A 144179-nucleotide genomic window follows, 5' to 3' on the forward strand; every position below is an offset into this window, starting at 1 on the left:
AGGGTTAGGATGCCCCCCACAGAACCAAATCAGCATATCATTGTTCCCATGATCATTTTGGAGATGGAGTCAGTTCCATTCTGGGGCGGGGGGCAGGGGTGACAAGGACAGACAAGAGCGCAACTTTGGAGTCAAGCAGAACTTACTGGAATTTGGGTCACAGCTAGATGACCCAGGGGCAATAATTCAGTCTGAGTCTTAGATTTCTTATGTGTAAAATGGGAACGATAATAGCTACTGTTTATAGAGTTACTTGTGAACAGTAAATGGAGTCCTGCATATGCAGTGTCTGAGAATAAGGCTGACAAATGGAAGGTTATCATAAGTGGTGCCTCTTATTGGGATGGAAGCCTGACAACCTGGGCTTTTATCTGATGGGCCCCAGACCAGCCTTCTTATCATCTTGCTGACCTCTCCTTCTCTGTGGTCGATGACAACCTTTTTCTATCTCATAGAACAGTGGCCCTCAAAATTTGTTTTTCATAAGAATCCTCTGGAGTGCTAGTTAAGGACACACCTTCCCAGGTCCCATTCCTCGGATTTTCTGTTTCAGTAGGTGGGGTGGGATCCAAGAGTCTGAGTTTGTTTGTTTGTTTTTTTTATAAACATATAATATATTTTTATTCCCAGGAGTACAGGTCTGTGAATCACCAGGTTTACACACTTCACAGCACTCACCATAGCACATACCCTCCCCAATGTCCATAACCCCACCCCCCTTCTCCCAACCCCCCTCCCCCCAGCAACCCTCAATTTGTTTTGTGAGATTAAGAGTCACTTATGGTTTGTCTCCCTCCCAATCCCATCTTGTTTCATTTATTCTTCTCCTATCCCCTTAACCCCCCATGTTGCATCTCCACTTCCTCATATCAGGGAGATCATATGATAGTTGTCTTTCTCCGATTGACTTATTTCGCTAAGCATGATACCCTCTAGTTCCATCCACGTCATTGCAAATGGCAAGATTTCATTTCTTTTGATGGCTGCATAGTATTCCATTGTGTATATATACCACATCTTCTTTATCCATTCGTCTGTTGATGGACATCTAGGTTCTTTCCATAGTTTGGCTATTGTAGACATTGCTGCTATAAACATTCGGGTCCACGTGCCCCTTCGGATCACTGCGTTTGTATCTTTAGGGTAAATACCCAGTAGTGCAATTGCTGGGTCATAGGGTAGTTCTATTTTCAACATTTTGAGGAACCTCCATGCTGTTTTCCAGAGTGGTTGCACCAGCTTGTATTCCCACCAACAGTGTAGGAGGGTTCCCCTTTCTCCGCATCCTCACCAGCATCTGTCATTTCCTGACTTATTAATTTTAGCCATTCTGACTGGTGTGAGGTGATATCTCATTGTGGTTTTGATTTGTATTTCCCTGATGCCAAGTGATGTGGAGTACTTTTTCATGTGTCTGTTGGCCATCTGGATGTCTTCTTTGCAGAAATGTCTGTTCATGTCTTCTGCCCATTTCTTGATTGGATTATTTGTTCTTTGGGTGTTGAGTTTGCTGAGTTCTTTATAGATTTTGGACACTAGTCCTTTATCTGATATGTCATTTGCAAATATCTTCTCCCATTCTGTCAGTTGTCTTTTGGTTTTGTTAACTGTTTCCTTTGCTGTGCAAAAGCTTTTGATCTTGATAAAATCCCAATAGTTCATTTTTGCCCTTGCTTCCCTTGCCTTTGGCGATGTTCCTGGGAAGATGTTGCTGCGGCTGAGGTCGAAGAGGTTGCTGCCTGTGTTCTCTTCAAGGATTTTGATGGATTCCTTTCTCACATTGTGGTCCTTCATCCATTTTGAGTCTATTTTCGTGTGTGGTGTAAGGAAATGGCCCAATTTCATTTCCCTGCATGTGGCTGTCCAATTTTCCCAACACCATTTATTGAAGAGGCTGTCTTTTTTCCATTGGACATTCTTTCCTGCTTTGTCAAAGTTTAGTTGACCATAGAGTTGAGGGTCTATTTCTGGGCTCTCTATTCTGTTCCACTGATCTATGTGTCTGTTTTTGTGCCAGTACCATACTGTCTTGATGATGACAGCTTTGTAATAGAGCTTGAAGTCCGGAATTGTGATGCCACCAACTTTGGCTTTCTTTTTCAATATTCCTTTGGCTATTCGAGGTCTTTTCTGGTTCCATATAAATTTTAGGATTATTTGTTCCATTTCTTTGAAAAAAAAAAGGGTGGGATTTTGATAGGGATTGCATTAAATGTGTAGATTGCTTTAGGTAGCATAGACATTTTCACAATATTTATTCTTCCAATCCATGAGCATGGAACATTTTTCCATTTCTTTGCGTCTTCCTCAGTTTCTTTCATGAGTACTTTATAGTTTTCTGTGTATAGATTCTTAGTCTCTTTGGTTAGGTTTATTCCTAGGTATCTTATAGTTTTGGGTGCAATTGTAAATGGGATTGACTCCTTAATTTCTCTTTCTTCTGTCTTGTTGTTGGAGTAGAGAAATTCAACTGATTTCTGTGCATTGATTTTATATCCTGACACTTTACTGAATTCCTGTACAAGTTCTAGAGGAGTCTTAATTTATTATCAGACACCCATCCCCACCTTCCCAACCAGGCAATTCTGACTTTGGGAAACTCTGCTCTGGGATTTTTAGAAGGCTGACAAAGCCTGGTTGACTTAAAAGCAAGATATTTTCCTAAAGACTAAAATAGAAATGCATACTCCCTCAAACTCCTTTGGATGTACAATTTGCATAGTCATAGCAACTTTTCTTCAAGGGCAAATGAGATACAAATCAATCCTTATTTTGATCCATAAAAAATGGGTTGGGGAGAGATAGAGGAGGCTGAATGCCATAGGGAAATTAACACCAGCCCACAAGACACCTGGGTTCTGGCTTTGCTCTGTAATTCACTAGATGTGTAGCTTTGGCATAGCCCTTTAGCATCTCTAGATGTGTTCCCTCTCCTGTAAAATAAAGTGGTGATCCTTGCCCTGTCTGCATCTCAGGGATGCTGTGGGCTTTGGTGATATGAACAAGCTTTGAAAAGGACAAGCTCCTCAAAGAGGATGGAAGACAAAGAGTTCTAATATTGACTGGGCTGAGAGGAGAGGTTAATTATCTCCTGTAGCAGTTGGTATCTAACCAAGAAAACAGAAAGGAGCTCAAGTGTTGGCAACAGAGGGACTCTGATGCAGGCAATGGGTCACACCAGTGTTGGAAGCTCTGTGAAGCTGAACAGCATGGCAAGGTAACTGAAAGGTTAACCGAAGCAGAAAGTCACTAGTATAGAGAGAGAAGGGGAGGAGGTGGTGTTACCAGAGTCCCTGATGGGCTTGTCTGGAGGGAGCTGGAGTCTAGGAGGAAAGGAAGTGGCTGCTGGAGGCATGCCCAGGGCAGAGAGTGAGGGAAGAAATACCCTGGCTTCCTCCCTCCGGTCTCTTACTGGCACCCTCACTGGCTGCCTCTGGGCTGAAGCTGGCTGGCAGGGGAGCTTGGAGCCCCAGAAAAGCCTTCAGCCTCAAGCATCAGACAAAGAGGAGGCAGAGAGTGGAAAGGGAGGGAGCCTCCGAGGGAAAAGGGGTAGGGAATGGATCTGAGGGCAAACGGGCCAGAACAAGCATATCTTCTGATCTTTTGCCTGGACATAGGTCTACCCACAGATCTTCGTGAGTGGAATTTGTCCCGGAGCTAAAAAAGCTCCCACTCTCCATCCTGTGCCTCAGACTCACTTAATGACGAAATTCAGAAATTAAAAAGTCTCAAAGGCAAAGATTCAAAGATTACCTCCACAAAGACCAAGATTCATGAGAAAAGACGTGGCACGGAATCAAGTTTTTATTTGAACCTTCAGTCAATATTAGTTTTCCTTGTCCACAGAGGCAGGGAAGTAAGTGTGCGTAGGGAATTCGGCCAACATTTGTCTGAACCCTACCCAGTTCAACAGCAGTCAAATAATGAATCAGATATTCTGGGTCTTGTAGTTTCGGTATCAGCCATGCATGTGTTGCCTTTTTTAAGCCATTAGAATCGTATTCTCTCCATTGGGTTGGGAAATGGTCTCTAGATATACTTAGCATTCTTTTGGTGAAGACATGCTGGGAGGGTACAGGGACCACGGAGGGATGGAAGGAGCCGGAAGTGCTCATTCCCAGAGAGTTCTGCTTAAGGGAGTGCTATCGAATATAGAGGCTGCTGTATACAGAGGTAGGGCCGTGCGGTCCCTTGGAAAACTGCTTACTTATGGGACAACACGGCCATCGAGGGAGAGAATCACAGAAGCGAGGACAAATGGAGCCATCCTCCAGTTTGGCTCTCTTGTACACGAGAGGACTGGGTTCTATGGAGGAGAAATGCATCCCCCTGCCCCCCTCACCCAGTCCCCCCTCCACTGATCCTGCTGATCCAGGCAATCAGGACGCTTTGCCTAGTAAATGATGAGTAAGCAGGGGCCACATGTGGCCCATAGAGTTTTGTAATCCAGCTTGAGGTGGAACCTCAAGATGAAGGATCAGATACAATGTGACTCGAAGACCACATGTGTTGGTGTCAGGTGCTGCCCTCACAAGCCCCCCCTCCATCCCCCTCCCCACACTGCCTTAGACACCTTCCCAGACCCAAGACTCAGACTCTGAGGGTGGGGACAGAAATTCTGCGCTTTAAACAAGCTTCCCAAGTGATTCTTATACCTATTAACAAGAGAAGGAAAGGTGCTGAATGGAAAAAAAGTGAATAAAACAACAAATGGGGAAGCTGTGGATTTATTTATCAATGTAGGTATCTGTTCTCCTACTGAAGTCCTTTCCCCAGTTGTTCATTTTACTAACAGTGACATGATGACTCTCTTGGTACTGTCACCTTGAGAGCAGGCGCTGAAGCGTCCTGGGGCTTATACCTGGATGTGGGTTCACGACTTCGTGGGCTCTCTGCTCAGTGGCAAGTCTGCTTCTCCCTCTCCCTCTGCCTCTGTGCTCTCTCTCTCTCTCCTTCTCTCAAATAAATAAATAAAATCTTTTGAAAAAAGATCATAAGTTGTACAGACACTTGTATTTTCTTTCTCAATTTCGTTTGTGCAAAAAGAGCCACGCCCCCTGGAGGAGACAGTGGTAGTTGCTTACTGAAAGCGCGGGTGGGGGCAACGCTTAGAAAGGTCTGCCTCTACCTGGGAAATGATGGATCACATCTGCAAGTCAAAGCAATCTACCCAATCCAACTTTCCTCTGCTCTGATTTCCATGGATTTCTCTGCTGCTGCCATCTGGTTCTCTTCTGTGGGTTCTTCCTGCTGTCTGAAAAGAGGGACTTTGTGACCCAGAGTTGCCTCACTTCCAATCTTGGATTCTCCCAGGAGTTATTGGTAGTTGCCGCTGAAAGCCATTCTAAGAGATGTGGGGAAGGCACAAGGAGATGGAGAGCCTTCTGCTGATGGTGTCATCAAAAGCAAAGGAACCAGGCTGCACCCCACAGATCTCTCCTGGTTGCCTTCCCCGATGTATCAGTCATAGTTCTGAAATCATCTGTCCCATCCCTTTGCCCTCCCCTTCCCTCCTGGCTTCCCCAAGACTAGTGCTCATGAGTTTATGTCTTCCATCTCTTTTATAAGGCGACCTGTTCCCTTTCCCAAACCAGCCACCAAAGTCAGAGTCATCACCCTCACAGGAAAAACCAGATAGATGTGGTATCACCTCTTATCATGCAGGGACGTCATGTGGAACTAGTTTCTATTGAGCCTGCTCGCTTGGATTTCCCACTCCTGTCTTGGAATGACCACGGGGGAAGGGCAGTTTCCAAATATAAGCTCTCTTTCTCTTGCCATTTGTCCAACTTTACTAGCCCTCCTTTAATTACGTGCTTCCCCCTGGACCAGGCAAGAGCCTAAGACCATGATGGGATAAGCAGAAGGGACATGGGCTGTGGGATGAGAAGTGGGAAGCTCCACAGAAGGGTACCCCAGGGCAGGAAGTTGGGGGAGAGAGCTGAGAACCCTTAGGTCTCTATGGGTGGGTTGTAGCATGATCAAGAAGAATCTGTTGCCATTAGTCATCCTTATGGAAATGCTCTCCACTGGGGTCCTCTGTCCTAAGAAATGGTGATTAAGAGAACCAAGGCTCTGTGTGGTTGCTTGTCTAATTTAATCACTTTGTAGATCTTTACTGAGTTCCTACTGTGTGGTCTTTGTCATGCTGGATAGCTTGGGAGGATGGAAATAATACAGAGAAAACCTGTCTTCATGTCTGTAGTCACTTCACACAGAGCAGGAACTTAAGGAAGGAAAAGGACAAGAAAGCTTTGATCTTTGCAGAGAGAAATGTCTAAAAGAGAAAGTGCTATGGGGAGGGGTCAGAGCCGTGTCCCTTAATGGCAGGAGAGGGGGCTGGATGGTCAGCAGGCCATCAGAGGAAACACAGCATCTGGGGATGGAAGCTTCTTGATCACAGATTTTGCCTCTACTTGAAGTTTTTGTCTAGACCTGAGAAATGAAGTAGGTAGAGCACCAAACGCAGTACATGGCACATAGTAGGTGCTCAATAAAATCTTGTCTCCCTCTTCTCCTTATTGTTTCTCTTTTCTTTCCTCTCTTTTATTTTTATTCTTTTCCCTTCCTCCATTCCTTCTTGGATCCAGTTGGATTCCACCCCTTCCTCCCTTTTTAGTATTAGTTAGAGTAGGGTGGGCAAACTTCTTCTGTAAAGGCCTGGGCAACAAATACTTTAGGCTTTGCAGCCTATGCAGTCTGTCACCACCATAGACACACCCTCGAGAACACATCAGTGGGTGATTGTGGCTTTGTTCCAATATGACCTCAGTCATGGACAATGCAATGTGCATTCCATATATATTTCATGTGTTCCTAAATATTATTATTCTTTTGGGTTTTTTTCTCCCATAAGAAAACAAAACATAAACATAAAAAAATTCTCAGCTTGCAGGTTGTCCAAAAACAGACCGTAGATTTAATTTGCCTCAAAGGCTGTCATTTGCTGATTTCTGATTTAGAGCCATAGCTGTTAAATTTGGGGGTTTACAACCAACTGCTCTGAGAACTTGAGGACAGCTTCATGTCCATTTGGTCAGTCTACACACGTTTTGAATACTAGGTGCTCTGCCAGCCACTGGAGTTACAGCAGTGACAGTCACAGGGTCCTGTCTTTGGGGAGCTTATATTCTACACCCTCAACAAACAAGCGAAGCAAGACCTAGTCTGTGCTCTGGAGACATGGCGGGGAGCTGTGGGGAACTGGGGGTGGGGTGGGGATGAGGCTGACTCGGTGAGAGCAGTTAGGACACGCCTCTCTGAAGGTGAGATTTTGGCCCTGAACCTGAACTCTGAGAAGGGGCTGCCATCAGAAGAGCTGGAGGAGAGCTGGAGGCAGAGAGAGGGAACTGCAAGGGCGCAGGCCAGGGGTCCGGGCAGAGAGGGAGCTGGTGGGGCCTGAGCATCGTGATCCCGGGGTTCACAGGCGGGGTCCCCTTACGTCAGGGGAAGGGTTTGCCCCCGCTTGCAATAAAAACGATGGAGCAAACAGGAAGTGAGTAAAGGGTTTTAGGATGAGATGTGATAAGTTCTGATTCACATCCCTTGGGCTGAGTATAGAAGCCCTTTCCTAGAAAAATGTGCTTACACGTGTACTCCCAATCATTCTGCTTACTGTGTGTGTTAGGGCCTCCTAGATCTCCCTGAAAGTCCCTTTACAGGGGTACAACCTCAACTCAAAGGTCCTGGCATTAAAGAAAGGGAAAGGCAGAGGCGGGACCCACATTCTGGAAAGCAAATGGTCTTTGTGTCTTCTGGAAAGTTCTGGACAGTGCTCATCCAAATCAGCCTGGTCTCCCTGGTGGGTCATCTGAGCTGGGGCTGGCTAAAAAGGAGGGGAAAGTGGTATGCTCCAACCTTTGGGGATGTCTGAGAACATATCTCCTTTCTGATAGAAGCCCCACAGTCAAGGTTTATACTGAAAGCTCCAGGGGGTGGGCAAAGGCAAGGATGGCGGATGGTGAGAGAAAGTCAGGTCGCTCTTTCCTGGGTCCTGGTTGTCATCCACCTTTCCCCCAAACACACACACGCACGCGCGCACACACACACACACACACACACACACACACAGCACCTGCAGACATACCTCCCACGTGCCCTTCCCAGCAACCCCTATTAGTGCAGCACCAAACCTCTTGGCTTTGCCCCAGTGGGCCCGTGACCCAGGGGCTGCACCTCTGGGTCCTCCCTGTCTCTCACAGGGAGAGCTAGGCCCTGAGTCAGGCTCCCTTGCTCCAATCCGGTGGCCACCTGTGCTCCCGGGGAGCTCTGGAGGCTGGGAAACCTTCAAACAGCAGTTAATCACTAACTAGCTGGAGATAAGAGAGAATGAAACAATGGAGAAATGCCCAATCCAGAGCTGAGCGCTTCCCTGCCTGCACACGCTGGGACCTGGCCTCCCCGAGGAGCGGGGATCGAACCAAGGTGCTTCACGGGGGAGAAGTGGCAGGCCAGGCCTGCGGGTCTGAGAGCGGCCGCTGCCCCTCCCTCACTGGACCCTCTCCCTTCAGCCAAGCCTCAGTCAGCCCCGAGGACAAAGGTGGGCAGGGAGCCAGGGAGGGCTCTCTTTATCTTGAAGTTCAGGGTCTGGAATTCAGATTGGCCCATTTATGATGCCAGTCTCGCACAGGACACAGAGATCCAAGATCAATCAGACAGGGTCCCTGCCCTCGTTGGGGTCACGGTGAGAAATGGGGAAGAAAGGAACAGACACGAAAAGAAGGACTTCCAGCCGTCCACCTGCTAAAATAGCACAGTGGATGCCAGGCGGGGATCTAGGAGGGCAGGGTCAGCCCGAGCTGGGGAGGTCATATCCCGTCATTAATGCGGGTGCCGCTCGCCGGCATGCTCCTTGGCACTTCCTGTATGTTATCTCGAATCCCACAGCCTCTCTGCACGGGAGGAACTAGCCCCACTTGAATGACGAGGAACTTGGTGACTTGCCCAAGGACACACAGCTGGCAAATGCTAGAGCCTGATTCAAACTCAGGGCTTCCCTATCTCAAAACCACATCACTTTCCTTCCAACTGCCCCTTCCCTGTGGCTGACGTGGAAAATGTTCTTAGTGGAGTGTTTCTCCTTCAGCCAAAGACTTGGATTCCAGGGGAAAACAAAAGTCCACACTTTCACTCAGGCTGCTGACAGCCAGTCGTGCCTCTGTGGGCATGATGTGGATTGGAGGTGACTTGCTGGGGGACAGGAAAGCTGGGCGGGGGTGTGTGTGCCAGGACTAGAGATAAAGAATCCCCCAGCCAGAGAAAAAGGAACCAACCTCTGGGTACCTGGTCCCCAGTTTTTCCCAAGCCCTTGCTGACCCGACGACCCCGAGGACTCTGAATTTATGCCTTCTGAGAACACCCCTGATAAGCATACCCGCCTTCTTTTTGACGCTATCAGCAGGGTTCTACAGAGCTATCGCATAGATCTTTATTACCTTCTGGCTCTTCAGGATCTTGGAGATAAAAATGTTCTGCCTCCTGAAAGCTCTGAGAGGCTTTTAGCGAAAACAGATGGAAAGGACAGCCAGCTGGGACCTCAGCCCTCCAAGGGGGAGCTCTGCTCTCTGCCCGCTGGGGCACTGTCCTCTGCTCAACTCACACCAGCCACAGCCACAGGGGGTGAAGGGGGAGGGGCACGTGGTGCCCTGGGCTGCCGGACCATTCCGTGGGCGATGCTGGCTTATCCTTCTTGGCCCAAGACTCGCTGGATGTCGGAGGAGAATGTGTTGACTCGTCTGGGGTGGGTGTCCAGGACAGAAAGCAGGGCGATGGCCTTATGATGAGAAAGGCTCTCCTCTACTTTCTGATGACAGTCCATGGTTTCTGATGCCTTATATGTGCCAGGCACGGAGCAAAGTGATTAACACGTGCTAACTCATCACCTCCCGCCTCCAGTGACTCTGCAAAGCAGGCACTAGTACCACGTCTCGCCCCTTTATAGGCAAGAAAACCAAGGCACAGTAAGTAGCTCAAGGCTACACGGCTGGTGAGAAGAGTTGGGCTTTGAGTCCAGGCCATCTGGCTATATGATGTTCAGGTTACGTCCGGGGCTGGCCGTGTTGTCATCACCCAGAAGCCCGCCGGGATTGCAGAAGCCCAGCCCGCTAGCTCTCCCGGAGTCAGCAGCTGCCTTTCTTGCATGTTTGGCAGGTGAGTCCCGTACATGCTGCCGCTGGTGAAGCGTGGCCCCACCACATCCCACACTTTTCTCCCTGTAGTAGATTTGGTTCCCCAGTCGTTCATTCATTCACCCAGTGAGTAGTTGCTGAGCTCTGGACGTTGTGCCAGGCGACTGATGGCGTCTGAGAACCAAATGTCCTTGCGGAGCTGTTGCTCGTGCCTCTTGTGTACACAGTGTGTGTGGGGGTCGGGCGGGGGGGCGTGCATGCCGGGGCTCGGATCCACATCTGGCACCCCCGTGTGCTGGCTGGTGGTGAGACCAAGGCTGAGTCATTTCACCTTCTGGGTTCCAGGTTGTACAAAACGAGGCAGCGGAACCAGAAGGCTCCCAACCTTGTACTGAATTCCCGATGCACAGGGCAGGCTAGCCAGCAGGCCATGTGCTGCAGGAGGGAGGGAATGAAGGAAGGAGGTGCTGATCCCCAGCCCATGCTGTTTGTCTGTTTGTCCCCCAGTTTCCAAGTGAAGAAAAAAGTACTTCAGTGTAAGAGACCCAGGAGGGCCTCCTCTGTCGGTGAAGAGGCAGGCTGCCCCAAGCCTCCCATCCATGACATGGGGTCCCAGGTGTCCCCCTCAATGCTCCTCGATCGCTTGGTGTATTTCTCTCCATGAGATGCTGCCTCACGTCTGTGGGTCACTGGGTAACGTTGGGCACACATCACTGTGGGCAGAGAAGTGAGGAGGGACAGAGAATCCCAGCCTCTGGCTTTAGGGACCTCACAGCGGGAAGGGAAGGAGCAGAGGAGTCTGGACCGCAGCAATGGTTGGGGCTCTCCCCCTACCTCCTTCCCACACTTCTTCCTCTTCTGCCCTTGTCCTCTCGGCAGACCGCTGTGACTCCCTTTTGGTTACCAAGATAAAAACCCAACCCTGTGTTAATACTGGCCCGTACTGGGGCACCTGGGGGGCTCAGTCAGTTAAGCATCTGCGTCCTGGGATCGAGCCCCCCATCAGGCTCCCTGCTGAGCAGGGAGTCTGCTTCTCTCTCTGCCTCTGCCTCTCCCACCCCACCGTTGTGCGCTCTTTTACTCACTCTTTCTCGCTCTCAAATAAATAAATAAATAAATAAAATCTTTAAAAAAAAAATACTGGCCAGTATTTCGGTAGCTCCTACTTGAAGCCAGTCACTGAGCAATGCACTTTTCATATGTTACCTCGTGGAATCCTTCAAACAATCCAAGGACGCACAGGATCCCCTGCTACCCCCGTTTCACAGCCCAGACGCTGCGGTTCAGAGTGGTTGAGCGGCTTGCTTGAGGCCGCTCAGCCACTGCCTTGTGCTGCCTGCAGGATTTGAGAAGAGCTTTGCTCCACTCCAAAGCCCTCATCGTAAACCTCTCCACTTACTAACTTGTTAAGATAACTGTGGGTCCTTCCGCAGCCACACCACCCAGCTGAAAGGCCAACTCTGGGAAGAGCACAGAATGCTGCTTGCCAGGCCCCGCCCTTGGGTGACTCTGACTTGGGGAGTCTGTGTGGGGCCCTAAGGTGCCTTCATGGTGCGGTCACGCTCCGCAGGTGCTGCTGATACGGAGCCCGCGCGGGACCCATCCCCCCGCACCCCTTCCCCTGGGAAAAAGCCGGGTTCCCCGGAGGCTGGCCTCAGTTCTTCTGCCCGCCGAGTAGGAGAAGCGCCCTTGGCTTCTAAGAACGAAGGCCGATTACCTTCCAGAAGCTTCCTGCGAGTGACCCTCGTCCTCAGTGAAAGTGTGGAGATTGAGATAAGGGAGATAAATTGCCGGCGTCGCTGGCGGTGGCGGGAAGGACAGGGTGTTTGCTGTCGGGCTCCAGGCCCGGCTCCCGTGGCCTCTCTCCCGGAGACTGCGTGGCGCGAGCCGGCGGTGGCGGCAGGGTTGGCGGGGGACCGCGATGGCAGGTGCAGCATTCATGAGGGCCCCAAGCCGTGAACCTCGGAGCTCTCGCGATACCGGGTCCTCAAAGTCCAGGAGCCTGGGGCCAGGAGCGCATGTGGCTCTTGGGAAGCGGCAGGGCTCCTGGCCACGCGCGTGGCACTGTCTGCTTCCAGCCTCCCCGATGCCCAGGGCTCTGCCCCGGTCACTGACCACCTGTCCTGGCCGCTTCTCAGGTGCTTCTTCAAAAATGATGTACTGATCAGAGAATTTACCTTTATTTAAAAAGTGACCGTATCACCACCTTTCATGGAAAATTAGCATCACTTGTCCCCCACACGCGTTAACTGTTAATAAGCGGGATGAGAACCCACAGATGGAATTAACTTCTCACGGGTTCCTGCAGCTGCTCCCTTTTCCTTGAAAGGGGTATCAGCAGGCTGAGGCCTCCTTCAAAGTCTGGAAAGGATTGAGAGACAATTGGAGAGGGCACACCTTTCTCACCAGGTAATTCAATATTGTTGAATTCCAGGCCCATGTGTCATCTAAAATCATGTCATTTATGGCTACTTATAAAAACCACAGCACCAGAATATAAGCTCCAGGAGAACTGGGTTTCTTTGTCTTTCTTCATTTTTCTTTCTTCTTCTCCTTTTTCTCCTCCTCCTCTCCCTCCTTCTTTCCTTTCTCCTCCTCCTCCTCTTCCTTCTTCTTCCTCCTTCTCCTCCTCCTCCTCTTCTTCTTCCCATTCTTCTCCCCCTCCTTCTCCTCCTCCCCTCCTCCTCCTTTTTCTTCTCTCCTCCCCATTCTCCTCCTCCTCCTCTCCCCCTCCTCCCTTTTCCTCCTTTCTCTCCTCCTCCTCCTTCTTCTCCTTCTTCTTCCTCTCCTATCCTTCTTAATCGGTTTTAGTCACTGCTCTAGTCCTAGAGTCTGGAACAGTGCCTAGAACATAGTCAGTGTATTTACTCACGTATTTACTGTATTTACTGAAAACCCATGTATTTACTGAAAACTTGGACTGCGGGCCATGGGGGCTGGATGGTCCCATCCCCCACTTCTTCCTGGATGGAGAAGCAGCATGTCAAAATGTGGACGATGTCAGACTGGCAAGTAAATGTCCTGGTTCCTTGATCCTAGCCCAGCCACCTGTTTAGGACTGGGAACTCTGGGAAACCAACCCAAAGCCTGCCACGGCCTGAGCTTCTTCCTAGTCCTAGGCTGCACGCACCATCCTGGTTTTGTGGGGACCCTATGAGATCATGGATGGAAGAGGACTTCAGGTGCCATAAAGCCCTGTGCGTGGGGGAAGGGCTGAGGTGTTCATAAATGGTGGGGGAGATAGCTGATAGTGACACTGATGACTTTGTGTCCCTAGGACCTGACTCTAGAACATTTTCTTTGCCTTCTTAAGGAGAACCCACTTGCTTCCCTTTCCCTGGCATTGGGCCATCCTGTTAACATCACAGATATAGTCAGACCTCACACAGTTGAGACCATGTTGGTTCCATGGTCCAATGACTACTGGGAGGTTGTGACACCATTTTCCCTGTGAATGCTTATTTTTAGTGGAGCTATTATTATACTGCTAATAATAATAATAATAATAATGATAATAAACTCCTATTAATAATATAAGGAGGCTCCCATCTGTCTGTGATTGAACCGGTCTTGCCTGGAGGCAGGGGAATGGACTCTTGACCTCCTGAGCCTGGTCACAGCCATCAGGTTCTATTACCACCTTGTAAACATGAGGGTGTTCTATTTTTACCCCCAAAGAATTGTGGTTGGAACCTACCAGAAATTTCTCACAACGCACCTCCCGACAGTTGCTGCCCTTTATAATAGACCTTGTCATTCAAGACTTAATTTAATACCTCCTAGACAATGGCAGAGAGGAGCTGGCCATACGCATCAAGGCAGCAGGATCTGGGTGATGCCTGCCAGGGCTGCCAAGGCCAAGTTCCACTGCTAAAGACAGGTACCTGTCATCTACCATGGGGTGACAGCCATACCATGCCATTCTTCATTCGTTAATTATATAGTTAGGGATCCTTATAACACATCAGCCACACGGTGCTAGTCCAGCTAGGGAGAGCAAATAAGCCATTACAAATGCAGTGTGGCAAGTGCTTGAGAGACAAAGACTCAGGGAGAATGGGGGTAACCACTCAGTAAGTGGGGTGGGGGGGATGTTGGCAGGGGAGGCCTATCTGGAACTCTCCCCAGAGGAAGGCAAAATCTGAAGCACGCAGAGCAGTTAGCCAGCAGAAGGGGGAGTCGAAATGCTCTGGGCAGATGGTACAGCTTATGGAATAGTCTGGGAAGGAGGGAAGATGGAGCAGGGGAGAGCAGGGAAGGGAGGCCTGCCTGTTGAGGGTACTGAGTGACGTCAATGCACAGAATGCTGGGGGAAAATACCTGGAGATGTGGCTTAGAAGGGGATGGCAGATCACAAGAGGTCTTACGAATTATACTGGGGAGGATGGACTTTATTCCAAAGGGCATGGGGCTACTGAAGCATGTGAAACAAGTAGGTGCTCGTTATAGAAAGGCCTCTGAGATCTCCTCTCCTACGGTCGCTCCGAGGACAAACCCCTGTGGGTGTCTTGAGCAGCAGTTCATGTGGCATACCTAGGATGGCAGTGGTCCCGCCACCACACTGGGGTTTAGGCCTGCCTCCATTCAGCTTCGAGCAAGGTGGGGATAAATGACTCATCCCCAAACAACGGAGCTGTCCTGGGATGGAGGCACCTGTTAGGGGTGTGCTTACCTGGTTTGCTGATGGAATTATTAAACAGGAATTATTAAACAGGATAATTAAACAGGATGCCAAGCATCTTGTCCTTCTCAAACCTTTTTAATCTCTCCCCTACTGCTTTTCCCCTCCCCCACCCCCAACACCATCCCCCTCAGCTTTGTTAGCAATGCCAAGGTACTCTGGTTTTCACCCTGTGCTAGAGAAGATGGGAGGCCAGCATCATCTGATTTGGGCCAGGAAAGGAGTATTGCAGGTCTCGGCTGGGAGGGCTGGGAAGGTGCCACTGTTGGAGGAGGACAACCTGGGCTTCTCGCCCTGGCTTTACTCACCACCAGCTGTTTCCCACACTGCCGAACCTCTTCTCTAGAAGCCTGTCTAGGAAAGATGGGGATAATCAGATGGGGATAGTGTGAGATTCAAAGGAGATTTTGTTCGTGAAAGTGCTTGGTAAACTGCAAAGCACTGAGGAAGTGTTTATTTGGGGATGATTATGCATTCTTTGCTAGAAGAATCTACCAGAGGGATGGCGGGGAGAAAAGCTGAGATCCATTGTGTTGGGATATTTTTGTCATGTAAACATAAATACACCTGTCACAAAATCCAAACAAAGACAAATGTGAACTTTTCCCCAATCCCACCCCCCCAGCAGCCACTGTTCCTGCATTTGTCACATATTCACCCAATGATAAAAATACTTGTGTTTAAACAAAAAGAAAGCATCATATTTTAAGCTCTATGCTCAGGCTTTGTTTTTGCACTGTTTCATGTCATAGCATATAGCTCTGTCTTCCTAACAGGACTTCATGGTGTAAAGGGACTGTAGTTTATTGAAGTATCCTACCGAGGAGCACTAATGTTATTTTCGATTTTTCATCATATATTTCTGTGGCCTTATGTATATATCTCTATGGGAGAACTTCTAAGTAATGGGATTGCTGAGTCCAAGGATGTAAGCATTATAATTTTGATAGATTCCCCCAAAGTTTTCTCTATAAAGATTGCACAAAAATACCCTCCCTCAGTGTTCCTGCCTCCCCCTGCTCGAAACCAACGCTGGGTGCTGCCTGTTCTGTTGGGGGTTTTAAAGCAATGAAACCTTCCTGCTCCCTGCACTGGTCCTGTGGGCCACTGGCCAGCAGTATTCCTAGCTCCTCTGCTGGAGTGTTATATGACAGCTGTGGACAAGTGCCATGGGACAATGGGTCACCCAATAAAATGGTAGGCACCAGGCCTGAGCTTATCTGGAAGGCTTGCTTTTAGGGCTAAATGGAGTATCTCCATTTCCAAACAGAAAGTCTAGAAGCAAAAGTTAATCTACTTGAAGTACTTAGCACTTAGTACCTGGTCAGGATGGTTTCTATTATTCTAGAAAGTTCTGACTTACGGATCTCCGTTGTGCTCAGTGGGATGGTAGTTAGAAGAGGAAGATGTGGAGGCTGAGGTGTTAATTTTTGCAAAGTGTCACTTTGTCAGGCTGTGCTGGTCACGTGTCCTGGTCACATCCAGGCCTGGGGTGTCACAAAATGCAAAACACCGGGTAACCAAATTGCATTTCCATGGAAAGAGCCCATGACCTCTGGGAGTGAGCACTCACAGTGAGGGGAGGGGCAGGAGAGTGGTGGCAGGGGGAGAACGGGGAGTCTTTAGCCTGTGAAACCTAAAACAAGGGGCCACTGGAAATTTCCAGGACTGGATTACCGACAGCACAGGCCCCACGGCTGGCATGTCTGGGATAACCAGAGACTCAGCAACCCAAGACCCGGGTTGATGACCAGTTCAACTGGCTCCATTTTAAAACTCGCCCAACTCGGGCAGGGAGTCAAGCCCAGTGGTCTATGGGGAGACAGTGACCAATGGAAGTTGTGGAAGATGGATGGCTAAGTACCAGGAACAAGGAGGCAGAATTCAGCATTATAGGAATAATGCAGAAAATAACTGACAAAGTAGCTCTTTACATAGGTTATCTAATGTAATCCCCTTAGTGACCCAACACAGTTAGTACTGTTACAGTCCGCATCTAACAAATGAGGAGGCGGAAGCTCAGAGAGGTCAAGTCACGTGGTCAGAATCACACAGCTGCAAATAGCAGCTACGGAACCAAACTCATGTCTGTCAGACTTAACAACCAAAATGCCTGGTAGAGCCTTTATTTCAGCGTGGCGGGGCTCACCTGGTGGGGTGGGGGATGCTGTCCCAGATTGCCCGATATGATAGCGGCAGGTTTTCATTTTCTATTTTGAAAAAGGATCTATTTCTGCCCGGTTGTAGGGCCGTACAAAGAACCACGACTTCCATTTTTCAACCACATTGCTGGCTTTTGTGTATTTGACAATTCTGTCACACTCCCAACAGTGTGATCCCAGCCATCCTCCCATACTTTCTGAGAATATTGGGTGAAGTTGTGTGTGTGTGTGTGGGGGGTGGTTGGCATTGGATTCTTTGGCACCAACTTCCAGGGGAAGAGAGGCAAGAGGGTTGTGTGGTGCGCTGGTCAGGATGGGGGAGGATTTACTTTTAAAATTCCAGTGGGGTCTCCAGTGGCCAGGTGGAGCCCTTGGCCTTCACGGTGCCTCTCCTGACTGTAATTAGCTAATTAGCTCTGCCACAGGCTGCTGCCTGGCCTTCCTCTGCAGTGAGGAGCTCATCCCTGAGATGCACGTCCCTTGGGATTCCTGTCACTCCCGGGCTCAGACGTACCTACCGGGACTGAGGAGTCCGTCCCTTGCTGTCACTGGGGAGGGCGATGCAGTTGGGAAAGAGTGAGGTGCTCCCACGGCAAGGGTGCTCCAGTGGTGAACCCCTCTCTTCTCTCTCGGCACTTGTCAGGAGGCGGGGCTGAGAACCTGGGGAAGGAGGACGCGACCACAGGGGGCCTGTGAGTGAGGCATGTTCACATGGGTCACCTCATGGAAAGCCATGGGGTACATTCTATAAGAGATAGGATGGGGGGTAAGGAGGGAAAGTGGGAGAGAGGGGAGGGGTCTTGGATGGCCTGGCTTTCAGACCCAGGCTCGTTCATTTACTCCATGTTTGACTTTGGCTCCATTTCCTCAATTCTCTGAGTCTCGATTTCCTCAACTGTAAATAACGATTAAAACAGTGACTGCCTCAAAGCGTTTTTGGGAGGAGTCGAGGTTGAGATGCCAGTATCGTGCTTCACATAGTGTGATTTCTCCATGAGGGATGATGTTATGGCTGATAATCCACGGGCAAAGTTCACACCCACTCTGCAGATGGGAAAACTGAGACTCAAGTTGTCCCAGGTGGCATAGCTATTAAGTGGTAGAGTTAGGATGAAAACTGTCTGTTTCTGGAGTGCCTGGGTGGCGCAGTGGGTTAAGGGCCTGACTCTTGGTTTTGGCTCAGGTCATGATCTCTGGGTCCTGAGATCCCACCCTGGGTCAGGCTCCACGCTCAGCAGGGAATCTGCTTCTCCCCCTCTCCCTCTGCTATTCCCCATGCTCTCACATGCTCTCTCTCTCTCTTTCTTTCAAATAAATGAATAAATCTTTCAGGGGAAAAAAAAAAAACAAAAAACAACAACCAAAAAAACCCCATCTGTTTCTAAGTCAGGAAACCTTTCCCCTGTGATGGACAGTCTTCAGGAATGCGTCTCCGTATTAGACTATTGAGGACTGAAAAACAACCCATTCAATCTGGCTTTCATTGGCGTGAGTTGGTCCTATGTTCTCTCCTCAGTCTGAAGCCAGGAGCAGCGTAATGAGATTATGGAAATATTTATTCAGGGTTTTGGGAAGCCCAGCAGGGTTTAGGGTAAGCCATCCCCCAGCAAGCAAGGGCTCACCTGCTAACTCCCCTTCTCTCCAAGGCTGATGAGATTGCTCGGTGCCCTGTTTCCTTCTCTGTGCTGGTGGAGAACAGCTGTCCACTCCTGCCGAGGCACAGCAAGAGGATGCTTCCTATATACGAGCAGGAGGCGGCAAGGGATCTAGGTTCCAAGGTCTGACAGGCTTGGTTTCTGTCTGTCCTTTCCAGCAGTGTGACTTTGGGCCAGCTACTAAATATCTCTCAGCTCCAGCTTCCTCATTCTTAACATAGGGGATTATAACGCTACCTTGAGGGGCTGTGTGAGGATTAAGTGAGAAATCGCATGGAAATAAAGTATTTCGTATCTGGCACATAATAAATGCTTAAGAAAAAGAATAAGGCAGTGCCGAGTGGATTGTGGGTTTGGTTTACAGTGCTTTGCCAGCAAGTCTCTTGTTTCCTGCTCAATCAGGGACCCTGGTGAGATGCTATCTGTTTTGGCCACAAGGTCCCTGGCACACCGGCTCATAGGTCCTTCGATTGAACTGCAGCGATCCCTTTTTACATAGCTTCCAGTCCACCTGCAAAGGTACTGACAGCAGCACTTTATGTGCATGGTGGCTCCCCAGACCTCTTACATCACCTCTTTAATCCCTGTGGCAGTTCTGGGGGTGGTATCTCCATTTGCAGCTGAGAAAATAGGGACTCAGAGATGGCGAGTAACTGCCCAAGGTCACACAGCCGTTAGAGAAGAGCAGAAAGTCTGTGTGACATTCAGCTAGGCTTTCCTGGGCTCACAGAGTTTCCTGCTAAACCTGGGGGAAGTCTGGGATGAGTGGGTTACTCTACCTGCAGCCTCCCTGCTGAGGCTTAGCCGTGGTTCTGGAAAAGAGATGGGGGTGAGACAGGACAAGAGGGAGATGCAGGGAGAGAACAGGAGGAGCAACTTTGCACTGTTTCTGGAAAGATGTCCAGGGCTTTTCCTGCTCCTGATAGGATTCTTGTGGGGGAGGTCCTCCTTTTCAGCAGTTGCTAAAGAACTTTGCACAGAGAGGCTCAAGACCCCCATAGGGTCATCAATTCAACTATCTTTGGTGTGTCACATGCCCCAGGATGTTGGGAGGATCTAAGGAGATACACAGAGGGAACAGTTTCTAAACCACCACACATCCACAGGGTGTGGGGGTTATATCACTGCTTCTAGACCCCTGAGCCCCAGGTCTGGAGTTTCAACCTCTGGGAACGGCCAATTCAAAGTCCCACTGCTCAAGAGGGAGTCAGGTCCAGTCTTTCTGGGGATAGGACAGTGAAAACCCTGTCTGTCTGTGTAAGGCAGGCTGGCTGGGGGAGGGGAAAAGCAGAACCTCCAAGTGGCCCTGCAGAACAGAATAGGGAACGTGCTGACATCTTGCTTCATCAGATTCTACATTCTGTGATGGCAGGAGCTGTACCTTTTTTCCCCCTCCTATGGCTGCGTCCCCATTGCCAGCCCAGAACCTGGCACATGGAAGAACCTCAATAAACTTTAGCTCACTGTTGGCTGTTGAGTGGTCCCAAGTACAGCTCTTCTTTGATGCATGGTGGGATTACATCCTGATAAACCCATGTAAATTGAAAAATGATGAAGTCCGTAATGCGCTTCGTAAGCCTGACCTACCAAACCTCCTAACTTAGCCTAGCCCAACTAAAATGTTCTCAGAACACTTACATTAGCCCACGTCGGGTAATATCCTCTAACACGAAGCCTATTTTATAATAAAGTGTGGAATATTTCATGTAATCTCTTGACTACCGTACTGGGAGTGAGAGAATTGTTGGGTGGGCACACGAGTGTTTTGGGTGTATTGGTTGTGGACTCCTGGGGTCATGGTGCTGATGGGGTGGCTGCCCAACCCAGCATCGGGAGACAGGATTGGACCACGTATCATTAACCAGGGAAAAGATCCGAATTCAGAATCTGAAGTATGGTTTTATTGAATGTGGATTATTTTGCCCCACCACAACGTTTAAAAATTATTTGACCCAACCATGGTAAGTTGGGGCCATCTGTACAAACGAACTGTTCTGGGTGATTTCAACCTCGATGAAGCAGTTGTAGGAGACCGAAGGGAGGAAATGGGATGCGTCCCACCGGGTGAAGATGGGGACAGGATGGTGCAAGGGGTGGGACATGCCAGAAGCTGATGAGCTCGTGACGCATGCACAGGAGTTGTGGGAGGCCACCGCGCCTGGGAGGCGCCCAGTGAGGTGCAGCTGGGGGCCAGCGGACTTCAGGCACCGGTGGGGACCAAGTAGGGGAGGGCAGGTAAGTGGCTTGCCCTCAGGGAGTTAGGACTGTGCATCTTGAAGCCACTGTTTTTCCAATTTCCATCTTATATTTTCTGAACACTATTTTTGCCATGTCTGTGTACTTCCCTATTTATTCACTTTATAATTTTCACATTGACTTACATGGACTCCCTTTTATGCTTAACTAAATTTGACTTCACGTCAAAAACACAGAACTGTTAAAAAATAAAAATTATGACTTGCACTGAAAGTCGTCTCTTGCTTACTAGCCTCTGTAAGGTAGACTTCTCTCTGAGGAACACCTCCAGGGAGTGGAGAGGTGGCAAAGGTTGCTGACTGAGGGAAGGATCTAGTGGCTTTCTGAGAAGGCGGCAGACATGAAGAATGGGAGCGTGGGCATGAAACTCTGGTACAGTTGTGACAAAAATGGTAAGAAATATTACCAGGGTGAGTTTGTGGGGGCATTTCCCAGTCTGTCTGCGGGCATCAGGATAAAACATGCAGCTGTCTCTTTCCTTCTTGGTCTCGCTACACCCTTTTTCCTAGCAGCTCAGCTCTATGACCTAACGCTGGCTGCCGGGAGCTCTGGAGAGTGGCGCCTGCAGTTAGGGGAATGGCGCACTCTCAGTGAGGCCGTGGGCCGTGCAGTGATCCGTGGTGGGTCTGGAAGCCTCTTGACTATATCTACACTGGCATAGTGTTGCGACTTCCTTAGACTTGTCTTACCTGGTTGTTCAAAGAATCTTACCCCCAGCCAAGGCTTGCAGAGCATTGACCCATCCCTTAACCAGCCTATTTTCCCTAGCTGTGCGTTCAGCTTCCATGTTAAGGTGACCTGCCAAGCTGGAAAGAAAAGAGATCAGCAAAAATCAGACATTTGCCAAGGGTAACCCCCTCCACCTCAACCCCACACAATTGTGAGATCTGGGGTTGGAGTCCCTGAGGCTTTCTGCTCTGGTGGCTTTGGCAACGTGGAGACCCACAAACTGGTCAGTTTGAGGACGGTGAGCCTTGGGCAGACCTTGAAGTCTTTTGGAAAAAGTCCATCCACACCGAATTTGCTGTTGCTGGAGAACCTCCCCAGGAAGATGACTGTGACTTTCTCACACAGTCACCTTGTCAGGAGTTTTTCCTGCCCCTCACCCGCTGTGTCCCCTTCTTTCTAGCATAACAGAACTCGATGGCTTCCATGTTTTCCGCTGTAAGGAAGTGGATAGACAGTGGCTGGTCCCTTTTAAAGTAGGGCTGCCCCCCCGCCCACTGACAGAGAAGTTTTCAGATGAACCAACAGTACGGATTTTGGGTCAAGTTTGTAGAGAAGGAGTTCCTCATTTCACTTTTACTGTACACCCACCTACACAATATTTTTTGGTTCTCAGAATTTCAGAGCCATTAACCTCAAACCTTAAATCGAGATTCTCATAAAACTTTCCTGGGGCGCTGTCATAAAAGAAACTAGGTCTCAAAATATGACTGTGTGGTACACTGTCCTTGTCCAGGAAGATAGACTGAGTAATTTCAAACCCTGGACTCACATGTAGTTGCTAAGAATGGGGGTGAGGGAGAGATAGGGGAGAAAAATCATAGACATGCCATGATACACGAGGGAAAATTTCATCTGGACTTCCCCCAAATATGGGATAATTATTCAGAAATAATTCTGAGGACTTCTTTCTTGACATTCCACCAGTGTGCAGGTGCACATGTTTTGAATGGACTGAATGGATAATTTATTTATGCAAATGAGTTTTTTGCACAGTCCCAATGGATGTGTTTGTCAACTCTCAGATACTGTTTCCAGGAGGTGTCTAGATGCATTCTTTCCAGAGGCATGAGCAGACCCAGAATTCCTAATTTCTTTTTTTTTTTAAAGATTTAATTTATTTATTTGACTGACAGTAGATCACAAGCAGGCAGAGAGGCAGGCAGAGAGAGAGAGGAAAGGAAGCAGGCTCCCCACCGAGCAGAGAGCCCAATGTGGAGCTCGATTCCAGGACCCTAGGATCATGACCTGAGCCAAAGGCAGGGGCTTTAACCCACTGAGCCACCCAGGCTCCCCTCCTAATTTCTATCTGGAATGCATTTAGGGGCAAAATCTGATTAGCATTTAATATTACCTTGACCCACTCTCAACTGCTTATGGAGAATGGGGATGGAAGAAAACTAGGAATTGATAGCAATTCGCACCCTCAACTAGATTCCACTCAAGCTTCATATTTAATGGCTTGATCATTGCACTGACTCTTTGATCTACACCTCTGCCATTTCTGGACCAAGATGCCTACAGGCTTCTCACTGTGGTATTTAGCCTGCCTAGTGCTATTAAGTCTGGTGGGTGGCACAGTGACCTTTGTGTCAAAAGAGTCTCATGATTTCCCAGGCGAGACCAAGTCACAGCTTTTCCAATGGGTTTCCCCTCTACTCTTACTCTGAGCATTTAGCTTTTTTACGTATTTGGTACTTTAGGGCAGGGGCTGAGAACTTTCATAATAGGATCCAGACCTGTTTGTTTATTTCATACTTCTCTCATTTCAACTTTACCATCTCCTTCTTCTAAAAAACATTCACATTTCCAATTGCCTTCCAGAATGGAGCTTGGTTTTCCCTGCCTCAGTAAGGCATTATAGTCCAAATTTCAACAAGCTGTTAAGCTTCTCTTTTTTGGTAGAGGGTTGTGGTTTGGAGATCTCATTTTGGAATGACACTGACTGTGGTCTGAGCTCTAGCCATTAGCTTTACTGTGTGACCTTGGTCAAATTACTTCTCAGCCTTATGAGGCTTAATTTCCTCATCTGCGAAGTAAGAATGGTAATAACACCTTTCTGATGGAATTTTATGAGGATTCAATGAGCAGATGCAAATTAAATTCTCGGTCTAGTGACCAGGACATGGTTAAAACTTCATAAATGTGAGTAGTTATTATCACTCTCTGTTCTTATGACTTTTCCATCTTCAACCCCCTTTTCCTCTTTTGTCTTTTGAAACATGGAGAATTAGTTTGCTGACCATTGTACACAGCCTCATGTATCATTAAGGGGATCACTAAAGACTGAAGGTTCCTACTTAGAGGAGACAGTACACATTTCCTGAGAGCCCACTGAGTCCTAGGCACTCTGCTAATGCTTTACACAATTTCTCACTTAATTCCCTACAGCTCCCCCAGAAGTCAAGATTCCCAAAGAACAGCTAGGGAAACTGAGACTTAAAGTTTAAGTAGATGTGACAAGGTTGTCCTGACTCCAAAATCCATTTCCTCTCTATCACACCAGGCTGCTCCCGAGAAAGCTGAGCCATGTTGTTTTTTTAGGGTGAGAGAATAGGTTCCGAGCACCCCTAGCCTTCCAAAATGATGGGTTCTCCCAAATCATTAGGCATCTAGGCGGTGATTTTACACATTTTCTCCTTGGGTCTGAGAGTCCGCGGTCTCTCATAGTCCTTGGGTAAAAGAGACCAAGCAGGGAGACCCTCACCCAAGGTCCATTAAAATGTCCTTTTAGATGGTAGGAACCCAGTCTTCTGATTTATCATGAATGGAATAATACGGGAGCTCACAAAATATAAATAGATCATAATGAACAAAAAATTGCTTATTGTCTCTGCTGTCACCCAGCCCCGCAGGTGTCACTCTGGTGGGCGTGGAGAGAGAGCCTCTGAAGTTGTGAAGGTGATTCTGAGGCTCCGTCGGCTTAGAGCAAGGAACAGAGTCAGAAGGACCATCTTGCAGAGAGCTGTGTGCTGCCAGGGGAAGCCAGGAAGGGCAATAGATTAGGGGAGAGGCCAGCTGTGTCCCCCCCAATCCACACACAGCAGCATGTCTTCATTCCATTTTCTGTCTGGGGGCTCCATGAGAGTGGTACATGGGTTCTTATGCTAAAACAATATAAAACATCGGCTATAATTATAAGAAGTCCCCCCAAACAAAAAAGAAGAAAATACTGGCTGCAAGCAGGTTGCCTGGAAGTGGCCAACTTTTGCCTCGTCTCCCCACCTGCTCTGAGAATGAGAAATATGCCTTCTCGGAGTCGCTGACGGGCGTACTGTTTCAACACTCAAAGCTGTTGGGTTGGAGAAGTGCTTATCTCAGCAGTGAAGTTGGCACTGAGCGTAGAGCTGTTTGCGAGGAAAAATAAGGTAAGAAAGAGCACGATACCTCGCAGGTGAAGGAACAGAGCAGGGTGATTTAAGTCAGGCAAGAATGGGTATGTTGAGAATAATTAAATATGAAGGGGGAGTTCTGAAAACTCTAGTCTGTGCATGGTTGAGACTGGCGATTTACTCCGGGGCCCAAAGGGGAGCTATGTGTGTGTGTGTGTGTGTGTGTGTGCATACATGCCTGTGGGAAATGGGTCATCCTTTCCAGATGGGGTAAGCCACCCTGTCCCTCTCTAGCACTAGGGTTGTCCCCCACCTCAGAGGCTCAGTGGTATGTGCCATTGGTGGAAGATTTGCTCAGCTTGTAGGCACAGAAGTGATGGCAAAAGGCATGATCAGAGAGGTGCCATGCAAATCTGTTAGGACAATTGTCAGTGTCAGACCTCCTAGACAGAACCTTCGGAGCCCATGAAACTTCTCCTTGGGGCATTCAAAGATTCCTGGGAATCTAATCTAAGTCAAAATGTAAGGATTTGGGGAACATGGCTTTTAGAGGGGAGTAGGCTAAGAGGCAAGACGTTATTTATGAATCCTAGTTCTTTATTTGACTCTAGCCAGCATAATTGGTGATCATGTTCTGCTCTATGTAACCTTCCTTCCACCATAGACAAGAACTTCTCATTGCTGTCTGTCCTACAGTGATGTTCTCGTGTGGCTCTCACTACACAGTTGTCAGGTTCTGCCCTGGAGGTAACTCCATGTCACGAAGAGGGGATGATAGACAGAAATATACACAAACACACACTTGCCTTCAAAAATAAATATAGGGCCTCTAGTTAAAAGGTGCTTTGTAAAGTAAGCAAGCATCCTCTTTCTCGCAAAGCAAGCATGGAACTCTCATTAACCTTGTAACCACAGTCTGTGTTGGTATTAAGATTCAGACCCCTTAGGGCTTTATACTTGGCTTGGAGAGATTCTTTATCTTGGCCTTGATTTAGGAAGTAAGGTCTCCTGGGGTTCTTTGGTTCTATGTCTACTAGAAAAGGGGAGTATCCTAGTAGACAACCCAACTGAACTCAGGGTCCCGGACTATTGCCTACTGCCTGGTCTGGTGTGCTCTACCTTCCTTTTCTTCTGTGGGAACCAGCATCAGGACCTGATTCAAGTGTCTTTGTGCAGAACTGGGACAGGGAGGTGGGGTCTTGGGTCTGCAGGGAAGACCAGGAAGAGTAACTGGGTTTGTAGAGCTGGTTCCCGATCCCAGTATTATCTGGATCTTGACCTGAGAGCAACCTGCATTTTCTTCCTCTCTCTTAAGACTTCCCATCTGTAAAGCTCAGGCATTTGGCTCTGTCTCAGCACTCTGTTCACATTCCTGTGTCTTCTTCAATCTCTCCCTGCACCCCCTCCCTGGTCCTGGGAGCACAGAATGAAAGGCATCTGTGTCAGGATTGGAGGTCTGACATGATAACGAGAACCTTGCCTGATTCCTCCTCAAGAAGGTTATGACTTTTAGAAAACAAAGGACGTATCTGTGTAAAGGCTCCGGTGCACTTGATGTTTTTGTGGTTACACTTGTAAATTTCATATGCAGGAGAAACTGCTTGATGTATTTTAAGACTCTTGCAACAGAAGGTCTCAGCCCTAAATCCAACTTGTAGCATTCTCAGTGAAAAATCAGGACTTCCACCCATTTTTTCTCTATCAATCTGTCTATTGATCTATCATCTATCAGTCAATCATCTAATTTGATGCAAGTGCTTTCTTGTTGAAATTGACCATAGGTAGGGTGAAAGACCTTATACTCTGAAGAAATTTCTCTATGGATTTAACATGCCAAAAAAAAAAAATCCAGGTTGAGTGTTTTTTGGGTGGGGGTAGAGGGAGAGGAAGTATTGTTTTGTCCTTCTTCTAGGAGGTTCAGCTAAGATCCAGGTAAAGAAAAGAACCAATACTTGACAAGAACCCAGTACTAGATACATCGCTAGGTACTTTATATACATGAAGACACCACAAATAGAATAGCTGGTGAGTATGAGGTAACATCTTTCCATCCCCTTCCACTGCCACCATCTCCAAATGGCTCTTCTGGGGACTGCCTTATGGGAGTAGTCCTTTGATGGAAAATACAGGAGAAGAGTGAATAAAGGAATGCAGATGTACTCGGAACTCTTCAGCTAGGAGTGAAAGGGACTGTAAATTTTAAGTGGTTGGACCTGGACCAGTGAGCCACACCATTTTTGGGATTGTCTTTAAAGTGTACCCTCTTGACCACACAGCCCCTCGCTGCCACCTGCCCCACCGTGGTCTCAGGTTTATCTCAAGCAAAATCGTAAAGAAGGCCAAGTTCACTTCCTGGAGTCACACTGGCACTAATAACAGCCCACAGCACCCTGCCCCCAACACACACACACACACACACACACACACACACCCTCACACACATGTGCACGCGTGTGCACACACGCACACACAAGCGCACGCGCAAGTACTCCCCCGTGGGTGGAGGTGCTCCTTGAGATTACTCCTGATTCATCTCTCAAGCTAAACATCACCAGTCTGTTCCCTCAGGGCTCTGCTCTCAGATCTGGAGCTGATAGACTAATTGGGGCTAATGTGATAATGCGCAGTAATGACATTTACTGTTTTTATCAGACATTTGCATTTTAACAGGGCCCTTGGGAAACACACAGGTGGACAACAGGGGAGGGTGGCGATGTTTGGTGGAGGCTAGGAGGCAAAGGGGTTTTTCAGGGCTGCCTAAATTGCACTCCCCAAACCTTCCAAACCTCCGAGACCTGCCTGAGTTCCAAGACCCTCCCCAATGCACCCCTGCTCTCGCACCAAGTTTTTCACACATTCCCAAATCTCTGCATTCAGATTACATAAAGTAGGAACACAGGCAAGGAGGGAACGTTGCTTCCCCTCACCATTTCACCTGAAGCACAAACACTTCTTGTTCTATGCAGTCTTTGCCCACATACACGCTTTCTTTTTTATACAAGGAACTTCTTGGTTTTGATCACAAAATCTTTGTTTCTTTGCCAAAACTCAATTTCCCTTTTCTTTCCCACAAAGGGGAGTTCTGATGAGTTAAAGAAGTCTGCACGGACCTTTGGCTCATGTCAGGCCAGTGTCCAGGAAGGCCCAAGAGAGAAAGTTAATGGTTAGGGGGTGGTATTTTTCCTCACCAGCAGCCGTCACTCACCTACGTGGCGGGAATGCATTTGTGACCCAGTGAAGCAGGCCCTTGGCCCAGGGGAATGGGGGTTGCCAGGGCACTTGAAATTCATGGATCCGCTCCAGGATACCCCCTTGTAGAGACTAGGACTGTATAGTTCTTATCTACACTGTTTTCTTTTCTTTAAAGATTTTTTTTAAATTTATTAATTTGATAGACAGAGATCACCAGTAGGCAGAGAGGCAGGCAGAGAGAGAGCGGGGGGGTGGGGGGAAATAGGTTCCCCACTGAGCAGAGAGCCCGATGCAGGGCTCGATCCCAGGACCCTGGGATCATGACCTGAGCCAAAGGCAGAGGCTTTAACCCACTGAGCCACCCAGGTGCCCCATTGTCCACACTATATTGTTTTATTTCCAGTTTCAGCTCTTTTTCTCTCTAGTTCCTTCCTACAGGGAGTGTCAACGTAAAAAAAACCATGTAAGTGTCAAGAAGGGATAAAGAAGTTGGGTGATCCTCCAACTGGATCGTCAGCCCTTGAGGGTTGACTGTTCTGCCTGAACAGCTCAGAATGGGCCCTCCCTCTCAGGACTCTTCCTTCAGATTTCCCAAAGCTCTTATCTGGAGCTGGGGTCGGGGGGAGAGTGACTTTTCCAAGTCCATCGACGTTGCCAAGTGTCTCTGTCAAAGACGCCATCATGGCGCCTGGGGAGAGCCCCATCAGACCCTGGTACCTGCACGGCCAGGGCGCGGGTCTTAATACCAAAGCAGAGTCGACTAAATACAGATTAGTACACGAGACAGGTGTTTAAGAGGGTCCCCACTCCCCAGTACCATCATATCCTCCATGTTTGAACCTCTGCTTAGTTCGCTTCTACGTGTCTTGGGGGAGATGGTGTCTTTGGGGGGCTAGCACGGCGCTTTTCACCCGAAACAGTCTCTAAGCTGAAAAGAACAGTCACCACCAAATCAATTCCTCATCCATTAACAGGTCGTCTCTCTGTTCTTGAGACACAGGCATAACCTGGTTAGACCTGTTTTGTTTGAACACTAACGTGTGAGTTGGCCAAATGCAAATGAGCCAATGTTTGTAATCCTTTATTTTATTTTTTTAAAGAGCCCGGCAGCCAATCAGAAGAGGGGGAAGTGACTTAGGGAATTCCCGGTTGGTGGCTTATTGCTTAACATCCTACAAAATGATTTAAAATTATTGTCATATGCATTTATCTTCACTCTGATGAGGGCTCAGACGTGATAACACCCGTGGTTCCCTGTCCCCGTGGGAGCTGGCGTGCGGGCTGCCTGCTGCCTCCCCTCCATTAGCCACAGCTATTGGATTTCCCACCCAGAATCTTTAGGTAAATGAGGTAAGTCTTTTATTTTTAAACCTTCTTTGGAACCTGGAATTCAAACACCTGAGTGGAAAGGGCAGCCTGCCTTGAATCAGATGAAAATAAAACAGGCTCCCGGAGGCAGCTGGCAGGAAGTGCAGCTCACCTCACCTGTGCTTACCTCACTGGGGCCGGTTAGAGTCTTATTTTGGGAGGCAGCTGGGCTTCTTCGGATATTATGTGTGAATTTGCTGCATTGAGTCTGGACTTCCAACCACCACGAATTTAAAGAGTTCCCTGGTTTCCCTTTCTCTGCGTGGCAAAGCCATGTCCCTGGGTTGAGTTCTGAAACAAACAGGGATAGATGACCGTGAGATAACTCAGTGAAACACGGGGTTGGCTGAATAGCCATTGGGGCTCAGAGCACACGTTCTCACTTTCTAGAGACGTCTGTCTTCTCTTGGTAGTTTTCCTGACTCATCGGTCAGAGAGAAAGGCAGGTTTGTCTTTGGTGTAATCTGTTGTTGGAAAATGGCTGGAAACGGGTGGTGGCATATGCACTCACACGGGAAAAAGTGGTCAGGCAGCCCAAGGAGGCGAGGACCCTGGGGAGAGCTGAACACTTAAAAATGGCTCTTTCCAGAAAAAATGGCAAAGGATTTTGCCACATTGCAAGGGGACAGACTAACCCTTCGTTTGTGCCATCATGGGCTACTAAGACCGGACAGGCAGACGTGAGTCAGCAGCACCAAATGCCTTCCAAGACAGGGACTCTTTTCATTTGTTTGACCACCAAAGAGAAACGTCGTTGGTCTCAATGTGGGTAGGACTGGGAACAGTGTGGACTTACATTGGGAGTAAATAACAACATCGAGTCAGGAAAGTAACATTTTCACTGCCTGCCTTTGAGTGTTGTGGAAGGATGTGTCTTTCTAAGATGAACTGGGAGACCCCGTGCATCTATGTTCATAGGTGTCTCTGCTAGTCATCTGCGCTGACCTTAGTCACAGGGAGAAAGTGGGGGATTTTGGATTGAGAACTTTTCCATGGAGGACTAATTCAGGAATTGGTTCTGCAGGCATGGGTGTGAAGATGTCTTCAGATAGAGACTTTCAGTGTGTAAAAGGGTAGACAAGGACCACAGGTGGCCATGCGTTCATGCCATGGAGGTCAAGGGACGTGTTGATGTCCAATAGGGAAGATGAAGTCATTAGGAAGCACTTCATGGGTAAGACGTCCCACCAGAAAAAGGCTCTTCAGAGATTTCAAGAGTAATTTTAACAGCTGTATTTGAAGTTGACAGAAGGTTTCACTTGTCCTCTTTTGGAGATCAAGCATTCTGAGACTATGAAATAAGTCATCCATTCTGTGTTCTTATAATCCAGCGTGGCGTAGGACCTGTCATTTCTACACCAACTGCTGATGACTGGTGTGGATGGATGTGAAAAACCATGGGAACCTGAAATGAGGGTCCCTGGGAAGTCTGTGATCACAATGGAAAAAATAACAAATATAATGGAGACAATCCTTCTTCGCGTTTCGAAGTATTTTATAGAAGTGTTTTAAAAGAAAATAACTTGGAGGGCATGACTGCTGTAGGTTCTCTTGCATTGCTGTTCAGGATGGCGGCATTAGGCCCCTTCTAGAATGACTGTGGGCAGAGCAAGGAATTTGATTCAGGCCTTGTATGTACGGAAGATCACAAATTCAATTCTATTTTGTCCTTTCGTGTTAGAAAGCATCTGTTTGTTAAATTCAAAAACAACAAGTTTTTGATCGTTTTTCTCCATTTTTTAATATATTGTGAGCTCCCCCAAATGGAAATGTCTTGGATCTTTCTGGACCTCTGAGAAGCCCTACATTCACACTTAATGGTTCCATGCCCTTTTGGCTCCCATTAAATTACCTCTTTCAATATCTTTTTGACCCTTGAGACGTTGAGACAAAAAGGAAATTGAGAGGTTAAAATATTTACTCAACTGTATTCAATTAGCTAATTGGAAAGTGGAAGAAACTCAGATTGGGTTAGAATGTGAGTGCTTTGGGCCAAAGTTCACTTCTAGAAAGTAGAATTTAGCTTTCTGGACTCTTGTAATGTTTTATGTTCTCCTCATTCTCCCCCTGCTCCACAAATTAGGGAATTTTAGCCCTGGGCTGTATGCTTTAGACCGCCTCTGCTCAACGCCAAAGCATCAGGCACAGGCAGAAAAGGTTAAACAAATCATTTGGAAGCCCTCCACTCTGTTCCCCTTTCTCCAGGTGGAGGCCTCTCTACCCCCCTTTCCAACAGATGTGATTTTCAGAGAACCCTGGACGGTGGGGTGGGGTGGATACCAAGAAAGTCACGGCAGAGCCGGCTAACACATTTGAGGAGTAACGCCACGGTTGTAGGAAACCAAATGTGAACTTGGAACTTGATATCAGTGACACCTTTTGGTGGCTGTTTCAGCCCATTTCCCTAGTTTGAGATCTCTTTCTGGTAAAACTGAAGTGATAGTCATTTCTGCTTGGGTGGGGCTCTGGTCGGGAGGCATGGAGTCCACTGTGGGCTCTGTGTTTAGAGAGTGCGCGTTGCCACCCTGGTTTGTTACCGGGTAACTGATGCCGCGTCGAGGCTTTCAGCTTGAGTAAACTGAGTCTGTGGTAGGGAGTTGCCCTCTGAAGACAGAGGGAGGATGGCAAGCACAATCTTGCCAGTGTTGTCTTAAACCTGTTGCCGAACGATGGAAGAGATGAGGACGATAATAAATTTTATTTAGTGTTTTCTTGTCTTATTTTTAGTAATATGATTTTAAATAACATGATCTGTTTTAAGATGCAGGTGACTGGGCTCTCGCTAGACATAAGTGACTATCGTGTTTGTTTCAGTTTGATGGGGTTTTGAAAGACCAAGTTACTGGGGTGTGCAGGGAACAAATAATGCAGTGGAGATATTGGCTCCCACAGCAGCTAATATTAGGGTAAGGCATATGTTTAAGCCAAATGGCATTGATGTCAGGAAGCTGAGAGGTGCTAGAGTAGAAATTTCCATGGATCCCTTAGAGTTATTTGATAAAAAATGTATCGGGCTGCAGAGGGGAAGAAAAAAAAAATTCTTCAAGAATCTTCCCCCAGAGAATTTCAGACTTACATTTTGGAATGATGGGAGTGGCAGTCAGGAGACCTGGTTTTCTAGTCCTGGCAAAGCCGGGTGCCCCGGGCGGCACACCCCACCTCTCTGGGCTTTAGTTCCTTCCTCCAGACAAAGGCATTTGAACCTGATTATTTTTAAGATCTGTTTCCACCTTCAGATTCTGATGCTGGGAGAAGGCAGGTAAGCCTAGCAGTCAGCAGGTGTTGCTTGAGTCTGCGGCAGCTGAGAAGGGCTGGGGGATACCCTGGTAAGGATGACACAGGCAAGAAGGTCAGCGGGAGCCCTTCCTTAGGTCTTCTGAACTTGGCTGAAGGGATATCCCCGGGGGGAGGTACGATGCCCAGATTCCTGGAGTCTTCATTAAGGGTGTCAGCGTCTGCTCGCGTGACAACGTCTCATCTCTATCAGTGTGCCTCGGGCATCCGAGGTGGGTGGGGGTGTGCAAGTGGACCAAAGCACGTGGCCACGGGGTGCTCTGATGCTGTCTTCTGTAGGACACCAGAGTAGCCCGCTGAAAACATTCGGGCACCCAGAGGAGCCCACTCCGTTTGCAGGGTGCTGATCAGCTTGCTTGACTGGCTGCCCAGCGATTATCGGCCAGAGATGGACTCCCATCTCCTAGAGGAGAACCGAGACGCAAGCCGAAGGAGAGCATGGCCTGCTCGGCTGCTGGACAGCCCCCCTGGAAACTTGGTGTTCTCAGAGGTCCTCAGCCTGAATCTGGAGTAACCAGACCTTGCAACAGGGTCAGACAGAGTGGCCCATTTAAGGAGGCTCCAGGGGGGTTAATTGGTCTTGTTTTGAAAGAGACACCCTGTAAAATACTCCTTTGAAAATTCATTTCGCTAGCACCTAACCACACTCTGTCTTCGGTTTGTTTTGTGGGCTGGGCGCTTTGTTCTGGTTCATTGGATGCACATTATCTCTCCGCTTCCTATCTTCCTGCACACCCTGACCCTTAGAGCCTCCTTCTCTGTCTTTCTTAGAAGCATCTTCATCATTATTTAGAGTATCTACCTATTTATTTAAAACATGTTTTCTGAGGAAAACAAAGCCAAAAAATAAAAAGGAACCTAAATGCTTATCATAGTATTTTTAGACACCTCCTCATTAACCCCATTATTTTACCATAGCTGCTTATTTTTACTTTCGTCTGACCTCATCTAGATGCCCACTTTTTTTTTGAAGTTGTTGTGATTGTGCTGACCATAAAATTACATCTTTTGTCACTTCCCCCTCACTCTGTGTCATGGACACACCACAAACAATCTTGAGGGCTGGGTCTCATTGGGTCATCTGTGGATAAGAGAAATTTCTGCCAGCCTGCCTGCCCTTTCTCAACTTGATACAAACTTCTTCTAAGAGCCTATTGGGTCTTTCATGGAATACAGAGAGGGCTTTCTATGTTTGGTATATGACAATGGAGCTTGGAGAATATGATTATCTTGTAGAGATTATTTTGCGATCCCTCTCAGGAACCTTTGAAAATACTTCCTCAGGAGGACCAACAATAGATTCTGGTAGATGAGTTTAGTGAGGTCTGGAAGGTGAAGGCTATTCTTGGTGCAGTCTTCATGATGACCACTCAAGATTTGTTCTGTCTTTGCAGGGGGCTTCAGACTGGGCCCCAAGTTTAGCCAAATGTCCCAGCTCACCTTTCACCTGTCTTAACTCCACCAGCTGGAAGGCTGTGGGTGGAACGACGTTGACGAACAGTAGTAGACTTTGGCCGCTTGTGTATCTGAACCGGGCAGGAGGCTATGAGATTTTGGTTGCCTGGAAGCAGCTGGAATGTATTACAGAGAATACCAGGTCTAGAGTCAGAGTACCTGGGTTCAGTTTTGACTCTGCCACTGAGTAGCTGAGTGAGTTTGGGTGAGTTATGTAAGCTCTAGATTATAAATTTCCTCATCTGGAAAATGAGGTTAATGGCATCTGCCCATGGCTGTTGTCAGGATTAAATTATTACAGAAAAATCTGAAAACACCCGGACAAATGCTTGTGAGTAAATAATTAGTAATCTGTAGAGTGGAAATTGAGGAAAAGTCCTCAATATGGGCGTTCTCAGAGGACCTCGTTTGGGTCAGACTGGATGTAGAATTCTGGGATTCTGTTTTTCAAGGCGATGGATGTAGGTTCTGCACTGTGACCTTGGGAAAGAAATGCGGTAAGGTTTTCACCGGGGAAGACAGGCAGCAGGGACATGGGATGAACCATCTTAATGGGGGACCTCCGGATTGAGTTTGTCTTGAGCTGGCTGCAAACCACAGCCTGGGGGAGTACCAGGGAAGACCTGATGTGGGCACCCAGCATGTTCCTGTCTGTGTGTTTGATGCCTGGCATGTAAGGGGCTTCCAGAAGAAACCGATTCCCCTCCAGGCAGTTCACTTGACTAATCACAACATCATATACCATTGCCCACCCTGAAAATTCTTGATCGGGTCTCCAGATGAAAATTCTTGATCGGGTCTCCAGATCGGGTCTCCAGACTACTACCCTCGGGGTTCTAGAGGCTTTGGAAAAAAATCGCCAAGACCCATGGGGTCTGCCTCTTGGCAAATTGTTCAAATGACACTTATAGTGTCTGATAGTGTGTTTTAGTCATGGGGACGTGGTTTCTAGCAGTTGAACAAACAGTCCTTGCGGTTAATAAAAGAGCCAGATTCTAACCTAGGATCCAAGAGGCTCCTCGTGTCCATAGAAAAAATTCAGGGAGTTGGTGAACTTGGATGTGTAAGAGAATGATGTTTTTATTCTTAATAATCTAACTAAAATTTAACATTTTCTCTCAGTATAAATATAGGCAAAATCTAGGATAGCATTAGCTGTGACTGACTGTCCCCAAGAGAGATTAACAGACATTTTCGTATCACATTATGCCTGTTGACTATGTCTCAAAATATCAATGTTCATCACTACTTTGATTTCCTGGACGTTATTTGACCTGCACTAGATATTCTTGTTTAATGCGTTAATAAAGAAGCACCTATATTATTATGATTTCACACATTAATTTTAAGAAGTACACTCATAATCGTATTTCAATATAAACTTCCTTTCTAATCTTGTTATTTTAATTTGTCATTTAAAAGCATTATTTTGGGAAGGGGTCCATAGGTCTCAGCAGACTGCAAAATGGATCCATGTATATAAATAAAAGTCGAGGAACCCGGGGTGCCTGGGTGCTTCAGTGGGTTAAAGCCTCTGCCTTCAGCTCAGGTCCTGATCTCAGGGTCCTGGGATCGAGCCCCACATCAGGCTCTCTGCTCAGCAGGGCCCCTGCTTCCCCCTCTCTCTCTGCCTCCCTCTCTGCCTACTTGTGATCTCTCTCTGTCAAATAAATAAATAAAATCTTTAAAAAAAAAGTCAAGAAACCCTTAATTTATATCATTCTCTTGCATGGGGCCATTGACATGATTTGTGAATGATGTCAGCTAATAGATGGTCTCTGTTAAAACAAGGGTATATGTTCTTCCCACTCATTGTTTTTGCCTATGGGTGGCTCTGGAGTTGTGGAGGGATCTTGGCATAATGGAGATAATGATTAATAATAATTAATAATGATAGTAATAATAGTAATAACAGCTAGCATTTGCTGGGTGCCTGCTGTAAGCCAGGTGTTATTACAGGCATGTTCAATGTCATACTTTGTTTAATACTACCAACTACTTCAGGAGGTCATTTGTGGGGCAAAGACAAAAGATTCCCCCCTGCTCCCCATGGTGACAGAGTGTTGCTGCAGGTAAAGGGAAGGGATGGGACTGACCCCCTGGACAGGGTCAGTGTTCTGGATATAAAACCCATGCGGTAACACAGGGCTCCATGCTTAGAAAGGTCTTGGGCATGGTTTATTTTTTATTTTTATTTTTTTTAAAGATTTTATTTATTTGACAGACAGAGATCACAAGTAGGCAGAGAGGCAGGCAGAGAGAGAGGAGGAGGAAGCAGGCTCCCTGCTGAGCAGAGAGCCCCATGTGGTGCTCGATCCCAGGACCCCAGGATCATGACCAGAGCTGAAGACAGAGGCCTTCACCCACTGAGCCACCCAGGCGCCCCTTGGGCATGGTTTAATGCTCTGCTATTGCGGTCTTGAAATTCTTAAAAAAAAGCTTTTGAATGCGGGATACCGAGCCCTGTGAATTACGAAGCTTGGTCCATTCCTGCATATGATGAAGTTGTTGTAACGTATGACAGCTCCTGATACTGGGAAGCTGGGAATCTGCTTGGAGATCCCCCTTACTCATCTAGCTGACCTTTGGTGGAAAGCTGAAGGATGCTGTAGTTTCTGAGTTGGTGAATTTTGTGATTTTTTTTTTTTTTTAATATAAAGATTTCTTTCCTCCAAAGCAACTGGAGGAAAGGCTGAATAACCAGCTGGAATGTACCTGGTTCCTTGGAAAGTCTTACCTTCCTATGGGTTTTTTCATTTCTTATTCTCCAGGGTGTTTACTACATACTCAGGGAGCTAGGAGAAGCAGAGCAAAGCGTGTTACTGGAAGGGAAAATGAGACCGGGTGTGATGAGAATCTATCATTCTTGTTAAGAGGGTGATGTGCATGAACTTGGCCTTCTTGGCTATTGTCACTTAACGATGATCTGTGCAGAAAGAAGACCCTATTTCTAAAGAGGAGCTCCTCTAATCTATGAGGAAATTCAGAGAGTAGTTGCTTCTCAAGTTCAAAGATGATCATGGAATAAGCCTTGTGAGGTTCCGTCTGCATTCTATAGCTGTGTTTTTACAAACTGTTCCAGGGTCATGGACATGGTGGAAGAAGGATGGGGGGAGCTTTCCTAGATCTGTTGGTCAGAGTGATGGAATTCAGGCTCCCAAATGACACTTGCACAGTCTGTCTGTCCCCAGTGTGATGTCTACAACACGACACAGCAGGTCTGTCATCAGGATCCCTGTGTGACGGCTCAGATGTCCAGAGCTCTTCTAAAGGAGCCATAACTTCCCCTTCACTTCTCAACAGTTTTTTTTTTTCCTTGTTATTATTACTGCTCTTTTATCATGGCTAATAAGTCTGAGGTGGCTTCAAGCAGCCAAGCCCAGCCCCTGAGTCAATCTGGGGCTTTCAACAAGAAGTCAGACTAAAGTTTTCACAGGTGGGTTGGCGTGGCCATGATCTGCTCTTTCTATAACGCTGGGACAGTTGGACACCTAAAGGATGTTGTATTGTTGGGCACAAGAAGGAGAGGTGTGCTTCCTACTCACATTTAGGGAAAAAAAACGATGGGAGCCATTCTAAAAGGATCTCAGTTCGCAAAACAGAAGTGTGAGGTTCTAAAAGACATCCTCTTCCACTTTAGAAATACAAGGATCCATTTTCAGTGACAGAGAACGATGTTGCATTTCCTGTCATTTCCACCCTCCCCAACTCCCCAGGACATTCATTGTAATATATCCAGTCCATTTACTAGCTCTGTGTCCCTGGCTAAGTCACTTAACCTCTTGGGCCTCATCTGTAAAATGGGGGTAATATGAGTACTCGTGTCCGGGAGTATGGCAAGGATTCAATGAGATCATTCATGTAAAGCGTAGCTCTATCAGTTCCTAGCACACTGGGGACGCTCCAAGAATAGAAACTATCATCGCTGTCGTAGTTTTGGTTGTTATTTTGCCGTTAGTCTGTGAGGTGCCATGTAGCTGCTATTGATGTTTCTTTGGCTGGAACATCTTGATTTTTTCTTGGAAAGAAACTTCAATCTCGAAATGGTCAAATCCATTGTTCCAGGCCCTCCCAGCCCCTCCCTGGCTCCAGTCCCCACCTCTTACCTCTCTCCACCCTTCCCGCATTCCTGCACAGTTGGTCTTGTTTATTTTTCAGTCAACGGAGGGTGTCGTTAAATCTCTTATTTTTCTGGCTGCCCGGTTTGGTTCTGAGGCTCTCCACTCCCTGCCCTGCTCACTACAAGAATGCCGGGGACTGCCCAGCCAGCCATATCCCTCCTCTGTCGGAACACCCTGTTCTTCACGCTTCTTGAGAAGCGGTGTTTCGGAGGCCTCCCCCGGCTGCCATGACTCCCCCATTAAGCCAGTGGTCTGGTGGTAATGAAGACCCGACGGCTGAGAGAAAGCCGGGGAAGGTGGCAATCTAGGGGAACATCGCACATTGCCCATGTCCTGCGCTTTCTTCTCAGGGATTACAAAGAGATGTCAGGGGGCTTTCTCCGACTGTGTGTCTGTTGAAGGCTGTGTGATGATACCATTGCTTAATTAGTGTTGTTGTGATCTGCATTGGAGTGATTTGTTTAGCACTTTGTGGCCCTTTTTGGCTTGAGCTCATCATGTGATATTGACAAACCAATGAGAAAGGGAGTGCGGTGATGCTTGAGTTAACGCAGAAATCACACCCCGAACCCAGACGTCTCAGGTCCTTTCTACCTGGGACGTGGGATCTCAAGTCACTTAGCAGGACATGAGCGAGTCTACACATCCCACCTTCAAGGTAGGTATGGCTAGCTAGCCTCGTTTCACCGATGGAAAAACTGGTCCAGGGACCAGAGGTTTTCAAATTATGCCTGCTGCCCAGGGCTGGACGTAGGAAGTCTGTGGGAGAGGCCGGACTGAGACTCAGCACAGCATGCTGAGTCTCTGCTCTAGGTTACCTGTAGACCACACCTACTCCCTGGGCCGTGTTGACTTTCGGAAGTCAACCATGGGGAAGGGTGTGGTTTGGGTTTTGATCACATCCCAGCAGTCCCTTCTCTGCCCCTGTTGATCTGATTCATGAGCTTAACCTGGGCTGACTGGAGCCTGGCCATGTCATTCTGCAGATCTCGGACACCCCTCAGTGTCCTCACAGGACCAGCCAATGGAAAAGTACAGGGTCTTCTGGCTTCCTGGCCCTGCCAGCTCTGGCGGGTCAATTCGATACCTCCTTTTCTTCTGAGGGAGTGGGAAGGTAGCATCCAAACTGAAGGCACAGGTTTTTCTTCGGTTTTTATAGGAAAAACAAATTGGCATGAATGCTTAGCCGAACCAGCTCAGGCTGTTTGGGCAGATGCCTTTCTTTGCTTTTTTCTGTTTATTTTCCAACAAATCAATGCTTAACTGCACTGTTATTGGAACAGAGCAACAGGTGCAAAAAAATAACTCTACTGCCAACTCAAATGAGAAGGTAGGGCTTATACCCTCTGGGAAGTATTCAGAAGATAACAGAAGACCCTGCCAGCAACTGAATTAACAGCTCTGTTTACGGTGGGTTTTGTGTTAACAACCTGCTCCCTACCCTCCCGCACATAAACACACCATTGTCTCAGGGAGAGACAATCAGCCACCCAGACAACTAACTACTTTATCCTGCCCCGAGTGGAGACTGGTTTTGGCTGAGGCTGCTTTGTGAAACTCGGGGGCATGATCCTGGCCGCCAACTCGACAGCTCAGTAAGGGTTTCCTGTGAAGGCAAGGCCCTGGGGTTACCGGACAGAAGAGGACCTGCTTTTCGACATAGTCGCAGTTCTTTCCAAGGTTGGTTGCTTCCAGATGCCAACAGGTGGCCTGGCTCCCCTCCAGGCAAGCTTCACTCTGTCCGCAGCAGGAGGTGGGGAATGAGCTCAGAAGACTTTGGAAAGAGCCACCATTGTTTGAGAAGCAGTATCTTTGCTGAATTAGTCCCATCAGGGCAAGACAGCTCTGTGTTTTGTTCATCGTTGAGTCCACTGCCCCTAGCAGACTGCCCAGCATCTGGTAGACATTGAATAAATATATAGTAACTGGAGGGGATGAATGAATATTTATATTAGCAAGACAAGCATGTCTCCTTGACCCTTTCTCTCCACTGAAGGCTAAGACATCGATTTTCTGGGGTATGAGGCCTGCAATCCAGGGGGGCTAAGTCATCTTTTGAAGGTCTAAAATGGGGGTGGGATTGGGTAAGGGGTGTCTCGGCCAGGTATGAGATTCTCTGGATGGAAGTGATGGTCGTAGAAATCATTGGCAAATGCTGTGTTTTTAGGCCAGGTTTACTTGCTCAGCGATCAGAGTCTCATACTTGTGAGTAACCGAGCGCTGATGAATTTCACAGTTTGGTGGTACTGAGCCCCAGGAGCTGATCTATTTCAAGTTGGCGAATAATACATCGACGGAGTCTCCACAGCTGGTTTGGAGCTCCCATTCTCTGGATGGGATGTGTTGTCTCTGGCTTTACATGGATTTCCATTCATAGGTGTTTCCCTCAAGGATACTATCTCCTGGAGTCGTTTATCTTCTTGTGAACATCGAGGGAAGGCGAGGAGGTGAGGTTCTCAACCATGAGAATGCTTGAGGATTGGTTAAGGAAGGTTCTAAAAAATGAAGATTCTGGTTCAGAGGTTTGGGGTAGGACCCCAGGAAACCTGACGTTTTGCCCCTCCTCAGGTGATGATGATGGGTGGTGGTGGTCTATAGATCAAACCTTGAGAAGCCCTGTATGGCCTCTTCAGCCTGGATGGAAATAAAGCATCCTGGGAATCTTGGATGCTCCTGTCTCCGTATCTGTGCCTTTCCAAAGACCTACAGAGACCTACGGGTGTATAAGAAGCAAGGCCTCTTTTTCTTCTCCTATTCAGTTTCCTCTCTATTTTATGATTACTTGGTTTTAGACTAGAGAAGGGGGATTAGCAGGGAGACAGTGATGTGGAGAAAATGGTGAACTCATTATTGCATTGACAAACGGAGGTCCAGAATGGCCCTGCTGGTCGCAGTCTGGTTCCTGCTTCACCTGTCAATGAAGAGGGACAGTGGGGCTCTTCCTGGTGTCACTGTAGGGGAATAAGCCATGCCCATGCTAAGAAAGAGGGCAAGAATAAAATCTCTGAGGCTTTCTCTCATAGGTTGGAATACATTTACATCTCCTAACGTGACTCCACTACAAAGTTTTCTTTAGATTTCAATCCAACGTGGATGTAAGAGAGATTTCTTAAAGATCCATGAGGTAGGGATCAATGATGTGTAGAGATGGTCTTCAGAGGGCCCAGCACTCCCAGAATATATGCAAAGCAAGGTACGGATGAGTGTAGATGAGAGCCCCATGTCAAAAGGTTCTATGACCTTTTAGAGTCAAGCTTGCTTCGTTCTTCTTAGTTTGCCACATCTGAAAGGGACTGATAAAGGCCCTGAAAGTCATGTAAGACGATCTTGTCTTTGGATCGACTTTGGTGCCTGCCCTCTGTCAGTATCTGCATCTCGTCTGGGTCTGGCACCAAGAATGATAACGATCGGCATAACATGTATATTTCCAGATGGCTTACCGTCAGGAAAGTGTATCTATCATGGATCAACACTTGGCTTCCCGACACGACATATCACTCACGAAAACGCTTGAAAGCCCAGGAATAATACTTCAGATGTTGCCCCTGGGAACATGAAATGTCTATTTCAAAACACATTATGAGGGTATGAAATTACTTGTGATGTAATCCCGAGAGGATCAAATGCATTCCCTAAGTTTGATTCACATCTTGATTCATTTGGAAAGCATGAATTATTGCCTGTCTTAATCCAGTTAAATTTCACATGTTTGTGGATTTTCTTTTCTCCTCTTTGTGAGTAGTTCTTTTGAAATGATAGTCATATTGAAACAGGAAGTCAGCAAGCTGTTGCAATATCCTTAGGGCAAATGCTGTGAATTCACCTGCTGGTAACTTTGATTAAGGTCTGAGAATGGTCTGTATATCGCTGTCATCACAAAAGTAATTATTTAAAATGCCTAATTGCTCCTCTGGCTTGAGGAGTAAAAATACCCACAAGATAGCCAATTCTGTGGCAGTTTGGGGATGATGTGGTTGAATGAATAAAGGAGTCAGGAGGAAGGCAGACCGTGACTTTGACTCACAGTCCTCTGGGCCTGGTGACAGGGAATGCAGGCCAAGCCTTGCTTAAGATCTACTCTGTGACCCTGATTGCTCCCAGTGTATTTTCACCTTCACATCAAACACCAGGCTTTCTGTCCTGAGGTCTGATTCAGCTGAAGAAAATAATTATGGGTAGTTTATTTCCAAAATATAAAATAAAAATAACTTTGAGTCATAGGAAAAGTATTTATATTATGTATGTATGCATGGCATATGTGTTCATATATATGTGTGTACATATACTGTATATATGCAGAGATCTATTCTAATGGCTAAAGGAGTATCACGGCCTAGCTTTTAAGCCATGAACGCATTCCTACCTGCTCATATCATGAAGTGGCGAAATGAAGGCGACTTTCTATTCTTTCATTCTGAAGCCTCGCTCGGATACATTGCCAAGAGAGATGGCTACAGGTTGATCTGACAAAGAGGGAAGAGGGGCTCAACCGGGGTCCCAGCATAATTGAATGAGCCAGAGAGTTTTATAATTTTGGAGAAGCTTGGTAAAGGTGTGAGGCCCCAGATGGCCCAGGGAGAAGGCTGTGACTATATATGGACAGCAGGTGGGGGTGAGGATGTGTTGAAGGCGACTTTGTGCTCTGGCAAAGGAGCCCCTTCTCAGCAGAAAGTGGCTCATTTCTCACGGTTTGTTGCTAGACAGTCCGAGTTTGAAATCTCTTCTAGTTCTAATTCTTGCTAAGCTGTGTGACCTTGAACAAGTTACCTGACCTCTCTGAGCCTTAGATAGGCCATCTGTTGAATGATATCAGACCTTACAGAGCTATTGTGGGTATTGACTGAGATAATGCGCGCAAAACTCAGCACAGAGCTCACACATCTTAAATGTTCAATAAACCCCAGCTTCTATAGTATATTATTACATATGTATGTGTGTATGTACGTGTGTATTTTTATAGCTTAAAGCGTCCAGTCCTCCACATACAGAGCAAAAGGCAAACCTCCCTCCCGACCCAAGCTGGTTGTGTTTGTCTCTGCTGGCAGGTTCTCTCTGTATATTTAAGAAGAGAGAGCGGCCGAGCAGTCCCTGGCCTTGTCAGGGGCCCTGAGATGGGCAGAACCTTCTAGGTTCTGGGGTGAATGGCTCCAGCAACCTGCCAGAGTCCCAGGGGTGCCATCTTCCCACTGCTTTTCTGTCCCTGTGAGCTGGAATCCCAGCTTTGCAGTGACAGAGCGCTCCTTGTGCTAAGGGAGCCTGGAGGACAGAGAAGCTCTCTGGCCACTCTCTGCCAGGAACCCCCATTTTAGACATGCTGTCCTTTGCACCTGCAAACCAGGTGAAAGTCCGATGCGGAGGCCAGAACACAGAGCCTGTGGGGCTGTGCTCTCCCACGGTTTCTGGCAGTCCCAAGCATGGTGTGTCTGCTGGGAGGAAGGGGAGCAGGAGGGAGGGCTGTTAGTCCCTGAGCAAGGACCATGCCCAGAGGACCATAGCATGGCTTCTGTGAGCCGGGGCCAAGAGGGGCGGTTCACAGCTGAGCCTAACAGCATTTCCACACAGAGGCCCCAGACGAGGGGTGGGGAAGCAGGAGGTCCAACATAGACTTGACTGTGCCAGCTAAAGCTAGAATTGCAAAACATTGTGTAGATCGTAGAAGTTCCAGGCCTTGCTTGAAAAAACTTGGCTGTCAATTTCATCCTTGGAAATTCAATAAAATCCTAGTAATAACACAATAAATAAATAATAATAATAATAATTACAAAAACCAGCTAACATTCCCCAAGTCCTTACTATGTGTTGAACACTTCTCCGAGGATTTTATAGGCATAATCTCATTTTGTCTTTCAACAACCCTTTTCATATCATCTCCAGTTTATAAATGAGAAAATTAGGGCCCAGAGAAACTGAATAACTTGTCCAAACTTGCCCTTTTAGCAAATTGGCAAAGCCAGGATGTGAATTGTGTTTGTCTGACCCCAGAGCCTGGCGCTCCCAACAATTGCACTCTCCAGTCTCTGAAGGGTCTACCCTGACCCCAAGACTATCCTTGAAGCCAACCAATACACTTTAAAGAGAGACTCTCGGGCAGAACTTCTAATAGCTGATGCGTGGGGGGCACTTGTCACGCACAAGCTAATATGTGAGAACTTTACAAACATTTTCACTTTCCCACACATCAGCTCCATGTCCCCCCACTTTTTGTCATATAGGGAAACTGAAGCTTTAGAGAAAATAGTACTTCTTGGAGGTGAACACAACCTGCCAAGGTTCAGAATCAAGATTTCAACCCCAGGCACCTGGGTGGCTCAGTCGTTAAGGGTCTGCCTTCGGCTCAGGTCATGATCGGGGGTCCTGGGATTGAGCCCTGCATCAGGCCTGCTGCTCAGCGGGAAACCTGCTTCTCCCGCTCATTCCCCCTGCTTGTGTTTCCTCTTTCGTGTGTCTCTCTCTGTCAAATAAATAAATAGAATCTTAAAAAAAAAAAAAAAAGATTTCAAGCCTTACGATTGAAGGCATGAGCTCTTCCTCTTAACGAGCCATTCTTGAGATGTGGAGCAACGCGAGGCGAGGTCTGGAGCTCCGCACACCTTGACTATATAAGGGACATTCAGTCTCTGTGGCTAGGCTCCACCATCTCCCATTTGCGTCCCTGAGCAGTAGCCAAAGTGTGAGACTTTTTTTTTTAAATTTTTTTTTTTTAAGATTTTATTTATTTATTTGACAGAGAGAGAGAGAGTACGAGAGCACATCTGGGGGAGCAGCAGGCAGAGGAAGAAGGAGAAATAGGCCCGCTGAGCGGGGTTGCCTGACATGGGGCTCTATCCCAGGACTCTGGGATCATGACCTGAGCTGAAAGCAGACGCTTAACGACTGAGCCACCCAGGTGCCCCCAAAGTGTGAGACTCTTAAACTTCCGGGCCAGGCCAGGTGCTGGGTCACCCCGTCAACCCTTTGGCTCCCCCACTTTCCCCACCCCCACACCCACCCCATCCTCTGCGTTGGGGTCAAGCTGGTATTAGATGGGAACTCAGGCTTTGATGGAAGCCTGGAGGAGGACTGGCCATGAGGATGGTGGCTTGTCTCTCCGTGTGAGTGATGCAGATGTGGTCCAAGTCCTTATCGATTAGGGCACTGTGGGGATTGTGTTTAACCTGCAGCTTTCCATGAATAAAGTGGTGGGGGAGCAGAAAGTGGCCTGTCTCTCCCCCCAGAACATGGGCTGTGGCTGCCCCAGCACACGGCAGCGCTGTCTCTCTGCAAAAATGCCTTTGGGATTGGCCAAACTCTAGCGGCTCATCATTTGTAGGGGAGTTGATGCCCAAGGTCAAATAGGTCCTGACTGGAAGCCCGGCGTGAGGTAGGCATCAGTGCAGTGTGCGTGCCTCCCCCTTTTTAAACGAAGAGCAGGCTTCTGTCTCCAAAAGTGTTGGTCTTAGAAACTGCAGTGCAGATTGGGGCGTCTGGCTGGCTCGGTTGGAAGAGCATGTGGTTCTCAATCTCCAGGTTGTGAGCTTGAACCCCGTGTTGGGTATAGAAATTACTTTAAAATAATTTAAAAAAATCTTTAAAAAGAAAGAAAGAGGGGAGGGAAGGAAGGAAGGAAGGAAGGAAGGAAGGAAAGAAAAAGAAAGAAAGAAAGAAAGAAAGAAAGAAAGAAAGAAAGAAAGAAAGAAAGAAAGAGAAAAGGAAGGAAAGAAGAGAGGGAGGGAGGGAGAAAGAAAGGAAATGCAGTGCAGAGGGCGAGGTCCTGGCTGAGTGTGGAACTCGGGACCATCGCTGGGGGCGCAGAGTCAAATACCATTCTCCCTGATGCCTCTTGTGAAGGGAGGGAGGGGTAAGAGAATGCAGATGGAAAAAACCTCTGGATAATCCACATTTCATTTCACTTTGGGTTTGAAAGAAGTTTCTGCTCTATTCCCAGAACGCACAGCACCTAGGAAGAGACAAAGGTGGCCCGGATGCCCCTGCATTTTCTTCACCACCACTTACCAAGCAATTACTCTTTATTTGTACCAAGCACTGCATGGGGCGGGGGCTTTAAAGCCCCTTATCTTTTTTAATCCTCTAGCAAACCTCTGCTGTAGGTCCTAATGCCAGGCTGGCCTCCCAGGAGAGGCTACAGCAGTTCAGAAAAGTTAGGGGACAGCCCAAGGTCACCACACCAGCATGATCAAAGCCTGCTGCCACCACAGGCTCCCTTTTAACCAGTGTTCTCAGGGTTGGGGGTGAGTGATTTGGCCCCAGGGGACGTTTTGTGGGGAGGGGCCTGGCGGGGGTTGTGTCTGGCTTGCAGTGGCTAGAGTCTGGGGAGACAGCTACCATCCTGCATGGACAGCCATGGAGCCCTCGCAGCCCAGGATGTCAGTTTCACAGACGCTGAAAAAGTCGGCTTCTCACCCTGAGCACGAGGCGGGGTCATTGCCAGAATTCCCCCTTGAGATAGAGATGAGGAGACGAGGGTTCTTTTCTCTGCTTGCTTTTGATTCAAAAGGTGGAATCGTTCTTATTGAGGCTCCGAATTTACTTCTTCCAGTCTTGGGAACAAGCTAAATGTGGTGGAGAAACACCTTCAGAATTGATGTTTAAAGAAAGGAAAAGAAACTAATTTTTGCTGGAGGACACATGTGCCGTACTGGACTAGCCCTCTTTCAAACCAGTAGGTTATTCATCCTTCAAAACAGGACATCGACCTTCCCCTCCATGCCCCGTTGAAGGCCAGAGAAGAAACTCAGTTTGGAAAGGTTATCTTGTTCAAGGTCATGTGGTGTATGGATGGGACGTCTGCTCTCTACTTGTATCTAAGTGATGCTTTTTTCTTCAAGAAACAATAAAATCTACTCTGATGGTAAACTGGGAAGCTTACAGAGGAGCATTAAAAAATCCCCCTACTTTGTAATTAAAAGGATCGCTTTTTATACCCCATAAAGTAATCCCTACGTGTCATAGAAAGTGTACTTTAGTATATGGGAGTGTGGGTGAGCTGGTTATAATCATGCTTTTTTACAATTCTCCAGGGACATTTATTATCTATTATCTCATTTGATCTCCTCAAGACACTTGGGAGGCTGTCGGTGGGGGGCAAATGTCCTCATTTTCCACCTGAGGGACTGGGCCTCAGAGGGAGTAGGACTTGGGGAGAGGCTCTGAGGGATGCTAGCCCTGGGCCTCCTGGGCCCACCCCAGGGCAGTCGCCAGGCAGCGCCATGACGGCTGACCTCCTTTTCTCAGGAGCCTGGGTGAGCTCAAGTGAACTCTGACTCAGTAAGGGTTAAGATACATAAAACTCTTTTATGAGTAGTAACCATTTACTGTGCCCTGTAAAAAAAAAAAAAAAAGGCCCTTCACTGAGCTGGCTGCTTTCCCTGGCGGGGTGGGGGGTGGGACGTGGCGGGGCGGCGAGCATGGGGGCAGGTAGGGGAGGGGAGCAGAAGGGCGCAGTGCTCTTGCACATAGGCCAGCCTCTTGGGGGGGGGGGGGGGGGCAGTGTTGGGGCTGCTGGGGCCTCCTGGTCCTAAAGGCTTTTCTGTGGGTTGAGAGTAGTTCCAGATGCCTTCAGGAGATGGCAGAGAGAAAAGATCACCTGCCCCAAGGGAAGGGGCTTGTGGGCGTTTGGTCACAAGTGGAGAAGTGGCCCGTGCTGTCCTGCGACATTTATTGAATTCCTTGTTCTAACCTGCTAAGCTTTCCACACGCACGACCTCGTTTGATTCTCTCAGTTTTGAGTCTGGGGTTGTTCTCATTTTATGCCTGGGGAAAGGGAGGATTGGAAACTTTTGGGGGCTATACAGGCTTGGGACTGGCTTGACCTCATGCATGGCAAGTGGGGGATGTAGGATCTGAGCCCACCTCTCCCCAGATCCAAAGTTGGGGTGCTTAGCCCTCATATCAGCCTGCCTTCTAGATGTGGAGGGCGGGGGGGAATGGAAACCCTGAACTGGCTGAGGAGTAGCTCGGGCTTGGCCCAGGGCCGGGCCTGCTCCCACTGAACGGCCGCTTGGAAACGGCCCTGTAGAAAACCCTTCCGAAAGCGTTTCAGGGAAGGCTTCCCCACCCCCAACCCCAGGCCTAAGGGCCGGTCCTTTCTCTCCGCAGATGGGCAGGGCTCTGAGCTTCAGCTTTTTCAGGGTTAAACAGTAACCTTTCTACTGCTTGTGGTTGAACAAACGCCCAAGGAACAAGCCCAGCCTTGAGCAAACAGGACACCGGGCCATGCCCCTCCCCTCCCCCAGCCACCTCTCTGGGGAACCTGCAGGTTTTCTTTTGCCCTGGAGTCCCCCCATCGGATTGCTTAGCTGAGGGCAAGTGTTCTAGAAAGCTGGATGGGAAAAAGCAGAGGAAGGTTTGACTTGGGTTGGTCTCCCTTCTCCGGGATTGAGAAGCAAAGAGGCTTCCGGAACGGGCACAGAAGAATCGAAGTAGTCACCTTCTTTACATTTTTGTGCGGGGAAACTGAGGCCCGCGATTGTTTCTGGTTTGAGTTACCAGAGGGGGAGCAAGTCTGCTTCTCATCACACCGGCCATATAGCTGTGCCTTACTTCGTGCTGAGCACTCCAGGCATAGAAACCCACTTAACTTCCAGCCAAAGCACACAGTAGGTATGGCGACTTGCAGTCTGAATGGGAGGAAACGGGTTCAGAGAGGGTAGTGACTTGTCTGGGTTAGTACTAAGCAGCTGGTAAGGGGTAGAGCTTGGAATCAAGCTCTTTCTGGCTTTGAAGCTCACATAGATGATGCCACCACCCAGAACCCGGCTCTGCCCTCTTCCCAGCCTGTGGTCTGCTGGGGTCCTATCTTTCCTTCTCTACCTGCTACTTAGGCAGAATTCAGGCCTAATTACTTGCCAAACAACCATGACACTGTTAATAATCATCACAAATGTCCTGTTTGGACTAGCTTGACTCCCAGTCACTGCTCTGTCCCTGGTCCCTGGAACAGTACCCAACCAGTTATAAGGCAGGTAAATATTTGTTGAATAAATCAATACACGAATGAATTTTTATGCCTGTGCCAGACCCCTCTTCCCCTCTCTGAAGCCCTACCTAGAATCAGAGAAGTAAGAGCTAAGTTAGAGGGAGGGGTTTGGGGGGCTGGAACTGCCCTGTTTGATCAATTTCAACCCTGGGGACATTGGTGAGACCCAAGGATGCAAGGTTTCCCCAAAACAGGCAGAAAAATTTCCATGAGCTGCTGCGATAAGGTTACCTCCTCTCCCTGCCCCAACAGCTTAGAAAGAGCAGGTTATCTTTACAGGCCATGAGGGACGCTTGGTCGCCTTCTGGAAACAGGCAACTCTTCTTCTGAGTGATTGAACACATTTCTAGGGCTTGAGTCTGAAAGGATGAGGGTGGCTGGCCTCAGGGAAGGGAACAATATACACTCTGAGGACAGAGGTGACTGTTTCTAAAGTGTAACATTTTTACGTCGTTTCAAAAAAATCCAAACGGCCCCATGTGAGAAAGGCTCTTCCTCCATGCCCTTTCCTGCAAAAACGAGATGAGAAAGTCACGTCCAGGTGAGCTTCAAAGCCTCTGGTATTCTCCAGGGCTCTAAAAAGAGAGAGAAAGCTTGTCAGAACTTTCACCAGGAAGGAAGGACAGGGGCAGTGTCTTGTTGGAGAAACCGACTGATCCCTGATGTTATCATGGAGACCAATACTGGAGGCGCTCTAGGGACACAGGACTCAAGTCCTCAGAGATGTGGCTGTGGCCGCTGTCTGCACTAAGGAATCTTAGTGTCTACGTGTCTGAGTGCAGAGCTGCTCCACTGTGGGGACTTGTGAACGTCGGATTTCAGATCCCACCTCCCGCACAGGTGCCCGGGGTTGGCCGCTACAGGCTTGGATTTTTATTGATTGTAATTCCACTTCACACAAAATCTCTTTGGCATTTTCACTTTTGTAAAAAGGAAAAAAAAAAAACAAAAAAAACCCAGCTCCGTGGCTGCTGGCCAGACTCGCCCTGTGAGCAGCTATTGCCTTTTCCTCTGCTTCATTCCTGATCAGAGATTATTCATTTATGAAAAGGGGCTGTAAAAACTTGCCTCATGCATATGAAAGTTGAACCTGGAAATTTTTAATTGCCGGGGAGTTTTGCTTTTACTGAAAGCGCTGTGGTAACACGCTTTGGAGGCAATGGATGGAAGGACAAATTCTTTTTTTTTTGTTCTTCCTGGGTTAACTCTATGATCTGTGCTCTCAGACGACGTTAGTCCAGGAGGCCCTGACTGAGCGCCCTGTTTGGTCCCCTTACAGATCATGATTCTGGAAGGAAGTGGTGTGATGAATCTCAACCCCAGCAACAACCTCCTCCACCAGCAGCCAGCCTGGACAGATGGCTACCCCACGTGCAATGGTAAGGGGACCTCATGGGTGTCAGTGTCACGCCCCCCAGGGGCTTTCCCCTCCTCTGTTCTCATTAGGCTTCATTTCCCAACTTCATGTTTGAAAAATACAGATTTTATTCAGCAGGGGTGTGGGGATGCGGGGAAATGGAGAACACATCATGCTGGAGGTCCCCAAGGGCTGCTGGGGCTCCAGATAGAAGCCCGTTGAAGATTTTCCATCGTTTCTTCCCAGTATCCGAGGCAGCCTGGCAGAGAAGGTGCTAGAAGATATGCCAGAAGGGAAGGCCACCTGTTGATGTTTTTAACAGTATTTGGCTGGGATATCAAGATAGGATATCGAGAAAGAGGTGTGTGTGGGGGAAGGTGTGTATGTGTGTGCACACATGTGCACGCACGTGCGTGTTTGCATTCATGTGTGCGTGTGCACCTGTGTGCGTGTGTGTTGTGCAGAAGCATGGAACTTAGGGACGACAGGGTCACAGCATCTTATCCTTTTTGCTTCATCTTCCAGTGGCCTCCCTGTGTAAAGGGAGAGATTTGTTAGGAGACCATGTGCCTCCCTTAAGTGCTTTCATTTAGAGCCCTGAGCCTCTATTAAGCTTCGGGGGCTTAAGGGTTTGGGGATCAAGCCGTGGCTTACTATGGACGGGAGCAGAATTCAGACGTTGCCGAATCTGGCCCCAACCCCTGCCGTGAAGGCCTTAGGTCTTGCAGACTCCGGTGCCTCAGGCTGCCCTGGGTTTAAGGAGCTCCAGGCCCTCTCCTGCCCCATACTTGCTGCTGATCTCCTCGAAGGAGGTCCTGCTGCTCCTGCTTCTCCTGAGGAAAGAAGAGGACCTGCCGCTGAGTGGAGTCTGTAAAGCAGGAGGCGGAGGATAATGGAAGGGTTGTATTCTCCAGCGGAACCCCAGTCAAACAGGGCTGGGAAGCGTGGTCAGGGGACCTTCCCTTACTTGGTCACTTAGCCACAAAACTGCTGTCCTTTCTGGGCAGTGAACTTTGCTGTGGCAGGCCTCAGCTTCTTTGTGAGGCTCTCAAAGGAGGGTTCCCAGTTGGGTAGGAAGTTTCTTCAGACTGGAAAGCCTTTGGCGTTCCCAGTCTGGGCCCTGGATCATGGCAGCATTCCTCCTGCATGCTTTGGAGAAAGCTGGGGCAGTGTGCTTTTCAGGGAGTAGTATTTGGGTTCCACTTGTATGTTTTAACTTCCAGAGGCCCCAAAGAAGGCCCAGCTCCCAATCATGATTGATGCTGTGAGGGAGGTAAGTTGATCAACAGACAAGAGCTGAACTCAGAGGCATTTCACAGCTTTTCCTAAAACTTTGGGAATGTAAAGAGCCCCCCGGCAGCTAGAAGAATCCCCTGGTCGATTTGAGACAAAATCCTCTGGTTCTCCCAGGTTCTAACAGGATATGATATCGGGAACTGTTCTTTAGTCTGGATCATGTGAAGTTGGAAGAGGAAATAGAGAAGCTTATTGTCGGGTTATTGAGAGTTATTGTCTCTTGTTTGCAGACTCAGAGCTGTACTGTCATAGTCATGTAATTATTTTGGAAAAAAAGATCAGAGCCTCAGGGAGCCGTAAAACCACATCCCATCCTTAAACAGCTCTTTTTTGTGAGACACCCCACAACTGGAGGGACATGGAAGTATTCAGTCTGAGTTCCGTGTGTTTCTATATTTGGGAATATTTCTGTAGGATTTCTATAAGGATTGTTTCGATCCTTGTCCCTGTTCCCCACCACAACTGGCTTCCCCTCCAGGCCCCAGGCAGAGGGTTTTAGGGCTGCTTTTGTCTGGCCATGATGTATGAGGAGTGAAGACATACTGTGAGTAGTAAGCGTGACCCATGGCACTCATCTTTGTCCCTGAATGACCTCCATCTCCTGCCGTTAGTGCTCCTGAGGTCTGGAAGCAGGGCATGGATTCAGAGGGGATGAATACAAGTGGGACTAGGTTGGACACATTCCCCCTTCAGCCTCTCTGGGGGTGCCGAGGGCTAGGGAATGGCCATTATGAGACTCAAACCTTTGGAGCTCTTTAGCTCCTTGGCACTCAAACCGTATTCATGAGCCATCATCTTCATCGTCATCATCACCATCATCGTCATTGTATGGAAGCTTGCTAGGAATGCAGAAACTCAGGCTTCACTCCAGATCTATGGAATTTGAATCTGCATTGGAACAACATTCCCTGGTGATTGACAATCACATTAGACTTTGAGAAGTACTGATCTAACGTGCCTTTGAAGAAAAAAAAAGTAGGGACAGTTTTCTTGCCCTCTGTTTTCCGCTGTTGGTCTATCCTTAAGTTCAGTTCCCCACTTCAGCTCAGTGGGCTCCCAGTAGTGTCTTCCCCTCATCCCTGCCTCTCATCATTCCTGGATGAGAATTCCTCCCTGTGACCTCTGTTTTCTAGGGGTCGGTAAGATCTCAGGTCCGTTACCATGTGCGCAGAGGATGGCTCTCTCTTCTCCATCCCCTCCCAGCACTTTGGGCTAACTTTGTGATGTTCTTTGAAGGGAGCACGGGGAAATCCCTTATGTAGAAGTTTAGCCCATCTCCAGTTCAGCAATATCGATTAGCTTGGACGAACTTAACTTCTTCACTGGTATTTAATTTAATCAGGTTGTGAATGCACCTGGAACTCTTCTAGATTTCTACATTATCTCTTCTTTGGCAAAAAATTCCACGAAGAAATATACAGAGAGCACCTATGATGATGGCATAGTCTCTGAGGTGGTTTTTGTAGGAGAGGCAAAGATGACTGAGTCCATGACCTTGACTTTACAATTTACAAAGGAGAATAAGCCAGAACCTAGAGATGCGTAAAGCAAAGCAGAACATGACAAAAGCCATTAGGAGAAATATCAAGAACATCTGTTGGAGATTCAGGGGCCATCAAGCCCTGAATAATAATTTTTTGGGGGGGGATGGTCTGTGATGGGTTTTTGGGATGGCCGGACTCTGCAAGCTGGGTAAGTATTCAACAGGGAATGACTGGCAGAATATAAACCAGGCTGAAAGAACCAGAGAAAAAGGGCAGAAGTGATGGGTCACTTGGAGGAGAATTACGGAAGAGCCTCGATGCCTGGCTTGGCCATTTTTTGCCCAATTTCAGTGAGTAACGGGAAGCTCCTGAAGGCAGCAGAGTAGGGAAGTGACATCACAGCGGCTGTAATAACCGGTGTGGACTGGGGTAGATCAGCACAGTTAGCCGGCGGCTAAGCAGGACCACTCTGGGGAGGAGCAAAGGCATCATGGAGAAAAAGAATCTTACTCTCAGGCCTCGTTTTTGGTTGAAAATGGTCTGAATTTGGGGTTGTGTGTGTGTGTGTGTAAGAGACAGTTAAAAATGGGAGTGAGAAAAGAGAGGAAGGGAACTGTGTGGGTGTGGACGATAGGTAATAGGTTGGTGAAACTGTAGCGATGTGTTAGCCTTCTCTGTACTTTGTGGGATGCCCTCCTAATCTCGGGACATTTCAGGTCTGTGTCCTCCTGAAGTGCCCAGGGCTAAGTACTCTGCTAGGGAGGATGGGAAGAGTTAGGGAGGCACATTCCAGACAGCCTCCTCTCTAGAGCCCGTCTCATGCTCCAACACCCCCACTGCCATTGTGCCTACACTTGGCAGCCGAGCGGTGCCTCCCCATGTCCGAGATTATGTCCCGGAAGAACCACCGGTCACTCACGGGACCGCCCCCTGTTTTACAGTTGCCAGTGGGTTTTTTGGAGGCCAGTGGCATGAAATCCATCCTCAGTACTGGACCAAGTACCAGGTGTGGGAGTGGCTCCAGCACCTCCTGGACACCAACCAGCTGGACGCCACCTGCATCCCTTTCCAGGAGTTCGACGTCAACGGCGAGCACCTGTGCAGCATGAGCCTGCAGGAGTTCACGCGGGCGGCAGGGGCGGCGGGCCAGCTTCTCTACGGCAACCTGCAGCACCTCAAGTGGAATGGTGATTACCTCTCTCTACCCCGCTAGACATCCAAGGCTGGGGTGGGGGTGTGTGTGTCTCACCTCCAAATCATTGTCTCCCGAGGGAGGGAAGGAGAGAGGATGTGAGAGAACAGGTGCAATCTGAGGTTCCAGGTGTCCAAACCCACAGGAACTCAAGGTCATTGCTTTTCTCCTGGTTAATTTTTAAGGAGACAAGGCTAGTTGGGCATTCACAGAACACTTGCTCTCAGAAAACCTTTTCTTGGGGCACCTGGGTGGCTCAGTGTGTTAAGTCTCTGCCTTCGGCTCAGGTCATGGTCTCAGGTCACGATCTCAGATCATGGTCTCGGGGTCCTGGGATCGAACCCCGCATTGGGCTCTCTGCTCAGCAGGGAACCTGCTTCCTTCTCTCTCTCTGCCTGCCTCTCTGCCTACTTGTGATCTCTCTCTGTCAAATAAATAAATAAAATCTTTAAAAAAAAGAAAACCTTTTCTTCTTCTGCCCCCTGCCCCACCTCTACAAACAGGTTTGGATAGCCTAGTTTCCAGTCACTTGCTTGTTGAGATCATCATGGGTGCTTTTTCTTTTCTTTAAACTTCTAGACCAAGGTTCTTAAGATGGGACTTACATGTGGTAAGAAGTGATGGAGGATTAATTAGGTCTGTGTTTGTTTTGGGGAGAAGAAGGCTCTCAATATTTCAGCAGATTCTTAAAGAGTTCAAAACTCAAGAAGAGAGAGAGAAGAGAGGGAGGGAAAAGATTAGAACCAGTGGTCTTGACACGTGTGGGATGTTTCTGCAGATTTCTGGAATTAGTGCTGCCCTAGAGCCCCCTGTGTGTCTCTCTGGAGGCCCCACCTAGAGCAGAGGCAGCCTAGCGCCTCAAACGCTGTCTGTCCGTGGTAGTTTCTTCACACACGTTCTATCCTGGCTTCTAAGTCACGACAGGGAAAACAACCAGTCTTGCAGAATGTCTTTGACACTGACATAAGGTTCTCCTGACAATGCTGGTAAAAAAAAAAAAGTAAGTTCTTCTGGGAGCTTCGAGCATCTTGGAAGACAGTAATATTATACAGGAGTAGTGAGCCGGCCTGTCCATATCAGAACAGGCACGTCTGAGCAGAACCTACGTTTGGGCAGGTAGCTGGAACTTTGGGAAGCGTGAGGTCCAGGACTATGAACCAGATTCGGACCCTGACAGCTGCATCAACACTAAGGAGGACCCAGGGTCTGGCCGTGAAGCTGGCAGCTGGGGAAGCCATTTTGGATGACCTCATTCATCTCCCAGGCACTCCCTTCTTCCCATCCACCTCACAGAGATGGTTGCTCATTTTTCTTTTACTAGAACCAAACCAAACAAGGTTCTATAAATAACCCCCAGGAGTCTTCAGAAGGAGCAGACTTACACTTGAAGATGTAAATATACCTACCTCCTTACCTTCAATTAGATCCACTCCTTCAAAGCTTTGCCCTGATTGAAGCCAGGGGCAGAGGCTTAGGAGGCAGAGAGCAAAAGGGCGGTGGCCGTCTTTGACCTTCCCTCTTTGCCCTTGCATAACTTCTTTGTCCCCACTTCATGCTGTCGGTGCCTCTGACTGTCTAATGACCAGATTTCTCTCCTTTGTTTCATTGTTCGCCTTTTTGTAGACATTCTATTAGCTTATATTCATTGAGTGTTAATACTGGACACTCTAAGTGAATTGATTCATTTAATAACCTTATGAAAAAATAAATATTGTACCCATTTTACAGATGGGAAACATGAAGGTCAGAAAGGTTAAAGTTATGACCTCTGCTCCTGAGATATTTGTAAAAACCTGGCTGGGGAGGAAAAAACATGCTAAACTCATTCACATGTGTGGTGTATATATGCTTTTATATTTGATATATAAATATAAAAATATAAATATAAAATATATATCTATCTATATCTATATCTATATATATCTCCAAGAGAGGAGTTGCAAGGCATAAAAGAGGAGTATTGCTTCATTTATCCAGATATATTTCATAGATTGGATCTAATCAAAATGGGTTTGATTACGTTTAAGATCGAAGAAGAATCAAGTTGATGAAAATGATTCTTCCTGGATTTTTGCTCTCTTCTTGTATCTATATTAGTAGGAGAAAGCACCTTGGAGGCCTTTACTGGCTTTATCTGGTTTAATCCCCTCCATTTTCAGACGAGCTAACCAAGAGCCAGAAAGGCCAAGTGCCTGTGACTATCAGTGGGAAAACTGGCCTTCTGATTTCTTAAGTTCTATTTCCACCATCCTGGGATGGCTTCCCTCGACATGGTCAAATAATTGCATCGGATGTAGATGCCCCAGTTCCTGCTTTTCGGGGCCAGGGACTCCAGGCTCCAGTTTATAAATGCTGAGAGGGAAGCCCGCTGACCTAAGCACACAGAGGTGGATAGGCGGCAGGACTGGCAGAAACCCTTCCAAGAGGCCAGCTTTGTCCTTGTTGGACCTTTTGCAGCTGGTTTTAGTTCTGGCTTCATATTGTCCGGCTCTGACTTTCCCCATCTGTCCTCCACAGGCCAGTGCAGCAGCGACCTGTTCCAGTCCACACACAATGTCATCGTCAAGACAGAACAAAGTGGTGAGTAGCCAACTTGGGAGGCCAAGCCTGGGGAGGACAGCTGGGAGGGCGTCAGGAAAGGGTGGGAGCAGGGCAAGTCTAGTGCTCTGGCAGGAAGCCAAGGGGTGCTTCCTCCCTGGCTCTCTCCAATGGGCCACCCCACCGTGAGTCTCGTTCCTTGCCTTGGGGACCAGGGACTGCCAACTATTTCTGATCTAGACTGAAGTTGTCCACACCTCTGTCCATACCTCCTGCTGCTGGTTAAGGCATCATCCAGGCTGGAGTCCAAGAGCTGGGGAAAATGCAAGGTTTGGGAGGGCCTCCTTCTCACACAAAGAGAGTCAGGGTCCTGGGCTGGGCCAAGTTAGGAGAAACAAGGGGAGAGAAGAGAAAAGTCCAGCGCTTCCTCCCCGCTCGTCCTTTGGTGGGAGTGCATTTCCCAAAAAGGAGGAAACTACAGATTTGCTGTTGCAGTTTCTGTAGCTTCTGGAGGGTCTGGGGGACATCCAAAAGCAGCTGCGGAACCCACTCCCTACCTCAGGTGCACTTTTAGACAAATGACACTATTCTGGACTCTGAGTAGGGGGTGTGGTCTCATAGATCTACGTTTATTTTTTGTTCTCCTATCCCGATCCAATCAGTCCTCCTTTCTCTGTCCCAAATCCTTCTCCTGGGGACCTGTTGGACTTGTGGTGGTGGTGAGGGGGAGGGGCAGGCAGTACTGCCTGGAGAAATGTGCCCCAGGGCCTCGCCTTGCATCCATTAGAGCTCTTGCATGTTGACCTTTGACCTATGACCTCTCAGTCCAGGGAGAGCTCCGTAAGTCCCCCAGGGTCCCCTGGCCATGATAAGACCACCGCTGCCCCAGAGTCGCTCCCCACATCTACAGCAGTGAGACTGCGATCCATGTCGGATGGCTGAGGTCACCACAGGCCTCCTTGAGGTGTGCATACGGGTCACCACGGACAGAATTTGACCCGGGGTGGTTTGGGAGTTGCTAGGGGCTGAAATTGGCTCCATGCAGTTATTTACTCTTTTATGAGGGGCTAGTCACCATTATTAAAGAAAAAGCAATAGCTGTTAAGCATGTTCATTAGGTCTTCCTGGCCTTGCCCCCCACCCCGCCCTGCACAACCCCCACCCCCACCCACCGCAGAAGCCAGGGGTTGGGTTCCCCGGATGGCCTGTGTTTCTGGGTCTGACTGCCCTAGAGGCAGACACAGGATTTGGCCCAGAGGCTGGGGCTCCACCCTCATTCCCACCTGGACCTGACGGATAGCCCCACTGGAGGAGCCTGCTGGTGTTGGAGAGGGCCCAAATAACTTAGTAATTCCTCCTTGACCGTCCAGACATTCTCGTGTTGCCAGTTCAGAAAAGCTGAGCCAAGGGGTGGAGAAGAAGGTCCACCCTAGGAGGAGGGGAGAAGAGGCTCTTAGAGGGGCCAACACCCCCCAAACCTTTTCGGTTCAGTTTTGTTTTCAGAGACAACAACAGGTGTACGAGGTGACCCAACGAGGAGAGAGGGTGTAGCCCCAAGAGATCGGGCTCGGGGTGCCCAAACACGTAGCTATTAGTTAAAATACCAGCTAAATCCCTATGTCGTAAACAGGAGGACTTAGCCGGTGAGTCAGGCTTTATATTATTTATGCTATAAAAACAAAATGAAACTCGGCCAGTGGCTTACCACCCTGACCCTGAAATTCAGAAGGCAGACAGGAGGGGAGCTGAGGGCAGCCTCCGTCTGTGAAGGGGGGAAAGCAGGAAGTTCCTGGTGGGGACGAGGTGAGAACGCCTGCCCGGTCTCACAGCTCTTGGCCAGGAAAGAATATGCTCCTGTTGGAGATCAGCCCAGATGTGGGGGTTGTGTAGGAGCTGGGCTTCATTTGGGGTAGGTGGACGGGAGTTTCCTTGGAATCCGAAATCCAAAGAGTCAGACATGCTTCCCCAGCCCTCTGCAGGGGTGTGGTGGGGGGAGAGGGAGTGCTCTTCTTTTTCAGAGATGAGGCAATGGGGCTTCCCTCTTAAAAGTTGTCTGCTTGATTTGGTAACACTCTCTTTGCCTTCTCCTTTGTTTTGTTTTGAGAATTTTATGTCATCGCTTGAGTTAATTGGAGAAATGCTGAAGGAAGGGGGGTGTCACTCCACTGGAGGGAGAGCTTTCAGAATTTCAGTCATGAAAACACCATGATAAAGACTGACTAGACTTTCCTGAGAGAAACATTAATTCTCCCAGGAAGATATTTCTAGGAAACGATGGTCATTAATTAAGAATTATTTGACCATAATAATTTCTTTTTCTATTCTGGTGATTATACAATAGCAGGCAGGACGAGGCCAGGCTCCAGAGCCCACTGCCTGCTGTGTGCATGCTGGGAAGATCCCCAGGAAGCCAAAGCATGGACCTAGGACAGGGTCTCACTACACTGTTCCCTTCACCTTTCTAAAGAGGCGTAGGTGTAGAACACACGGTTGGGGCCAAAACAAAGCCCATCTCCCGTTGGACACTGGAAGAAAAAGGAGTTAAGATTCTTATAAAATAACATGTGGTAGAAGCAGAATGTTATCCTGCCTCTCAGAGGACCACCCACAAGGTCCAGCACCTCTCCGATGAGCAGTGAGTTAGAAAAGGCAAACTCATCACCTAGGAAAATATGATGGCTGACCATTCCCATTTTCTGTCTTTTGTAGACCCTTCCATCATGAACACCTGGAAAGAAGAAAACTTTTTATATGACACCAACTATGGTAGCACAGTAGGTAACTAACTCCCCAACACTTAAGGGCCTTTGACATTCTTTTTATTCTGTTTTCTAACAGCCACAGAATTACATTCTAAGGAGGGGGGTCTTAATGTCGTTTGTCATTTCATTGCTACAGATTTGTTGGACAGCAAGACGTTTTGTCGGGCCCAGATCTCCATGACGAGCATGGGTCACCTTCCTGTCGGTAAGCTGTCCTGACATCAGGGGCTGAGGGTGCCTCGTGCAAGTGCTTACTGAAAACTAATGAGAATCACAATACCCTACGTTTCCACTTTGCTGGAGTCTTTCTTGTTAAAACACTGGGAAGGGAATGGAATTACTATTTTTAAAAGGTCTGTTTTTGAGCCAATATCTGTACTTTGAAAATGACCAGCAAGGAAGCCTCTAGGAAAAGTGTTTGTTCCTTGTGAAATCAAGTCAGTCTCTCGTGACAACAAAAAATCCTTTCAGCAAAAGCTTGCTCTTAGGGAATTATCTGATAAAAGTGTTCAGACTTGGGTCTATGTATGGGGGAAGAAGGCTGTATTGAATCTTCAACAAACTATGTCTGACTTCAGAGAAAGAAAACCTAAAAGTGGCCTTCAAAGGTCAGAGAACCCGAAGCGATAATCTCTGGGTAGTGGGGTAGCTGTTGGAAATTTCTAGAACCCTGTCTATCACAGATCAGCCTTTAAGCCTGAACCCTGATGGCTCATTAAGACTCTCATTAGTCAGAACCCCTGCACTTTATGAATTACATTGACGATAGTTGTGCTTGATTAAAAATGGATGCAAGTGGGGGCTATACTTGACTCCCAGTCAAGGTTCCCCTGAGAGGGTTGGTCCCTCGTGAGTCCAGAGAGGGGCTTTCAGATGACAATTCCCCCTCCCCTTACAAAGAAGCCCATTGGCATGTGCCCTGTGAGCATGAATGCACAGGGGAGGTGAACAGAGGGTTTTGTGGTGTCCCTTGACCTGGGTGCGAACTTGTAAAACCGCTTGGGTCTATGAGATTTGAAGCTTAGACTTGTCATGGGTCAATTGCTGTTTTCCTGGAATTGAAGCTGGGGCATCTTCAGAATCGGGATTTAAACGCATGCCTGTGAAGGAACTTGGAATCACACAGCCTCTCCTCCCCAGAAAACTTCCCTTGTTTTTGCTTTTGTTCAGTGTGTTTTTAAGAAATGAAATCATGAGGTTTTGAGGTTTTGAATGAAACAGGGATGGGAACCAATGTCAGTGGTTCTAGAATTGAGGTTAAGAACGAAGGGCAATTCGTTTCTCGACTTCCCACAGTGGGTACCGTGTTAGGTGTCATTCTTAGTTTTTGTTCAACTTTGGAAACAGATCAGATACTGGGAAGGCTCTGCAGTGGGTCTGCTATTCTGGGGGAACTGAGCAGATTGGGGGGGGGTGGAATTTCTGCAACAATCATTGTCACCCAGTCAAGACTGAGGGTTTCAGAACCAAGGAAACCACCAGGTCACATTCTGACTTTCTCTCCCACCTCATCAGGTGGCACCTCCTGTGTCCTTCCAGTTCTGTCTCTGGCTTATGGCAAAAATTTGCAGCTTAGAATAAACTTTCACCGACCACTTCCTGAGCCTCGGGGTCTGTTGGGTCCTGAGGTACCTGGAAAACAGAAGAGCCATAGGCACAACCCTCCTGCCCTCTCTGCCTGGCCGCCCTTCTCTCTTCTGTGTCCTGACTTAACCCTCTAGAATTTCACAGTCCACACGGGACCATTCTGTTTTCATATCTGCAGGAATAAGGAACTCACTGTCCCCTTATTCCATTTTTAAATAATCCTTAAAACGGGCTTTGCAGATCTGCACTCCTTTATCTCCCTTGACCCTGGATTCCCTTGTCACCCATTCCTATCCTTGGATTGTAACACGGTGTAGAAACCGGGGACCTCTACTGGAATTATTCCTTATAGAGTCAACACAGCGTCTGGGGCTGGCAGCTTCTTTGGAGTAATTAACTAGCCCTGGGTCCTCCAGAAGGCTAGTTAATTACAGCCTTGCCTGGGGGTCCATTCCTTTCGGAAAGGTTTAATCTCTACTGGAGGGGACCAGAACACCACCCCCGCTAAAAAAAGGACCTTTGTCATTCGTCGGAGTCTGTAGATTTCAAGTTCCCATGAAATCGGGTGCAGTTAAACATCTTGCTATGCTTTAAAGCAAGTTACAAGCCAAGCAGGCGAGGCTCGGCGTAAACTGATACCCTCTGTGATAAACGCAGGCGGGGAAGCGGGCTTTGTTTTGATTTCTCTGTCATCTGCCCATTTCACAAAATGGCCGCTGCCCATGTTCCTGATCTGCCCGATAGTCCTCGAGCCAATCACGCCAACTCGGGCTTGATGTGTTTATTCACTGACTTATTGAGCCTAGAGCTAGGGTGTCATGGTCTCTTATAACACTGACATTTGTATATCCCGTAAAGAAATGGCTCACAGCTGAATCACATGCAAATGCTTCTAATCTTCGCTTCTTGCAAAGCGGCATAGCTGAAGTCATGCCCTGGCACTTGCGTCACACACCCGTGGCTTGGTGCTCCCCTTGCCCAGACGGGACCTCGGCCTCAGGTGCCTGGGAGCAGAGCGAGAGAAAGCCGGGCCGGACGACTTCCCCAGAGCAAGCCATTATTTTACAGGAGTGAATCACTTAACCACATGGCTAACTTCAAAGCTTTTGGCTTTTATTTTAGGGTGAGGGGAAGACACGGGGGGGAGAGGCCATCGTATTAAGGGGAGGTTTCAGATCAAAAGACTTCAGTGCCAAGGCAGGTTCGGTGATCCCACAGCTTGCCCACACACACTGGCGACGGGAAGAGGAGGCTGGAAGAAATCCGAGTTTCTTTTGCCTTTGGCTGCATATTCCTCCGTGTGATGATGGAAACATTTTTATTGGGGGATTTATTTTGTTTTCTGTCTTTGGTTTTTCTTGAAGCTGGATGGAGGTCCATTCTGGGTAAATGGCTGGCATCTCACAGAGAACATTCCCTTATGGTCTGTCTGTCTGGGGTCTTTAAGTCTGGAGTCCACGGACTCGTTGAGAAAGCCTAGATCCCTGAAGTTGCTTACAGATTCTCATAAGGATACACCTACGTGTGTTTTTCTGGGGAGAGGGTCCACGGTTTCCTTCTTAGTCACAAAGGTGCCTGAGCCCCCAAAGTAACTGATTCTATAACAGCTCGAAATGCCTGAACAATGATGGAGGCCAATACGCTAAAAACCCTTGAGTTTTCATGAATTCAACCTTGGCTCTGAAGTAATGGCCCTGTATCCCTTCTGGATGCCTCTGGAAAATGAACTTTGCTTGTGGCCTCCTGGGTAAATGCCACCCTTTGTCCGCAGAACAACGCGGCCCTGTCAGAGTGATGTATCACTTGGAAACCGGGGTGAGTGCCAGACCTGTCGCAATATTGTCACATCCTGACGGGATGTCGCAATCTCACCCTGAAACCTACAGGGCAGGAGAGCGGAGTCTCCTTGCCTTTCCTGCGAATTTGCCCTTCCAGATTTCAGAGAAACCCAAGTCAGGTGCAGGCCCGCCTGCCGACAGTGTGGGGGGAGAGATCCTCCACCTGAAGAAGAGGCTTTTCAGTTGACCAGAGTTTATGACATCCCTGTCCTCCTCCTACCATGGCTCGCGGAGAAACAGCTGGGAACGCTGAGCCGTGACGAGCCGGGTGCTCCTATAGGTGACTGTGTGTGAGGATGTGTCCATGCATGCTGGGGAATCCAGAATCACTGAGCTGGAATGACTTTTTCCCACGAACTCGGGCATTGGAGAACTGAGCCTGATTCTCGGCAGGAAAGACTTCAGTGAAATCTCTTACGTGCCATCGTCTCTGGGATTGGTTCTGAATGGTGGTTGTGACTGAAGCCTCTGGATTCAAATCATGTGTCTTCACATCTTGGCGCCACTTTCAGGCTGTGTGACTTTAGACAAGTCACCTGATCTCTCTGTGTCTCAGCTCCTATACAGATCTTTGGTTCGTAATAGTCCCCACCTCAGAAGCCTATTGAGTGAGGTGACCAGGTCATTCTTGTACCAAGCCTAGCACAGTGGTGGCACATAGTAAGGGCTCAGTAAACAGTAGCGCTTCTTCTTAACCGTGGTATGTAGGAGCTAACGGTTATTCTAACTTTTTCGAATCATCAGCCACTCTTGACAATGAAGTGAATGCCATGGGTCCTCTCCATCTACATGCAGTTTCAGTCAGTCCATAATGCCCTGAAGGCCACACGGGCATCAGTGAACCCTAGCTTAGGAAGTGCTGATGTACTATGCACTGGGAGATGCATTTTACCGGCCCGGTTGCTTAACAGGATTGGCTTGCATTTAGGGACTGCTCTGTATTCAGATTGCTGGGTTACTGATTGAGAGATTTTTTGGTAAACTATGCCTTGGTCTTCCTGATGCCTGAAGTGCCCACTCACACACGCACACACACATACGTGCACACAGGCATCACTAGACCACTTATTTTTCTTTTTAAGAAGTTTTATTTCACCAGATCTGCCTCTGTCATTGTGTCTTTGGTGATACTCACAAGGGTTACCATAATGAGTCATTTGTTAACTAATCTGTGTTTCCATAGTCCACTGGTGGCCCTCTGTACTGAGTGCAGACCAGTCAATGGCCCCTTTGTCAGACTGATTAAAATATAACTTTGCATGCCAAAAAAGGGCACTCCTCTGGCTTAAAAGCCATTTTTCTTTGTTATAAGTGTTTACATTTTGTATTATATAAAAACACACACACATATACACACATACACACACACATACTTCTTTCAATGTCCTAAATCCTTCAGTGGCTTCCTATCTCTCTCAGAATAAAAGCTAAAATCCAAAAAGAGTCCCACAAAGCCTTACTGATCTCAACCTCAGCCCCTTGTTTACTGTCACGTTGGCATCCTTGTATTCTCTGAATGTACCAAACACATACTGACCTCAGGGCCTTTGCATTTACTGTTCTTATTCATTGGCAGTTCTTCTGCAAGCTCTGTGCATGGCTGGCTGTCCCCCTCACATCTTCTGGTCCCCTTCTCTGAGATGTCTTCTGTGACTGCCTTATATTTAATGACAAATTATTTCCACCTTCACACTCCTATCTCATTTCTTACCCTGCAAGATTTTTCTTCATAGTACATATCATCTGTTTTGTTCTGCTCATATACCACACACGCAAACAGTGCCAGGCATGTAGTAGGTGCTCAATAAATATCAATTAAATGACTGGATGAATGAGTGGCATGGATGACTGTAGGTGACAGGTAAATTAAGCAGCTCTCACTGTTCCTTTCAGCAGAGTCACCTGAGATGAAAAAGGAGCAAGACCACCCTGCAAAGTCCCACGCCAAAAAGCACAGTAAGTCGGCTGGCTTTCTGGTGGCGGTTGCCCATTCCCCTCAGGGTGGGTGTAACCAAAGGCCCTAGTTTTTATGCAAATATTGCCTCTGCCTGTCCCCTCCTCTTATTTATCTCAGCCTGTTTAGGGTGAGACAGTGGGAGCACCCCTCACGGGCACAGTGTCTCTCCGTAGTTTCTCGAAGTGGAGATGCCCTGGATATTTTCTCCCTGTGCTGTTCTTTTTGTTCGAAAACTGAGATACCCAGTGAGTGAGAACTGCTTGCAGGCACGAGGCTAGCCATTTCGCTCTCTCCAGAAAAATGGATGGGAAGAGAAGATGAGCAGAGACAATGGAGATGTATTCTTTTTCTCTTTTGTTGACTGTTGGCTTCCTACCTTTGTTGAGTGATTGATCTAAGAAAGGACTGTTTACTCTTAATAGTCAACAGTGTTCTTGGGAATTTGTCATTCCCCCGATAATAAAACCTTATGAAAATATAGGAGCTGTCAGAGACGTGGAGGGGAGGGCTCAGAAAGAAATCAATTGGACATTGTTACTATTTGTTACTCCATGTCATTCCCCAGAACTGAATGAACACAGCACAGTAAATGGCAGGGAGGGGTTGTATAGGGCAGGTCTTGTGGGGGTCAAGTAGGATTTTGTTGCTAATCTTACTGTAGTAGTTGCTTCATTGTCAAATTGGCCCCCTCAACTCCTACCAGATCCTGTCCCAGTATAATCTAGGAGTTCGAGTTCTAGAGCCCTGCTGACATGCATTTGACCCAACCACAGTTGCTGGGTGAGAGTGCTTTACCTGGGCTGAGGTTCTAAATGAAAGTGGTTGAAATTTGCTCTTCTGGGAAAGGACAGATGGCAAGGAATCCTGAGCAAGGAATCCTCCAGTAATTAAAAGAGATTTCCCTGGCATAGGAGGTCTAAGATCTATTCCTTTGTCTTAGCTTTTCCACTAGCTAATTGGGTGATCTTGGTTAAGTCACTTGAATTCTCTGTCTCCCCATTTCTTTTTTTTTCTTTTTTCTTTTCTTTCTTATTTTTTTTAAAGATTTTATTTATAAATAATTTATTTATTTATAAATAAATATTTATTTATTTGACAGACAGAGATCACAAATAGGCTCCCCACTGAGCAGAGAGCCGATGCACGCTCTATCCCAGGACCCTGGGATCATGGCCTGAGCCGAAGGCAGAGGCTTTAACCCACTGAGCCACCCAGGCACCCCTGTGTCTCCGTTTCTTGATGTATAAACTAAACAATTGTGCCAGTTCGTTCTCAAATGCCCTTTTAAAAGATATAATATATGGTGATTCTGTGATCTGACTGTGCCGGTGGATAGGGGAAATTTGAGTATGTTCTCCTTGATAGAAGATGTGGCAACTCTATGCTTCCTCTCCCCCTTCTTTGCTGTGACTTAGGCCCTTTATAAATTCCTTTTCCAACTTGTCCTCAGATCCACGAGGGACCCACTTATGGGAATTCATCCGTGACATCCTCCTGAACCCAGACAAGAACCCAGGGTTAATCAAGTGGGAAGACCGGTCTGAGGGCATCTTCAGGTTCTTGAAATCAGAGGCTGTGGCTCAGTTATGGGGCAAAAAGAAAAACAACAGCAGCATGACCTATGAAAAACTCAGCCGAGCGATGAGGTAAGGTGTTTCCAGCCCTGACTGTGACCGCTTGTTTCCCCTGGTGGTCTTTGTCTGAATGGCCACCTTATGTGATGTCCTTTGTTACAGATATTACTACAAAAGAGAAATTCTGGAACGTGTAGACGGAAGAAGACTCGTATACAAATTTGGGAAGAATGCACGTGGATGGCGAGAAAATGAAAACTGAACCTGCCAACACTTTGAGCACGAACCCAAACATTCCCCCAAATGATAGCCAGCCAAGAGCTCCTGGACATAAGTATTTCAAAGACTACTTTTCTCTGATATTTATGTACCTTGAGGGGGAAAACCATCTACTTCTAATGGGAAGAAGGAACACTACAGTTGATAAAATTATTTTGTTACTTTGAAGTATGTCCTATATGGGGGACAAACGTACACAGTTTTCTGTGAAATATGATGCTGTATGTGGTCGTGATTTGTTTTTGCCTCTATCGTGAAGTTCCTTTCCACGGCAAGAAGGGCAGGATTTGTAGCCTTGTGTTTCTTGCTAAGAGAAAGAGAAAAAAATTAGAGGGCATTAAATGTTTTTATATTAGGAAAAGGTGACATGTCCTCTGTGTGTAAGCATCCACATGGCCTCATCGGGAGAGGCGGGAGAGGTCACTAAGGTGAACTCCAAGGTCTCAGATTGACAGGGTGAACCCAAGGATGCTGGGAAGTTTAACCTGACCTTTTGGAGCCAGTGAGGGGAGCATGAAGACTTCCAAAATCCAAGTGGACTATAATCACTTCATAATCACATGACTTGCCATGCTTAAATCAGCAGAATAATGGTGAAGGCTTTCTACTCATTCAAGAATGATTTACCTGACACCAAGGCTGTCTCTCTCCCTCCCTCTTTGATGATTGGGGGAAAAAACTTCAAATGCCGTCTCTGCTCACTTCTAGGTATTTAAGAGAGAGTTTAGCCTTGGTTGTTTTCAATCCCAATTGTTTGAAAATAAATGGGAAAAAGGAAGTGGTGATGAGTTTGCTCTTGTATTCCTACAGCCCATCGATTCTCGATGAACAAAATGGATGTTTTTGGCTGAGTAATTCTTTTTTGTGCATTATTTGGCTATCTTGTGCTTGTAGGTTGTGATCTGTGACCTTTACCCACTGGATGCCAGTGCCCTCCCTTCCCCAAAGTTGTGACATCTTCAGATGTTGCCACATTTCCCTTGAAAAAGGGCAAAATTGTCCCTGATTGAGAACCACTGAGGCAGCCCGCCGAGACGAAGACAGGGATTTACTCTCAGAACAAAAATATGTGTAGATCTTTCAGTTCCCAGAGTGAAGTAAAAGTAAGACTTCAAAGTCAATCAATTTTTACGTTTTAAAATATTAGGGACAATGGGAATTTTAGAAATGGGAAATCTAGAGGGGATTTTCAGAATCCCAGATGAGAGCCAAAGTCAGAGAAGTTAAACAGAGTAATGTAACAAGAATTATAATAGAAGACATTTCACTAGAATGACAAAGCAGAGTAAAAATTACATTGCAAAAGGAAATGCTGAGAGAAGAATGAGAGGGGGAGAGAGAGAGAGAGAGAGAGCGAGAGATATCCAGGGAAAATCTTTGCTCTTTTGGATAATTTCTTTCCTGTCTTATCTGGACTCATCCCAAAGTGAATGTTGTATTGCCTAGATTTGTGTCCAGAGGATTTTTTTTTTTTTTTTAAAGACAGAAAAAAGAAAGGTAGATGGAAGAGAAACAGAATGCTCAGTTCAGGGGCTATGGTCAGTAAGGAGTTGGGGATTTCTCCAGTGGCATTGCTCCAGGCTGCCTGGAGACTTACTCCTGGGCCTTGCAGCCTGGGAGAAACATGAGCCTGTAGACACTTTGAAAATGGATTTGAACCCTGAGATCCCTTTTGCATCTTTTCTTTTTGGCTCCCCACATCCTTCGCTTTCTCCCCCCTTTTGCCTCTCTATTTTGAGCAATAATATGGGGATGGAGACAGGTAATGTCATCAACGAATAGAACACTTACCGCGGTGTCTCACCCAGCAAAGGTGAACGAGTCATAGTCAAAGGTTGTGGAGTGTTTGTAATGTATTCAGAAGGTTGGAAGTAAGAATTAAGAATTTGTCCTGATCATAACGAGAACCACACGGACGGTGACCTTGGAGCGGCAGCTTAGCGAGATGATCTTCTGAAGGTACAACCAAGTCCGTTTTTGCTTCTGCCTGGCTTGGTCACTTCCACAGAGGTGTTACTGGGTGTTGTCAAGTAACAGTTACCGAGGGACCTGAGAGAAATAACAATGAGCCACACAGACCCGCAGCACACTGCCTAAAAGACACACCTTGCTTTCCCAGCGAAGCTGAAGGACTCTGAGGCTTTTCCAGCATTTTACTACGTTTCACCTGGAACAAATTAAACATCTAAACATCTGAACTGGTATAAATGCATAAATGTTTGCATGTCTGTGTGCATCTGAATCGTGTGGAGCTATTAGGGACGTCTGCTAATTCGTTCTCTGTTCTTTCTTCCCGGGCTTTGCCTATTCATCATGGGGCGGGGATGGGGAGGTGGGGGGAGGCGCTAGATCCTTCCCAGAGCTCACCCTTCCCCAAACCTGCAAGTTTCTCACATTCCTCCAAATTGGCCTTGGCTCTTTCTGCACCCTCCCCCTGAAGAGCAATTTCTGCTCAGCAGTAAGTAAATCTGGGGAGTACCGATTGGAACAGTTCTGCAGATAATTAACAGATTGTGCTATTTGTTGAAAGTGACGGTTTCTTGGCACCCAGTTCCTGCTTAAATAGGCTGGAGTATTAAGTTCTCAGCATATCTCTCTATTGTCTTGGCTTGAGTTGATGCATTTTCTATGTGATGTTCGTGACTTGGAGAACTCAAGGGAATTGAGCCATGCCAGCTTGGGGTGTGAACAGAGTACTTCCCACCACAGTGTTGCAAGGGAGAGCAAAATCCCAGAGATAAGCCAGCATCAAGTGAAGCCTCCCCACAAACCCCGGTCTCTTGGGGACTCACAGCTTCTTGCTCAAGAAGCTTAGCTCTGCTGGATGTTCACAACATCCCTACACCTGGTCTCCTTGAGCTCCAAGGCTTAGGTTTTAAGCCTTTTTGCCATTTTCATGGGAATCTGAGGCAAGAAAGGTGTTGCTAAGATTTTACCAGACTCACATAATCTGAGTCTCCTGGATATTTTTCTTGAAATTTGAGCAAGATCCTGGATCCCAGAGACATACACCCACAGATTCTTAAACTTGCCTTCTGAACAGGGCAGATCCAGGTGATGAGTTTTCCTTTGAACATGCTGGTCCTTCCTCAAAGTTCATGCCTTTCTAGACTGTAAGCTCTTAGAGGGCAGGAACTAGATCTTATCCATATCGTTTTCCAGCACCTAGCATGGGCTCAGTCCTTGGTAAGTATATATTGACTTAATAAATGAACGTCTTCTGGAAGACTTCTCCATATCCACAATTGGGATGTGAATCATTTCTTTACTGGAATAAGAGCACAATGGCCAAAACTTCGAGAACATATTATGTATTAGATGAGCATTCTACTGTGAGATTTTTTACTTTGCCTTCCTACTTGTCCTGAAATGAAACCAAACAGTCAGGTTGTTTGGTTCCACCAGTCAACATATGTTGAATGAGAATTCTGTTCCCTTGTTAGGAGCTGTGAGACTTATCTGGTACAAGAAGCCAGTAATGGACCTTTGACCTGTTTTAACCAATGAAGGTTATGAATGTGTTTATATGATGTACATTGCTATTTAAGTGTAAAGCAGTTCTAGTGTTTGGGGGTTGGTTTATATATATATTTTTGTCTTTTTGAAAAAAAGGGATCTTTTGATAAGGTTAGTCGTGCATATTAGATTTTAATTTTGCAAGTGTGTTGCTTTTCAAATCTATACAATAGAGGAAAAGGTAAAATAGTAAGAGGGAAAGGCAATTATCTTATTCTTTTATAGTTAAAAAAATCATTTGTTGAGTGCCTACTGTGGGCACAGAATGGAGCCATCTATGTGAGGAGCATCTTTAATTCTACAGAACGTAAGAGATGTTCCACAGGACACTGTTGCATGGATACATGCGCTGTGAAAGAAGGAACAGCATCGTAGTCACAATACCAGAGCTGGATTAGCTTCAGCACTGGTTCTCAGGATGGCTTTTCTGGAATAGGAGATAGAGCATTTAATAAAAACCCATTGAGACTGTGCCTATGAACCATTGAAACGTATAAACCCTCACAAGTTTAGCTTAATTGGGATTAATCTTTCTGTAACTACCTGCATAATTCTTGCTTTTCTCCCATTTGGCTTCTGGGTCGACAATTTCTGGGAAACAATCCTACTACCACTATTTAAAAAAAAAAATCAGGGGCACCTGAGTGGCTCAGTGGGTTAATCCTCTGCCTTCAGCTCAAGTCATGATCTCAGGGTCCTGGGATCGAGCCCCACATCGGGCTCTCTGCTCAGCAGGGAGCCTGCTTCCCCCTCTCTCTCTGCCTGCCTCTCTGCCTACTTGTGATCTCCCTCTCTCTGTCAAATAAATAAATAAATAAAAATTAAAAAAAAATCAGAAATCTTATCCTTCAAACTATGTGAAATTCAAACTGAGTATTTTTATTGTATGAAAGAATTTTATTTTTGGAAGTATGGTTTTTTTTTGTTCGATGGGTCCCAGAAAACATGAATAAAAACCACAGAGATCAGCCTGTAATTGTGTGTTTCATGCTTCAGCAAATCGCCCAGAGGAAATGCAGTTGGTCTACAGCAACAAAAGGCATGCAATTCTTGCACATATTTATTCCGTAAGCATTTATTGAGCATCTCCTATGTGCCAGGCACTATCCTAGACTCTAAGCTATGGTAGAAAATAAAAGCGATAAAAATCTTGACTTTCATGAAGTTCATGTTTCATTGGATAGAAACAGACAAGAAACCAAACACTAACAAGCAAATATCAGAGGTGTCATAAAGAAATGTGGAACCAAGAGGACTGGAGAGTGCTGGGATATATAGGGATATATGCAAGTTTCACCAGGGGTAAGGAGGAAGGATTTCAGTGAAGACCCGAAAGGTAGAAGGAAAAGAACCATGCAGATAAGGGGGAATGATAATGTGGTGATGGGACCAGCAAGTGCAAATGTCCTGAGTTTCCTTCAGGTGTTCTTGACATGTCTGAAGAGCAGCTAGGAAGTCTATTTGCCAGAGCAGAATAAGCAATAGTAGGAAATGATGTAAACTAGTCACTGGCAGGGTAGATGACATAGAACACAGAGAACATTATGAAGGCTCCGGGTTTTCTTTTGAGTGAGGTGGGGAGCCACAGAGAAGTGACATGCTCTCACCTCTGGTTTAAAAGAATCCCTCTGGCTGTTGTGTTGCGAATGAATTGCAGGGAGTCATTCAATGCCAAGCATACATTCTTACGGAAGGATGGACAGAAGGAGGTAGAAAATCTCCCACTAACTCCCAGGCTTCCCATACGATGCTTAACAAATATTTCAAGGTAGGCAGTGAGTTCTATCTGTTCATAACATAGGGAGAGCTACGTTGTCTCCTGGGGCCCAGAAAGTCTCAGTCATTCGGTTCTTAACTTCATAGCCTATAATATGAAAATAATAATAGGTGAGCATTTGGGGAAGATCCTCTTGTTGCCAGAACCATGGGATGTGCTTTACATACATAATTATATTTAATCCTCCCACAAGTCTCAGATATATAGATATGATCTCCAATCTTCACATGAAGGAAACAGTGATCAGAGAGGTTAAATGACTTTCTTAAGGTCACACAGCTAGAAATTAGCAGTAAAGCTGTCCTTGTGCACCCAGACCTCAGTTCCCCAAAACCCATCTTCCTAATTCTGATGTTCTCTAGTTCATTGGGATGTTAATTTATACCACATGCACATACACGGCTTCATGGTTCAATATATTGGAGGAAGACTGAGTAACACAAAATCTTACGAAGTTATTCTTTGAGAATTGTTAGAGCCTTTATGATAATGGTATGCACTGTGAACCCGTAAGAGAGGGGAAAGCATTCCCAACTTCCCAAATGTGCGTAAAATGGACCTTTTTCATCAAGAGACACCCAGGGAAAGGATGATATGTAAAGATGACTTCTCTGACTTTGGTGAAGCAGTATTTTCCTGTTTGGGCCAAATTAGTATGCTGGTAATATTCATGCATATCACACTTGGCCAACTTCGAATATATTCTATTTCTTTCTCATTAGGAAGAAATTCCCTCTCTGCCCTGGGTGTTATTTATTTGCATTGATGCATTGGTCAGCAATCACAGTGGACTTGCCAAGTGACTCCTTTTGGGGAACTGTGAACCCCCCTGAATTTTTAACTCTTTAGGACTATCTGTCCCAAACTACAGGCACTAGCCGCATGTGGCTGTTGAAGTATCAATGAGTTAAAATTATAGAAATTAGTCACACGTCTGCATTCCAAGCGCTGCCCAGCCACATATGGCTACTGGTTCCAGTGCTGGACGTGTCGCCATAGAACATTTCCATAATCAGAGAAAGATTGAAGGCACAGCCAGGATCTAGAATCTGACTGGGAGGAGGAGGTTAAGGGTGGAAAGGGTAGTGAACAAAACTAACTCAGGCTGAAATAAGATCCCGGGAGCCTTGGAAACTAAAGGTGACCCTGAATTGTAGAGAACAATCAAAATAAAGATCCAAAGCAAATCTCTCTGTGTTTGCTGGAATGGTGACAGTAGCTACCAGTGCAAACAAGTTTGATGCTGTCAGTGGAGACTTGGAGTGGGAGGATTTTATTATTCTTATCTCCAAACCCCACACATACCCTACAGTCATTAATACGAGTGTTCTAAGGATGCGGCTTTCTGGTTGGGAATATTGGCATTGAGGGAAGATCACCGAAATGGGCAGGGAAATGAGAGGTCCGTAAGCAGGAATGGCTGGGAACTCCCACTGTCTGCCACAAATGATACTAATACCATTTTCTTCCTTTTTTTCAAGACTCACTTTTTGAATCATCATTTACCCATTATTGGCTATTGCCTTATAAGTCAATGCTTTTCCATTAACTAGCGTGATCTGGTCTCTGTGCACATCAAATCACTGAAAATGCTCTGTTGAAGGTCACAGCCAAACTCACTGCTGCCTCAGGGGCTTTGCTTTAGCTCTTCCTTCTGCCCAAAAAACACCTTTGAGTGTCATGTGGCTGGCTACCTCCAGTCCTGTGGGTTTCAGTTCAAAAAGCCTCCTTTCCTAATCACAGTTAGAGCTGGAAGATCATTTGGTGCAAAACCCTGTCCTAAGAGCACAGAGAGCTTAATGCATAGACCCAAGGTCACACAGGCTTTTAGCTAGGAGGGGAAGCCAGTTCCCTTGTTTTCCCATTCATGAATCCTTACAAGTACACGTTACAGGTTCTCATAATCACAGGGGTCTTCCATCCCCAACATGGGGACATCCTCAAGGAACCTCCCTTTCCTCTGTCTCCAAGGCGATGCCATGCAAATTTCTTATGCTGATTCTTTGAATCCAGTCCACATCATCTTCCCTCTGGAGCCTAGCCTGGTCCGGGAGGAAAACCACACTTCCTCGATTTCAGTGGAAGAGCAGATGAGACCAAGTTAGAGCTGCTCAGAAACCGTAAATGCAAGGGTCCTTGGCACTGCTGAGGAGGAGGCATGAAGAATACAGAATCAAGTAAAAGATGTGATGAATCATCAGCTTTCCGACTTCTCTGCTCAGCGTCAGTGTGTGTGTGTGCGCGTGCGCGCGCGCATGCACCTTCCTCGCTCTTACCCTATGTCTCTTTCAGAGTTCTCACTTCTTTCCCATGCCTTTCCTTCCTCTTGCTCACCAGTCCCTTTCAGACTCCTTCCCACCTCAAACCCGTCTTTCCAGGTTGCTGAAAGATGGAGGGCTGACAAGAGGACAGTCCTGGACCAGGATTGGTGCCACCTCTCTGAAAGCCTCAGTGGTGACAATAACAAATGGTATTTACCTAAGAGTTATTAACACATCAACTGTTCTCCCCTTGACTGTTTAGTCATGTCATTCAGCATTAATGGACTTTTCCAATGGCAAACAGAAAGAGAAGAAGGAAAACAAACAGTGTATTCACACTTGATAGAGTCAGTGATCCCTGCCAAAGCTGTGAAAACAGAGGTGATCTCTTAAGTTTGACCCGAGGACACGACTCATCTGAATGGGGATACATAGGATTCTGGGGCCATGTTGGACTGAGTTCCTGGTGAGATGGAAGGCAAGAAGTAAAGGATGTGGCAGCATGGCACAGAGGACAAAGTACTTCACTGTTCCCAAGTACATAATGATTACAGCCAAGGTGCCAGGCACTATACCAGGCGCTGCCACAGAGCACACGATGGACTCAAGGCAAGATCAAGTGACTGGTCCTGGCTCACAATGCAGATTAGTGTGGGAGCCCATGTCATTTCTGGTTCTACTCCACTGTGCTGTGTCCATCAATGTCCATGTTTTCTCTAGGAAGGAGATACCCTTATGTTACTGGAACTGGAAAACAGGCCAACAGAGTACAAAGCATAGGCTTTTGAGTTGCCGGCTCCGAATCTCATTCCTTCTACTATAAGTTGGGTGACTTTGGCCAATTGACTTAACCTCTCTCTTTAAAACTCAAGTTCCTCATAAACAAGCAGGAGTTCCTAAGCTGGAGCTTATGCTTTCTAGGGGAGACAGACAAATAATTGGGTATGACATTGCAGTGTGCTCAATAATAGGAGAATGCAGGAAGGTAAATCCTGGGAGCTGGTCATGGCTCCATCACCAAGTAGCCATGGTCCTTCGGGAAGTTTCTTCGACCCTCTTGCTTTGGTTTCTTCATTTGTAAATTGGAAGTTTGGACTAGATCATCTCCAGAGTCATTGCAAATAGAAAGATCCAGGAATTTATGAAAATAAGTTTGAGTCTAGTCCAAATATCATGTAAATGTTTATGATTCTGCCCTGGGGTGGGTTGGGTTGCTAAAGTGAACACGGAGGCGTCTCTGGTGGTTTTATAGGACCGTAGCAGTGGGAGAGGAGTGAAGACAAAGCAACAGAGTCTGGACCCCTGGATGTATATAGCCAGTTTCAGCAGAAGCCATCCTTCCAGATCTAAGAACCGTGTCCACCTGGTGAGTTTGCTCCTGGGGAAAAGGCTCATCAGTGACAGTGATGGCTGATGTTTATTTAGTGCTGACTGTGTCAGGAAAAGTACCATACACTTTGCTTGTAAGATCTCATTTAATCCTATGAGGCAGGTAATATCATTATGACCATCTTCCCCTTCGGATGAAGATACTGAGGACCAGAAGGATTAGAGCGTTTGACAAGTGGCAGAATTAGGACTTAAACCTAGCTCCCATACAACAATGTCTCTACTGCATGAATTCCTAAGCTACTCAGGGAAGAACCACCTGAGGTTTCAACTGCTGGGTGAAGTCGCTTTTTTGAGTAGGCTTTCTTAGAAATAGAAAGTAGAATTTTCCAAAAGTGCAAAAAATAAGCAGGTCCCTGAGGTATTGAGTACAATTTGAAATACAAAACTCACGAAAGATACCACCTTTTCTTGAGTCTGATTGATCCCAGTAATGCTAGTGGTAGAACCACAGATTGGATGGCCAGGGAGCTCCTGCAGGAGGCATGCATTCTATGTCCACAAACAATGTTAGTCTCAGGGAATACGTGTGTACTGCGTGAGTGGTGCTGAGGAAGGGATGCAGACTATGGAGATAAGAGGTAATTTCTGGTCCTGACCACCTTCAAAGCCTTCACAAGAGTAGGATTTAATTGGCCATTGCAGGAAAGAAAGTATTTTCATTTAAAAAAAAGACTTTATTATTTATTTGACATACAGAGATCGCAAGTCACAAGTATGCAGAGAGGCAGGCAGAGAGAGGAAGGGAAGCAGGCTCCCCGCTGAGCAGAGAACCTGATGCGGGGCTCTATTGCAGGACCCTGAGATCATGACCTGAGCTAAAGGCAGACACTTTAACCCACTGAGCCACCCAGGCACCCCAGGATTTTCATTTTTAATATAATTTAAAAAAATGATGTCTAATATATATACATATGCATATATATAATACATATATATCCAAATATATATATACATATACATACCTATGTATATGTTATATAATATAGTAGAAAGTTAAAAAAAATCAAATTCCCACACTCAAAATAACCAGTGTACACATTTGGTAGACATCCATTCCGGGTCTCTAGAATAATAAATAGATAGATGGATTGAGAGCTGGGAACTAGGAGGGTAAAGGATATGGGGGAAAGCATGACTTTTCCCTGTGAAACTTTATATCTGAACCATATTAATGCATTAATTACTCAATAAAAAATAGGCATGTAGATGGAAAGAATTTTATAAAATATGATCTTAAACATTATTTAACAAAAAAATCATTCAATTTGACTTGAACTCAGTTTGAAGAAAAAGAAATAGAAAGGATCTCTGAATTCAAATAAATATTTCTTTAATATAAAATATATTTAGTTCAAAAAGATACTTCTACGTTCAAGACAATAAAGTAAGAATATTGACCTTGGAGTGATTCTGCTTTCTGAAGGTACATGTTGCCATTTTAGATGGGATTGGTTGAATCCTTATTTTGAAAGGCGATAAAATTAACATGTGTTGTCCCTCATGTTTCCCTTCCCCAATTTACTGATTCAAGTTAGTGTTGTTTTTTTTTTCCATTTTGCTATTGCTGAGGATTAAATACTTCCATTCTTTTTTTTTTTTTTAAAGATTTTATTTATTTGACAGACAGAGATCACAAGTAGGCAGAGAGGCAGGCAGAGAGAGAGGAGGAAGCAGGCTCTCCGCTGAGCAGAGAGCCTGATGTGGGACTCGATCCCAGGACCCTGGGATCATGACCTGAGCCGAAGGCAGAGGCTTTAACCCACTGAGCCACCCAGGTGCCCCAAATACTTCCATTCTTTTTGATAAAATCAAAACCCTGATTCCCAAAGTTGTCTAGTCTTAGATCTAAATTTAAGTGTGTTAAATGTTTGCCACCAGTCCTTCTACATTGGTTATCCATTTTTTTACTTATTTCTTTATTTGGATTCACCTCTCAGATGTCTGGGTTTCATAATGTGGTGAATTCCTTTGAATCCCTCTTGTGTATATGTATATATTCTCTCTTTCCAGTAGTTCTTGGTCTTCACCGGGACCCACATCATTTTGAGGAAACTAGCTCTTCCTTGAGCTCCAGGAATGGAGCCAATGACCCAGGCTGAGCAAATTAGAGTATTCTATATCTTTGAGGAGGATTATCTTTATGACCTAAGCTCATGTGCTCTGTGACTCTCAGTAGATTTTTCTGGGAAGGTGGGGATTAGAACTCTCTTTCTCAGGATTGTATGATGTGAGGATATGAATCATAGAACTACTCCAACTATTTTTTTCTTTCCATAAGGGAAGTTAGCCTGAGGATAAAGTTACTGTAGTGGGGAGGGGCAGAACAAACCAAATTTCAGAGGACTGATACTGGATCCTTGATGATATCATGGACCCTGGATCAGGCTGTACCTGAAGCCCTCATAAGAGGAGCATAAGTTCTTCTTTTAGATTTCTGACTTTTCTGTTGATTGCAAAGTGAAGAGTACTAGTGAATGAAATTATGAAGATAGCTGGTGACAGGAATTGATGGAAAGAGCATTCCTTTAAAGGCAAGGGCATGAACAAAGCTTTAGAGGCCAGAGAATAGTCAACATGTGGGTTGGTCTTTGCAAGTTTAGTTTTTTCTCAAGTTACAAGGGGCCTTATTCTTGTTAAAGAGGAGTAGAACCTTGGACTGAAGACTTGACTATCACAGCATATATTTCCTTGTAGGAAGGTCTTTTAAAAAAAAATTGATTGATTTTAGGAGAGAAAGAGAGAGAGAGATCCCACCTGTGAGCCCAAGTGGGAGGAGGGGCAAAAGGAGAGGGAGAGAGAGAAACCTTAAGCACACTCCCCACTTAGCATGGAGCCCCATGACCCTGAGGTCATGACCTGAGCTGAAATCAAGAGTCAGACCCTTAACTGACTGAGCCACCCAGTCTTCCCTCCTTATAGGAAGATCTTATGTGGTGCTGGGATAATGTAAAAGAGCCAAGAACCTGGTGGGGATGTGGGGAAACAGGGAAAGGAATTGTCCCGCCAAATGGATGAAGCTCATTTCATTCTCTTGTGGAATGTTATAAGGCATTCATTACAGTTCAGTCCTGGGACAAGTAGAGACAAAATCCTGAGTAAGAGCAACCTTCCCTCATATTAATGAAGCTGACAACTTCTTATCAGAAATTTTGATTGCAGTTTGTCTATCTATAGGACAAAGTCCTGTTTTGTAACCTCCTGAAAGAGTCCAGCTTTGGAGCCATGGATCTCTCATCTGGTTGGAATTATGAGCCAGGACAATGGTAGGACTTGAGTGACTGTGCAAGATCTCTATTGTCCCTAAACTGACCTGCATAATGGAGAAGATTGCCTTTGTAATATTTGACTTGGGGAATTTCAACAATCTCTGATTCTTAGAGAGGCAGTATATTGTAGTACTTAAACACTAGGCTCCAAAGCCAGATTGCTTGAGTTTGAATCCTGGCTAAAGCATGGTCCTAAAATCCCATTTAACCTGCAAAATAACTCTATGTGATATTAGTACTTCTATTGTACAGGTTGCAAAAGAGTTTTCAAAATCTTCTGATGCTATGAAATACATACAATTAGTTAGTGGCAGAGATAAGATTTAAACCAGGGTCAATCAGGCTTCAAAGTCCTTATTTCTACCCCTCATCTATTTTTTATCGCTTCTGTTAGATGTCACCCATAAGCTCACTATTGCAGGAAGAACACCTTTTTCTGATTTTTCTAGAACAAGGAATGGGAGCCTAAAAGATTGGGTCATTTCTCAAGCAGATAAGAGCTGGGGAAACAATGGCCAGTTTCTCCATTTTCTGCTTCTTTCACCTCTATTCTATTTCATACACTCTTACCAGGAAACTATGTAATACACAGCTCCAGTCATGCAATCACTGGGCATTAACACCTTCAAGATCTTTCCATTATGGGGGCACCTGGGTGGCTCAGTTGGTTAGGTACCTGCCTTTAGCTCAGGTCATGATCCTGGAGTCCTGAGATCGAGCTCTGCGTGGGAGCTCCATACTCAGGGGAGAGTCTGCTTCTGTTTCTCCCTCTCTCTTTACCCCTCCCTACCCCTGCCAACTTGAGCTCTCTCTCTCTCAAATAAATAAATAAATAAATAAAATCTTTAAAAAAGTCTTCCCATTATCTATAAATCAAACTCTAGCTGCATATTTCCATTCTTACCTTTCATAAAAATAGATGAAAATTATGGTCCATCTCTCCAAATTTTATTTTATTTTTTAATTTTATTTATTTTTTATTTTTTATTTTTTCTCAAATTTTAAACGATACTATAGACTTCTACTTTCAACCAGAACACAGTAGCTCATAGCAGGAGGACTGGAAAGGTTGGAAGACCCTGAGAGCTCCTAAGGCAACCAGGAGTTGAGGGGACAAAGTCCCAAGGAAAATGGAATCATGCCAGGTGAATTGACATTTTGAGTGACTTTCTAATCTCAGGTCATTTTCAATTTTGGATTTGAGACAAAAAGCTCAGGTAGGAGGCAGCTACCAAGAGGCAGAGCAACCAGGGAAGTTTTGATAGTCTTGTGGGGCTGGTGAGACAAAAAGTGGACGCTTAAGGAATTAGAATAACAATGAGAAAAGAGGACTGAAGAACTAATCCCAACACTCCATCAGATTCCCCACCCCTCACAATTTGCCGAATTCTGTAACTGCTTCTGGTATGAGATGAATAAACCTGGGCTCTGAAAAGCAGAATGGAATGTTGTTAGTGTCATAATGCTAAAGGGCTGAGGATTAGGATTCAGGATCAAGCAGGCAGAAAAATATTCAATAAACATCTGAGGCTTTTATTGGGAATTCCGGAAGGTAGAGTTTACCCAAGTGGTGAATCCTTGCCATAATTACAAATCCACTTCACATCAGCTAATTACTTGATTGGTGGAAGTTGATAGCCCCTCATCTGTCTGGCTCACAAAAAAAAAAAAAAGAGTGAAGCTTTTCAAGAGAGTAACAAGGACACCTGGGTGGCTCAGTTGGTTGGGCATCCTCCCTGCTTGGATCGTGGTCCCAGGGTCGTGGGATGGAGCCCCAAGTCAGGTTCTCTGCTTGGCGGGGGTCCTGCTTCTCCCTCTCACTCTGCCTATTGCTCCCCCTGCTTGTGCTCTTTCTCTCTCTCTGTCAAATAAATAAAATCTTAAAAAAAAAAAAGAGGAAGATAACATTATTCAATGTCTTTACAGTTTTTTATACATACTTCAATAAAACATTACTAGGACCAAAAGACAAAAACCTAGAAAAAAACTAAGTAATAGAAAATATATATGGAGGCAGTAAATAGGTCTAAAATTTATTTAATTGGGGTGCCAGAATGAGAGAAGAGAGAATGAACCAAAGCAACATTGAAGAGGTAATGGGCAAGAATTTTCCAAAATAGATGAAACCCACAAGGTCAGTGATTTCTGCAAACTCTGAGAAGAAAGAAGCAAAAGAAAACCACACTTAGGCTTCACTTTTACATTCTGAAAAACAAAAATCAAAGGCAAGAGACAAAGAGAAATTCTTAAAAGTAACCAGAGAAAAAAATTAGTTCTATGACTTATCTTCAGAAATAATGGAAGCCAGAAAACTTTGGAATGGAATAGCTTCTATAAAGTTCTGAAAAAGTTTTCTAAATTAAAATTCTGTACCCATCAAAAATATCCTTCAAATGTTAAAACCAAATAATGACTTTCCAGACAGAAAAAACTTACTGGAATGAGCTATTAACATACCTACTGTAAAATTAATACTAAAAAAGTTCTTTGGGAAGAAGGGAAAACTATCCCAGTTTGGAAAGGACCTCAAAAGAGCATCTGGTCCTTTCCTCTGTTTCTGGGAGCACAGAACTCCCTACTCTTGAAGATGCTTAGAGCCCAGTGGTAATCTGTATAAAGTCTGCACATTGCCTGACATAGGGTGTCCACTCAATAAATGCAAGGGATACTTGGACTATGACTAGATTTCATCTAAAATCTTGTTTGATGAAGGACAAAGACAAAGTCTTAGAATTCTACAGTTGTCTAAATTGGGACAGTAATAGTCAGGTTCACTGCCTTGGGGTAAAGGCATTGAGGATTATAAAAAAACTTGTGGTAGCCAGCCTCTAAGATAGCCTCCCAGTGATTCCCTTTCCCTGGTATTCATATCCTTGTATAATATGCTCCATCCATGTACCAGGTTTGGTCTGTGGGAGCAATAGACTATGGCAGAGTAATGGTGTGTCTCTTCTAACAGACTACAGAAGAGATCCAGCCTTCCCTTCTCTTTCTTTCTTGTTTGGACTCATTCCTCCAAAAGAAGTCAGCACAGAGAGGCCTATGTAATGAAGAACTGAGGTCTCCAGAAAATGGCCACATCAGTGAGCTTGGAAATGAATCCTTTGACCCCAACCTAGATTTCAGATGATTAAAGCCCTGGCTGACAACTTGACTACAATGTCATGAGAGATTGTGAGCCAGACCTACTCAACTAAGCAGCTCCTAGACCCCCGATTCTCAGAAACTGCGTGAGAATATAAATGTTTCTTATTTTAAGATGCTAAATTATAGAGTAACTATAATTAGAGATACTAATACACCCCTTATACATGCTTAATAAATATTTGTGGAATAATTTAATGCACCTGTATTTGGTTTCTCATCCTAAGTTCAACATATTGAGTAACTTTCCCAAGATCCCACACTTGCCTCTTCCATACCCATGAGTCATCTTCTTGTTTCTTGATCATGGCATTTCCCGAGGTCTTTTTCCTGCTCACATCCTGCCTGCAACCGGATGGGGCGAGATGGTTAGACTGTGGGTCCCTTGACTCGGCTTGGTCCTTCTCCACTGCAATGACTGGGCCTGTTCTCCTTATGAGAGAATAATTCTGACCTTATTATGTATCCAGAAACTATGGGAATTATTTCCCTCCAGGTTTGTTTTCATCTCAAATTTCAATATGTTAACAGAAAGCTTATGTCTGAGCTCCTGAAAGAAGCAACATTTGAAAATTATTCCATTCTGTTCTTCATATTTCTTTCTAGAGGGTAAGTTGAGGTGGAAGAGGCATGTGTGGGGAAAAAAAAATAAGGGTTTCAGGTTATCTATCGCCTTATACCGGACCTGGGCAAAATCAAGGCAGATGTTGATAATGATCAAGGAAAAATACCCTGTTGAGAAGACCTATATAAGAAGCCTCTGGTGTTTTTCCTGCTTCAGTAAGAACCAGGGTAGAGTTTCCCAGAGTCCAGGACTCAGGGCTGCAGTGTTGTCTGTTTTGCCACAATGAGAGGAGTTTGGAAATTTCCTGTGTGTGTGTGTGTGTGTGTGTGTGTGTGTACAATTGTGCATACAGTGGGCTCTAAGTTCTTCCAGGACAGGTAATATTCCTATTGTCTATCCCATGTCAGTTCTAGGCACAAGGTAAATATTGAGTGAGGGTGAGGATGTGCATTTTTCACCTTTGGTGATTATGTATGCTTGTTTTACGATATGTTTTCTTTACTCATTTTAACCTTACAAATTTCTTCTTCTCACAGAAACAAAAGACAACAAACCACAAAAACCAACCAAAACTAAAACTCAGTTCAGTGAGCTAATAGCGAACAGTTGTTTTCTCTTCTCTCTCTCTCTTTTTTTTTTTTTAAAGATTTTTATTTATTTATTTGACTCAGAGAGAGCAAGCAAGACAGAGAGCAAGCGCAAGCAGGGGAAACAGCAGGCAGGGGAGAAGCAGGGAGCCTGATGTGGGACTTGATCCCAGAACCCTGGGATCATGACCTGAGCCGAAGGCAGACTCTTAACTGACAGCCGCCCAGGCGCCCCAGTTGTTTTCTCTTCTTCTCTGTGTTGTTTTCTGTCTGAGGCCATTCTCATCTATTACTGCCTCTTTTTTTTCCTCTCAACTTTTTTGGGTTGGGACTAGAGTGCCATTTTACATGGGAGGAGATATGCTCAGAGAGGTTCTTTTCTTTGCCCAAACCACGCACATCAGAAATGGAAGAGCTGAGATATGAACGAGGGACTTCAAAGCCCCAGGCACTTCCCACTACCCACACTGTCTGTATGCACGTGCTGATGACGTACTTCTTTTGCCACCAGCTGAATGGCCACCATCTTGAATGAAGAGGTGAATACGTCAGGGCTCCTTGGAGACGCTAAGACTCTGGCTCTCCCACTCATTTTTAGCAGACTGATTCTACTTTTGTTGACTTTTACACTTTGTGATTTCCTATAAAATTTCATTTGAGCAAAGCTTTCCAAAGCCAACAAAGTCCATGTAGAATGAACAGATCCACTGACCTTAATGATTAGAAAACCTCTAAGGTTCCTACTATAAAAACCTATTCCAGTTCCTTCCTTCTGAGCCATCAGTCTTCAGTCTCAGAGGCTCCTGGCCACGATGAGTGAGTGTGGAGCCAGACCTCCCTTGACTCAATGCAGTATCACTGCCCTCCTGCTCAACTCAGTTTTAGGACTCAGGCCCCATGGGAAATGGGAAAACCAGGCAACTTTAAACTGGGACTAGTTAGCAGGTCACAACTTCCCCTAGCAGGCTGAGAGCCAGTATATCCTAATGGCTAAAAGTGCAGGTTTTGGACTCAAACATATCTAGTTTAAGTTCTGCTTTCCATGGATTGCTTTTGCCTATGGCCAAGTCCCTTTATTTTTATCTGTCTTCATTGGTAAAACAGAGGGAGTAGTAATAAATGTTTCATCAAATTGTTGGAAAGGTGAAATGAGACCAGGTATGTAAAGTGCCAGCAACTACCATTTATTGAGCACTTACTGTATGCCGTGAGTTCTGCTGAGGGTTTCAGATAGGTTGCCTTGTTGCAATTTCTTAACAAATTTGTGAGGTGGGAATGCTTGGCCTATGACTGGCTACCCAAGAAGCCACCAGTCAGTGGGAGTTGTCATTATGTGGTTATTGCTTTACAGTGACATGGTTGGCTCAGCAGTGCTAGTGACATTAGTGAACCACAGAGCTAAAGGGTTTTTCTCAGTGAACTCTTCTTAATGGGGTTTCTCCTTTCTTGGCCTCTCCTCAACCTCATTTCCAACAAGGTCCCTGCCAGCTCGCATTGATAGACAAGAAGGCACAAAGAATTTTCAGAAAATTAGATTTTAAACCCGAATACTAACTGGGTCCCAGCTCTCCCACTTTCCAGATGGAGAACAACATGTGTCGTTCACCACTGATGGAGGAGACCTTTGGCAAATTATAAGATCTCTCCAAGCCCTACTATCCATAGCTGACAAAGCTGGAGAAGGAATGAAATGTTCATTGAGCATTGACTACACACCAGGAGATCCAGATAAGCTACCTCAATGGTTCATATCAACAGTCTATAATTATGGTTACCCTTTCACAGATGATAAAACTGAGGTTCAGGGGAGTTAAGGCTCACCCAAGATCATACTGTCATTAGGTGACAAAAGTAGAACTTTGAATGCAGGTTTTCTAAAACCAAGTCATATGTCCTTTCTGCCATACCAGCCAACAATTCCAAAGGCTGTCCTGGAGCTGCTTCCCATGCTTCCCATGCCCACTCTGGGTGGACGGAAGGACGAAATCTCCTCTTTGCTTCAGAGGTAAACATCTGTCTTTAAGAACTACCCACTATACTGGACCCTTCAGCCTTTCAATGGAGTTTTAAGGGCTAACCTACTTCTCCTTAGGGCAGCCTAACACTCATCTCTTTGCAGGTAATTTTGAATAATATGACCCCCCCTTTTTTTTTTCCCCATGAGATTGTTTCTTCTCTGAACCCACAAGCTTGGATACAAATGTAGCTTTGGTCCCTGTAAACAAACACAGTGACACAGCCACATGACTCACCCACCAGTCACTTCCAAAGCTTGGGCATGGCATGACCCTGACCACCTGTTCTGTCTCCTGGGGAACAGGCTCTTAGGACACGCCTGGGAGGTCTTGTTCATGTATCAGTCACCTGCGCTGTGCCATCCTGGTAGAGTAGATCTGAAAAGGTAAAGAAAAAAGTCTGAAAGCAAGAAGAATTCATGGCTTTGCTGGGAAAGAAAGTGGTCTCTATTTTTTTTTTTTCCTAGGAGAAATTGGTCATCAGACAACCAGTTGATTTAGAACCTGTTGAGAGCCAGATGCCTGGAATATAGAAAGGGATGAAAAATAAGAGGCAAAACCAAGGTTGCAACCCATTGCCTGATCAGCACAAGTCATAGAATATTCAATATTATGACTGTTTAGGAAGATCTGGAATTCTGTGATAGGTTTAAGACAGGGGACTCTGCCATTAAGTCTACAGCCTTTTGTTAAAGGAAAATTTTTAGTTCTTGGGATGGAAAGCCCCCTTTTCCCAAATCTCCTCTCCCAAATCTCAGGTACCTTGTGTTTAGACTGAAGTTTTGATCTAGTGATGAAATATGGCAACAGTTAACATGTCAATATCCTAGGGGAGAAATGACGCATGAGACCAGAGATACCTTTCACCCACAGTGCTTTTTCATTTGATAGGAAAGAAAGGGCTGGCAGATTGTACTGAGAAGGACTGTCATCTCAGGTAGGATTCAGGGGGAGAATCACTGGGGCTGTGCCTGATTAGCAGCGTCCTTCTTGGGCTGGAAGGAGAAGTCTTAGGACAGATGCTCAGTAGGCACATTTGTTGACTCTACAGTAAGAGCATTTCCTTACTCATTCAGTGGCAAATGTGTGAAAAGAAGCTTTCAAGTGTGAAAGAAATATCTAGGAGTAAGTCGAAATATAGTAAAAAATTTTTGTCATTATAGTCTTTAAAATGACTATCATAGAGAAGTTAGGAAAATAAGAAAAGAACAAAGTTAGAAAAATAAGAAAAGAATAAAGAAAAAAGAGTAATTCATAGTTTTGCTTCAAATACGTGTTATATATGTTAACACATGCTAATATTCATATATTTCGCTGCAGCATTTTTTCTATGCTTTACTTCTTTTGAATATGTTGAAATTGGGGTGCCTGGGTGGCTCATTGTTTAAGCATCTGCCTTTGGCTCGGGTCATGATTCCAGGGTCCTGGGATCGAGCCCTGCATCAGGCTCCCTGCTCGGCGGGAAGCCTGCTTCTCCCTCTCCCACTTCCCCGGCATATGTTCTCCCTCTTGCTGTGTCTCTCTCTGTCAAATAAATAAATAAAATCTTTAAGAAAAAGAATATTGTTGAGATTAAATAATAGTAATTTTATATCTTGCTTTTTTATTATCGTTATGCCATGAGAACATTCCATACTATTACAAACTTTTCGTTAATCCTAAAATTGCTAATATATTTTAAGAATTGAGGGCGAGTATGTGCTAGATATGATGTAAATATTTTGCATTCACAATCTCATTTAATCCCCACACAAACCCTATTAACCAGTATTGTTATGGTGTTCCTGTTATAAAAGCTGACACTGAGGCTTAGAGACGTTAGCTGGTGTGTTCATAGCCACCCAGCTAGAAACAGAAGAGCTGGAGTGTAAATCCTGGCTCGCCAGGCTGCTGCACATGCATTGTTTTTTTAAAGGATGTCATTATGTCATAGCTTAACTGACAGTGTTTTTTCTTACTTAATGATACATAAAATAATGGAGTATCTTACAATAAATTAGTGTAGATGAAATTTAGTAGTATTATACCAGGATTACTCATTATACCTCTACAAAGCTCTACACCCGCACCCGATCAGTTTTGCAGAAATATGTTATTGTATACTTTTGTCCATGTGTGACCTGCCATCGTCAGCAAAGATCATTCTGAATTACGAAAAGGTTGGTAGAGGTATGGACTTCGTTAAATGAAACAGTGCTTGCAGAGTAGATGAGACAAATCCCTAGAATACCAGCAAAACAACTCATGGGGGAGAAATCGAGTTGTCCTTGAGCATTTCTGTTATTTCAATGTTTCAGTGATGATGGGGGAAGAATTCTCGGCAGGTTGCAGGGTGGGGGGAAGAATAGGGCTGGAGGAAATGTTCATTTGTACTCTAGTACTTTGTGCTTCTATAGGGCCATCTTAAAATCTAGGAACATATGCAGACATGCATAATAAATGGCTTATTGATATTATATACAATAGCTATGTTCATCTTGCTGTCCCTCATTATCAATGCATAGTCCAAAGTGCTGATGAGAATTGCAGTGAACACAGTACCCTTAATGCATTCCCATGCATCCCTACACATGCATCTGTGATGGGTTGCCTCACGTAATTCTGCTCAGATTTTCAGAATGAACTGTGCCATTACATACTCCCAGTAAGAGAAGTCTAGGGAGTTTAATCTTAAAAAAAAAAAACAAAACAGATGGCCATTCTATATTATTTTCTAATACATCCTATAATATGGTTCAATCACAGTCCACCTGGCTTGATTGGAACATCCGTATAATAAACATCTTCTCTTTGCCACTTGAATTCCTTAATGCATAGAAAATGTCTGACTTTTGTAGTATCATTTTCCCTATGAGATTATGAGCCCTTGGAGGGTAAGGATAGCTTTAGCGATGAGCTAATCACACTCAGTTTGTTGAACACAATTATTAGTGGTCCCCTAAGCATCTCTTTCTGGTTTTACCTACTTATTTATTGTATTTTATTTTCAGTCCCACTTTTATGGGCAACAATTCTATTCTACTTAATGTGTTTGTTGTTAGGGTGCACATTTAGTTTTTTTTTTAAATATATGTTCTTCAAATATGTTTTTGTGTGCTTTTTTCAGTGTTACATAATTTCTATTCCATTATATATCTCATTCCATTTTTAATTGTTTTTAATACTAGGTATAACATTTTTTAAAAAGCCTCTCCATGTTACTGTCATTACACCAAATTCCTTGCTTCTTATTGCTACACAGTGCCCCAGGGTAAGTCTCTCCCATAATTACCCTCTCTCCTCTTTTACTGAGGGACCTGCTAGTTGTCTCGAAGACTCTGTCACTGCTGCAATCACACAGCAATGAATATTATGGTACCTGGGCTTTTCTGGGACTGGGTAAAAAATCATCTGAGATATATACCTGGGAGTGGAATCGCTGGGAAAGGTTCCCACAGTGCACATGAAGGTTCTAGTGGTTCCTGGTCCCCACCCAGTCTGTCAACGTCCAGCTTTGGGAAGAAGTATTTGGTGTGAAGTGATAACTTTTCCTAAATTGCTTTTTCTGGTCACTTATAATTTTGAGTCTTTCAAATACTAAGTAACCTTTTATGTTTCCTCTTCTGTAAGTTGCCTTTTTATACCCTCTGCCTATTTTTTCTATTAGGGCTATTGTCTTATAATGAGTTTTCTTCAAAATTTTATTGGTTTTGGCTTCAGAGACTGCAAGTTCCATCTCCTACCTATTACTTTTGTTCATGGTGTCCTTCTATGAACAAAAGTTCTTGATTTTGCTACAGTCAAATCCTTCTTTTCTCCTTCTTTCCTTCCTTCCTTCCTTCCTTCCTTCCTTCCTTCCTTTCTCTTTTTGCCATAGCATTTGTATTCTGGAAGTTTTATTATCTGCCATGCTCTCATCCTTCTCCACCTCCAACTCTTAGGTTACAAAGATATTCTGAATTTTAGTCTATTTATTTTATTGTTTTACTGCTCTCATTTGGGTCTTTAGTTCATCTAGGATCTACTGTTATTTCTGAAGTTAGATGGAGTCTAGCTTTGATTTGCTTCCCATAATAATCTGTTTTCTAGTTTCCCAATGCCATTTATTAACCAAGGGTCTTTATGAATTTATCAATAAGTATATCATCTGTCTATCTATTATCAGTCTGTATCTGACACCTATTTCTCTTCCATGGCCTGATTTGTCTCTTTCTGAACAAATACCATGCTGTTTTTATTACTGGTCTTCTAATATGTCTTAAAATTAATGATGTTTTGATTACTTGTGGGCCAACATAAATATCAGATCATCAAGTTCCTGAAAAACAGTCCAACTGGCATTGTAATTAGAATTGCATTAATTTTACAGGTCCTTACCTGAAGCCCAGTAGTGTTTCAGGCACTTGGTGACCTTGTGACCGTTGGTCATGGGCTGGATGCTGGGCTGGGCATTTAGGGGAAGGGCTGGGGATACAAGCACATCTAGTGAAGCCTGCCCTTCAAGGCACTCTTCAGGCTCCTGGAAATCCTCACCGATAGGGATGACTCATGGTTTCGTGAAAAGCTGCTGATCTCATTAGTTTCAGAAAAGATTGCATGGCAGGGCAGGGCCTCTCGGGAGATGCGGTGCTGACCGAATGTCCCTGAAGCAACACCTCTCACTTCTCCGAGATGGTGAAATAGCCAGAAACTGGTTCCCATCCAAACCCTGGAAACCACCGTGGGTGAGGTCATTCCACACATGCCAAGACTTTTGTGAGATTACCATCAGCATAGTCCAGAAAAATCACTTTTCCACTGAACGTTCTCGATGATTGATGGAGAAAAAATTTCTCCAGTTGTAACTGCCATTACTGTTACTGGAGTACAGTGTGCTGTATCACACATACGCACATAGACGCACACGTCCACAATATTCAGGTAGAAAAAAGCCTAATTATTTCCTATTCAGGAAAAGATCGCCCCTTTGGGCAACAACAGAGACATAAAAAAGAGAAAGAAATCCTAGAATAACAAGCACAGAATAAACTCACACACCCAGAGATGATTGCTGTTAAAAGTCTTGATTTTACTTTTCCTTCTGAAAAAAATTTTTTTTGAGAAATAGTTTACAACAACAAATAACAGGTGGAGCCCCCGTCCTAATTTCTTCCTTTGTTCCAGGGAGATAAGTACTCTCCTGATTTCCCATGCTTCATTTGCTACTCTTTTTGTTTGTTTGTTTTCTTTTCTTTTCTTTTCAGTGTTCCAGAATTCATTGTTTATGCACCACACCCAGTGTTCCATGCAATACGCACCCTCCTTAATACCCACCACCAGGCTCACCCATCCCCCCCACTCTCCTCTCCTCCAAAACCCTCAGTTTGTTTCTCAGAGTCCACAGTCTCTCATGGTTCATCTCCCCCTTCAATTTCCCCCAACTCACTTCTTCTCTCCATCTCCCCATGTCTACTGTGGTATTCCTTATGCTCCACAACTAACTGAAACCATATGATAATTGATTCTCTCTGCTTGACTTATTTCACTCAGCATAATCTCCTCCAGTCCCATCCATATTGTGACAAAAATTGGGTATTCATCCTTTCTGATGGAGACATAATACTCCATTGTATATATGGACCATATCTTCTTTATCCATTCATCCATTTGCTACTCTTGCTATCTATGTTTTTATCCCTAAGCTAGAAGTAGAAGTTTTGCACATTTAAAAATTTTATGCAGATGGCCTTACACTGTCATTCCATAACTTATCTTTTATCAATATTGGTAAGTGCTGCTCATTCATCTTCATTTTAAGTGCTGAATAGTATTCTATTATATACCTAGAATGCAATTTACACATTCTTCTGTTGATAGATATTTAAATAATTTCCAAAATGTTGGTCTCACAAAAAAGTTGCAATAAACATTCTTGCACATGCCTCCTTAAGTACACATTAGAATTTCTTCAGCATACTGGAGAGTTAGAGCACCTTCGATGCTCCAAGTACTGCCAAGATGTCTTCCAAAGCAATGATATCAGTTTAGCTCCCCAAGAGCAGGCATGAGTGTTACCACTGTTCCCTATCCTTACAAATAGTTGGCATTGCCATAATTCTGAATTTTTATAGATGTAATGCTTGTGAAATAGTATCTCATTATTATTATCATTTGTGTTCCACAAAAGTTCATGAGGTTGAGCCATTTTCACATATTTATTGTCTTTGCAGTCGTTCTTACCTGAAAATTGCCTGTGGATATTCTTGCCCCATTTCCTTGAATTGATTATTTTTCTTATTGCTTTGCAAGAAGATTTAATATTCTCTAGATATGGACCATATTTTTCTATATACATTGCAGGGTTCTATACTTAGTACATGACTTGACTTTTTTTAAAAAATAAAGAACTAATTTTTTTTTTTAAAACAGCTTTAGAGTCACAGCAAACTTCACAAGAAAGACAGAAATTTCTTTTCTACTGCCCATTCCTCATCCCTACTCCATACATAGCCTTCTCCACCATTGACATCCTCCCCAGAGTGGTACAGTTGTTCTACCTGATGAAACTACACTGACATATCACCATCACTCAAAGCCTAGAATTGACCTTAGGGTTCATTTTTGGCATCACAATTACTGGAGCATATGCTAAGAATATGCTGATTTGGTAAGAAATCACCAAACTGTTCTCCAAAGTCACTGTACCATTTTGCATTCCCATTGGCAATGATTGAGAGTTCCTATTGCTCCACATCCTTACCAGCATTTGATGTTGTCAGTATTCTGAACTTTGGTCATTCTAATAGACATGTAGGGGTATCTTGTTTTAATTTGTATTTGGTGACATATGATGTGGGGTATCTTTTCATATGTTTATTTGCTATTTGTTTATCTTTTTTGGTAAGGTGTTCGTTAAGGTCTTTGGCCCATTTTTAAATCAGGTTATTTGTTCTCTTGCTTTTCAGTTTTAGATACAGTTGTTTATCAGATGTGTCTCTTGCAAATATTTTCTCCCACTCTGTGGCTTGTTTTCTCATCCTCTTGACATTGTCTTTTGCAGTGCAGAGGTTTTAAATTTTAATGCAGTTCAGTTTATGAATTATTTCTTTCATGGATTATATCTTTTGTTCTAAAAAAGTCATTGTCATATACAAGGTCATCTAGGTTTTCTCCTCTTTTATTTTCTAAGAGTTTTATAATTTTGCATTTTATATTTAAGTCTGTAATGCATTTTGAGCTTAATTTTTGTGAGGGCTATTTATTTCAGTTACCTTTGAATTTCAGATAATCAGTGAGCAATAGTTTTAGTGTATGTATGTCACAAATATTGCATGGGGCATATTTATACTAAAAATGATTTCCTGTTTGTTGTTTATCTGAAATTCAAATTGGACTGAATATCCTGTGCTTTATCTGCCAACCCCAGTCTGTAGGCACAAGAAAAAAAAGCATGGTAAAGTTCACACTGAAACCTTGGTAAAGGCTCTGAAAACTTCCATTTGACCATAACACGTATTATTCCCAATTACATTTCAATGGCTGCAGAAGTCAAATAACCAAACCCAATGTTAACAATTTAGAGAAGTATTGTTATTTCAAAAGAAAGCCAACTTTACCAGAAACAAAGAATATGTTGAATGGAATTTTAACTTGCCACACATACGTAACTGAAGGTTTTTTTCTAAGAAATTCTAAAGTTCGTCAACACATTGTATGTCTACCCTTTCATACCAAGACTCAAAACTTAGCACAGGATAAACCTAATTATTGCAAATCCTTACCTTGTTTGTATTGATTGAGTTTTACTTTGACCTTCTAAAATACACAAAATGCAATTTTAAATTAACAGATAATTAGTTAAATTTATTGGCATGTCTTCCAGTCTTGTGATATCATCGCTCTCACATCCTCGTTAGGGGTTTGATTTCCTTCTTACCGAGACATGTCTTTCAATAGTTTAGAGTCTGCAATGAGTTTCTCTTGGTACTTTTATGCTTAAAAAACATGGTAAAATTTCATAACATTAAAGGTAACTAAAAATATTAAAAACCAATGGAAAAGGCAGTCTTAATTTTGCTCTTACTTTAACAAAAAAATTTTATTTTTCATTTATTCGAGGGAGAGCGAGCAAGAGAGCATGGAGGGGAGGGGCAGAACAAGAGGGAGAAGCAGACTCTCCGCTGAGCACGGAGCCCAACTTGGGGCTCCATCCCAGACCCGGGCTTCATGATCTGAGCTGAAAGCAGGCACTTAACACACTGAGCCACCCAAGTGCTCCTTTGCCCTCACTCTTAACTAATTGCTTAACTGGTTATAAAACTTTTTTTTTTTAATTTTATTTTTTATAAACATATAATATATTTTTTCCCCAGGGGTACAGGTCTGTGAATCGCCAGGTTTACACACTTCACAGCACTCACCATAGCACATACCCTCCCCAATGTCCATAACCCCACCCCCCCTCTCCCAACCCCCCTCCCCCCAGCAACCCTCAGTTTGTTTTGTGAGATTAAGAGTTACTTATGGTTTATCTCCCTCCCAAACCCATCTTGCTTCATTTACTCTTCTCCTACCCCCTTAACCCCCCATGTTGCATCTCCTCTCCCTCATATCAGGGAGATCATATGATAGTTGTCTTTCTCCGATTGACTTATTTCGCTAAGCGTGATACCCTCTAGTTCCATCCACGTCGTCGCAAATGGCAAGATTTCATTTCTTTTGATGGCTGCATAGTATTCCATTGTGTATATATACCACATCTTCTTTATCCATTCGTCTGTTGATGGACATCTAGGTTCTTTCCATAGTTTGGCTATTGTAGACATTGCTGCTATAAACATTCGGGTGCACGTGCCCCTTCGGATCACTACGTTTGTATCTTTAGGGTAAATACCCAGTAGTGCAATTGCTGGGTCATAGGGTAGTTCTATTTTCAACATTTTGAGAAACCTCCATGCTGTTTTCCAGAGTGGTTGCACCAAATTGCATTCCCACCAACAGTGTAGGAGGGTTCCCCTTTTTCCGCATCCTCACCAGCATCTGTCATTTCCTGACTTGTTAATTTTAGCCATTCTGACTGGTGTGAGGTGATATCTCATTGTGGTTTTGATTTGTATTTCCCTGATGCCAAGTGATGTGGAGTACTTTTTCATGTGTCTGTTGGCCATCTGGATGTCTTCTTTGCAGAAATGTCTGTTCATGTCTTCTGCCCATTTCTTGATTGGATTATTTGTTCTGTGGGTGTTGAGTTTGCTGAGTTCTTTATAGATTTTGGACACTAGTCCTTTATCTGATATGTCATTTGCAAATATCTTCTCCCATTCTGTCAGTTGTCTTTTGGTTTTGTTAACTGTTTCCTTTGCTGTGCAAAAGCTTTTGATCTTGATAAAATCCCAATAATTCATTTTTGCCCTTGCTTCCCTTGCCTTTGGCGATGATCCTAGGAAGATGTTGCTGCGGCTGAGGTTGAAGAGGTTGCTGCCTGTGTTCTCCTCAAGGATTTTTGATGGATTCCTTTCTCACATTGCGGTCCTTCATCCATTTTGAGTCTATTTTCGTGTGTGGTGTAAGGAAATGATCCAATTTCATTTTTCTGCATGTGGCTGTCCAATTTCCCCAACACCATTTATTGAAGAGGCTGTCTTTTTTCCATTGGACATTCTTTCCTGCTTTGTCGAAGATTAGTTGACCATAGAGTTGAGGGTCTATTTCTGGGCTCTCTATTCTGTTCCATTGATCTATGTGTCTGTTTTTGTGCCAGTACTATGCTGTCTTGATGATGACAGCTTTGTAATAGAGCTTGAAGTCTGGAATTGTGATGCCGCCAACTTTGGCTTTCTTTTTCAATATTCCTTTGGCTATTCGCGGTCTTTTCTGGTTCCATATAAATTTTAGGATTATTTGTTCCATTTCTTTGGTTATAAAACTTTTAATGGACAAGTATTTTTCCTCATCAGTTTGAAGAGATTGTACTAATGCTTTTGGAAATCAATATTGCTAATGACTTGCTCATTTGTTTGTTGAACTGCTTCAGAATACTCAAGTCAAAATTCTACTCTGACTTACAATAGCACCAGAGGGCTGGCTGAGCCCCCCATGACGTGATTCTCTAAAAGGTACTGGTAGCCTGACAGCTACATCCAAGTTGCCAATATTTATTTTTGCCCTCAGAATTGATTTTTTTTTTTTTTTAGTTAGTAGCCAACATTTAAAAAGAGAGAGATTTTACTTTAAAAAACATATAAAGTGTATAAACCTGGTGATTTACAGACCTGTACCCCTGGGGCTAATAATACATTATATGTTAATAAAAAATAAAAATATATATGATTTCTAGCTTTACTTTAAAAATCCTGAGACCTCATCGCATGTTCCAACGAAACATTTTATAGGAACAAACAGAGTAGTAACTGCTTCCTCTAGACAAATCCTGGGACCTCTCTTCCCCACAGGTCCATACAGCCCATTTCTTTTTTATATGCTATTTTTTAGGCTCTAGTATTTGAGTTTACGTTCCCTCTGCTGAAACTAAGTATGGAAGTTCTTGATAACGATAGAAAAATGAAGCCATATCATGTACTATCCTCCTCCAAATACCCAACAAAATGAATACAATGGAAATTTAAAGGAAGCAAAAAAACTTCAGTAGTTACTAAATAAAGAATATAATATTATATTAGAAAATGTACATTATACAATGTAAAAGGGAAGGATGAGAGAAGAAAGAAAAAATCTTGAACAGCTCATCAGCATTTTTAATGTCACTCCTGCCCTAAATAAGCAATCCTGAACATAAACAGACACATTCTTGGGATTTTTTTTTTTTTTTTCTTTTTGCCATGATTCTTCAACTTAGGGAGAAGCAAAATGAGTCAGTGCAAGACAGTCTAAGGAAAGTTATGTGAAACATCAATGTGAAAAGAAGTCCCTGCCTACCTTTGCATAATCTCAGGACATCAGGAAAGGCAAGTAAGCCCATGAAGTTTCACCATTTTTCAAGAACATGCACTGAGCTGAGAGAATGAAATCTGTACCCAGCACTCATGTAATGATAATAACTTCCAGTAAAAAGAGATAAAAGGCATAAAGAGTGGATGAAAGTCATGAAAACTGCATTTCAAATGAAAAATTTTCTTACATAGGAAATCCAAAGAAATCTACAAAATGGCCATTATAATTAATGTGAAATTAGCAAAGTCACAAGATAATAGGTTTATATACCAAAAAAAATTTATTTTATATAGAAAGAACAAATAGTTGGATAATAAAATTGAAAAAAAGGTATTAACAAATACATGAACATAAAATTCTTAGAACTGAACTTAACAAAAGATGTGCAAGATCTCTACACCTTAAACTGTGTAACACCGCTGAGAGAAATGAAAGAAAACTTAACTAAGTATATGGAATTATATACCATGTTCATGGATTGAAATCTCATTTTTAAGACAATGTTCTCCAGATTGGTTTATTGATTCTGTACAATCCCAGCATACTTTTTTTTTTCTGTAGAAAATGACAAGGAAATTCTAAAATACACATAGAATTGTAAATAACTTAGAATGTCTAAAGCAATCATGAAAAAAATCAAACCCACATGACTCATACAAAGTTTTAAGACTTACTGTAACAAAACTATGCATAAAGATAGTATTAGTTTCCCACACACAAATGGCATGGCTTAAAACAACAAAAATTTATTGTCACACGGTTCTGGAGGCTGGAAGTCTGAATTCAGGATGTCAGCTGAACCATGCTCTCTGATGGCTCTAGAGAAGAAATCCTTCCTTGCCTCTTCCTAGTTCTTGGTGGTTCTTGACAATCCTTGATACCCCTTGGCTCATAGATGTATCACTCCAGTATCTGCCTCCATCATTACATGGTTGTTTCTTTGAGTATTTCTCTTCACATGCCATCAAAGGGTATCATATTGAAGTGATGGAAATTCCTCTTTGTTAACTTTATTTAGTACAAAAATCCCAGGTCCTTTCCATTACACTGTCCTAAGATGCAAGTGAGAGGGCCTCTTGATCCAGGCTCATCCTTTCAGGAGACTCCACTCTCAATCTTCTCTGGCTAAGACTCTCCCTGTAAGGTAAAGGGTCCATGGGACCAAAGGAAAGGGCTCACCTGAAGCCCTAGCCTTCCCTCAAGACTATGCTTCTAGACCCAATAATTTCCTACCCAAATGGCCTTGAATTTGCTTCTGGGGCATGCATAGGTCTCTTTCTTGGATCTTTTCTCCTGAGGCTAGACTGTGCCTCTAGGAGAGGAAGCCAATGGGTACCAATTTTAGAAGTATGATGGGGCTTGGATATGTGAACTAGGATATATATATATGTATGCAAGGCACTTTTGGTGAAGGATGGAATCAAAGGTGGGAAGAGAAGGAGAAGCATTCTTGGAGAATGGAGTCCCTGGTTCTTCTTGAGCCACCATCTTGCAATGTGTTACAGAATTTCAAATTAAAACCTGTCTTCTATATTGTTCTCAGGATGTATTTGTCAAGGTGGTAGAATGGAACATATTTTTTTTTGTAACTATGTGTGAACTTAATTTATAAATTTTAAATATTTGGAAATATTGTATGTGGGTCTTCACTTTAACTCTTGATTTGAGCTCACCTGAGTGTCCTCCCACCCCAGATACTTTGTCTTCCAACCCATAATGATTTGGGGCAAATAGTCCTTGGCATCCATTCCTTATGGAAAGTGCAGGGAAGGGGTTAACGATACCACACTAACTGCCTACCTGCAGAGCTTAGACAGTTGGTGTTACCCAACATGGCCAAATCAAGTTATATAGTTCAGGGCTTTTTATTTTGTGCCAGATTGGTAGGTTAACAGTACTAAGCTTGAAAAGGTCCTGGGTATTGGCTACCTGTCCAAAACCCTGTGAACCTGTGGTTTGGCGTGGTTGATTTTTCAAAAATTCTTCTCTTGGTAAACCAGTTTGTAGTTTTTTCTGACATCATTGTGATTTCTGGTCTGGCACAGTCTGGTTGTAACTTTGCCATAGAAGTAAACTGTGGTCTTGGGGTGCCAAGGTGGCTCAGTCAGTTAAGCATCTGCCTTTGGGCTCAGGTCATGATCTTAGGGTTCTGAGATCGAGCCCAGAATCAGGCTCTCTGTTCAGTGGGGAGTCTGCTTCCCCCACCTCAAATAAATAAATAAAATATTTTTAAAAAGAGAAGAAAATAATGGCCAAACTGAGATTCTACATAGCAGAAAGTTATCAAGCTAAATAAAATGTATCACTTACCTGCATATAGTTCACATACATAGGATATGTATGTGGATATCATACACCATAGGATATCAACACCATAATGAAGATATCAAATGGGGAAAAAAGGTAGTAAAATACATTCTATACCAAGGGAGACTTCATGGACAAAACCTTTGGGAAAGAAGTGGGATCTTGACATTTTGACAGACAGAGGTGGTGGAGGACAGGTGAGTGATAAGGACAGTTCAGACAGATGAAACCGGTTGAGCCCAGGCACCATCATGGTCACATTCAAGGGACAGTGATTGGTTCCTTGTTGCTACACAGAAAGAATGAGAGGATGAGCTGTTCCATATGCCCAGGACGCTGCTGTTCCATCAGTGCACCAAAGTATTTTGCTGAGCGTCTCTCAGGGCTTCTATCTTTTCTTTGTAATACTTATCACGATATAACTAAATAATTATAAAATTACTTAATATTTGCCCCCCTTTGCTAACATACGCCATGAAGACATAAATCATATTTGTCTTATCCATGGAGATAGTCCCACTGTTCGGCATAGAGTCTTGCATATACTAGGCACTTGAAAAATACTTAGGTAAGAAATGTATGAATGATGATGATAGATAACTAATATATTAATTAACAATGCAATGATTGAGTAATAAACCTGGGAAAGGAGGTTGCAGTTAGATTGTAAAGGTACGTGAGTGAAATGCTAATGAGTTTGGACTTCATTTGGTAAACAATGACGTTTTATTCGTTTCTGTATTGAAACTCAAATAAATGTACATTTAACTGTTCATTTTATGTTATGTTACACACTGTGTTAAATATGAAACCTAAAATGATAATTAAAACACTCTGCCAGGAACTTGCAGAACAGTAGGAGGAAGCAGATAAGCAAATAACTAAAATAAAAATGTGGGAGATCTTTATTAGATGTTCCAAGTATGTGAGAACACAGACAATGGACTAACTTATTTTGCTTTGGCAGTGAGTGGGACAGTGAATGCTCCCCAGAAGAATCAACATCTCAGTGAGGAATTTGAGTATGAACGAGGGCTATTTTGGTGGGAAAAGTTGGGATGAAGAACATTATAGAAACATTATATTTCCAGTAATACAGAGAACTGAATAGTGCAAAATCCTTCTGAAAAAAAGGAAAAAAATTTTAAATGTTGGATAAAATATAAAGTAGAAATCTTTAGGTTTAGTTGGTTAAGTGACTGACTTCAGCTCAGGTCATGATCCTGGAGTCCTAGAACTGAGTCCCACATTGGATCCCTGCTCAGCAGGGAGTCCACTTCTCTCTCTGACCCGCCTCCCTCCCTCTCTCACTCTCTCCCAGATAAATAATTAAATAAATAAATAATCTTTAAAAAAGTAAAGTCGAAATCTTTCAAGGAGCCTACCCAATATTGCAAGAAAAGAACAGAACCCCTCAGATCCTAAACCCGAAGTTGGAATACAAACCCATAGACAGAAGTAATCATGACAGCTTCTCCAAAAACCTACACCCTCAGTGTTTGGTTTTATTTTCTTTTGCGTTTTTGACAAGTGCACTTGTAACATCTGAAGATAGGAACAGGACTTGAGAATGCTCAAGGTGGATGTCAGAACAGAGATTCTTACATAAATTAGGACTCTGAGAAGGTTGTTCTGTCAGTGAAACAATGTCTAGGAAAATAAGATCCACTCAAGAAGAGGGTTGGCAAGGAAGGAGGTGTGTCTCAGCTTTGGCCTTCAGTAGAGAGAAAAATTGCTTCCCCCAAAAGTACCCATCTATGAGCAAGTCCTCAATACATACTACCTGTGCAGTACAAAATACCTCAACACAAATATCAAAAGTAGTTCCTGGGGCACCTGGGTGGCTCAGTGGGTTAAGCCTCTGCCTTCAGCTCAGGTCATGATCTCAGGGTCCTGGGATAGAGTCCCGCAACGGGATCTCTGCTCAGCAGGAAGCCTGCTTCCCCTGCCCCTCTCTGCCTCCCTCTCTGCCTACTTGTGATCTCTGTCTGTTAAATAAATAAATAAAATCTTAAAAAAAGTAGTTCCTGAGTTAGTTTTCTCAAGTAACTGGCAAGAGTAAATACTAATCCTTTCTCATGGATTGCCATTTAAACTCAACCACAAAGAATACCCATAGGTAATGTTTTTATGCTCACATAAATAAAAATCCCAATATACATGAGAAAACAAGGCACAATAAAGGAGGAATAGATCCAGATCCAGAATGAAAACTGAATATTAAACATATGATGACGACGAAGAGTAAACAGGATGACCAGGCAGATTTAGATGATATCCAAACAGGACTTCAAGAAATGAAAACAAAAATAGTAACAGGATTCAAAATCCTTACAGAAGGCAAAAGCTGGCTGGAGAGTTAATTATTTGACCTGAAGATAGATCTCAAGAAATTACCCAGGTATAGAGCAGAGACCAAAATATGAAAAATATGGAAGAACTATGAAGAGACATGGAAGGATGAGAAGGGAAATTGAAGTGATGGAACCTGGGGGAGTGCTAACATACATCTGACCAAAGCTGTACAAGTGGAGAGGAGAAGGATTTAGAGAAAGCAATATTGAGAAAATATTGAGAACTGAGGATTTTCCATATTTTAAGCAATATGTCTTACTGGATTCAGAAAAGCCAGTGAATCACAAACAGGATAAATCTAAAGAAATCAATCAAGCTAAAGTCATTGTGGTAAATTGCACAGCACATAGGAAGAAGAGAAGAAAAGAAGGATGAAGGAAATAGGAAAGAAGCCCAAACAAGAAATTGGAAATGACAGAAGGGGACCACACTGAGTTGCAGCATAAGCTCTGATGATGTGATGATGAATAAAGGTGAAAGCTTAGACAATACAGATCAAAATTATAAATAACAAAAAAATACAAATAATAAAACCAATGTCTTTTTTAAAAAAGATTTATTTGTTTATTTTAGAGAGAGCGAGCAGGGGGGAGGGGCAGAGGAAGAGGGAGCGAGTGCATCTCAAGCAGACTCCCTGCTGAGCACAGAGCCCTACACGGGGCTCAATCTCATGACCCTGAGATCACAACCTGAGCTGAAACCAAGAGTTGAATGCCTAACCAACTGAGCCACCCAGGTGTCCCTACAAAACCAATTTCTGAAAGAATGAAACATCTGAATTGCTCTATGACCTTTAAAGAAAATAAATCAGGAATTAAAATCCCACCTCCCAAAGAAAACATCTGATATAGGTTGACTTTACAGGAAGTTCTGTCAAACATAGTCAAGGGACCCATCATTCTAATCCTCACACAAACTTTTCTAGAGAAAAGGCTAAGAGGTAATACTTGTCAATTAATTTTATGTAACTGGTATAACTATTAATTCCAGTCAGATTAATGCAGTACAACTAATTTCATTCAGATAGATGTAATGTCTCAGTACAGCACCTGTATAAAATTGACATGACTTCATATCAGGAATGCAAAGCTGGCTTAACATTAGAAAATTATTAATGTAATTTACCACATTAACAGATTAAAAACCAAGAAATTCAGATAGCCTTTATAGACACAGAATAAGCCCTGATACAATTCAACATACATTCATGTAAAAAGATCTTATTAACTTTAGCTCACAAGGGAAATTCCTTATCTTTTTTTTTTTATTTAAAGATTTTATTTATTTATTTGTCAGAGAGAGTGAGCACAGGCAGACAGAGTGGCAGGCAGAGGCAGAGGGAGAAGCAGACTCCCCGCTGAGCGAGGAACCTGATGTGGAACTCGATCCCAGGATGCTGGGATCATGACCCGAGCCGAAGGCAGCCGCCAAACCAACCGAACCACCCAGGCGTCCCAGAAATTCCTTATCTTAAACAAAGTGTATCACACCTAAACCTACAGCCAACATCTTATTCAATGGTCAAATCAGGAATAAGACAAGCATGCTCACTCTCACTATCTCTACTAAACATTCTGCTTCAAGATCTTGCAAAGCACAGTAGGTAAAAATGCATACATAAAATATAAATATTCAAAGACAGAAACACGAATGTTATTAATTGGCAATATGACTGTCTACCAGAAAACCCAAAGCACTTACCAACAAATTATTAAAATTAATGAGAATGTTTGAAAACATTGCTGTATGTAAGCACTTAAAAATTTTAAAAGATAACAGAGGAAAATATTTTATAATTTCAGAGTAGCAGAGGATTTTTAAAACAAGACACAAAAAAAGTAGAACCCTTTAAAATTGATGAATTCAGTATATTATAAACAAAATATATTCACCAAAGGGCACTAGAGTGGAAATCAAGCCACAAATCAGGATAAAATATATGCTATACATGTAACTCACAGAGAGTTAGTATCCAGACTATCTTACAAAGAACTTCCAAAACCAAGAAGAAAGACAAATAAACCAATATAGAAAAATAGTCAGAAGCTATGAAAAGGCACTTCACCACAGAGGGAACGCAAATGGCCAGTAGCCTATAAAAAGGTGCTCAACCTCATTAGTCATCAAAACAATGCAAATTACAACCACAATGAGATACCATTTCACATTACTGGGTTAGAAAAAAATTTTAAGCTCTCACAATGCCAAGTCTTGGGTAGGAAGTAGAGCAAGCAATGGTTTTTCCATATGCCACAGGGAGCTGTATACGTTGGTACCACTTTACCTAGCAAAACTGAAAGTGTCCATCACTACGGGAAACAGAAATTCTACTTCCAGGTATATAATGTAGTGAACCTCTTGTTCATAAGTTCTACAAAAACATGATGAAAGTATTTTTGAGTAAGGATGGTTCCTAAGGGCTTAACTTTTATATGAATGGGAATTTGAGAATAATAGCTAGTTAAAAAAAAAAAAAAGGAGAAAGATACCACTTGGTAGCTTTTGTGTGTTGATGACAATGCTTCTTCATGGGCTTCATACAGGCAACTTGAATTTGAATCCTGACTTCCTGTTGACCACCTGAGTAACCTTCAGCAAGCTGTTTCTACTCTCTAAGCCTTGGTCTTTGCCTCTGTAGACTGTGGATAGGAGACTATCTTAAAGATTATGGTGAGAATTAGGTATATGATTTGCAAGACACCCAGCACACAGCAATGTGCCCCGGATGTCAGCTAGTGTAACTGTTCCACTGAACAGACTGGACAGGGACCCACTAAATGCAGAGAGGAGAGGAAGGGAGTCAACTATTTATGGAGCATCTCCATCCAACATCTCAGGCACTCTCGAAGGGAAGATAAAATCTTTGGGCTGGGTAAATTCAAATTAGAAAAGAGTATTCCCTGAGGTAAGATGTGAAGCTCAGGAGTGGGGGTGTGGCGGAAAGAGCGCGGAGACACAGGAGCTTCCTTTGAGTCCTGCCTCTACCCCAGGCTGGATCTGGAACTTCGGCAAGTCCTTGAAGCTCCTTGGGTCTCAATTTCTTCTCTGTAAAAAGAAAATAATCATGAAACAGGCTGCTGTGAGGATCAGGTGAGAGAATATGTACCAAAGCTCCAAACTGCAAAGGGTTATGCAAAAAAGTCTTACTATCAATAGTAACCATGTTTCTTTCTACTTGTCACCTTCTCTTGGAACAATTCCTTCCACTCTGCAACTTTTTGGAACCCAGCATTCTATTGTCGGTTTCAGGGCTCCTGCCCCCTTGAGCTGTCCCCACCCCCTGCATTCATCAAAATGTATCCCCCACCCCAAGTCTAGCAAGGTCTTGCTAGAGAGCAGGCTGATTTGGTGGATCAATGTATATTGGCCTATCTGTAGACCACCAGGGATTCCCCCATTCCTCTCCCATCCACTTGTTGTGTTGGCTATCATGTAGGTGTTTTTGGTTTTTTTTTTGTTTTTTTTTTTTTTAAATTTTTTTTATTATTTGACAGAGAGAGACACAGTGAGAGAGGGAATACAAGCAGAGGGAGTGGAAGATAGAGAAGCAGCCTTTCCACAGCAGGGTGCGTGAAGCGGGGTTGGAACCCGATGCGGGGCTCGATCCCAGGATCCTGGGATCATGACCTGAGCCGAAGGCTAACGCCCAACAACTGAGCCACCCAGGTGCCCCTCATGTAGGTGTTTTAAAGATGAACCTTCGGGAGGGAAAAATCCTTTAGTGAAAACACTGACAAATGCTTAAAATTTTAGGTGCTGTGGCTGTGTGTTGGGAGAGATTCTCTTTACCAAATAAGGCTTCCTCACATGACAACCCAGACACACTATCTTCTTCATTTATTCCTTGTGAAGTTTAATGACTTCTCTATCCTCAAAATTTGAGAAAGCTTCTGGGAAAAATAGATGAGAGTTTCAGACCTTGACCCTGAAGAGCACAGGAATAGAGATAATATGCAACTAGCATTTTATGCTGCCCACAGAGCTTTCGTATGTGCTATCTCATTTAATCTTTACATCAATCCCGGGAGGAGAAAACTGAGATATGCTCTGTGGTCCCCAGTCTTGTAGATAAAGAAGCCACAGCTCAGGAGGTTTCACCCAAGGTTAGACATCTCTCTTGGCTGAGTTTAGCCACACTTTTCTTGGACTCGTTTTCCTTTCCTGGTCACCAGAGCCCTTGGTCACACCTGCTACTGGGGCCACACAAGAAATGATGGGAGGTATGGAGTTACCACAGAGTAGTTCCTCTTGTTAGTGCTTGGTATTCCCGATTCTTGGGGCCATCAGCTGCCATGTGGGGTCCTGGCGAAAAGACAACAGCCCAGCCAGAAGCCCATAAAGCCATTTTGGACTGCTGCTCCTCACACCTCCACCACTGGCCACCATTGTCCCATGGGATGGTACCCTGGACATAGAAAGACCCAGTTTTCCAGGACGGACTGAGAGCAAGTGATGAGGGCTATCCTTGTATCCCTTCCACATTTCCCAAACTTTTTCTTGGCTCTCTCTCCCCATCTAAAGCAATAGGGGGTTATCACCTTCCACAAGCAACTTTTGAAATTATAATTAATCAGTCCTCCTAATGACTTAATAAGCATGCCGTGCATGTCCTTAATTAATTCTGCACCCAGCTGCCCCGAGCTGTAGATCACCTTGATCACCTTCAGGGGGTGGCTGAGTCACTAAGTCAGGCTAGGGATCTGTCTAAGGTCACCCAACAGTGTCTGCAGCCCAGTCACCTCACCAGGCTGTAGAAATCAAGGTTATGAAGTCAGTTCTGCTCACACTCTCCTCCCCAGGGTCCAGTGCCCAGTGCTCTGGTCTGCCTTGTTGCCCATTTCCCTTACCCAGTGAAGCCTCCCATTTACGCTCACATGTCCTGGCCCCCTGAGGGTCATGTTAAATAATGAAATAGTCCAATGCAATCATTTACATTCCTGCATTACTAATTAATAGGCCTTGTTTTATTCTCCCTCACAAGTATGTGCATCTTTTTTTAAAAAGATTTTATTTATTTATCAGATAGAGATCACAAGTAGGCAAAGAGGCAGGCAGAGAGAGAGGAAGGGAAGCAGGCTCCCCGCCGAGCAGAGAGCCCGATGTGGGGCTCGATCCCAGGACCCTGGGATCATGACCTGGGCCGAAGGCAGAGGTTTTAACTCACTGAGCCACCCAGGTGCCCCCGGGTATGTGCATCTTAAGGGAGGGTCTTCTGCAGCTCCAAAACTTGAATCCACAGAGATGAAGTTCTAGTGGTAGAATTCCAGGCACCTGTCCCCATTGGTAGACAAGCCACTTTAGCAATGGAGTTTTGTGGGGCAGAAGATTCTCACACAACCCTGAAGGTCAGGTAAGCTGGAGGGTCTTGCTGGCACTGCCCCCCAACACCCCTCGTCATGTCGGGACTTGGTCATTGGCGCACTCTGGAGGGACTAGAAATTTTAGGTGCTGTGGCTGTGTGTTGGGAGAGATTCTCTAGAAAGGTGCAGGTGCAGTGCATGAACTAAGAGCTGGAAGTCAGTTCTCCCTTAATTAATTCCAGCTGAAGTCACATCCCTCCACGAGCCAAGCTGTGTGCCAAGCCACCCTTTACCCTGGTATGATCCGGGCCGGTCCAGGTGTGGTGCCAGATTTCGGGATACTCTAACACATGACTCACATGCATGTACATGTGTGTATAAGCACATGCGTGCATGCGTGCACACGTACACGTGTGTGCCTGTGTGTGAGGCAGAGAGGCAAAGGCGACCACCCAAGGGATGGATCCTACCCAAGCCGTTGGGAACCAAATGAATGAAGTCTAGTAAAGGGCAGATGCAGATGGAGGTCGGTGACAGTTGGTTCTCACATGTTCTGATGCAGGGCTAGGGAGGCACGGGGATGCAGCGGCTAATACAAAAGAATTTATAAGGGGTTTAAGAGGAGCAAGTTGGTTACTGGAAGATGTCTTATTTGTGCTCGAGCTATTACTATTGAAATGCAATTGGCTGTAATTGGAAATCAAGAGAGTAGGCAAGACTGGGGGTGCCCAGGGTTTGGGAAAGCCATTCTGAATAGTTGTGGCTTCCTTCCTGCTCCTTATCCAAGGGGGATGCTTGGAGCCATGAATCTGGGTGGAAACTATTGGCTACAAATCAGTTCAGCTGATGAACTCAGAAGATTCTGGAGCGAACAGTCTTATCCTAGACTAAAAATCTTCTGTGTGAAATTTGCTCTCTCCCCTTGTTCATCTTTGGGGGCCGTGCTGGGATTGGGTTTTTGAATCAAATAAACATGGGTTCGTATCCTGAATTCCCCCCTTACAAGTTATGTAGGTTGGATAAATGACTTAATTCTCTAAGCCTTGGTTTTTTTTCATCTGTGATAATTTGGCAGCGTTGCTGCGATGATTAAGCAAGATAATAGTAATTATGATTCTTGTTTATGATAATGATAATTGTCAATGTGTACTGAATGTGTTTACATTTATAATACCAGTTTACAGATAGCTTGTAAGATACAGAGAAGGAAACAAGGGTTCAAGGACTGAACACCCAGGTGCTACATGAATATTCATTTTCTCGAGATCAGATGTGCAAAGTCATTGCATTTTGGCTAAATTGGAAAGTGTGTGTGTGGAGATAAAACAGAAAGGGAACATTAGGAATGTTAATTAGGGAACATTAATTTTGCTTTTATTGAGGGAGTGGGTCTGCATGTGAACCTTATTTTTTTTCTTGCTTAGTAATTCGTATATTCAAAAATTATGACTTGTCACTTTGGTAGTGTGGAAAAAAAAAATCATAGGTGGCGTCGAGAGCGATGAGCCAATACCCTCTATTTTCCTTTCAGCGTGCTCCCTGGTGATCTGTGAGGGGAAGGTGGTCTGCTGGCTGGCAGCCAGTAGCGATTTTGACGTGCAAAGCTGGCCAGACCCACGGTGGCCTTGTAGCCCAAGAGAGAGATGACATTGGTGCAGTCTCTGGGATTTGGGGATGCTTATCCCAGCATAATCTAGCCCATCGGAATGGATAAAGGTTGTTTTTGCCTTTCTGATCGTTACCATCATTGGGGAGGGAAATTAAAAAATGCACACAAAATAGTCAAAAACACACACAAAATGTTGTGTACAATAGTCATGGTGGAATGAGCTGTGTGTATAGCTTAGTGTGTACATCTTTCCAGACTCTGTGCATATATTCAAACATAAACACCTATAAATACGTGAGTCTCCAAAAGATACCTCTTTTTAGGAAAATGGGATCATGTTCTACACATTATTTTATTATTTGACTGTGACATTTGTGAGAAAGGGCAGTTAGCTCTCGTAATGCCGTAGAAGGTGGGCATTGCCTCTTTTTAACAGAAACTGGGTCTCAGAGAGTTGAAGCAACCTTTTTAAGGTCCCTCAGCTACAAGTGGTGGAAGTGGGACTTGAACTCAGGTCTCTCTGGCTCCAGAGTCACGGAATAATGCAACACATTCCATACCATCATGAAACAGAAAACACAAAATACCTTATTCGTATAAGACAGCCCTGCGGAGCGACAAACCAGCTCCTTGATCACGTGCATTCCCAGTGTTCTGAGAGAGGAGCTTGCTCTGTGGGCAATGGGAGAAAGGCTTCACAGAGCTGGTGGGGCTGGAGCTTGACCTTAGAGGAAGGGAAGTGCTTAACTCGATGAAGTGAAAGGCATCTACTCATTCATTTACCATGTGTTAATTTATCAATGACTCTTTATTAAATGCCTCCTCAGAGTCAGGCACTGCAGACAGTGGACATGGTGGGGACACAGCCTTGGAGGTGGGAATGTTCAGGAACAAAAGGCAGTCCTGGCTGACTGGCCTTGAGGACTGAGGTGAGGAAAGATGGCTGACAAGGCAGGACAGACAGGTAGGGAAACAACCAGAGGAGATCTTGGTGCCTGCCTCCATCACAGCCCACGAACAACCTCCAGCTGGGGAAGAATTTTGAGTATTCCCATGGGCAGTTAGGAACTCAACTCCTACTCCAAGGCTGATATGAGATGATAGGGAAAAGGGTGGGAGGAGATGAAAGAAAAGTTACAATTCTCCCTTAAGGTGGTTTGACTAGCACTGAACTTGAGTTTCGTTCATTCATGATGGCTGAGTATATTGCTGGGCCCCTAGTGAGAACCAACGGAAGGAAGACACAGCTCCTGACATAGCTAAGAACTATAGTACCCATCACAGGGTAGTATAAGGTTGATGCTCGAATATGGACTACCGACGGAAGGGGGAAGGATTGAAAGGTAGCCTGGCAGGTGTGGAGTGACACAGACCTGGTCCAAACCCCAACTCTTCTCCTTCGTATGAGACCCTGGGCAAATTGCTGAGCTCAATTTGCTCCTTTGAAGAACAGAGATAATAACGTCTTATCTGCAGAATTCCAAGGATTGGGAACCATGGCCCATAGAAATTCTAATATCATGTATGGTGCAGAGTAGGTGATTAAAAATGTCAGTGACAGCATCTCATTCAGAGAATGAGCAGTTAATTTTGGGCAGAGAGTGTCACATCGCACAGATTTGAGCCTGGTCGCACGTAAGCTGTGAACCAAATGGAAAGCAGGTTAAATGCCCTTCAGGACCTTGGAGTGGTTTCCAGAATCTGTCCTTGGGAAAATCTTCCTCTACCAAATCAGCCCCTTTAGTAAGGGCTTCTAATGGCAGATGACCTCTCTGTGACCTCCAGGCTCAATGCTTGGATGCTTCTTGCAACAGCACAAGCAAGCTCTGACTCACCAACATTATGTGGGAGGGTAGGATCCTGGTGGCCACAGCCAACACTTAATCTCCTGGCCACCTGTAGCCAGGTCTATTCAAGCCTATGCTACAGAAAGCCAGAAACCATAAGTTTCTAGAGTGATGAGTACAAAGAGGGGGCTTCTGGGAAATCGTGCCTCTTGGGAAAGCCTCTTTCAAGATTTGCCTTTTCTTCTTTGGTCAAGATACTCAAAAAATACCTTTTATTGTTGTTTTTCTTATTCTGAAAGTAAAGTAAGATTATGGTGGAAAATACAGATAAGCGAAAGAAGAGGAAGAAGAAGAAGAAGAAGAAGAAGAAGAAGAAGAAGAAGAAGAGGAAGGAGAAGAAGAAGGAGAAGAAGAAGGAGAAGAAGAAGGAGAAGAAGAAGGAGAAGAAGAAGGAGAAGAAGAAGGAGAAGAAGAAGGAGAAGAAGAAGAAGAAGAAGAAGAAGAAGAAGAAGAAGAAGAAGAAGAAGAAGAAGAAGAAGAAGGAGAAGAAGGAGAAGAAGAAGAAGAAAGAGGAGGAGGAGGAGGAGGAGGAGGAGGAGGAGGAGAAGAAGAAGAAGAGGAGGAAGAAGAAGAAGAGGAAGAAAGAGGAGAAGAAGAAAAAGGAGAAAAAGGAGAAGAAGACCCAACCAAACATTATTCCACCAGCCCAGAGATAGTCACTCTCAACTGGTATTTTCCCTATCAATCTTTTTCTGAATACATGTGTGTATATGTACATAAACATATGTGTATAGGTACACATACATGCAAAAAATATATGTGATAAAAATTGTTCCACATCAATGCACACATTTCTTTCAAAAAATTTTTAATGACTAGTTGGTTTTTCATTGAATGAGGGTGCTGCTCAAATTTTTAATCAGGGAGATATTTAAGCTATTTCCAGTTTTTAATGTTATAGTAGTATTTCAGTAAATATCTTTAAGATTGTATCATTTCTCACGTCTTTCATCATTTCATAACTTCTTTTTTCTTTTTTAAAGATTTTATTTATTTAGTTGACAGAGAGAGATCACAAGTAGGCAGAGAGGCAGGCAGGGAGAGAGAGAGGAGGAAGCAGGCTCCCTGCTGAGCAGAGACCCCAATGCAGGACTAGATCCCAGGACCCTGAGATCATGACCTGAGCCGAAGGCAGAAGCTTAACCCACTGAGCCACCCAGGTGCCCCCATTTCATAACTTCTAATAGCAAGAGTTCATATCTTAGTTCCTTGGGATAATTTCTAGCAGTGCTTTTGCTGGGTCTAGAAGGAAATACATTTTCAAGGTCAGTAGACTTGAGTTTTGGTGGGTTTCCTTTCTTGTAATTTCACTAACTGATCATGAAAAACATCTCTGGGAACGAAATCAGAAGTGAGTGCTGTAGGTTAATGTTTCTGAGTCTCTAGCACGGTTCTAGTGTTCCAAATAACCATATTTGAGTGGTATTTCCCTTCTGCCTTCATTGGCAACAATAACGACTAGTATTTTTATGGTAGTTGTTGCTATTATCACTGTCTTCTGTGCTGTTGTCCTCTTCGGAGATCCCCTCTGGCTGGGCTCCTGAGAGAGAAGTGGGCCATTTGCTGAGAGCCCCACAGACCCTCCCATGGAGTGTAACACAGAGATTCCAGTACCTTCCTCGTCTAAGCAGGTGAGGTAAGCTTTTCCTGACCCCACAGAGCCCCTCGACTCTAGACAATAGGTCTTCTATACTGTTTGCACAGTGACACCTGCAAGAGTCTGGTGTTCATTATCATGCCCTTCTCTTGGCAAGCTCATCTATTGGGTTTGGCTTCTGCTGACTAAAGTCAGGGAAGCTGACCTAGTTGAGGAGACTAGCTTGAAAGAAAAGTCTTAGTGTTGCTCTATGGCCTGAGGGCTCCATGTGAACCTGTCAAAATAAATCCATATGAATTAATCATCCCAAATCAAAACAAGTCCCAGCATTGAGCACAGTACATGGCACATACTACTGGGTATTTTCTGCAAGGGTTTGCTAAATGAAAATATGGATGGTAGATGAAGGATGGTGGTAATTATCTCTTGTCTTATCTTGCTATAGATGGCATGTCATGCACCTAGAGTCAGATATTTATGTCTCCAGAAATCCTTTCAAAAGAGAGATAGAAGATAATGCCTCATATTCAAAGTTAGATACATGCCCATTCTTCAACTCTTGGGCAGACAAAGAGCAAAATGCATGGTCCTAACAAGTACCATTAGGTTTGCGGTAAAGAAAAAGATTGACCTGCCAACTATGAATTGTGTGAGCATAAAATAAAAAAAATGTTTTCAGATATCTGTGGTCTCAAAAGAGCCACTTCCCAAGCAGCTTTTCTTGGGAAGCTACAGGAGGAAGCATTCTACTGAAAAAAGGGGGCATAAACCAAGCCATAGAGTTTAGAATCCAGGAATGGAACCCAGCTGGCCAGGAGACAGGGAATTCTTCAGATGACAATGAAAGAAAGATATTAATTGTGATAGCACAGCGGACTTGCGGAGCCATCTGCCTAGACTGGAGGAGGACCCAGGTTCTCCAGGAGGGAGATATCTGCCACTCCCTGCTCCCCGCAAAGAAAATGAAACCCTTTGTTTACAGAGCTATAAAACTTGTAGCTCTCTGTGAGAGTCTGGGGGCTGAATTAATATTAGATACACAAAACTGCAATGGAAAAACGAGATAATTGTTAACTATAGGGAAAAAAATACACAAGAAAGGAAATAGAGCCACATTATGTTATGTGGCTTGCCAGTGAACAACACGTTAATTGACGTTACCAGGTAAACAGTTAGTATTGGCTTGTTAACAAAATATCAGTGTAGTCTTATGTGAGTGAACAGGCAAGGGGAAGAGAGTGTTGTCAGGGGATACAAGAGACGCAAAGAAAGGAGGTGTAAAGGCCTGGGTCCTGATCCTCCATGATAGAAGAACCAAAGATAAATGTCTAAGGTCGAAAAATCAAGAACGAGAAGGATAATTCTGTCATTTCAAGATAGAGAGGTAAATTCCAAAGAAATAGCTAAAAAGGCTGAAAGTTATTGTCTTCAGGGAGAGCAACTTAAGGGGAGAAAGGAGGAGAACAGGCACTGTTGATTTTCATTCCAAGACTGACTTTTAAAAAATGATGTACCTATATTATTTTGAAAAATTAAATTCATAAAAGTGCTAGAGGATGAGTGACTGAGAGAAGTGATAGCTATGCCTGTGTTTTGTATTGTTTTCTTTAAGTCATATTTTCTACTTTAGGGACAGTCACAGAGGGAAAAGGGGTAACCAAGAAGGTAGTGCCCTTCAACATTTTTATTGGTTTTATGTGTTGGGGTTCCTGGTGAGACTGCATTTTACTTAAAAGGTCAATTGCTTTAAGAATACATTTTTTAAATGTTTGAAAGCACAGACCTGGACATTATCTTTCAGGGACTAGATTTCTCTTGATAGCCCGAGGACTCCCTTACAAGAGGTAACGCCTTGTCCTTCATGCCCGAGAAGGACCTTCTCTTACCACAATGGCCTTGAGCTTTCTATCCGGAAGGAAGAATGGATTCATGATGAACTCTACACCTTTTTATTTGTTCCCTTCTGAGACCAAAGTCCTGTGGCTGTGAGATAAAAGATTTGGAATTGGAATGTGGTGTGATTCCAGTCACTGAGCTCGCTTGCACTCTATCTCAGCATCCCTACTGGGCTGAACCAAACCTCTGTGAGCACATGTCATGTGTCAAGAGCACACCAACATCGCCCCTTCAGCAACACAAAGCCAGCCATCACTGCATCCTTGTGACTTGCCAGACAATGTTCTCAGCTCTTCACCTGCCCTGACTCCCTTCTTCATCAAAACCACACTAAAAGTACTGTTTCTCTTTCCATTTTCCAGAAGGAGGGCACTGAGGCACAAAGATGATATGGAACACACCCGAGGTCACATGGCTGGAAAGTGACAGATTTGAAACTCTGCAGCCAAGCCCAGAGCTCATGCTCCCAACAGTTTCACTCCTTTCCCTGTTACACACACTCAAATATCCCTTTCCCTTAAATGCATCCATATGCCCTCTCCCAGAGACCTTCAATGAGGTATTCTCTGCCCTTTTCATTCTCTCATCCTTCTGGTTTGTTTTTAATTAAACTGGAGCTTCAGCAAACATCGGACTCACCTAAAACCAAAGCCAGAAGAGAAACCCTTCATTGACAAAATGTCTGGCGCACACAAGCAAACCATTCGGAGTCATCAGCAGCAACTGGACACCCATGTCGTAATGGCTTGGAATTAAGAGTTTAAGTCTCACACCCAAGGGCTGACACCCAGAGAAATCGCTCACTAATCTCTGTGCTTGGGCAGGGATGTGAGGGGCTGGGTTTCTCCTGGGGAGGCCACTGGAAGCCAAGAGCCCCTCCACAGGCAGAAGTCAGAGACTCACTACTCAGCCCCAGATGGACTTTAACTGGATAGACCCAGGCACACAGTAAGAGGCAGTGCACTGTGGCTGGGGGTCAGGAGGCAAGAAGGAGGCTGGAGATGGGTCCTGCCTCCACAACCTCCTGGCATGACCTCCACGCCCCTGTCACTCACTCCAGCCTCAATGAAACCTCTTTGTATTTCTCCAACATAACAAGGCTTGTGTCTGCCTCCAAGCCTTTGCACCTGCCATTCCCTACATCTAGAACGTTCCTCCCCTGCATCTTTTTCCTCACCTGCATCTCACTTCAACTTTACCTATTCAGAGAAGCAATTCTGTCCACCCCAATGTAAAGTAGCCACATACTTTCCACACTTGTTTTTTTCCTATATTCTGTTTTTGGAAAAAATAAACCTTCATAGCACTAAATGCAGACTGAATTTAGTTATTATTTTATTTTGCTTATTTATTTATGATATACATCTTCTTTGGCCATGAAAGCAGGGACTTTATCTCATGTAAATTTCAATACCCCAGAGCCTGGAACAGTGTTGATAATAGAGTAGAAATCCAGTGACTGTTTCTTGAATGAATCAATCAATCAATGAATGGTGTCCACAAACTAGATAGGTAGGAGGGCTCAGTCTTGAGCCCAAGGACTCTAACGGGAGATTTCTTTTTCTCATTAGACTTCAGCTGTCATCCCCATTTCCAGTCTTCGCTTCTACCTACCCAACATTGAAAACCTTGCTTCGTGCTCAGGGAGAAAGCATGAAATCTTCTTATTAGGAACCCATGATTCATCTGGGGGATTAAGGCCCTGATTATATCTAGGCAGAGAGATATCTGAATCCCATTTAGTCCTATTGTTGGGAACAATTTGGGAGGGGGTCCGTGGGGGCAAAGGCCGTCCTTCATGGATGCCTCCCTAATTTAATGTCCATGTAAAACTGGGACAACGTGGCCTGTGTCCTTGATCCTGGGCTGTCCATTTAGTGCTTTCCTGACTGTTGTTGTTCTCTTCAGAGGTCTCTGGCTAAGGGTACCTCTAAGCTGATGAGCAAGGCCAACACCTCTTGCACAAAGGGCTGAAACTTACATGTGTAGGTATTCCTCTCCGTTTCTTGTATTCTGATCCCCACAACGAGCACACTCATCTCTAAGACATTCCTGCCTTGCCAGGATTATGGGGACCATGACAGTAGGGGAGGGGAGCCTGGCTTCAGTGCAGCTTTCAACTCAAGCCATTTCCTTCCCTCCCCTTACGCCCCACCCCAGTATGGTGCAACCCCATCCCAGTGGGTCACCAGACTGGTGAAACCTGAACACCTGGAGGCCAAAGGAAGCACTTGATGACAAAAGGGTGGGGAGGTGAACCGGTGGAGGAGGTGTGGGGGCTTTCGGAGAGGGCCTGGGAAGGCCACGGGGCAGGGAGAGACTCTACTGGGGCTGGATTTTATATTTCAACCCCACTGCTTTTATCATAATGAAATCTTATGAGGTTGATGTGAATGGGGCCCTGGATTCATCGTTATGCTCTTTGGTTTTGATAAAAAGTGGCATTGTACAAGATGTCCCTTGGCCACGTCAGACCTCGCCACATAGCTAATGGTGGCACAGAGCCATACCACAAATTGTGCAAGGCAGGGGCAGGGAAAACAGAGCTGTTTCTCAGGGATTAAGGCTGGTATTTCAATATGAACTTTAAGAAAGAGACTGAAGAAACAGGAGCAATAGCAAGAGAGAAAAAGAAAGAGGGGGCAGAGAGGCATGAAAGGCAGGAATGTGGGAAAGAGCCAAGGCAAGAGGAAGAGAATGGCTCCATTTAATGGGGGAAGGGTCTTTCTGTAAATTCGAAAGAGATGAAATGTATTTGCTCTATTTGCAACTTTCTTTCCTGCCTACCTTTGTTCCAAGGCATGGCTGTATTTCTAAGTGTGCTCTTCTCTTTTCTTCTTCCCACTTAAGAGTAGGAGGCAAAATGTCTGAGGTGCTGCTGTCAGTGTTGGAGGTTTGGAATAGTCTAGCAATGTTCTGTCTTCAGCTCCAAAACCCAGACTTCTCTCCTCACCTAAATCTAAACCTGGAACTCTCTGTGGCCTCAATGAGATGTGGGGAGAGGAGGAGATGACCACTTTGTTCCTCATTGCTTTCCTTTTATTTTGGCTCCTTAGAAGCAAAACCTAAGACCTACCTACCCAAGGCTCATTGAGAACGTCACTCAGAGGCAAGGTGGTGTAGTGGGAGGATCACGACTTGGGACTCAGAGAGGTGTACACCTGAACATCACGGAGGTGTTGGGGTCTTTAAAAGCACCCAGCACATTGTAGGTGTTTGATAACTCTTGGTTCCCTTATTGACAGCTCATTTTATCACACTAAAAAATTGTGGATCATCGTCCTACAAAAACAAAAAACAAAACAAAACCCCTTAATTTCTTAATCTCTAACTCCTAATGTTGCACTTAAGCAATGAACTTACAGTCAGTCAAAAATCTGATGCCATTTCTAAGGAAAACTTGACCAGACGACTTTCACATCGTGCTCTCTATAATGGCTATGACCTGATTTGGAAAGAAATCAATCCAATTGGAACTGAATCCCTCGAAAGCCCTGAAGAACCATGTCCACCCCATCACACACAACAGAACTATGATCTGCCAACGTGAGCAGCTGGCAGTTGATTTGAGTTGGGACATAACAAGTTCCTCTTCTGTTGTCCCCAACAATTGTGCAGCATCTGAAGTCCTTCCTTTCTGAGCAGATCAGCATTTGCTTAAAGAAAACATGCCTAGGACTTCCAGCTCCTACTTTCACTGGGTCACTACACTGCATGCTACACTCCTAACACTTTGACCTTGGTGTGGTTTCCAGATTATACAGGACAACTGTGCATACCCAGGACTTTGAGCATGCTGCTCCTTCTGGATGCCATCCCCCTCTTTGCAACCTCTATCTGGTGAACACCTACACATCTTCCAGGCCCCTTGGCTCCATGCAGCCTTTCCTGACTCCTCCCTGAAAAAACCCACCACACCTTCCTCTAGACCTCGAAGGTACCCAGAACAGACTTACCTCACGGCTCTATGCCTCCTTCCATTAACCTGTAAGCTTTTTTTTTTTTTTTTAAGATTTCATTTATTTATTTGACAGAGATCACAAGTAGGCAGGCAGAGGTGGGAGGGAAGCAGGCTCCTTGCTGAGCAGAGAGTCTTATGTGGGGCTCGATCCCAGGATCCCAAGATCATGACCTGAGCCAAAGGCAGAGGCTTAACCCATTGAGCCACCCAGGCCCCCCTTACCTGGAAGCTTTTGAGCTTAACAACAATATCTGTTTCATTTCTGTATCCTTAATACCTAGCACTGTGCCTGGCACACAGAGGGAATCAAAAATTGATTGTCAAATGAATAAATGAATGAGTGAAGTGCATAATAGGAGTAAAGAAACATTCAGAAAATCTGTTGAGATATCTAAAAAAGCAATAAGCCAGTTTTGGCATTGAATTATGATAACCTTTGCTATCATTGCAAATTCATTTAAACTCTCTTCTAATAAATAACAAGCACCATCACAGGCAACAGTACTTGGCATACAAAACTATGAACATACAAGTTCAAGATCAAATATGCTTCCACATAAAAGAACAAGAATATAAGTTTTTACATATTACATGGAAGTCTGTTATACAGAGAAGAGGGGAGGAAGGATGGAAGAAAGAAAATAGAAGACAGGAAAGATCAAAATCACTGGGCCAGAAACTATATTAGATTTCACATGTAGAATTTCATTTGCTCTTCAGAAGGAGCCTGTGGAGGTGGGCACTGTTATCTCATTTTACACAAAAGGAATTCTGGCCCAGAGAATTTGGATAGCTGGTAGACATCGAAAGCTAACCAAATCATGTCTGCCTTTCCATTCCAGGGGCAGTAGAATTCTAGAGTTGGAGTGTGAAGCGTTTTCACAGAGCATCTAGTCTTATTCCTTGAATTAACAGGTGAAGAAACTCAGCTCAGAGACATGGGAGTCTTGTCCCAGGTCACCCAGGAGGTGATGGCGGAGGGAGGTGGGATTCAACCTCAGGTTGAGAACTCAGCTTTGTGAGGTTCCTGGGCAGTTAAAAGCCATCCCACTACAGCATCTGGGTCAGGTGGATGTGCCTGGAGTGGTTAACACCAGAGTCTGGGGACAAAAGCAATTAAAGAAATTTTAGAAATCAAGCAACTTGCAGCTGATTCTGGGAGAAGGGAGAGAGTAGCCTGCATATGTGACCAGCCCGAGTGTATGTTTCCCCCCCATAAACAAGTAGTTACTTGTGCACTGCTAGAAAACAGTACAGAGTAAATTGCCATTTTAATCCATTACCCATGTGTATGTTTCACTTTGGGGCTCTATGCTGGTCTTTTAAAGGTGCTTTAAATGGTTATACGGTTATTCCAGTGAATTTAGGATTTGCTTTGTCATCTTCTCTTAAGTGATAAATATCAGATTTCAAGAATTCATGAAGAAACTTTCATTTTTTTTTTTTTCCCACCCTGCATTCTGCAGAATTCTTGTTGGCTTCTGGAGATGGGCTGAGCTGACTTGGTAGGAAGTCCAAATGCACACCCAGTGCTGACTCTGTCCTCATGCTCTTCCTTGCGCGTTGTGGGTATTATTTAATATGATGGTAATAAGAACCCATGAAACATTTTTTAGGGAGAGAGGGAGAGGAATGGGGGAGGGGAGGAGCAGAGGGAGAGAGAGAATCTCAAGCATATTTCCCGATGAGCACGGAACCTGACACAGGGCTCAGTCTCACCACTCATGAGATCATGACCTGAGCAGAAACCAAGAGTCAGAGGCTTAGCCAACTGAGCCACACAGGTGCCCCTATTTCTTTTTTCACATCAGTTTTATTGAGCTAAATTTAAATACAGTAGAATTCACACTCTATAGATGTACATATATAGAGTTTTGATAAATACATACATACAACTACATGACAACTGAAACACCAAATATTTCCATTAGTCCCAAGAGTAGGTTTACGGCCCTTTGTAGTCAGTCCTATCCACTCAACTGTCCCAGGTGTCCACTGATGCTTTTTTAGAATGTCACACAAGTGGAATCATACAGTATGTAGCCTTTTGTTCTGGCTTCTTTCACTTAGCATAATGCTTGAGAGCTTCGTCCTTGTTGTGGGTTACTTACTTTTATGATCCCACTTTACATAAATTCCAGGCTGCTTAAGTGACTCACTCAAGCTTGTGAGTGGCGGAGTCAGAACTCGCACCCAGCCAGCCTGATTCCAGCACCTGTGCTCTCATTCAAACTCTGCACCTCTGTACTTGGGGTCAGGGCTCAGGCCCTTGCCAGGCCTGTGTCATCACGTACCCAAGGGTCTTGGCTAAAGATTTTGGATTTCCTCCCACGGTATGATCTTAATGGCTGTTTTACATACGGATCCCCCAGATGTTGTACAAAGAACATGAGCTCCTTCTTTCCTTCCTTCCTTCTTTCTTCCTTTTTTTCTTTTCTTTCCTTCCTTCCTTCTTGCTTCCTTCCCTTCCCTTCCCTATCCTTCCCCTCCCTTCCCTTCCTTTTCTTTCCTTTTTCCTTCCTTCCTTTCTTCCTTCCTTCCTTCCTTCTTTTGATATTCAGGTTTTAAGGCAATGGCTTCATAAATCTATGTTGAATAGCTACATGAAAGAGGATATAGCTAAAATGGAGAAGTAGTTCCAAAACCACCATAGAAAGATAAGAACAAATGATACATCAAGAAAATCATAAATCTGACTCTGGTGGTATATGGACAGGAGCTAATTTGCTTCCCTGACAATGTGCTTCTGTGTGCCCGGTTCCATTCCAGACAATGTTCCAGCAGAAAGTTCCAACTGAACCAGAAAAATGAACAGTTCACCTGCCCCTCAGGAAGTATGTTTGGCCCCTGCCCCCTGAAATTCTGAGTCCCAGGCCTTAGCTCCCCCCCACCCCAGTGGTTGGGGTTGAATGAGTATTTACCCAACAGTGAATACTGTTCCCATCCAGTCACCACTGAATTCAGTCCCTTGCTGCTGGGTGACCTTGAGCAAGTCACTCAGCTGCTTGATGTCTCTTGCTCATAATATGGGGTCAGTATAAAGGATTCCTTTAAAAGAGCAGGACTCTCCTTTTTAAGAGGGAGAAAGAGAATCCCTCTACTACTCTTCAGACGAGCTCTTCACTCCACTTTGCACACGTCACCTTCCCTGTATCTTTATTCATTTCCTTCTTAAGTCAGAGGTTCCCAAACTCTTCCATGAAAGGGACCCTTAGTGTCTCAGCAAACTTTTCAGTGCCCTAAGCCAAGAGAGATACCTCACAGTTCAACTGCTAAGTAGTTAGGTCCATACAACTTAATAGGCATTTAACAAGCATACAGCAACCTAGCAGCTGTTTGAAGAAATACACATACGTCGAAAGAAAAAAAAAAGTTTCATTCTTAAATAATCATAATGAATTACTAATGAGATATATGTGCCTTTTAGGCTCTGCACAATCTCTCAAACTTTGGAATCCGATTGGAAACTGCTGCCGTAACTCCCTATTTCACAGTGAGTTTCACACAACTGAGACCATTGTACACCCTAAGGTCTTCCACATGGATGCTGGATGGCAGAACTGGGAAGAAACTCTCCTGACCTAATATCCCGACATAGGATGTTGCAGGCATTGGTTCAAAACTTCGGTCATGTCCAGACTGTCAAGGTGATTCTTCGGTCCTTCCCTTCTTGTTTGCAAGATGGCTGCTCCAGTCCCAAGTATCAGATCAAAGTAGGAGAGGAGGAGGAGACCGTAGTGCCACACTCATCTCATCCTTTTTAACAAGGTAGCAAAAGCGATTTCAGGGATGGCCTCCCACCCCAGAAGATGTCCCCCAGGAGATCTCCTGGGCCAGAAACGGTGTCATCTGTCCATCACCGGCTGCAGGGAAGGCTGAGAGAGTTGGCAGGTCGCTGGGTACAAAGTGTCCTGCGTCAGGGCTCAAGAGCAAGGGGGAGGGGTGGGTTTTGGGTGAACAAACAGTACCTACTCGAGAGCCATGTGTACCTCATACAAAGATCAGTAGGACAGGAATTAATTCCTGCTCTCAGTCATCTCAGGTCTAATCCAGAGACAAATGTGACCTTCTCCAAAATTTTGACTACTACACAAAATGATCAAGAGGTATCTATCAGGTAGCTGTAGGAAGTTACTTGACTCACCTGGGAGGTTCAGAGAAAGTTCTGGGAAGCAGCTAACCACACTGTAAAAGAAAGGCATCCGGGGAGAGGAACAGCAAGCACGGGGGGCCCAGAGATGTGAAGGAAAAGATGTTACATGATTTGAGTAGCCCATGATCTGGTGACTAGAACACAGGAGGGATGGCAGGAGGGCCAGGATGGCAGGAAATGATACAGAACACATCATGGAGTCAGCTAGGGCTCTGCATGCCCACTGGCTCTACGGAAAATGTGTGAATCGAGGAAATGCGCCTTTCACTCTGCAGCTCTGCCAATGACATTGCCCAGCCTTCCATTTCCTGCAGGTGGACCTCGACCCACGCTCAACCAGCGTCCTTTACAGAGGCATTGATACAGATGCTGAATAAGACTCCATCCTAAGTTAGATGCAAACCTGGAGAGCTAGTAGCCATATTCTCCTCCTGCAGAGAGAGCTTGCCTGGCGAATGGGGCTGCGGAAGGGGGAGAGACTGGTGGAGTCATTCTAACTTCCTGGATCTAACGGACCTAAAACCACCAGGAGTAACTTAAGCTAGTAACATTTCTGTTTTTATTTAAGCCGGTTGAAGCTAGTTTCTATTAAGCTAGTTCGAGTTAGTCTCTTTTTTTTTTTTTTAAAGATTTTATTTATTTGACAGACAGAGATCACAAGTAGGCAGAGAGGCAGGCAGAGAGAGAGAGGAAGGAAAGCAGGCTCCCTGCCGAGCAGAGAGCCCGATGTGGGGCTCGATCCCAGGACGCTGAGATCATGACCTGAGCCAAAGGCAGAGGCTTAACCCACTGAGCCACCCAGGCGCCCCTCGAGTTAGTTTCTTATCTCTTGCAGCTGGAAGGGTCTTGATGCAGGGGCCATAATTTGGAAGCAGGACCACCCATCAGGAGGCTCTTGCCACATTCTCTTCTCATACCTGGCTGCAGGCTAGGGTTCATGGGCTTCGGGGCTAACTGCCCTGGCCTCTGGGGAGAAAAGTGTAGCTTCCCGGGAGAGTTCCACTGTCCCTATCTCCGTCTCCATGGGCAGCCTGACAGCGGCACTGATTCTCACCCAGCTGGCTGGATGGCACTCACTTCCTGTCCTGCAAACCTGGGCTGCCTTCCTGGGCTGTTATCTGACTCCACTATCAGCCGGTGGCATCCAGGAACACCTCGGACTTCTAGGAAAGATGATGTTCTACAAGAGCAAACGCACACAGCCAGAGCGTACGGGAACTCCAGCAGCCGTGCCCACAATGAAACCCCAGACGTTGTTCATGGCCTGTGGTAATCAGGAGCCAGGAGGCACGAGCTATCCGGCTCACGTACAGGTGTTTCTGAGCTGCTAACTCAGAACCTCAGAGGCTGGAAAGCTCATGAGGTAAGGGCATATCATTGATTCCAAGGAGTGGCCGCTGCGTGGTTTAGTGCTTCCTGCACCCCAAACCAGCCCCTGATGAGCTGAGTGAGCCTGGGAAAGTTACTTCACCTCTCTGAGTGTCCACTTCTTTCTTTTGATATGGGCATGACAACAGTGGTTGCTAACAGACACTCAGTGTCTACGTGTATCAGGCATGTTAAGCCATGCACATATGATCTCCACCTGCAAAGACTGGCACATTTTTTTAAAAAAAGATTTTATTTATTTATTTGTCAGAGAGAGAGAGAGAGAGCACAGGCAGACAGAGCGGCAGAGGGAGAAGCAGGCTCCCTACGGAACAAGGAGCCTGATGTGGGACTCGATCCCAGGACGCTGGAATCATGACCTGAGCCGAAGGCAGCCGCTTAATGAACTGAGCCACCCAGGCGTCCCAAGACTGGCACATTTTGAGATTTTAATCTGGGTTTGTCATTGTTAGTATTATCTGGGGTACCGTAGGGGCCAACAATATCCATCTAATCTTTTAATGAATGAGAGCCCTGACATCACGGAGCAGGGACTGGCTTGCCTAAAGTCATACAACATTATCGGTATAGAGAGCAAAATGTCTAATCAAAATCAGAACGCATGTCTCATCCAGATTCAGGTACCTACCAAAAACCACAAAAATCATAGGGCAATCTAGAAATCATTTAACCTAGGATATTTGTGACTTCTATGGAGAAAACATTGAAATTCTAATGAAAAATGTAACAACCGATCTGAATAAGCAGAAAATGGAGATAGTCTCTGCCCTTGAATGGGCAATTTCATATTATAATGGTAATAATTATTCCCAGGTTAATTAATAAATTAAATGCCATCAGAGACCAGTTGGGCTTTTTGAGGAACTTGAAAAATGAATTCTAAAATGTCTTTGGAGGAAGATAAGTCCATGAATAGCTAAGTTAATTTTAGAACAGAAAAAGAAGGGAGAATTGCCTTAGGGGCTGTGGGGACATATTACAAAGTGATAGTAAGAAAAAGTAGTTGATATGGGCACAAGAATAGACAGATGGATTGGCAAATCCTCGCAGAGAGAAGAGTCAGAGCTATGTGCATCTAGACCCTAATATATATAATGACACAGGAGCCACCACAATTCTGTAGGGAGAGACTAGATTATATAGTATATGGAGCAGAGAAAAGATAAAGATATTTGGAAAATATCCAAGTGCCAAGAAAAGGCATGTATGATTTAGAGATCGCAGGTATGATTTCCTGCTACCCAACTAGAAGAAAAAGCAGCCACCACTGGAAAATGGGAAAAGAAAATCTAATAAAAAAAATTAAGAGGATGGGGTGTCTGGGTGGCTCAGTGGGTTAAACCTCTGCCTTCCGCTCAGGTCATGATCTCAGGGTTCTGGGATCGAGTCCTGCATGGGGCTATCTGCTCAGCAGGGAGCCTGCTTCCTCCTCTCTCTCTCTCTCTCTCTCTCTTTGCCTGCCTCGCTGCCTACTTGTGATCTCTGGCTGTCAAATAAATATATAAAATCTTAAAATAAATAAATACATATCTACAAAAAATTAAGAGGATGAAACCTTACAAAGTAATAGATAAATGAAGAAATGCTCAAAATCATGAATAGTCAGTCAAGATGCCCCTTTAACCTAGTGACTAAAAAAAATTAGAAAACTATAAAATGCAGGTGTCGATTAGGTACAGGGATAAAGGGACCCACGTGCACTGAGGTACACTGATGAGAATGTATCTGCACTAATCTGAGTTATTTGATGCAATGGAGAATATGCATGCTTCCCTATCACCCCAGCAATCATGCTCCTGGGCATAAATCCCGAAAAAATTCTTACTGAGCTCTAAGAGGAGTAGATTTTATTATTGTTTGCAATTATTTTCTCCCCTTTCCCCATAAAAGGACTCCCACCCATCTCTGAGTGATTTTCATTAGGACACTGTACTTCTCAGCCTATGGAGGGGCGGGGGGAACGTCAGCCACGTGACTTGCTTCGGCCAATGAAACAGGAGTGGAAGTTCTGTGCATCAACTGGAGCAGACGCTTCAAATGCGGTTGCTTGTTTCTCCAGTTCTTGCTCCTTTTTTTTTTTTTTTTTCCCAATGCCAGGAGTAAGACTTGTCCCAAATAAGGGCTGTTCTTTCAGCCTGGATGCTGCAATGAAGATACATGGAACAGGAAGGAGCCTGTTGCCAGCAGCTGGAACATGTGGCATGACCAAGAAAGGAGCCTTTGTGGTTGTAAGCCACTGAGGTATTTTGTTTTCCTTTTATTGTAGCAGCGAAACTGACTAATACAGGGATCTGTGAGCTAATTGCTCATTGCAGTGCTGTTCATGGTGGGAGAGAGTCAGGGACAGCTTCAGTGTCCATCACTGCTAAAACATGGCCGGCACTGTGGGCTGTTAAGCAGGTATAACATGCAAAAAATCACACATTCACATGAAAATAGGGATGGACCTTAACAATGCACTACTTCGTCGTTGAACACGACATCAAACCTAACGTTGTACTATATGTTAGCTAACGAACATAATAAAGAAATAAAACAGGGCACATGGAAAAAAAATATATAGTGCTTTGTGAAAATATTAAGAAATAGTATCATATATAACCAATGAACTTAAAAAACACAAACTACACAAAACTACATATTTCACAAAAATGCACACCTGCGAAAAGATGAAGATGTTAGCATGATGTCCAGGAATGAGAGGAGAATGGGAGTGGGATGTGGACATCACTACAATCTTTAAATGTCCTATCAATTAAAAAAGTTAAAGAGTACTTTGGAAAAAAAAAAAAAAGAACAAGGGAAAGGGGTCCACAGCGACTGACAAACTGTTCAGTGCTTTTTCTTTCATATTTCATTGCTTTTTGTGTCATTCATATTCCCAGAAAAACAATAATGCCATAAATTGTAAATTATTTCATATTTTTAACAGCAATATTTCCTCTGACCCCTAAAGGACTCTGTAATATAAGGACAGCAGATGTCACACTTCTCATTTAACAAGTTTTTAGGTGGGGCTGGAGTATCCGGTGGTTTTGCTGGTAAGAGATTAATAGTGCCTCACCCGGACATAGCACGTAGTGTGTGACAATTCTGAGCATTTTATCAGTGTTAACACATTTAAATCTCATGACAATTTCAAGGGTAGTTCCTATTATTATCATCATCTCCATTTTACCTCAGGGGAAACTGAGGCACAGTGGAGTGACTTGCCATGCAAATTCTATGTAGTCGACCTAGGATTTGAGTCTGGACATTTTGATTCTAGAGTTAAGGTGCTATCCTATTTAAAAACTCTTCCAATCCAAGAGCATGGAATGGTCTTCCATCTTTTTGTGTCTTCTTCAATTTCTTTCATGAGTGTTCTGTAGTTCCTCGAGTACAGTTCCTTTACCTCTTTGGTTAGGTTTATTCCCAGGTATCTTATGGTTCTTGGTGCTATAGTAAATGGAATCAATTCTCTTATTTCCCTTTCTGTATTTTCATTGTTAGTGTATAAGAAAGCCACTGATTTCTGTACATTGACTTTGTATTCTGCCACGTTACTGAATTGCTGTATGAGTTCTAGTAGTTTGGGGGTGGAGTCCTTTGGGTTTTCCATATAAAGAATCATGTCATCTGCGAAGAGAGAGAGTTTGACTTCTTCATTGCCAATTTGGATACCTTTTATTTCTCTTTGTTGTTTGATTGCTGTTGCTAGGACTTCTAATACTATGTTGAACCAGAGTGGTGAGAGTGGGCATCCTTGTCGTGTTCCTGATCTCAATGGGAAGGCTGCAAGCTTTTTCCCATTGAGGATGATATTTGCTTGGGTCTTTCATAGATAGATTTTATGAAGTTCAGGAATGTTCCCTCTATCCCTATACTTTGAAGCATTTTAATCAGGAACGGATGCTGGATTTTGTCAAATGCTTTTTCTGCATCATTTGAGAGGACTATGTGGTTCTTCTCTCTTCTCTTGTTGATTTGTTCTATCACATTGATTGATTTGCAAATGTTGAACCATCCTTGTAGCCCAGAGATGAATCCCACTGGTCATGGTGGATAATCTTTTTAATGTGCTGTTGGATCCTGTTTGCTAGGATCTTGTTTAAAAACTCAAAATAGGACAGTTTGGAGAGTGGAAGTGGGTGCTAATATCAATTAGTCTGGGACTACATGCATACACTAGAATGCGCTGGAAAAGCCAGGACACACAGCACACTGACTGTCACATCCGGCTTCTAGACACTGTGCTATGCTGCCTCTCAGAAGGAAATCTGGGCCCCTGACTCCATAGGCAAATCCCTTCATCACAGCAGGACTATGTAAAATCAGGTCTTGCCAATTTCTAGGAAAAATAAAGGCAGAAGCTGGTTTTCTGGGCACTTAAAAAGTGAAAATGAGGAATGCGATCTGGCTTTAGAGCTGAAAAATGGTTTAGTTGGGCCCTCGGGGACTTGGGTCAGAGCTGTCATAAGCAGGATTCTAAAGCCCCAGTCAGCTTTTGGTTCTATATCAAAGAAAAAAGAATAAAGAATCTGAAGACATGAGCTTTTTCTCCTGATCTGAGACTCCATGGGCTGGTTAATCGAAATCACTTTCCTCTAGCATACTCTATTATGCCCCTGGAGGCTGGAGACATTTCTATTCCTTTCCTACCCAGCCATCTCAGGAAGAATGAACAATTACACTGTAATGGTTACGTGACACTGATGCTTACTAAGAGTCAGACTTCACTTATTTGCCTTATATCCATGATCTCATTTATTCCTTACAATAACCCTATGAGGCAAGTATTATTATTATTATTAATAGTAGTAGTAGTACTATTAGTAATAGTATATCCATTTTACAGATGAGAAAACTGAGACTACAGGATATTCAGTGCTTGCTGTAAGTTACACGTTTTGTAATAAATCAAGGTTTACTTTGCTTTAGAGTTCATGGTTTAGGACACCTGTTGACTCTCTAAGTGAATTTAGTTGATCAATTCTCCCCCAATGCTTGGAATGATATTCTAGAAGACAAAACAGGATCAACATCCCTCATTCTAACCCACCTATTCCCCTCAGTTTTAGGGAAATCTCTACACTTTCAGACTTGAAATCTTTGCTGATTGGAATAGAAACAAATATCAAGAAAACCTTTTGGACATTTTTTTTGAAATTTCAAACATTTTAATAAGATTATTTATGCCTTGGTTATGTGGGATTTATTGCTAGGTTGAAAGATCATCTAATACTTAAAAATCAGTCAATGTGGAGAAAGCACCTGACAAAATTCAACAATTTTCATGATGAAAACATTCAACAAACTTGGCATGAAAGAAAGTATGTCAACATGATAAAAGCCGTGTATGAAAAATGACAGTTTACATCTTTTGGACATTTTTTAAAAGATTTTATTTATTTATTTGAGAGAGAGAGACACAGAGTACAAGCAGGGGGAGTGACAGGGAGAGGGAGAAGCAGGCTCCCTGCTGAGTAAGCAGTCCGATGTGGGACTCCATTCCCAGACCCTGGGATCATGACCTGAGCTGAAGGCAAATGCTTAACTGACTGAGCCACCTAGGCGCCCCTGGACATTTTTTTAATACACAGAAAAGTGGGGTTGAATAAGGAAAGGAAAGTCTCCTCTTGGGAGCGAAAAAGGAGAGGGTACCATGATGTAGAGAAATTGAGTCACCGGAGCTGGCGTGACATCAAGGCATCATGCTGGCGAGAGAAACACTGTCTCCAGCCCTTGTACATATTGACTCCAGGAGCCTGGAGCCCCTCGGGCATGCTCATCAAATTACTGGAATTATTAACAGCTTCTTGTTGGCAGGTCCAAGGAGTCTCACACAACTCCAGTCTGACCCCTGAAGCTGAACAGTCTTTATTAACCTGCTTTTGAAGACGGATTCAAACGAAAGGATGTGATGTTGGTGTTCAAAGCACCTTAGGGAGAACTTTTGCTTTCTCAGGCCAGTCATGGTCTGTCTCCCTCATCCGAGTTGCGTCCAGGAGCGTCCCCTTTCCTGGATATGACATATTACAGAATCATGCGCAAAACAAGCTTACTCCTGTGTGATTCACAGTGAAGATAGACCTCTGACTCTCGACGCTTCATTCACTGGGTAATTTTTTTCACTTAAATTCAGCTCTAAAAAATCTGAGAGATGCAGAGCTATGGTGGATTCTACTTCTGGCCCCATCATCAACTCAGAGTGACTTCACTTCTTTGGAACTCTGTTTCCTTATCTTGCTTCAACAAGAGAAGGAAAAATGAGACTTTTCTTTAGGCTTAAAAAAATTCAGAGAGTGAGAGAGAGAGAGAGCCACTCTGAGGATCCTTTAGTTGCTTAGGGGTAATAAGATTAGCCTCCTAATAACAATTTTTGGCACAGGTCCTCAGCCAACTCAACTAAACTCAATAAATAGCTCAATGATGTAGTAACACTGGGGTAAAGTCATGGTGGCCAGAAAAAGTATTTGGTGGTTGCCAAAAAAAATACACAAATTTATGAAGGCAGTACTGACCCTAAGCCATATAGGTAGGACAGAATTATTACTCCTCTTCATGCAGCTTAACTTTCATAATACTCTTCAATGTCGGGAGATTAGCTTGGCAAATGTCCAGGAAGAGAAGAACAGAGCTAGCTTTTAGGTATTGGAATTCCCAAAAGGTAGAGCAAAGAAAGGGTGTGATCCCAGGGGCAGAATTACCCCAGCAAAAATACTGCATCACAGACACAAAAATTTACACAAAGAATGAGAGAACTTCTCTCTACATTGCCTACGTAGAGCCATCTTTCTGAAGATGAGACCACTGGAAAGCAAACTTCATTCTAATTTAGGATTCAGTTGGTTAGGACCTTACTGATTGATTGATTGATTGATTGATTAGAGGAAACTCCCCCAAGGCACAAGCATCCGGTCTCCTATTTTCTTCTGCATTTGAATGTTGATATCTCGAAAGCTAAGGGCTAAGAAGACTTTATAAAAATCAGGTCTTGGATTCTAAGGATATATGGCAAGTTGATTTTTAAAAAATATATTATGATTTCTTATTTCTACTTCCCCAAGCAACAGCTATCTGTTGTCTGAAGAGGGTTGGACCAAAATGGGCAGAAACAGCAATATTTTACATTTATTGAGACTTTCCTAGGTGCCCGCTGTTGTTCTGACCACTTTCCACCTGTCATCTCACGTAATTCTCAACAACTTTATGAGAGGATCTCTAGTGTTATCCCCATAAACTGACCAGGAAACTCGGGCACAGAGAGTGTCAGTAACTTAGCCAAGAAGAAAGAACTGGGAAGGTGGAGGCCTGAGATTTGGATGCTCAGCTTTTGCCTTCTAAACTAAGTTTATGGCAGAGAAAACAACTATGAAAACAAAAGCATTTGATTTTGTCAGGGAGGGAGAATTCTTCCTCTACACTCATAGTCTTCTAGCTGGGCTAAGAATTAAATTACATGAGACAAGTTTATGGGAGAAAAAAAAAAACCAATGTTGAATTACATACACACCGAGGCCCACTAATGGAATCAAGACCCAGGGAAGTGACTGAGGCAGGCAGTCTTTTAGACATTTTAGACAAAGAAATGGGAGATCTGTGAGGAAGCTACAGGATAAGGAAGGCAGGTGTTTGGGAGCTTTAATTAGTGAGGAATTCTAAGCAGAATTTGGGCTGACATTAATAAAAGAGTAGCTGGGTTTATGTTACAGTTTTCTGGACTTTCAAGTCACTATCTCTGGTCATGAGGATGTCTTTTTTGTTTCTTAACACAGAGAGTGTATTTTTCATATGGGAGATTGTGTACTGCTTTCAGAGGAGACAGAGGGGAGCTTAGTGTCTCTGCACCTTTTCTTTCCCGAATAGCTTACATTATAACATTTAGACATACCAAAAAGTGTAGAAATCCCTTGTACAGATCAGTGAGGCCTTGCCGAGTGACCAGCGTCGTGTAATCAGTACCCAGATCAAGAGGCTATCCTCCCCGAGTCCTCCTCCAATATCTACCCTTCGCCAGTGTTTTGACTTTTAAAAGCAATCCAACTATTTTTACATGTTTGGGAAATTTTTATAATTGGAATCCTACACTGTATATTTTGTGTATTTGGCTTCTTTCACTGAGGATTGTTGTAAGATTCATTCATATTATTGTGTTGTCTTGATAACTTATGGTATCCTGTGTGTATATATATATACATACATGCAAAATGCATTTATCCATTTTACTATTGATTGACATTTGGGTTGTTTTCGGTTTGGGGCTCTAGTGCGTAGTGTCACTATGACTCTTTTGGACGTATCTTTTGTGAACACAAGCACACATTTTGCCTGATACATGTCCATGAGAGGAAGTGCCAGCTTACATGCGATAGGGGCGATATCTGGGTTCACTTTTATAGACATTGATCAACAGTTTTCCAAAGTAATTGAAGCACTTTCTACACCCGTTAGACGTGTATGAGCTTTCCAGTGGCTCTTCGTCCTCACCAACGTCTGTCTTTTGATTTTAGCCATTATAGAGGGCAAGACAGGATATATAGTGTGTGGAAACCAATGTGAAATAAAAATGTGGAACCCTTTATTTAAAATTATTGGAAATTTCAAGACAGTGACCGTGAAGCTTTAAACCAAGTGCAGGGTTCTTTCAGGGCGAGCCCTCTGTGACTACATGAGCTTCTCGCTGCTCATCTCTGTGGGTGGATAGGCAAGTGAGTCACATGGCTATGTTAATTACATCTCTTTGATGATGAATGGTATGGAACACATTTTCATGTGTTTATTAACCTCCTTGATATCTTCTTTTAAGAATAGCCTAGTCAACTCATTTGCCTATTTGATTTTTTAAAATTTGTCTTTTAAAAATTAATTTGTGTAAACCAGTCTTATTTTTCTAGATATGAGGTTTCTGTTAGACCTGGGTATGGGGATGTGGATATTTTCTGGATATGCAGTCTTGTTACATATCAAAATACAAGTATTTGTGTATATGTGTATATCAAATGCTTCTCCCTCTTGGTGGCTTATCTTTTGTACTCTTCATGGTGTCTTTTTTGAACAAGTTATTAATTTTAAGCTATGTTGACTTAAACATTCTCCCTTCTATGATTAGCAGTTTTATATCATACTTGAGAAATCTTTGTTTACCCTAAGTTATGAAGACATTATATTCTGTTTCCTTCCAAAGGCTTTATTGTTTTACCTTTTCATATTTTGATCTAAAAATTTATCTGGAACTGATTTTTGTCTGTAGTTGGAGACAGATTTATTTTTGTCTATATATCTGGCTCTCTAACAACTTTTTTTGTGGCATGACTCTTTGAAAGGACCATCTTTTCCCCCTTGGCATTGTAGTAACAACGTTGTCACTTTTGGACAATTATATATGGGGCTATTTCTAGATTTTTTTCATTCCTTACCCTTGGTCTCTTTGTTAACCTTCTACTAATACCAGTTAGTTTTAAAAATAGGTCTCAGTATTTGGTAGGGTCAGGCTTCCATCTTCATTCTCTTTCTCTAAGATTGCCTTATTTATTTTTGGCCCAGTGTATTTCAACATAAATTTCAGAATCACTTTGGTGTTTGATTTGGGATTATATTTGATCTATTGATTGATCTGAGAACTGACATGTCTACAATATTGAATCAGTTAATGAGTAAGCTATATTCCATCATTTATGTCTTCTTTGATTTCTCTTAATAAAGTTCTATAAGTTCTAATGTAGAAGTCTTAGATATCTGTCATTAGATTGATTTGTAGATACTTGATTTTTTAATGCTAATGTTAAGGGTAATTTTTTGTAAGCTTCATTTTTTATATCTTGGTGGCGAGCATGTAGGAATTCTCTTGCACTGGTTATAGCCCTCTCCTGTAAAGTATTGAGTAGAAAAATTTGGTAGCATCTTTGTCTCATTCCTGATCTTATGGGGGAAAGCTTTTAATATTTTGTCACTTGTTTACTATTGGCTTTTTAGGTGTTCTTTGTAAATTGAGAAAGTTTCATTTTATTCCTAGTGGGCTGAGGATTTTTTTTTATCATGAATTGGTTTTACATTTTATCAGTCTTTTCTGTATCTTCAAGATGATCATGTGATTTCTTTTCCTCCTTTTTTTCTAACAGTGTGTAAGTCACATGAATTCATATTCAAATATTAAACTACACATGTATTCTTGCAATAAATCCAATTTGGTGATAGTATATTATCCTTTTTATATAATATTAGATTCTAAGAGATTGTTTTGTTCAGAATTTTTCCAGTTATGTCTAAGAGAGAAAGTAGTCTGTAATTTTTCAATTGTTACAAATTTTTTATCAGATTTTGGCACTAAAGTTATTCTGAATTCCTAAAAAGAGGTGAAAGCTGTTTCTTCTTTTTCTGTTCTCTAGAAGAGCTTCTGTAAGTTTAGTTTATTTGCTACTTAAATGTTTGGAAGAATAAATTGGTCAACCAACTTAGACTAAAACCAAGTTTTCTTAATGAGAAGGAAGGGCTTTTATAATTGATTCAATTTTATTATATAAGATTCTTTAGATTTTTAATTTATTCTTCTGTTAGTTTTTCCTAACTTGTGTTTTTCAATAAATTTGTCCATCATATTGTCAAATCTATTTAAACAGAGTGGTTCATAGATACTGTTATACTCTTTCTAATGTCTATAATGATATCCCCCTTTTCAATCCCACTTTGATAATTTTTGTTTTTTCTCTTATTTTCTTAGTTTGCTAGAAATTTATCAATTTATTAATCTTTTTAAAACCAACATTTGATTGTGTTAATTTTCTCTACTGTACTTTTGCTTTCTACTTCTTAAATTTTTTAAAATTTTCCTCCTCTCTACTTTTTGGTGTTTAATTTGTTTTTCCAGCTTTTTTATATGAAAACTTTGATCACTGCTTTTTAGCCATACTTATATTCTACAATACTCATTAAGATAATATATTTCCCTAAACACTCTTTTAGCTATATCCTGAAAGTTTTTATGCATACTGTTTTTATTATCCTTCCATTAAAACTATTTTCTCACTTCCACTGTGATACTTTTTTGTTTCGCGTGTTATTTGGAAAGAATTGTTTGATTTCCAAGCAGTTGGGCATTTTATCTTTTTTTCCTTTCTTTTTTCTTTTAAAAACATTTTATAACCTCTGGTCAGAGAATATATTCTATATTAGTTCAACCATTTGAAATTTCTTGAGGCTTCCTTTATGACCTAACAACATATGGTCAATTGTAATAAACATTCTGTGTATGCTTGCGAAGAATGTGTGTTCTGTGTCTGTCTGGTACAGTATACTATATACTTCAACTAGGTCAAGTTTATCTATTATTTGATTCATACGTCTATATCCATACCAAATTTTTGTCTGCTTGTTCTGTTAGCAAATTACATGCATTCAAGTTTCCCACTATGGTGAGGATGTTCTACTTTCTTCCTTGTAAGAAATGATTATCATGGTTCACATCTGTTGAAGTATTTGCCCTACCTAGGGAAATAGCCAGATAAGTAGCAATGCTTAGCAATAATGAGAGAGATAGAAAAACAATAAAATGGTGGTAATGCCCCTGGGTGGAACCTACATTCCTCAAATCCCTCCCTGACTTATTTGCTTTGAACCAGACTCCCAGGACACTAGGCATCCATTGAACTATTTGCCTTAGGCACTGCACCTTGGATGTAGTTACCTTTGCTAAATTATTTGATGGAGAGTCCATATGTGTTTATTCTAAAGGAAAGGTTGAATTATTCAATCCATTTCTACTTCCAGATTTCTTCCTCCAAAATACTTTGGTCTTCTATTCCCAGATATTTTTGTGAAAGCTTATTCAATTCTTCCTTCCTCCCTCCCACCTTCTCTCCATTTTTTCCTCCTTCCTCCTTCCCTCCTTTCCTTCCTTCCTTCCTTTATAGGGAAGTAAATGAACTTAAACTGTAAGACTCAGTGGTAGAGTAAAACTTAAATTCAACATTTATAAGAGGAGAAGGTGAAATCATTTCAGTGGTTTCCAACTTGAGTACTCTGAGTTTTTAGGGTCCCAGCAATTTAAAAATAATGGTGGTCCTTGAGCTCTTGTGACTATATCTAATGGAAATTGTAATAAAACAATTCAAGTTAATAGCAATTTCACTTTTATTTGGGAAGCAAGAAACTGCAAGTGCTAGAAACCTCTTCCGGCTTGCTGAAGCAATGAAGTTAATTTATCGATTCCCGTGGCTAAGCAGTCCAAAGGCAGACTGTCTTCAGACCCATCAAAATCCAGGTGTTCAGAAGATATCATTAGGACTCCAGCCTAGGATGACCAACCATTCCGATTACTATGGGACACTGAAAGTCCCCCATCTTAGAAAACCCCTTAGTTTTTGGGAAAACTGAGGTATTTGGTCATCATTCCCCTCTTCATCTCTCTGTGTTGGTTATTGGTTTTACTTTCAGGTAAACTGATAGCAAAGATGATCACTGGCAGCTTTTGACTTGCACAATTATTACTACTAGTCACCCCAGAAAGGAAAGGGTACCTATATCCTAACAATCCCAACAACTTCCTGGGGATCACTCTGATTTGTCAGCATTGCGTTAAATGACCCCTCCAAATCAATTACTGGGCTAGAGGGATCAGGTACGTAGTTGCCCAGCCTGGGGTAGGAGAAGTGAACCATATTTTTGACTACCTATTATATAAGATGGAGTAATTCTCAGGAAGAAAGGGGCTGAAAAGACAAAAAATGGGAGATAACCATTATACTGAGTTACTTATTGAGTATTTACTCCATACTGGGAACTTACACTGTGATTATTACTGAAAAAATGTTTGAGAGGCAAAATCTTTTAAATAACAGAGAATGGGGAACATTTTTAAAAACTTCTCATTGGTGGAAAGATGGGGAAAGACTGCATTTGACCCTGACTCACAAAGCTACAGGAGAAACCTAGAAATGAATCCACAAAGCACCAATTAGTCTGTTTATAATGGGATACACTTCCAGCACTTCTGTCCAATTCACATGCACAAGATTAGGGCACTGGGGTCTTCCTTTTTAGCATGATAGAGAAACTATCACATGCAAATCAAAGAGACAAAATGTCAATATGATCCATCACATGAAAATATTTCAGAAGTTGCCCAAGGGCCATTGTTTCTCATTTGCTTATTGGCCTCTGGATACTTAAAATTACACTCACAGAGTTGAAAATGGGTCTTAAAACACAATTAGCTTTAAGGTAGAGAGGATCTTTAGATTGAAAGTCAAACTAAGACATACATGACTAATTCACATCTGTCAACGCTGGTTTTACTTAGGTCAGTCAGTGAGGTGGTGTTGGAGGCGACACAGCTGAGAGACTTGGGGAAGGAGTCTGAAAGAACTTGGAAAACAAGAGTTTAGGTTGAAGGCAGACGAAGTGGCAGAAGCAAAGTCATAGGTAGTTCACAGGCTCAGGGACTAGGACTCCCCAGATCCTTGGCAGGCCTGATCCTTTTCTTTTTTCTTACATCAAGGAGGCGCTCTAATGATTACTATCCAGATCTAGCAGTAAGAAATTCCAATTCTGGGGAATAGGGCGGTTACAAGAAGGGGAGACATGTTGTGATCCATCTGGGGAAGAAGGGTCTTCAGAAAACCCCTCCAGATGCCCATGATGCCAATACCCCCTCAGAGGCAGACCTCTGGCTCCTCCAAGCAGCCTAGAAAATCAATAGCTCTTAGATCCTCACAAAGTGGGACCAGGGACTGCACGAGTGACTTCATGTTTGCTCGTGTGGTGCCTGGCCATGCCTCAGTTATTTTATACAATGTAGAGGTTCATATAGATTTCCTCCGGGCTTAGAGTGTTGGTCCAAGGTTCAGTAACAAACAAACAAACAAACAAGAACTCCCTACAGCAACACTATTTGGATTTGGTCTTATGAATTGTGAGATTTCCTGTAAGGTTTTGGTCAAATGACAGCTTTGCAGTGAAGCATTCATTGAATGCTTGATTGAAAATTGTAGCACCCCACACCTTACTTTCTCTACCCCTCTGCCCAGTTTTATTTGTCTCAATAGCATTGATTTCTGCCTTCTAACATACTCTATAGTCTTTTTGTTTATTGACTTCCCCAAGGGAGTGTACAGTCCATGAAGACCGAGATCTTTGAGGACTTTGTTCATTGCTATACTCCCAGAACATAACGCAGTGCTGGGGCCCTAATATGTGGTAAAAAAATATTTGTTAAATGAATGAATGAAATGAATTTAAATGTACAAAGGATTTAGAAAAGAATCTACTACATATTCAGCATCCAAAAATGTTAGTTTTTAGAAAAAGTGTTAGTTTTTACTATTTTCCTTGTTATGTTTGGAGTTAACAAAGTAGAAATACTTGTTCTAAACCATTTTGGAAATTCTTTTCATGATTTTTTTTTTTTTTTTTTTTTTTGGAAATAAGGCCACCACTCTGTCCTTAATGTTCTCTGCTGCTCTTAGCTTTATCTCCTTTGGGTTTAGATCACCTTGTTCTTATTTAGCCTTGATCTCTGATGTATATGGTCATCAGGCAAGGCAAGTTTCTAGATAAATATATAAAGAAACTCCATAAAGGAAATAATGGGGTTTTTTTTGGTTATGAGTATTAAGGACATCAATCAATGACCCATAAACCAATTTCAATAAGGAGGATGGCTCCAGATTTTGTCTGCCTGATAGGGCACAGTAGGAACTAGATAGTGAAATGGACTCATGCCCTCCATGTTGTTAAGTGGATTTGACCCCACCTTGCTTCTAAACTTTATCTCTACTGATTGTCTTCCTGACTGGTTAGTGATTCTCAGGAACCATGTGAGTTCTGCTTTATATACCATAGGGTTCTTTAAAAGCTTGAGGTGTCTTTTTGTTTGCCCTGAACTTCTTCCTTAAAAGCAAACACATGGAAAAATCAGATGCCCTTTCCCACCACTTTAAAAATTAGCAAACTGTTTCACAGATGTGATCTTTGCCAAGTCTCTCAGAAGTAGATGGTGACAGGAGGTGAGGTGCCTAGGGAGGGGTCCAATGGCTTTTAACATTGATCAAAAAGCATTGGGAATATCTGGGAGAGGTTCCTAGTGTGGAAGAAATGTCCAAGACTCAGGAATGGGGTAGAGAGTGTCATGAAGATGGACTTTAAGAAAAAAGAACTTCTTATCTGAAGCAAAACTGGGAAAGATGGCCTGGAGTGGTACTGGGGAATGAATCTTGCTTCCTCCCCGTATGACTATTTCATATGGGGCCAAAAGGGTCCTCAAGGATGGAACTGAGGTCAGTCTATATTTGTCTTGTACTTGGTTCTCCTATTGGACTCCTGCCCATTTTCTATGGGCATACACAACCTCCTCTGTGGAAACTGAGCCTCGGTCCAGGAATGAACAGGGTAGTCTTCATCTCAGTGAAAATAATACTGTAGAACCAGTGCCTTATGGTGGAGGAAGGAAGGCAAAAGATGGTGACTCAGTTACTTATTCATATATTCACACATATTTTCAGGCACTGGGCTCGGTGCTGGAGATAATAATAATAATAACAATAATAAGGTAATGACTGTATGTGGCAGGACTGTGTCAGTTGCCTCCCTTGATTAGTTTATTAGTTATCCCAGTAATTCTATTGTAGGCATATTATTCACATTATACCACTGAGAAAATTGAGGTTCAAAGAGGTCAAAGAACTAGCCCAAAGTCAAACATCTGCGAATATAGATATAGGATTGAAATCCAAGTCTGTCTGACTCTAGATCCTCTCTTTGCTTTTAACCACCATAATGACTTGGGAGGATCCCAACACTCATGAGGTTCACAGTCTAGTGGGAAAGACAAACAAACAAACACATGAGAGATGTGGCAACTGCTAAGGTATTGTTTGATTTCAGCCACAGTGTAGTAATTGCTATAGCATGAAGATTACTGTCTCAAGCTCTAAGTTACAACAAAATGCCTTTTATATCCCCCACAACAGGGGTTCTAAATCTTGGCACTATTCACATTTTGGGCCAGAAAAGACTTCGCTGTTGTAGGTATTCTGTGCATTGTAGGCCATTTAGCAGATCATCTAGCCACTAGATAACAGTAGCACACACCCCAGTTGGGACAAACAAAAATGTCTTTCCACATTGCCAAATGTCCCCTGGGGTACAAAATTACCACTGCCCTGCAAGATTTCAACTTTTAAAGGGCAATAATCATGTCTTATTCATCATTTCATTCTCCCACCTTTCATCCCAACACACATAGTTTCATAAAACATTCTATCCAACATCAGTGAAGTAGATTTTTTTTAAGCACCCATGGAACATTCTCCAGGATAGACCAATTCTAGGCCATAAAAAAATTCTCAATAAATGTAAAAGTATAAATGTACAAGATAACTAAATTAAAAATCAACAACAGAATTCATTGTTTTTGCACCACACCCAGTGCTCCATGCAATACGTGCCCTCCCTCATACCCACCACCTTGTTCCCCCAACCTCCCACCCCCCGCCCCTTCAAGACCCTCAGGTTGTTTTTCGGAGTCCATAGTCTCTCATGGTGCAAAAACAATGAATACTGTTATGCTGAAAAGGAAAAAAAAAAACTTAAAACAGAAAAAGATACATACACACATACAATACAACTGCACATATACGGATAGACCAAAAAAAAAAAAAGGCTGACTAAACTTTACTGGGTAAAGAGCGAAGCAACAGTGTTTAAAGTCCATATTATTGAAAGAAAATTTTAATTTCTTTTTTTAAATTTTTAAATTTATTTTTAAGATTTGGTTTATGTATTTGACAGAGATACAGTGAGAGAGGAACGCAAGCAGGTGGAGTGGGAGAGGGAGAAACAAGGGAGCCTGATGCAGGGCTTGATCCCAGCACCCTGAGATCATAAGAAAAATTTAATTTCTTTTAGAATGCTCAGATAATTTATTTCATTTCTAGAAAGAATAGTCTAACATCTGATCTCCAGTGTATTTTATTAATCACATGAAATGGTCAAATATTTTTATATATTTTTAGAAAAAGTAGTGACACTTTTATTTTGGCACACTAATTTTGTAATTTCTCAAGACAAGTCTGAAATTGAAAACAAAAGCAGAGGTAATAGAAATCTTAGGCTGTGTGAGAATCGAGCAAGTTTAGAATGTCTAAACCCAAGAAACTGACTTCGCCTTCTGTCTGGGTCTATAGAGTTAGTATATTGCAATATGCAGAAATTAAAATTCTTAAAGATATCAAAATAACATTTGCATTTGCATAAATGTATGACAAATCATTCACTGATAAAATGTATTCCTGCATACTCGATAGCATAGTTCACGAATTGACTGCCTAATTGACTCAAATAAGCAGGTGCCCAAACACTTAAAATCTCAATTACTAAAATCTAACAACTTTAAAAGCCTTTTTTAAAGAGCTATGTACCTTTATGTATTCTAAAATAAATAAAAATTGTTTCTTCCTTAAAAAAAATCAACAACAGAAAAAAATTGGAAATTTGCAACTATTTTGAAATTAACTCACTTGTAAATGTCTCAGGCTATAAGAAATCACAAAGAAAATCAGAAAATATCTTTAGCTGAAAGAAAAATGCAACATATCAAGGTTTATGGTATGCAGTTAAAGCAGTGCTGAGAGGAAAGTTCATAGCATTAAATGCCTATATTATAATGAAAGACTTAAAATCAATAATCTAAGCTTCTAGGAAGAAGGAAGGAACAAAGGAAGATGAATAAATAAAATCCATGGTCAATAGAAGAAAGGCAAAACTAAAAATTGGAGTACAAATTAATGAAATAGAAAACAACAGGAAAAAAGTCATGCTGAAAGTAGATTCTTTGTAAAGATCAACGAAATTAATAAATCTTAAGATTTACCAAGAAAAAAGGGAAGACACAAATTATTAAAACTGGAATAAGTTCACTATACTATAATCACTATAGAACCTACATAAATTAAACATTGAAATATTATAAGGAATATTTTGAAGAACTTTATGCCAATAAACTGAACAATACAGAATAACAAAAAATCCTAGAATGACACAAATGATCAAAACTGGCTCAAGAAGAAATACTAAACAATCCAAAAGTCCTTTTTTAAAATTTTTTAAAGATTTTATTTATTTATTTGAGAGAGAGAATGAGAGAAAGAGAGAGCATGAGAGGGGAGAGGGTCAGAGGGAGAACCAGGCCTCCCCGCTGAGCAGGGAGCTCCATGCGGGACCCTATCCTGGGGCTCTAGGATCATGACCTGAGCTGATGATAGTCACTTAACCCACTGAGCCACCCAGGCACACAACAATCCAAAAATCTTAATAAGATTAAGAAAATGATGTAATTCACAATAGCATAAAAATACTTGGGAATAATTTAACATAAGCAGTGAGAGAGAACTCAAACCAACCAAATATGCTGAGGGAAGTTGGAGATCTAAATAAATAGAAATCCATACCCTTTTCATAGCAATATTGGAAGGAGTTGGTATTAAAATAATAATTTTCCTGGGGCGCCTGGGTGGCTCAGTGGGTTGAAGCCTCTGCCTTCAGCTCGCGTCATGATCTTAGGGTCCTGGGATAAAGCCCCGCATTGGGCTTCCTGCTTCCCCCTCTCGCTGTGCCTGCCTCTCTCTCTGCCTACTTGTGATCTCTGTCTGTCAAAAAAATAAAATAAAATCTTTAAAACAATAAAAATAATTTTCCTGAAATTGATTTATAGATTCAACATAAAATCCTACAGAATCCCAGCAGGTTTTATTTGTGTAAATTGGGAAATTTATTTCCAAAATTAATATTAAAATGCAAAGAACACAGAATAGCCAAAAGAATTTTGAAAAAAGACAAAGGTACACTACTCAAATTCAAGACTTATTATAAAACCTCCAGCAATCAAGATGGTGCAGTATTGGCATGAAGACCAAGCAACAGGATACAGAGTCCAGAAATAAACCCACTTATACCGAGGTAATTCAATGGGAAGGGGGGAGATAGTCTTTTCAAAAAATGAAGTTGGAATAATTGGATATCCATATGCAGCAGATGAACTTAGACCCTGCCTCACTTTACACATAAAATATTAATAAAAAATGGATCACAGACCTGAACTTAAGAGCTAAAAGTATAAAATTTCTAGATGAAAACATAGGAAAATATCTTTGTGACCCTGGATTAGGGAAATAGTTCTTAGAGATGACATCAAAACACAATCTGTAAAAGAAAAGAACATTTACAAATTGGATTCCATCAAAATAAAAAACTTTTACATTTCAGAAAGCACTATTAAGGGGCACCTGGGTGGCTCAGTGGATTAAGCCTCTGCCTTCTGCTCAGGTCATGGTCTCAGGGTCCTGGGATCGAGCCCTACATCGGGCTCTCTGCTCAGCAGGGAGCCTACTTCCCCCTCTCTCTCTGCCTGCCTCTCTGCCTACTTGTGATTTCTGTCTGTCAAATAAATAAATAAATAAAATATTTTTTTAAAAAAAGAAAGCACCATTAAGAAAATGAAAAGGTGGGCCACAGATTGGGAGAAAATTGTATGAATAATGTATCTTATTATGGTGCTGTATCTAGAATATATAAAGAACTTTTACATTCAATATGAAGACAAACAACCTAATTTAAACATGGCCAACAGATTCGAAACAGGCACTTTACATAGAAGACACATGGGCTGCAATAGGTGCAAGAAAAGATGCAGAACATTGTTATTCCAACAGCGAAAAATGACACCGCAGAGATAGCACTACATACCAACTGGAATGACAAAAGTTTAAAAAGACTGATAATACCAAGTGCTGATGAGGCAACAGAACCACTGAAACTCTCATACATCACCGGTGACAATGCAAAATGGTTCAGTCACCTTAGAAAATTAAACATAAACATACACTTACCATGTGACCCTGCAATACCAGTCCTAGAAATTGACCCAAGAGAAATGAAAAAAATGTCCACACAAGGACTTGTACACAGATGTTTCTAGCTGCATTTTTCTTTTTTCTTTTCTTTTTCTTTCTTTCCTTTCCTTTTTTTCCTTTCTTTTCTTAATAAAAGCTATATATATTGAAGATTTACAACATGATGAATTGATATCCGTATAACATAGTGAAATGTTTACTGCAGCCAAGCTAATTAGCGTATCCTCTCCTCATGTAATCTTTTTGTGTATGAAGAGAGCACCTGAAATCTACTTTCTTATCAAATTTCCAGCACTCAATACAGTTTTCTTAACTATAGTCTTCATGCTATACATTAGATCTGGAGACTTATTTGTTCTACATTACATCATTGCAACTTATGCACGCTTTGACCAGCATCCTCCCAAATCCCTCCACCTCACCCCCCCAGTAACTTTCTACCCCCGCTTTCTATGTACAGTATTCAACATTTTTAGGTTTCACATATAAGTAAGATCAAGCAGCACATTTCATTATGGCAAAATACTGGAGATATTTCGATGCCCATCCACTAGAGAACGGATCAACAACATGTGGAGTATCCCTGTGGTGGGATAATCCTCAGTAATAAAAAGATGGGATTTGTGCAACAACATTGACATCCCTCAAAAATATTATGCTAAATGAAAAAGCCAGATACAAAGACTACTCATTATATTCATGGACAGAACATTTCTAGAAAAGGCAAAGTTAGGGAGACAGAAAGATCAGTGGTTGCCTGCCATGGGAGGTGGAAGCAGGATTGAATGCAAATGAGTACAAGAGGAGTTTTGGGTGAACCAAGTATTTTGAACTGGATTGTAGTGCATTGTTTTATACATTTACTAAAACTCACTGGGATGTCCACTTATGACAAATGAATGTCATGGGATGTAAATTAAATGTCAATAAAGTTGTAAAAAATTAAAAATGATTCCAAAAATGTTCTAGGTGGAACAAATTCTAATACTTGAGTTTGGGCTCTCATTTTCCCTTTTCCCCAATTTCTGGAAATAGATGTCTTCCCTTTCAGATTAATTCTGTGGAAGGACAGATAGGTCAGAGAACAAGGGTTTGACCCATGTGTTCATGCTTTCTATCTCACCCTTTCAGTGCTAATCATAACATGGTAAAAAAAAAAAAGTACAGAAGCTTCCTTGAAGTTCAATAGCTTGTGTGCTGAGCTTTCTTCTAAATCAGAATCATAGAAAAAAGAATTAAATAA

The 144179-nt window shown here is 43.9% G+C and overlaps 1 protein-coding gene across 4 annotated transcripts; it reads left to right on the plus strand.

Annotated features, from left to right (window-relative positions):
• The first annotated feature begins 29281 nt into the window (after positions 1–29281).
• Positions 29282–67986, plus strand: EHF (ETS homologous factor). Of its 4 annotated transcripts, none has more exons than XM_032840973.1 (9): positions 29282–29481; positions 50624–50723; positions 54423–54668; positions 57191–57253; positions 59921–59989; positions 60110–60178; positions 65292–65354; positions 66806–67001; positions 67092–67986. In XM_032840973.1, exons 2-9 carry the CDS (start codon positions 50627–50629, stop codon positions 67189–67191), a joined length of 903 nt encoding a protein of 300 aa, XP_032696864.1. In that variant the 5' UTR covers positions 29282–29481; positions 50624–50626; the 3' UTR covers positions 67192–67986. The 4 variants fall into 4 exon arrangements, with proteins under 4 accessions (XP_032696864.1, XP_032696863.1, XP_032696861.1 ...); XM_032840972.1 differs by lacking the exon at positions 29282–29481 and adding an exon at positions 38973–39027 and having other exon boundaries at positions 65295–65354; XM_032840970.1 differs by lacking the exon at positions 29282–29481 and adding an exon at positions 38975–39027.
• Positions 67987–144179: the final 76193 nt, after the last annotated feature.

This window comes from Lontra canadensis, unplaced genomic scaffold (assembly GCF_010015895.1).
Source record: "Lontra canadensis isolate GAN:19392208 unplaced genomic scaffold, GSC_riverotter_1.0 scaffold118, whole genome shotgun sequence".
Taxonomy (NCBI): domain Eukaryota; kingdom Metazoa; phylum Chordata; class Mammalia; order Carnivora; family Mustelidae; genus Lontra; species Lontra canadensis.

Coding starts and splice junctions, on each gene's coding strand:
- EHF (XM_032840970.1), top strand. CDS start 38,998: ATGAGCGAGTCTACACATCCCACCTTCAAG. Junction 60,179..65,291: donor CATGGGTCACCTTCCTGTCG/GTAAGCTGTCCT, acceptor TGTTCCTTTCAG/CAGAGTCACCTGAGATGAAA. Junction 67,002..67,091: donor AAACTCAGCCGAGCGATGAG/GTAAGGTGTTTC, acceptor CCTTTGTTACAG/ATATTACTACAAAAGAGAAA.